At 45.4% G+C, this 144,179-nt stretch overlaps 1 long non-coding RNA gene across 2 annotated transcripts; it reads right to left on the minus strand.

Annotated features, from left to right (window-relative positions):
• Positions 1–958: 958 nt before the first annotated feature.
• Positions 959–106,273, minus strand: LOC146835386 (uncharacterized). Of its 2 annotated transcripts, XR_014960432.1 has the most exons (4): positions 106,148–106,267; positions 35,923–35,982; positions 23,466–23,547; positions 959–1,280 (listed from the first exon to the last, which is right to left on the minus strand). It is a non-coding gene; the product is annotated as an uncharacterized LOC146835386 (long non-coding RNA). The 2 variants fall into 2 exon arrangements; XR_014960433.1 differs by lacking the exon at positions 23,466–23,547 and having other exon boundaries at positions 106,148–106,273.
• Between the last annotated feature and the right edge of the window lie 37,906 nt (positions 106,274–144,179).

A 144,179-nucleotide genomic window follows, 5' to 3' on the forward strand; every position in this document is an offset into this window, starting at 1 on the left:
CAGCTCCCCGCCAAATATATATTTGGACGAGGGAACCAGCCAGAGAGAAAGGGGCAAGACCGTGGCAATGAACAGTGCAACTTTTAAACCAATGTTTTCTTGTCTTTGTTCTTGCTTGTTGTTTTCGCTTCCGGATTCGCATATTTCCTTTTGTGGTTTACAATTTTCAAATCTGTTTCTTCTTTACGGGATTAATGAATCCGTTTTATCTGTTGCACAAAAGGACTGATTATGACGGTGGTGATCTCAGGGCGGGGCCACCACACCGCCACCCTGCTCCGAGACCATCAAAGCCATAAAACACCGCCCACTAGAGTATGACTTTTAAAGTTTCTGGCGGGCAGTTCTCTGGCGGTCCCACAGCAGTGCCTTTAAAAAATGGGAGCATCAAAGGCAGTCAAAGGCAGTTCTTGCACGTCATGGTCTGTCAAGTTCATGCCCTGCAGCAACTTTGGGTGCATGCAGACGGGGGCATGCCTCCCATGGCACAGAGGCAAAAGGGGACCATGTAGGGCCCCCTCTGTTTCCTCACCACCACACTTTTCATGGCGGTCGCATTGCCATGAAAAGTGTGGCGGAGAGGAAACTCGTAATATGCTTGGCAGAGCTGCAGCGACCCTGCCAAGCATATTGCGGCCTGTAGACCACTGCAACACCACCACGGATCTCTGATCCTTGGCAGTTGGGGCAGTGCCAATGCGGTCCGACCCCACAAGTTGTAATGAGGTGGTCGGCCCACCGGTGTGGCAGTGCCCGCACAGCCACTGTGGCTACGGCAGCCCAATAGACCGCCATAGTCATAATAAGGCCCTTAATTAGACTCAAACTCACCAAGGTGTGAAAAATCCACATTTATATAAAGGCACTGAGGCTATTGAGCTGTGAAAAATCTATGTTTTATATCAAGGCACTGAGGCTGCCAGTGCTCAATTTCAAAGCATTGAGACAAATAGTGGAGCTGCACACTCAATACAGTGATATTGTTGGGAAAAGGAAGTACTGTGCTAGTCTCAGAGCTCAAAGCCTTGTGCAGCCCCCCATCCCCCTCCTATTATGAACCCTTTGGGAGGCACAGCCTCCCCGATGGAAGGGACCATGGAACAAACGTCAATCGTTGCCTCCATTCTCACTGCTCTGACCCAGAGGGATAAAGCAGAATAGAACATCAGATTAATTAAAATGCTTCTTGTATGAATGAGCAATTGTGAGCTCCAAGGATGTCTGCACTTCCGGTCTCTGCCTCCTTCACGCGCACTGCACCAGGCACGACCACTCGTTCCCTGGAAATCAAGAAATAAAAATGACAAACTTTTGTAAAAAATGAAAAACCACATTCGGATTAAAACACTCTACTCATGGTGACACCCTCTCAACATCAACCTCTTTCCTGTATGACAGGAGAAAGCAGAAGGTGGGAACATACATTACCTCAAACTTGCCAAGCCCCCTCAATTGTACCCTGCCCTTCTATAATTATGAACAATGATGTGAGAGGAGTAATCCATCATTTAGCACTATTTTATAAGTGCAAAATGTACCCTCGTGTCCAAAATGGGCCCGAGGATGTATTTTGTGCAAAGAAAAGAGGACTAAATGCTACCGGACATGAGCGGCAGTCGCCCACAGCTGCTCGCTCTCTCTGAGGTGCATATTATCAAGAAACAACGTTAAAATTATCACCGCTTTAGCAGCAGAAAACTGCCGCTAAAACGGCGATAATGGGCTTGATAATGCTCTAGGGAATTCCAATTGAAGCCCATGTTAGATGTGAAGGACATCTAACCTGAGCTTCAATTGGAATTCCATAGTGCATATTATCAAGCCCATTATCGCCGTTTTAGCGGCAGTTTAAGCGGCGATAATGTTATCGCCTGTCTTGATAATATGCCCCCAAGTTTTTTCCTCTTCCACCAGACTGCTTACCATGGACCTTCCAACTTATCATCATATCTTACTGCTGAAATGCTGTCTCTTGCTAATGATGCACAATATTACCCTTCCTTTGCTACCCTTCTCAGTTCTTCCTTCAAAGGGCCTTGTCAAAGATTCAGGGGCCAGATGTACAAAGCCTTTTTACGTTCACAAATGGCCGAATTTGCAGGATTGAACCGTTTGTGAATGCAAAAAAGGCAATTTGAAATGTACATAGGCCAAATTGCGAATCGGTAACCTGGTTCCGAATCGCAATTTGGGTTTGTGATTCGGTATTAGGAAGGGGCGTGTTTAGGGTGCCTCTTCCTACTAATAAATCGCAGTACTATGCATGAATGTTTTGTGACTGAAATGCAGTTAAAAAGCATTTGCAACTTGCCACCAACTTCAAATTGGTGGTAACCCCATTGCAAATGGGAAGGGGCACCAAGGAACCCGTTCCCCTTTGTGAATCTTTGTAAAAACATTTGTTAGGAGTAGGCAGTGGCTCCATGGACCACTGCCTACTCTTAAAAAAATCAAAAGAAATCTTTTTTTCCTTTAAGGAAAACAAGCTGGATTTGAAAAATAAAAAAAGATTGCTTTATTTAAAAGCAAATCACAGATGTGGTCTGCTGACCCCAGCAGGCCACCATCCATGTGATTTTTGCAATTCTCCTAACGCCTGAGCTGCTCCTGCACCGTCCGCTTGGAGAAGGCGGGAGATCTCCTGCCTCAGCATTGGTTGAGGCCTGCCCGCCAGCACTACTGCAGTACTTGGGAGTCGGTGAAGAGGAGGATGAGAGGGAAGAGAATACCTTCTGAGCTCTTACTGGCATCGATGAGTACCAGGGACTCATGCTGACCTGCCAGGATCTGCATATATTTGTCCTCTCTGCTTGAAGCCATGCAGTGCAAGAGGCGCTGTGCTGATGGGCGGAGACCGAGTAGGAACATCAGCTTTGCTCCCCCAGGGACCATCCAGCCACCCTGAAGAGGGGCTCCAGGTTGGGTGGCCCCAAACCTCTGTCTGTCTTAAGATGCTCCACTCACCCAAGCCCTATGCTACATGGGCACTAAGAGAAGGGAATTCGATCATTGCTTCAGATATACTGCAGAGCTGCACAGAGATCAGTGTTGGTGAAGAAAGGTAATCATTATAGCAACGCTTATCTCATCAGCGATAAAAATCCTAGCGCTAACTGGCTAACGTGAGATTATCGCTGGAAACCCAGCGATAATCTCACGTTAGCTAGTTGATAGGGACTCACAAACTTAGCCTTGATATCCACCTTCCATAGGATATCATGGCTAAGTCAGTCCTGAAGCAGGTGTTAGAAAAGTAGCGATAACAGGTGTTATCGCTACTTTTCCTGATGCTATGCTTCATAGCGTGGGGTTTGATGATAGGAGAAATGTCACTTAGCGACATTTCTCCTATCATGTCAGGTCAGGAACGCCCACTTTGCATCTCATTAGAGATGCAAAGCTGGGCGTTAGAAATCCCCACGCTAAAGCAAGGTTTCACACGTTAGCGCGACCTTGCTAATATAGCGATAAAATTATCGCCGCTTTTTGGCCGAAAACGGCCGCTAAAGCGGCGATAATTTATTATCGCCTCGTTGTAAATATTCCCCCATATACGCAGGTGTTTGGAGTTACTATTCAAATGGTGTGCAAGTGATGTGTCAGTGGGACCATGCCTGACAAAGGTACAAGTTTACCAGCATTCTGTTTAGAAGCAAGAGTTTGGAGATGCCTTACAATGGGCAGACAATCACTGAGGGGCATATCAACAAGCAGGCGATAAACAATTATCGCCGCTTTTGCGGCCGTTTTCGGCTGAAAAGCGGCGATCATTTTATCGCCTAATCAGCAAGGTCACGCTAACGCGTGAACCCTTGCTTTAGCGTCAAGATTCCTATCGCCCAGCTTTGCATCTCTAATGTCCTTTAACTGCTACCCTTATTCTCTAATTGTCTTTTCAACATTTGTCAGTTGTCGATTTTCGATCTTTGCATCCTTTTATCTTTCTTGTGTTTTGTTTCAAGGATGTTCGTCTTAAAATGTCAAACAATCATCTGAATGAAATCTGATTTTTGCATAGTATGTCCAGTCTGGACCAGCATAGGTTTGATTCACCTTTCTCGCTCTTTTTGGTCTTTTTATGTTCATTGATTCAAAGTCATGAATGTCTGTTTGTTCTTTTATCTCATTGTCTTCCCTAATCATCTTTGGTCATGTCTTTGATCTCAATTGTCTCTTTCCAAAAGTCGTAGTCTTTGGCCAACTTTCGCTTGATGTGCTGGAGAATTTTGGTTCAGATGCAACTTGTTCACTTTCCACAGTAGAGTCCTTTTGTTCAGTTTCAGACTCTGTCTATCTGGCAGGTTGCTGACACAGATTCGAGTCAGCTTTCCATTAGTTTCCACTGCCTTTGCATATGCGTATTCTCAGTCTAGTAGTTGGAATCACAGAACACTCTAGGTTTAAAGCCTTCAATAAGTTGCTGATTCCACAGTTTATTCATTCAATGGAGATGGTGGGTTTCGGGTCTGGTTTTTCTCGTCCTCTTCTAAAGTCTCAGACACCTGAAATCACAAGCTACTTGGAGAACTGCGCATGTTAACTCTACTTCTTTGTATCTTGCCCTCTTGGTATGGGCGAAGTGTATCAGTTTGAAAGACCAGCACACTTGACAGACGTGTTCATAAACAGAATCACGTGGTTGGGTCCTCACCACCTCTCTTCCAAGCAGGACATTTCAACATGTTTCTTGATGTGGATCCAATCCCCAGGGTTCAAGTCATGCCCTGGGCAATCTTGTATTGCTGGAGAAGCAAGGTCAACCTGATGAGAGATATAATGCACCGCATTAGACAATCCTTTGCAGTTCTCGAGACCATGTCAACTGTGATAGTCAACAGGACAGCTGCTGGTACAGAGGGTATAATTACAAGTAATGTGGTGACCCAAATTTAACCTGAAAGGACCTGGATACAAACAAACAGTGGTCCGATCAGAAGAAGCAACCACAACAACAGAAATTAGTGACTTTATCACTTTCTCTGGGATGTGCATTTACCTCTCCTTCAATATACGGTCCACTCTGTTCCACTTCTAGGACTGCTCCAAGTAGGCATTGCTCCTCCCCCCTCAGACACCATCATTTGTCCTGATTTAGGGAAGTTTCAAACATCATGGGAACTGGGCCTTCCAGCATTGTCATGGGGTTCTGGGGTACTCTGTAATTTTTCCATTGGAGTGGAATATTTCCCTGTATCAGCATTTGGTTTTAACTGTTTGGTAACACTGCAGCCTTTGGAGCTGTCTGAACAGCCATAGGGAGCTTAGAGGCCGGCAATATTTCTTCCTGATTGTTCAGATTTACCCCTTAGGGAATCTATTACACATCAATCAGATTTCGTTAGGGCCAATCTACCATTAACAATTTGGGGGCCCTCACTTTACTAGCTGAATGGGCTGATTTAAAAAACCAAATCTTTATATTTGTTTTATATATTTAAAAGCTGCCTTCGATTCAGTTCCTCAAACTCTACTATGGAAAAAGCGTGTTGGATGGGCCAATCCTCGAAAATTGTTGGATGCAATAATACTCTTCTATACCAATACTTGGGTCCAGGTCAAGTTAGGCGATGGTTTCACTCTATCTTGAAAGATTAAAACTTGTAATGGTCTTAAACAAGGCTGTGTCCTTGCACCCTGCCTTTCTGATCTTTTTTCAACAGATTTACTACACCACATTAAGCCCGTCAATGCCCATCGTCCAAAATTTTCAGAGGTGTATCTTAGTTATTTACACTATGCAGACCATACCATTTTGTTGAAACAAACACTGATAGGCCTAAAAATATTGATTAATGCATTTGATGATTACATTTTAGCTAGTGGCCTGGAGTTGAATGTTAAAAAAACTAAAATCCTGAAAATCCGCCCGGTGAAACCTAAGATTGATTCATGGAGGGCGAGAGGTGGGCCAATTGAAGTAGTAAAGACAAATACATATCTGGGAATTTTATTTGACAACAGAGTCTAGTTTGAAATTCATTTTAAATGCTTGAGGAAGAAAACCTCAACTTTAACCCATGCCTCTAAATGCTTACGTAAATCTTTAAATGCTTACAGCAATCATTACAATCATCTCCTTAACTTAATGAGGGCAAAGTTACAGCCAACTATTACATATGGCTCGCCTATTACCAGGGGCAAAGATGCAAATTATTGGACCTACTAATAATTATGGTCTACAAATCAATCTTTGGGATTCCCAGGGTGACTGGCCTAGCCAAAATTAGATTGGAGTTTGGCCTCCATAGACAGTCCATGGTGTTGCATGGGTTATTTTTGAAACATATGTACTCCCTGTTTTTATCTGACCCTGATTCCTCAACACCCGCTGGCATGAATAACTTGTTCTGTCTATACAGATGCTTGGCGATCCCGCATTTTAACGTGCCTTTAGAGTTTCGTTCTACAGATAGCACTTTTAGGAATGACAATGCCCAGTTTTAAAGAAATTTAAAAAAAAAGATTACAACTAACTTATTTAGTGCGGATAAGACAGTTTTAGTGGCAAAACCCCATGTCTGGTTTGTGACTAATTCACACCCTCCATGCGAATCCAGCCTTACTCCTCGCCTCAAATGATAGAAACATTCTTAAAATTAAGACTGGGCATATATCCAACCAAAGAGGGCACGCCAACTTGGATCCAACAATGGCCAAGTACAAAATGAAGACGGTGTGGGTGGCTAAGTGAATCATTATTGCACATAGAATGTGCATGTCCTAAATTGCTTAAAACACGTTGAGCACTATTAAAAACTTTATTCTTTTAGGCTGGGGTAAGATCAGCCTGCCAGGCCCTTATTTTATGTTTATCGGGTGAGTCGATCCCATTGTTATGTCAAATGATAAAATGTTTAACCTATGCTGAAACGTTGTTTTCGTCTGCAACCTAAGGGACATTTTAAAGGATTAGAAAATATACATTTGTTGTTTGTAGGTTACTGACACCTTGAATGGTCTTGTTTTTAAGCTACTATGGCAATCAGGTTCTAAAGAATACTTGAAAACACAGAGGCACTTTTATTTCTCATTTGCACAATAGCATACAATGTTCACAGTTCTGGCCCATAGGTAAGTTCAGACATCAAGCCTCAAAGCGCATAGAGGCATTTTATTAATCATTTGCACAATGGTACATATTGTTTAAGGTTCTCGTGCGTAGACTCTTTAAAGCTTGCACCATGTTACATAATGTTTAGAGTTTTTATTGTATATTCCTGGCAATGTGACCATATTATGCTATTAGATTTATGATTAAAGTGCAACCGTGATAAAAGCTATTTATATGTGGTAACAATGTTCTAGTACGGCATGTAACCATAGAAACATTCTTGTTGTACAGCTGTACATTGATCAAAGAATTAATGAATTGTGTCTTTTTATTCAGGATATTAATGTTTTAATTGCAAGGAGTTTTGTTAATCCGGCAATAAAGAATTGTATATATATATATATATGTATTTTACACATCAATCTGGATTTTATCTACACTCCCTCTGCGAAAGCCTCACTGTTGGACATGGCTCTTCTTAGGGGATATTCCCCAAAAGCCTCTTGCTTTTTGTCATCCTGGCTTTTGCCAACTCTTGTTTCATGACCATAAGACTCTGGGAACTTCCCCACTGTACTGCAGCAGCAAAGTGCACATACCATTCCAACACATGCTACGAAGTGGTACATACTTGATTGGTTTAAGTGTCATACCTGTAAGTGCCCTGTAAAAAGGTACACCACATACACATGATCGGTGCTAATCTGCCTAATAGGGTGAAGCCTCAATATTGGTGCCAGCCACCAGAGTAGCCTGTCACAAATACTCAGGTTGGCCTGCCTCACTCCATAGCTTACCCTGAGAGGGCCTTCACTACTACCAAACTGATGTAGGTGAGTGGCAGGGTAGATGCATCTGCATGAGCACTGCCCAGGGAGGGACAAATCCCCCCACATAGGTCTTACCTACCTAGGGGGTCGGCTCTACCGTGGGACACCTCCAGAGTGTGGATGATTCCCTTGTGGTGGCTTTAGGGCCTGGGGCACTTTCCCACAGTAGATGCCATGTGAAAGGGTGCGCGCACTTCCTACTCACGTCAGGAAGTGGTGCTCACCTGAGGTTTCAAACCCTTTTTGTCAGGTCTGCTATTGCAGACTGGTGTGCGTGCACTCACACCTATTGTGGTTGTCAACTGGTGCCCAGCATGCCATTACTGGCCGGTGTGCACATGTGCACCTTTGATGTTTTTAAACCTGTGCCTGGTCTGCCATAGCAGGGTGGTGTGCACACTGGCACCCATGGTATTTCCAAATACGTGTCCAGCCTGGCTTTGCAGGATGGCGTGCGCTTTGCACCGATTGCGTTTCTGAATATATGACCAGCCTTCCATTGCAGGCTGATGGGCACACTTGCACCGATGGTGTCTCTACATAAGTGGCCAGCCTGCCATTGCAGGCAGGTGTGCACGCTGCACAAATGGTGTCTCTAAACATGTGTCCTGCCTGCCTTTGCAGGCTAGTGTGCGCTTTGCAACAATGGTGTTTCTAGACATTTGTCCAACCTGCCAGTGCAGGTCTGTGCATGCGCAATTGCGTGACTACTAAGACTGGTCCATTTAAATCACTATCGATCCTGGGAGGATCTTTCACAATCCTCAGGGCACCTCGAGGGTACATCTTAAGGGGTGAAGCGAGTAGTAGATGAAAGTCAGGGTAGGTACACATGTGCATACCGTGCCAGGTAGTGACGAATACCCATATGTGTTTTCACTACCTATGAGGTTTGCTATTCCCATAGGCTAACATGGGGAAATGGTTGAAATTACTTTAGACTGCAATAGTGGATTGCATTGGAGCAGCCTCAGGATGTTTCCAATCATTTGATTCGTAGTGACAACCCCTTTCCAGTGGTAAAGTTGGCTTTGTTATGATTCACGCTAGAAAGTGCTGTCAAAATAACTTGAACCTCCGTTTTCAACACAGTTTGCACTACAGTGTCCCTAAAAGAGATACAAGCTACTACATGAATATGCTCAAGTGGAATAAACAATCAATGTACTCAATTCAAATAAACAAATAATATAACATGTCGTTAACTGGATGAATCAAGTTTCTTTAATCCAGTCGATTTTGTTCAAAAGGCGAATTAATTTAACATGAATCTTCCATGAAAAATAATCACAATGTTCTCTTATAGCTGGCAATTCAATCCAACCCAATGCATTTCGGGTCAAAGAGAGACCCTTCATCAGGGGTATCTATAAACAAAAATACAAAAATTACAGATTTTACAAAGATTCAATGTTTTACAGGAGTTTCAGATAACCTCACACTGTGAAAGACATCTATCGTATGTATGTGATGGTAATAGGAAAACTTGTGACAAACTGGTCCGTGAATGTTTGTCTATGAAACGAAAGCAGCGGATAACAGGTGGGGAAAAGGGAAAGGTCCATTATCCCAGCATATACCACCAAGTGTGTTAGATAGCTGATAAACCGGCCTTTGATTAAATCTATGTAAAATAAATCCATCTCCCAAAATGCATTGGGTAGGATTGAATTGCCAGCTATAAAAGAACATTGTGATAATTTTTCATGGAAGATGCATGTTAAAGAAATTTGCCTTTTGAACAGAATCCACTGGATTAAAGAAACTTGATTCATCCAGTTATCTCTGGGCTATATTGTTTGTTTATTTCAATTGAGCATATTCATGTAAAAGCTTGTAGCCCTTTTAGGGACACTGTAGTGAACACTGCTTGTACACAGGTTCTAGTTATTTTGACAATACATATACACAGAGCTAGGGTGAAGCCCCTTCACAGGGTGCACATAAAGATATTACAACTCTAGAAACTTTTTTTCAAGTTTAAATTGAGATTCAAGTGCAACACAACCATTTCAGTCTCCACTGCTAGAAAGTGGGCATTTCTATGTTCTAAAACCCGTTGTGTGCCTTTGTGCTTGGAGGTTGGGGGATCACATCTGCACAGTCATCAGTGACAGCTATAAAACACTAGGCATGCAACTGGAACGAAGGACCTCTGCCATTTGTGGGCCTGGCTGGAGAGACTGGAGAAAGAGGTTTTGACACTTGGCCTTTGGAGCCAGATCATGGCCCCACTACAGATTAGGATCTGCATTCCACGGCCTCATGGCAGACAGAACTGAAATTTAGGGGGGACATCTGTGGGTCAAAGGGAGACCCTTTGAACCACCCCCAACTTTAAAGGCACACTACAGTAAAACTACTGGTGCCACACTTCAGCAAGGGGGAGGTACGCTTGGGGGGACGTGGGACCAGAGAACCTGGAACTATGTGGTGCACATTGACGGAGGAATCTGTTGTGAACGAGGAAGATTATGCCATTGAAAGGGACTGCGTGCCCTGGTGAATAGTGGCTGGCCTGGGCTGACTACCTGTTGCTGTGTGGAACCCTGAAGTGTGCTCTCCAAGGGCTTGGTGGGATTACCCCCTGTTCTTTTGGAGGTCTCAGAGACATCAAATATCTCCTATAAGGGACCACCACCATCTAGCCATGACACCTGGAGAGCGGTGCCCTCTCAAATGATCACATCATCTTTTGGATCCTTACTGGCAGTGCTGCATGAGCGTGGAACTAAGAATAGTGCCTGGGGACCAGATTGCCTTGTGCAGAGCCCCGAAGTCTTGCCTGCATCTAAGGTGTGTGGCCCACGCATAGTGGGGAACTCAGCCCGCATAAGCATGTGGTGATTGGATTCACCGGTTGCAGGATCCAGCATGGCCCGCTTTGTCGATCGTGCTGCATCTCTCTCATGCAACAAGCCGACTACATGCTCATTATATGTGGTGTCTGATTCACAGGTTACGACCCTTGGAGGTGGGGCGTGACCGCAGTAGTGCCTCATTCTACCTCGTAAGGCATTGCTGACCTTGCCCTATGTGTATGACCAAACCTGTCTGATGCAATTAATATTAAGGTGCACTGGACATCGTGCCTCATTTCCAGGGAGGTATGGAATTTGCAGCTCTTTGCTGTGTGTGAATAAAACGGTCTGGTGCAAACTGTATCATCACACACCAGACATTGTGCCTGGATTGCCTGGTTGTGACTCAAATCGACATGTACCTGATTGGGTGCCTGGAGTGGACCAAGCGCCCTCTCCTCACCCAGCCTTCCCTAACGACATTGTGTTTAGGGGTGGGCGGAGTTCACTGAGTTCCGCTAAGCAGGTCCAAATCACCGCTCTACTTCGCGGAGTTCTGCTCATGGGAGGAGCAGCTCAGCACTGTGTACCAGCGGGAGCTACACAGCTCAGAGACACTGTTCAAAGGCCCTCTTCTCAGCCACAACAGACCCGGCCTCCCCCACAGTGCTAGGGACGTACCTGTTTGCTCCCTTACCACCCTTGGAAGAGTTGCAGCAGTTACAGCCCCTGTCGACACTTCTTCCTGCCTTAGCGATCCTGCAGCTCCCTACAAGGCACCCACCAAGGGATCTTGTCAGCTGTCCATCTTGGGTTCTGCTTCCTGTGGTGAGTTAGCGTACCAGCTCCTAGTGCTGACGCACACGCTGGAAATGTCCGGCCCGGTGCTCGCACGTAGATAAATAAAGGGGGCGTGACCGCATTAGGCAGTCCGCCGCAAACATAAACTGAGTGTGAGTGTCTATTTATTTCTGCAGCACGTCTGCATAACTCACCAGACCTCACGTGGCCCTGGGCCCGACCTATTACACTGGCGATGAGGAGCGAGCGGAACGGCCCACGCTCCAGGGCGCCCAGCAGAGGGTAGCTGCAACACGCCCCCACAGTGTGCAGTCCACAGAGGACCGCCTTTGAGGCAAGCCGAACATCACAAACGGCACCACGAGGCAGGGGGCCTCTCGCCTGTCCTCAGGAAGTACCGGGTAGCTGTGCAATTGGACAGAATACGCCCACCGGTCCAGACTGCACACAATGTGCAGTGAAGGCACCCAGGCATTTTCGCACTTGGCAGAGAGTACCCACGTGCCACAAGGCCACGCTCACGGGCGCTGACCACGCAAGACCCCAGCAGTGTCAGTCCCACTGGCCAACACGTCGGTTGCATTCCCTAGGGCACTGCATCCTCGCTGGGACATACAGGCACCTCATTAGCTGGCATCATGGGAGATCAGGGAGAGGGGGCACAACCCCCAGTAAGAGCCACAACACAACACCCTCCCTCAGGAGTTCTGCCTCCTTTTAGTGAATCGGCAGACCCCTCTACAGCCTTGCTGAGGTGGCAAGTCTGGCTCGGCCACCTGGAGAATTATTTCATCACCACCAGGGAGACGGATTGTGTCATCTAATGCTCACTACTTCGCCACTACGCAGGAGAGGAAATATATCTGCTCTTCAAACACCTCCCTGCCACCGTACCCCCCGAGGACTATGCAGCAGCGGTGGCTGCATTAAATGCACACTTTGACATGCACCTAAATCCAGACTTTGAGCATTTTAAATTTAGGCAAGCGAGGCAAAGGGAAGGAGAATCAGTGGACTCTTTTCACACAAGGCTGAGGGAGCTCGCTAGCCCTCACCTCGTAGGGGACAGAGCCGCGGAAGAAATCAGGGCGCAACTGGTTCTGGGGATCCGCAGTAAAGTCCTGCGTGGGATTATCCTAAGGCTGCCGAACATACCACAATGAACGACATACTGGTGCTAGCACCGTTTCATGATCTTTCAGCCGCACATGCGTAAGAAATGGACCTTGCGCTCATGCACAATACAGAAAAGGGCATTGCCATCAAGACTGAACGTGTCGATGCTGTCAGGATGCGGGACAAGACCAACAAACCAAGAGATCACCCACCGTTAACCCCGAAAGGCCAATGTGGGGACTGTGGTTATGAAGAACATCCCCTGCAGTCATGCCCAGCACAAGGGAAGACGTGCACCAACTGCGGGATTGCGAACCATTTCGCCTTGGTGTGCAGAAAGAAAGCACCACGGAAAGAAGGGAACCGACCCAAGCAAATGCGGAGACTGGTCCGTCATCTATCAAGCGTCTTGCTATCGTCCTCGCCAGGAAGAAAGACGATGGGCACAACCGTTTACCAAGCAGACGAAACCTCGTCAGATGAGGAAGGGGAGACGTACCTAGTCTCTTTCACTCAAGCCCTGAAAAGACGGAGACGTCCCCAAACCCGATGCACGGTGCAGATAGCCGGGTCAGAAGTCAATGCAGTGATAGACACGGGAGCGTCCGTCACAGTCATGGGAATCCAGCAATACAACAAATTAAAGCCCAAGCCAGAGCTTCGAACTTCAAAGACAAAAATCTTCGCCTATGGGAGTGATTTGCCATTACACCTCCGAGGCAAAATGACCATGCCTGTGCGGTCAGAAGATACCGAAATCATGGTTGACATCCATGTCATCAACCAAGAGGCAGACACTCTGCTGAGCAGCCGCGCAGCAGAAGACCTGGGACTAGTGAAGTTCGTCAGAAGCGTGCAACATGACCAGACCAAAGAACTGCTCTGCCAATTTAGGGATCTGTTCAAGGGGCTGCGACGGATGAAAAAATGCTCCAATCAAACTGCATATAGACCCAACCGTCATACCGACGGCACTGAGGCACAGGAGGATTCCCTTCCACCTCCGACCACTCGTGGAAGAAGATCTGCAGAAGCTAGAAGATCAAGGGTCATAGAGAAGGTCTCAGGGCCTACACCATGGGTGTCCCCCATGGTAATCGCTGAAAAGCCTCGCCAACCAGGAAAAATAAGACTCTGCATTGAAATGCGCCTCCCCAACAAGGCCATTTGGCGTGTACACCACATTACGCCGACCATGGACGACATTGTGGCCAACCTGAATGGGTCCAGGTGGTTTTCGAAATTGGACCTGAATGCAAGCTATCACCGGCTGGCGCTTGCGAAAGAAAGCCAGTACATTCAGCATGCACCTAAAACTCAGGAGGTACAAGCGCCTGAATTTCGGCATATCTTCAGCCGCCGAAATCTTCCAGAATGCAGTCAAAGAGATGCTGGTCGGGCTGCCTGGTGTACTAAACGTGAGTGACGACATCCTCATCCACCCACAGACAGCCGAGGAACACTACCGGCACCTGAGAGCCATGCTGCAAAGGCTCAAGGACCATGGGGTCATCCTACATCGGGAGAAGTGTCTGCTGTTCCAAAAACTGATAGAATTCTTTGGCTACACGTTCACGCAAGATGGAATCCAGGTTGACCCCCGGAAATCCGAGGCCATCAAAAACACGCCTGCACCCCTCACAGTAGCTGAAGTTCGCAGCTTCCTTGGGATGGCCACATACTGTGGCCGCTCCATCCCGGGCCTGGCCACCATCGCGGAGCCACTCCGAAATCTCACGCGAGCCGATGCCATTTGGCAATGGGGCCTGGCTGAAGAAGCAGCATTTCAAGCAGTCAAGAGTGCTCTCCTCAACCACACCATGCTATTTCAACCCCACCAACGGGACCGAAATACTAGTAGACGCCAGCCCCGTAGGCCTAGGGGCCGTCCTTACCCATGAGCAAGAGCCTGGATGGTGGGCTGCCCTGGAATACACCAGCAAAGCGCTCTCCCCGACCGAGAAACTATATGCCCAGATTGAGAGGGAAGCCCTAGCTATCCGCTGGGCGTGCCGGCATTTTCACTTGTACATATGTGGGCACTCATTCAAGATCATTATGTACCATCAACTCCTAGTACCGTTATTTAAAGGCTCGGCGCCTCAAACTCCGCCACGCATCGAATGATGGGCCATTGGGCTTCAGCAGTACGAGATGGACGTGGCATACCCGCCGGGCGCCAACAACCCTGCCGATTTCCTCTCGAGACACCCGGGGCCAGTGGAAGACGGGTGTGAAGAACAGGGTGCTGACCCCACAGAGACCCTCCTGAACATGATCTCTGCACTTACGTGTCCTCGAGCACTGACCCTTGAGGAAGTGGCAGCTGCGGCAGAAGCAGACCCAGTTATTGCCAAGGTCCGAGCAGCCGTCCAAGGAGGGCACTGGCATCAGTTCCTTCACTCAGCCAACTCATGGGCGGGCCCAGAGAAGCAGAATCTAATACACATGTGGAGGGTCAGGATTGAACTGAGCGTTACCCAACAGGGAATCCTGCTGAGAGGCTCTCGGATTGTGATCCCAAAATCACTCCAGTCGCGAGCGACGCAACTCACCCAGGAGGACACCAAGGAGTAGAGAAGATGGAGGCCCGCATGCGGAAGAAAGTCTGGTTCCCAAGTATGGACGCCCATGTCGACGAGACAGTCTGTAGGTGCCCCTCCTGTCAGGTGACAAGTGGCCCCGAAAGACTCGCGCCCATCCACACCGAAGAGCACGGGAAGAATCCATGGGAGAAGCTGACCGTGAACTTTGGGAGCTTCCTGGATGGCAGAGTCACTCTGGCTCTGATCGACAGCTACTCAAAGTACCCAATCGTGGAAGTTTTCAACTCAACGGCTTTCTCACACATCGGCCAAGTGCTGGAAAAGATATTCGCCATGTTCGGATGCCTGGAAGAACTCTGAAGTGACAACGGACCCCCGTTCCAAAGGCACGAGTTCCAGGAGTTCATGCAACGCCATGGCATCCAGCACAGGCGCATCACCCTGCAATGGCTTCAAGACAACAGCGAAATCGACCGATTTATGAGGACAATCAACAAAGCCCTACGCATCATCGTGGCTGTGCATGCCGATCGAGAACAGCACCTACAGAAATTCCTGCGGGAATACCGGAGCACCCCTGAAAGCTACACGCGTTAGGAACCATCTGCGCTAATGTTCAATGGGTCCCGCCGCGACGGCCTCCCTGTCGTCCCAGGGTGGACACTCCCTCCCTTTGATGAAGAAGGCGCCCTCCAGAGGAGGAAATAACGGAACATCACAGCCAGCCAAACTAGAAATGCCTTGTCTCGTCAGCTGCAATTAGGGGACACCGTCATCATGAGAGACCGGATGCCTGGTGGAAAGTTTCAAACCCGCTATGAACATGGGTACTGGACTGTGACCGACGTGAAAGGAACCATGGTGACAGTCGACAAGGAAGGAGAATTTGTAACCCGCAACATCTCATGGTTCAAACAGGTGGTCAACCCCGAACACTGTACTGGAGCTACCAGCGATCCTGGAGAGCTGAGGGCTACCCAAGCGGAGCCGGGAGTGGCAGAGGACTACAATCCAGAGCCTGCCTCCCCACCAAAGACCCCAGAAGCGACCCAAAGGTCCCCAGAGACATCACCCCAGCCCAGAAAATCAGCCACGGAACCCAGGTCCAGTCGTGGCCAGCACAGGTATGCTCTGAGGAGCAACCCCAGCCGAGCACTCACCTGAAGGACTTTGCCTGCCAAATGAGCTATGAAACACTTAGGATCCAGTCAAGGACTGAGTTGGGATGGGATGTGGTGAGTTATCGTACTAGCTCCGCCGGAAATGTCCAGCCCCCGGGATCGCACCGGAAGGCAGAGCTCATAAATAAAGGGGGGCGTGACCGCATTAGGCAGTTGCAATACAAACTGAGTGTGAGTGTCTATTTATTTCTGTGGTGCGTCTGCATAGCGTGCCAGACCTCACGCGGCCCTGGGCCTGACCTGTTACACTTCCAGCAGCTTCTCTGCCACCCACTCTCATGCGATTCTTTCTCGGAAATGTCCAGCAGTGGGATTTGGTTGGTATACAACCCGGAAGTGCTAAAATTACATGCATGTGACATAAAGCCACGCTTTTGCTGGCACGCTGTTAGTTTATTGTTTGCTTTTTTCACTGGAAGCCCAAAACTGCATTGTTTGTATTCCTCAATAAAACCAAATGAAAATGACTAGAAATCTTTGGCTTTACTTCCCATTTGTAGACGTATTATTTATTGCGACGCAGTAACTATTCATGTGTGCACCGTAAAAAGGAAAAAGGATTGAAGAGCTGTTCCTGCGATAAAAATATGCTGCATTTGTATGTTTGTTTTGTTGTTTTTTTGGGTAGTGGGAGGGGGGGGGTTGGGGTTCTTAGTAGGTAGATGGGATATAAACGTTTTCGTATCAAAGCAATATGTGCCACACTCCCTGGTGAACATTTCATCAGACGTATCTCCATTGTATATTTTTATATTTTATTTTATTTGATTTAGTTCTCTACTGAGAACAACAAATAATTCGATAAGACATTAAAGTTACATTCATAATTAGTAATATTTGTAAACACTTATCTTAATACAATACGTATCTCCATTGTATATGGGTGAAGGCATATGGGTTACAAAATATTATGGAAACATTTCCATTTTCTTCTGAAATTGGTAATTTATGTTCTTTACATAACCAATTGAGCATGCCTCATTATTTCTCATGATTAATTGTAAAATTCAGTTTCAATTTCTAAAAGCCTATTTGCTACAAACTCTATAAACCATTAGGGGCTGCTCCTTTAGGGTTACCATAAGGGCCCGGAAGAGTCACTACTCGGCGCTTAGTTGATTTTTCTCAAAGCTGGTTCGGATAACATGGAGACAGGACCTTAAATACACCGGCATCACACCCAATGAGGAGGAAAAAAGAAAAGACTTTTCATCGACAGTGGTGATAGGATTCACTTTACCTGACAGCACGCCCGCTGATTTAGTGTGTAAAAAATTAAATACTTTAAATGACAAGGGAGGGCTGGTCCAGTATCAAAACCAAAGGGGGGATACTGTTCCTATAGCATGGTGCATATAGTCACCATTGCATCAAGGTGCAAAAAGTCACCTATTGATTAAAAAGGAAAATTGAAGGAAGAAAAGGAAAGGGAGAGAAATCCTAGGTAAGAGGGACCCACCAGTGAAGTGAAAGGACACATGTAGTCCTCTGTTGCCCTCACACACCCCGAAGGGTGTCATGCTTCATCATCGGGCGTTTGCTCCTCGTGGGGCCGGCGCTGCAATTCCCCACGGGTCCCCCGAAGGGTCTCTTTGTCGGAGATCTTTTAGGACTGCCGGATGGTGCATGCGGGTGTGTGGGGTGGGGGTCTAATGAGGGTCAAGGTAGTGCGTGCATAGTGATGAGTCGGTGTATAAAGGGTAAACGTGCAGCAATTGTTAAGATTGTATACCCTTTACAGACTAGACTACTGTGTAAAATCTTGCCCCTGCAGCGCATTATGCCAGGGCTGGTCCAGTGACAGTTATGTATGGCCAGTTCCATTTTGCTCTTATGTCACCAATAATGTCACTGGCATTCTGTGTGGCATCTGATTACATTCTTGGAAAAGCTTTGCCATCCCATCACTTTCACTGCGCTAATTCTACGTGACATCATCAATAATCAAAGAGTTTCCGACAAATCGGACACCTTAACATAGTAAACACGCTGGGGCAGATTTACAAGGCCCTTGCGCCACTTTTGCGTCATTTTTAACATTGGAAAAGTGACGCAAAAGTGGCGCAAGGGCCTTGTAAATCTGCTCCACAGTTTCCACACTGGGCCCATACAAGGAGTTCATTAAATGATGGATTGCTTGATAGGTGTAGACTAGAATGTAAACGGTTATCGGCCCCATGTCGACACCCCTATTGCCGGACACCTCTCCTCAGCAACGCCGCAGCCTGCCCTACTGCACCCCCTTTTCACTGAACTTTGACCCTGACGAAACACGTGTTGGCTGGGCATATCTATCTTCAATAAATACAAGAACAAGAGTCACCCGGAGTGTTCTGAAATCATTGCACTTGTTGGATTTACTGTGATTAGTACTGTATTAGATGTATTGTGATGCTTAATTGGGCAGTACTAGTTCTGCATTTTGTCTTTATGTGTGCACAGGCCTATACATTATGAAATAAGGTATGTTGACGTCAAACCATTTTTTCGAGCACCACTAGAACTTTCGCGCTCTTGAATTCTTTTTCTAAGAAGCTGTTCTTGCTTTACAGGCCATCCCTGCCTAACACAATCATTCTACATCGTTTTAAGGCTTCTTTTTCACCAAGTAAGTCGGATTGCACGCTTACAAAACACTTTACTCCTTCGTTTTCAATCAAATTATACATGCCCCGCTGACTGGCCCCTGACATCCTTCTCTGTTCTTTTTCTTTATTTGTGTGTTTCAGAAATATTGTGATAACAACTTTATTTGATTCATGCTGCGAAATCGGCTGATTTCGCCCAAATAGGTAAGCAAGGTGCAATTAGAAAACAGCAAACCTACAACAATGAATCTAGAGCATTTCTTCAGCTCCTACACAGATAGATTTGTCCCTAAACTTTTTCATTATTGTCTTTTAGTGATTGTTCCTGAAAAGAACCCCCTCCTTTCAATTCTACGGGGTTCGAAACGCGTCGACCTTCCATGTTTATTCGGTCTTGTATTTGACCTTGCATGTTGCTTTTGGTCTTGTATAGGTTGTGTAACAAGTGTAACCAACACAAAGTTATAATCCCACACTGTTACTTTTGGTTTTTCTTTAATTGATCAATCATTGCCTTTTGTCTCTCAAAAAAATAGACAAGACCTTGATGTTATATGTTCTGTGTCTTATGTCGTCCATGTAAGTGATTGGTTTGTTCTTGATGTTGTCTAGCATTTATGCATTCTTGTTGAGTCATTCATGGCTCTTTTAGTTTATTTATTTATTGATGTGGGTCTTGTGGTTTATTGTGTCAATATGTTTAAATTCATGAGAAATTCAAAAATTAATTAATTCTCTGAAAAATGTTCTTGAATTGAATTCGAATAGGCAGTCATGATTTCACTCTTTGGTGCCTTGATCATTCAGGTGGTAAAATTGGTATCAGCATTGGGGATTTCGTTGTTGTTTTTTGATTCAACGCTCAGCCTTGCTGACTAGAGCCAGACCCGGTGTTGTTTCACACATGTTACTAAAAATGTCAGCTAAATCCTGCTGTTGTTGAAGACTGGCTGCCCCAGGAGGCCTGTAACAGACTTCACCGGTCAACGCATGTCCTTTGTGGTCTTTAATGAAACTCCTAGTAGTTCAATACCCTCCACCTCATCAATATCCATTGAGGTGATATCCCATGTGTCTTTAAAGATAATCCCAACACCACCTCCTCTGCCTCTCAATCGAGGCTTATGAAATGCTTTGTATCCCGGCGTGTGCTAAACACAAATGTCAATTACATACATCACATGTGAAGTGTCTTTTGTGAAGCTCAAGGTATTTATTGTGATTGAGTGCTTTGCCAATGCTTTATACATTGCCTCTTTGATAAGCCTGACTGCACAGTGCCAAGCTACCCAAGGGTGAGCGCAAGTTGTACAGTGAGTGTAATCACCCGCCCCTGATGGGAGTGGTTGATTCTGCCTGGCTGGGGTATTGCCTCAGCCAACCAGAAGGTGCCAGTCAGAACACCCACCTTGTGGCATATGTGACATGAAGTAACTTTCTTTAAGGCATTTATGTTAGTCCCTGTTTCATTTCCTCTCCCTCTCCCTATTCCAGGTATAATCCCACCATAACCCGAGTGGACTCCTTGCATTTGTATGGCATAATTTGATCTACCTCAGGTACCTGAACTGGAGAGCCCTTCATTTCTAAATTTTGAGCCAATTGGGCTATCACAAACCTTTTTTCAATCCTTTTCATTTTGCTTCTAGATTCTCACTGCGATACTTAGCATACTGTAGAATCTCATCTGCTGATCTGCTCTGCCAACAGATGACACCTTGCATGATTTGATTACTAATGTCTGGTCTCAGCCTATACACAAAATAAGCAAGAAATCCTCCCATGTTTTCGCCAATAGAATCATTCCTCCCAAAATGCTCTCTCTTCACCTGCCTTAACCTTTCAAAGTACGCATTCACTGATTCCTTAGGTTGCTGTGAAGTTCAAAATATTATTGACCAATTCGATTTTTTTGGTTTTCTTTAAATGTCTTATTACTTCCTCCTATTTGGTCTTGATTATAGGTGAAGGGGCATTAGTCCCTTGCACCCATGGCGGTTCTTGCGTGGACCAATCCCCAGCTGTCTTAAATTCTGCCCACAAATCTTTTGGGACCACTACTTCAAACCGCACATCCCAACCCTCCTACAAAACATTTGATAGATAATCCCATTCTGCTCCATCTGGATTTGTCGAGATTCTCTCTCAGGGCCTGATTTATTTCTTGTTAGAAGCATTACTCCCTGACAACAGTGACAGATATCCCGTCCGCCAAAATATTAATCGCATAGGACATAACGGGATTTGTATTTTGGTGGACGGGACACCCATCACCATTGTGATGGAGTAACTTGTCCGCAAAGATCTAAATCAGGCCCTACGTTTTGGAAGTGAATTTTTAAAATAAAAAAAGATCTGATCGAGACCACGGAACACGCACAACTTCACATGGGGAAAACTCCTTTATCTGTTCACCCATAGGAGTGTCTTCTCCCTCTTTCCCCTTCAGCTTCGTCTGAACTTTCCTGTTTCTTTGACCATAATTCTCTAAGTTTCTCTGTATCACTCCGTTCTCCAATCTTCTCAATTTACTCCTTTACATGCGTTCTCAATCCTCCGTTCGCAGCTCTTTTCCATTCGCATCCATTCTGGCATTTCTTCACAGCTTCTTTCATTGCGTTATATCAACACTGCATTCATTCGCCACCTTTTCCATTTTAGCACATATCTCTCCCGCCAATCCCGCTGCCTCTTTGCATAAATACAGCATCTCATTTTCCTCACAATGTCCCAGTAATCCATTCCCACATTTCCCTTCACCAGCTTTTAGAATTGTGACTTTAACTGAGACAAATGAATTATCTGGGTGGACATCCCTTTACTGGGAGAAGCAATCGACACATCTGTACTATTTGATTGTCTTGGACTTACTTTACTGATTATAATTGCCCCTCGGTAATGAACTATAACCATCCTTCCTGCACTTGGGGCTGCATCTTGTGGTGTATTAGGAACAGGTTTCAATTACAGAAGCTGGTAACATGCCAGGTATGGGTAAGGTGCTTATTGCAACTGTTACAGGGGTCTGTGTTGAAAACAGGATGGATATCTCAGCTTAGCTTGGGGGCTCAGGAGGGTCCATCGAGGACCCCACAAACACTCTATTTTCGGGCATTACAGGTGCGGTGGCACTCAGCACTTCCAAAGTAGTGGCATTGTACGGGGGATCTAACATTAAGCACTTTTTCTATCAGGGCATTTTCTTCCTCACTTTCATTATCTGCTTTTTGCTCAGGTTTTCTTTAACCTTTTCTTTCTCTTCCTTCTCCAATAGAGGATATGTCCCCACCATTTCAATAACTTCCACTCTACACTTTCTCCCTCTTCTTCATTTTTCCATGAGTGAGCCCTACTTTTAATTTTAAATTCAAAGTTCTTCCTCCTTTTCTCGTTTGCCATCTGCTCCCAAAGATCAAAGCCTCAAAATGAGTAAGTCCAGGTTGTGGCTTTAATTTGCACATCTTTCTTTTCAAGCTTTCTATTCATGGAATGTGGAAGGTTCCAGTCAGAAGAAATCATAATTCCCCATCTCTAGCTGCATATTCATGCCACTGTTGATGCCTGATACGCATATGTGACCCTTTCTTCTCTGCCATTTCCATAACAGGGGAACCTTCTGGAGGGAACTTTTCTTCTTTATTTACATCGCTTTCTCTTTTTCACAAGGGACTTCCCATTTTAATTTTATTCGCAAGTGGCCCTAGTTCAAGCATCTCACTTTTTCCACACTGACAGTCTCTGTAACTCATCCACCAATCCCAGTGCGTCTCTGTCAAAGGTCACCCTATCACAATGCAGCTTCACTGCTCATCAGACAATCACAGTGTGACACAGCAATAATGCAACACTCCAATTGCACCAATCATGGCACACCACAGCAATGATGCAACACCTTAATCACTGCAAAGTCTCCCAACTTTGGGGCATATCAACAAGGGCTTTATCTCTGCTTTTTTGGCTTTAAAAGCCAAAAAAGGAGAGATAAAAATAGCGCCCTATCAACAACAGGGTGCTAACATGCAAATTTGCATGTTAGCACCCTTTTACTCTACGCTTCCCCTTGCATCTCTGATGAGATGCAAAGGGGGCAATCCAGAGTAAAATAATAGGAGAAATGTCGCTAAGCGACATTTCCCCTATTATCAAGAATGTCGCTAACCCTGTTAGAGACAAAAAAAGCAGCGCTAACCGCGGTTAACGCTGCTTTTTTACGTCTGGTATTTTTCAGACTTAGCCACGATATCCTATGGAAGGAGGATATCATGGCTAAGTTTGCCTGTCCCTATCAACAAGGTAACGTGAGATTATCGCTGGGTTTCCAGCGATAATCTCACGTTAGCCTGTTAGCGTGAGGATTTTTATCACTATTGAGATAAGCGTTGCTAATAGCACGCTATCTCAGCGATAAAAATTCACGCTAGCCGGCGATAATTATCCTAACGCTAAGTGCGCTTAGAGATAATTATCGCCGGTTGTTGTTGATATGCCCCATAATTCCTTTGCCTACACCTATTACACAAAGTTTTCTAAGAAAAAATATTTTCTACTCACCCACTCACTAACTTCGACCGGCAAAAGTCACAACTCAGCGTCTTCACACCTTCAGCACTCAGGAGGAGATCACTATCGAGCTCTGTTAACACACCCAGACAAGTAAATTATATTTCTAACTTGGTGTGACTGATAGCGCTTCGGAGTACACCTCTCCTAACAGGCAAGATAAATAATTCAACTTCTAACTTGAGGTACCGCTCGTCTAAAATGAAAAAAACATCATCAAAAGCGCAAAAATTATAACTCCAATAAGACCAAAAATATACGCTATCCTATTTTTAGCCTCAATTATTTCCCATAGCATTCCTCTCTCAATATACTTACTACAACTCCCAACATGCAATACGATCTTACTTCATGTAATCCAAATTGATACTCACGTCGTAGTTCTTCTGTCAGCCACCTCTCGTCTCTCTTGATCCAGGATCGGGTTGGAGGGGCTAATTTAAATCTTAAGGCAAACTATGTGGACCAAGAAGGTACCATACCCGGCTCTACATCCAATTAATATGGAGACAAAGGTCAGCTCAGATCGGTACCATCCTCTGCAACAAAGATCCGTTGGTGCGTCAAACTCTAATAAGATGCCTAGCTAAAGCCTTACAAATTCAGTGAAGCAATTTAAATTAGGGAGCGGTGTAGTCCCTGTAGCTCAGACTTTGGTGTTCACCGATTGGAACTGGCAGTTTAGAGTGAAATTGGACCCACATAACACTCCTTAAACATTCTCAAAGTTAGGACTCCTAATTTTACTTCTTCTAAACTGAGAAAAATCCTAATTTTAAGGCTTTCGGTATTCACAGAAAGCATTTAGGAGTCCTAAAGTTAGGACTTCTAACTTCTGTGAATACCAAAGTGAGTAAGTGTCTTCTGTGAATACCAAAATGAGTAAGTGTCTTCTGTGAATACCAAAATGAGTAAGTGCCTTCTGTGAATACCAAAACGGTAGTAAGTTTAGGATTTTTTCTTAAGTTAGTTCTGTGAATCGGGCCCAAAATATGTTATCAGAAAATTAGCAGCCTAGCACGAATCATGCGTAAAGGTCTCAGTACAGTTCAGTACAAAATCCGGTATAGATTCACCTTCAAGAATGGAAGACGTGTCTCTCAGACAATGGTGAGAGAAGTGCACACTCTTAGATAGTACCTAAGACAATGGGGTTCATACATTTGATGGGAAAACATAATTCATGAAGTTTTCAACAAATAGGAAACAGTCTAAAGGAAACATTTCTACAGAGAATACATTTGGTGATTTTCCCACCACAAATACTCATGGTTCGATCGTTCCCTCAGTCTTGGTTACACAGTTCAACTCAAACAATGTTAACAGAACCAGCACGCGCAAGATTTGTCCATTCATTCAGGAAGCATTTTCTGGGAACTTGCTCTGATGACTTGTACGAAACTAGCAAAGTTTATTTTAGAAACGGAATCAACAAAAACATCATGTGAAATAGGATGACGTTTAAACAAGATGGAAGACGATGTAAATACGGTTCAATATTGAAAGAGGTTCCAGGAGTTCCCCTGGGCTTTCCAAATCAACCTCCAGGGACTCCAGCCCACCAGGGAAATGCCTGGTGGGCTGCCCAGCCCTGGTGACGTCACACGCATGGCCTTCATTGCACATTGATGTTGCCTATCGAAGGGGTGAGGGTCCCACTTACAGAAGATAAAATAGTGCACACAGGTTTCAAATTAGAAGCAGCCTGTGGTGGTGTGGCTGCATACAGGGTCGGGCATAAAGGGGCTATTTGGTGAATGACGTCACAGGACAGCTGACTGGTGTGGCTGCATACAGGGCCGGGCTTATAGGGGCTATCCGGTGAATTCCGTAACAGGACAGCTGACTGGTGTGGCTGAAAACAGGTCCGGGCTTAAAGGCGCCGTCTGCTGAATGACGTCACAGGACAGCTGACTGATGTGGCTGTATAGAGGGCCGGGCTTAAAGGGGCCATCCGGTGTATGCCATCACAGGACAGCTGACTGGCGTGGCTGAAAACAGGGCAAGGCTAAAAGGGACCATCCGATGAATGACCTCATAGGTCAGCTGACTGGTGTGGCTGCATACAGGGTCGGGCATAAAGGGGCTATTTGGTGAATGACGTCACAGGACAGCTGACTGGTGTGGCTGCATACAGGGCCGGGCTTATAGGGGCTATCCGGTGAATTCCGTAACAGGACAGCTGACTGGTGTGGCTGAAAACAGGTCCGGGCTTAAAGGGGCCGTCTGCTGAATGACGTCACAGGACAGCTGACTGATGTGGCTGTATAGAGGGCCGGGCTTAAAGGGGCCATCCGGTGTATGCCATCACAGGACAGCTGACTGGCGTGGCTGAAAACAGGGCAAGGCTAAAAGGGACCATCCGATGAATGACGTCACAGGACAGCTGACTGGTGTGGCTGCATACAGGGTCATGATAAAAGGGGCCATCCGGTGAATGACGTCACAGGAAAGCTGACTGGTGTGGCTGCATACAGGGCTGTGGGGCCATCTGGTAAATGACGTCACAGGACAGCTGACTGATGTGGCTGAAAACAGGGCCGGGCTTAAAGGGGCCATCCGGTGAATGACGTCACTGGACAGCTGACTGGTGAGGCACCATACAGGGCCATGCTTAAATGGGCCATCCGGTGAATGACGTCACAGGACAGCTTCCTGGGGTGGCTGCATACAGGGCCGTGCTAAAAGGGGCCATCCAGTGAATTATGTCACAAGACAGCTGACTTCATCAAACAAAGGAACATTCTAGAACGCCTATTGGTGATTGTTAGGGAGGCGGGACTGAGCTGTTTTTCTCTTCACTGGATGGTGCTCGAAACACCCAATGGGAACAGCTCCCTTTTTGATTGAAGGATACAGCGACAGCTGTGAGCGTCCAGTGTTAAAGGTGGTGGCTTGCTGTCCCTGAATTAATTAATTAATTAATTAATTTAATGCATTTTTTTTATAGCGCGGACTTTACCCGAAGGCGTTAGAGCGCTGTACAATAGAACCAGATACGTTACATGAGAGAAATGTTACAAAATAGAACGTTACAAAAATAAACAGGAGACTAGAAGAGGTAGTGTAAAACCATAGAAGGCAATAATACAAGATCAAACACAGCAAGCAAGGGTGGGGAATGTAAAAGAAAATATTACAAATTTACAATGATGAACGGACTTCGCAGAGGGGTCTGAGAATGAAGGTATTAGTTCTGACAGTGTCTTTGGAAGAGAAGAGATTTGAGGTCAGCTTTGAAGATCCGGATAGAGGTGGTGGCAAGGAGCAATGGCAGAAGCGAGTTCCAGATTCTCACCGCATTACCTGAGAACGATTGAGGCATCGATCTTTCCCTTTTGAAGGAGAGGGGCTCAAGCAGAAACTTTTCCGCATTCCGAGAAGGTCTCGAGCCTCCAGACATTTTCAGTTTATACGCCAGGTAACGAGGTGGGGAAGTGTGCAAGGCTTTGTGGGTGATGCAGGCAGTTTTGTAAATAGATCTTGCCTCGATGGGAAGCCATCGAAGAGAAGACAGGATAGAAGTGATTTGATCTCTTTGTTTGGACCCTAAAATAAAGCGAAGTGCTGAATGGAGGATGGATTTGAGGGGAGAGAGGTGAGATTTGGGTAGGCCAGTCAGAAGAGAATTGCAGTAATCCAGTCTAGGATAGTCATAATAGGAGCTTTATAAATAGACAGACAGACAATAAGCAAGAAGAGCAGAGAGGAGAAAACAAGAAACAGAAGGAGAGAAAATAAGTAGAAAGTAAGTGACTCATGGATGTGGGAGAGAAAAGGATAATATGGTGTAATGACGGCAATATGTTCGGCACTAGGACCGGCCTGAGTGGGGAGACCAGGGCGGGCGAAAGGGAGGAGCCGAGGGCTAGTAAGGCAGTTAGCCATTAGCCCTGTATGAGGAAGGAGCTAATAAAAGAAGCTGACCAACTAGACGCTGTGTCCGTGTCTTTAGTATCTACAAGAATACTACAACTGGCGACGAAAGAGCTTCCACGTGTGCGTGAAGCGAGGAACAGCGCGACGACAGAAGTGCCCACCGGGAGTCCACCCCGGCGGCAACAAAGCAGGAGCTCGCCCCACGTGTGGAGGCTGGAGCGCGAGACGGAACGAGCCTACCGGGAGCCCACCCCGGCGGCGACTGACCGAGAACTGCTCACCCTGCGTGTGGGGTTGGAGCGCGAGACGGAACGAGCCTACCGGGAGCCCACCCCGGCGGCGACTGACCGAGAACCACAGGTGATATTGAAAGAGCCGACCGGGAGCCCACCCCGGCGGCAACAGTGAACAGTGCCCAGAAATAAAGAAAATAACCCTACCAGGCATGGTAGCGGTGTCCAGAAGTGGAGCCCCGGTGAGTGATATTGAGTAAAATCAAGCGTGAACGAGCGCGGGTCTCCGGCCATCTGAAAAGCCAAAATCTCGCTGTACACGAGATTCTCGCGGCGGCCATCTTGAAATCAGGCACGAGACTTGCCCGATCCCTTGTTAAGAACCACCGGCGGCCATCTTTAAGTCAGGCGGATGAATCAAAATGCAAACAAACACTGGTAAATGAAACGAAAGCAACAAACAAGCATTAGCAAATACAATAGAAGCAACAAACAAGCATTGATACATGCAATAGAAGATACAAACAAGCATTGGTAAAGACAAACAGAAGTACCAAACAAGCATTAGTAAATGCAACAGAAGCAACAAACATTGGTAAATGCAACAGAAATAACAAACAAGCACGGGTGAGTGCAACAAAACAAACAAACAAGCATTGACAAAGGCAATGGAAGTAACAAACAAGCATTGGTAAATACAACAGAAGTAACAAACAAGCACTGGCGAGTGCAACGAAACCAAGAAACAAGCACTAGCGAGTGTAAAGGATAACAAACGAAGTTCAATCAGCAATAACAGTTGAACAATGCCCGACCCAGCTCCCGCAAGTATGTTTGGAGCCTCATTCCTGCGCCGCCCCGAGCCACTCGTTCTTGAATCAGGTGGGGGCATGGGCCCGCGATGGCAAGAATGGATAGAAGATTTCGAGGACTTCATGAAAGCGTCCAAAGTGACGGACCTTGATGAACAACTGTTTGCCCTCAAGAACTTGATTGGCAAGGAAGTGGGCCGAATTATAAAAGAACTGCCCGCTGAGTCATCTGGTACCTATGACAAAGTTCGCGAAGCACTAAATGGCAAGTTCCTACACAAAAGGAACGTGGACTACGAGCGGTACACATTCAATCTGGCCGCGCAAGAGAAAGGTGAACAAATGGAGACGTTCGTCACACGTCTGAGACGACTGGCAAGATATTGTGACTTTGACAAGTTTTCAACTGAAGACGCCCTTCGGCTGAGGGTCATAGAAGGCTGCCTCTCTGAACCACTGAGACGCAAATTGCTCAAGAGAAGCTACTCGCTGGAAGAGGTAGTAGAAATGACGAGAATAGATGAACAAGCCGATGAACATGCAAAGAAAATAGAAGCCGGGAAAGGTGAAAGACGGGAACAAGCATTCAGGATACAGTCTCGGCAAATGCATGGAAGATCACCACCACAAATGCGATCCAAGAAACATCACCACCAGTCAAACAAAGGACACAAAGGCAGAACTCACACCAGGGAACGATCGGAGAGACAACTCAAATGCTACCGATGCGGATACGACTTCCCACATGCCGACGCGTGCCCGGCACTGGGGCAACAATGCCGAAAGTGTGGCAGAGACAACCATTTTGAAAGCATGTCATCATCAGAATTGGTACCCACCCCACAAAGTTCGTGCTAGACAGTGGGGCCTCACTAAATTACTTGCCCGTGACAGAATACCAACGAATGAAGTCACCTCCCAAGCTGGATAACGCACATGTACGAGTATACACGTGGATGTCCAAAAAGCCACTAACGTGTCTTGGGAAATTTGCAACAGAACTGTCGTACCAAGATCGCACAATATCAGCCTATATCCATGTCATCGAGGGGCCTGAGGCCGACTGCCTCCTGAGCCTGGCCACTGCAGAAAGACTGAAACTGGTTGACATCCTATACCGAGTAGCTGACAAACCAACTATCATCCAAAAATTCCCCAAGCTATTTCAAGGCTTGGGAAAGATGAAAGGCTGCCAAATAAGACTACACATAAACGAACAAGTCACACCGGTAGCACAGCATCACCGGAAAATACCGTTCCACCTGCAAGAAGCGGTGGAGAAGGAGCTGCAGGATCTACTGGAAGCAGAGATCATAGAAAGAACAGAGGGACCAACGCCATGGGTCTCCCCGGTAGTGGTAGTCCCGAAGAAAGGGGAGACTAACAGAGTACGACTATGTGTGGATATGAGAGCGCCTAACATGGCGATAGAAAGAGAGAGACACCCAGGCCCTCACATCAGCGACATGATCACGTCCCTTAACGGAGCCAAGACATTTTCAAAACTAGACCTCAACAAAGGGTACCACCAGCTAGAACTGCATGAAAGGTCAAGATATATCACGACATTCTCGACACACCTCGGACTATTCAGGTACAAAAGACTGAGCTTCGGAGTATCATCAGCAGCGGAAATATTCCAAGAGGCAATCAGGAGAACGATACATCACATTCCACATGTCCTAAACTACAGTGATGACATCCTCGTATATGGCGCAACGACTCAAGAACACGACAAAGCGCTAGATCAGGTCTGCCATGCACTCATGGACGCCAATCTCACACTCAACAGAGACAAGTGTGAATTCCACAAACCAACGCTGAAGTTCTTCGGCCACATATTCTCCGGAAGTGGCATGAAACCAGACCCAGAAAAGGTAGCAGCATTAAACGACGCACCGAGCCCGGAGGACGTGGGAGACGTACGATCGTTCCTAGGCATGGCCAGCTACTGCTCCAGGTACATACCTGACTACGCCACGCTAAGCTACCCGCTGAGGATGCTCACCAAGCAAGGGCAACATTTCCAATGGTCCACCCAATGCGAAGGGGCGTTCCGAGAAATCAAAAGAACGGTCGAGTCGGCCAAAAACTTGGCATACTTCAATCCAAAAAAGAAAACAGAAATAACAGTGGACGCCAGCCCCGTAGGACTAGGAGCCATCCTAGCACAATATGAGAGAGAAGAAGATCAGCGACACATAGTGGCATATGCCAGCAGAAGTTTAACAGACACGGAGAGAGCATATTCACAGCCAGAGAAAGAAAGCCTGGCTGTCGTCTGGGCCTGTGAACATTTTCATATTTTCATATTTGGGAAACACTTTACACTAGTGACTGACCATCAAGCACTGACCACGATTTTTGGTAACCCACGAGCAAAAATGCCACCAAGAATAGAGCGATGGGGCCTCCGACTCCAGGAATACACCTACACCATCATCCACAAACCTGGAAAAGCTGCAAACCCAGCAGACTACATGTCCCGGCACCCCATCAGATCAAACGGATCAGAACAATCAATTGCGGATGAATACATCCACTTCGTAGTAGACCAAGCGAGACCTCCTGCCGTTCCACTGGAAGCCATTTGTGAAGCGACACAAACAGATGACACCTTACAAGAGGTGAAACGTCGGATTCAAACAAACAGCTGGAGACACACGCAAGACAATGAACAAAACGACCGAGAAATGGCGGCATTCAAACATGTCCACGACGAACTGTCAATAGCAACAAACGGCCTTGTGTTAAGAGACACCAGAATAGTGATACCACGACAACTGAGACAAGGAGTCATCAACTTAGCGCATGAAGGGCACCGGGGCATCGTAGCAACAAAAAGAGCACTCCGTGAGAGAGTCTGGTTTCCGACACTAGACATGATGGTAGAGACAACTCTGAACGACTGCCCGCAGTGTCAACTGGTGAGCCGTTCGGACCCCCCTGCACCGCTACAAATGTCTCCACTACCGGAGGGTGTCTGGCAACACACTGCCATTGATTTCTTTGGGCCCATAAAATCAGGCCAATATGTCCTAGTCATCATGGACGAGTACTCCAGATTCCCCATCGCGCAACTGTGCTCGTCAACGAAAGCATCGAGTACCATACCCATACTGGAGGAAATCTTTGCCGCATGGGGCATTCCCCTCGTGGTGAAGTCAGATAACGGGCCTCCATTCAACAGCCACGACTTTGCTGATTTTGCTCAACACCTTAACTTCAAGCACCGCAAGATTACACCATTGTGGCCGCAGGCCAACGGAATGGTTGAACGCTTCATGGCTACAATAAAGAAAGCCATTCAGCAAGCAGAACTCACCGGAAAGAGCGTTCAGACGGCACTCAACGAGGTACTGCGAGCATACCGAAACACGCCTCACTCCACCACAGGCAAATGTCCGGCCACTCTCATGCTGGGACGCCCAGTGCGCACCAGGCTACCGATGATGACGACGGCAGCGGACGAACAGCTTTCCGACTCTGACCATGAGGAGATGGCAGCCAGAGACAAGATAAAGAAAGAGAAGATGAAGGACTATGCAGATGGACGGCGACGTGCCACGCCCCCTCAAATACAAGAAGGAGACTGGGTGCTGGCCCGACAAGAACAACACCGGAAGACGGACAGCAAATACCATGAAGTTCCGCTGAAGGTGATACAACAAAAAGGAACCATGATTACTGCAGAGACTGAGGGAAAAAGACTCACCAGGAACGTGACGTACTTTAAGAAGTGCGGACCCACAATTAAGGAACTACTGACTGACCCAAAAATAGAGAAGAGAGAACCAGAAACACTGCCGCACCATAGTCAGGCATTGATGGAAATGGCCGACGAGAGCGAGAGTGACAACCCTGAACACCAAGCACGCCCCAGACGGATCATCAGAAAACCGTCTCGTCTCATTGAGGAACTTTGAAGAGACAGCTGCTGTGCTGGTCATATTATGTTTTTTTATTTACAGAGGGGGGAGATGTAATGACGGCAATATGTTCGGCACTAGGACCGGCCTGAGTGGGGAGACCAGGGCGGGCGAAAGGGAGGAGCCGAGGGCTAGTAAGGCAGTTAGCCATTAGCCCTGTATGAGGAAGGAGCTAATAAAAGAAGCTGACCAACTAGACGCTGTGTCCGTGTCTTTAGTATCTACAAGAATACTACATATGGGGGAAAGAAAGTAAAAGCAGTAAGAGACAAAGAACAAGTGAGTAAGAAAGATGCCTGGGAAGAGAAGCAAGTGACAGAGAGGGAGAAAAGGAGAGAGACGGTTCACTGGGGCGCCTCATTTTAGTGCACCGATAAAGCACCGCGTGCTGTAGTCTATTAACATTGATCCAAGCTCCCTGGCCTGAGCAGTTAAGACCGCTTCCTCCAATCGGGGGTCGATGGCTCTCGAGCAGGCTGCGGTGGCTGAGTCGATAGACTGCGCCGTACGTGCCCACGTGAGCGCGTCTGTGGTCCAGCACTGCAAAGAGCCGGCCGTAGAGAACTGCTGGCCCAGCATGCATTGCGCCGGCTGCCCAGGCAATTCTTTCGCGTGTTTTCATTAAGCGTTTCGTGTTATTAAACACGAATCCCGCACCTGCTAAGCACTGACATCGCGCCGTGCCAGCCTCAGCACATCGGTGTGGTGATGATAATGTGCCAAGGCTGTACATTTTCACGTTTCCGAGGTGTCAAACATAGAGATGTGTGGTTTTCTCCAAGTTTTACACAGTGACAACTGACAGAGGAAACGATGGCTGTGTGTGTCAATGATAGCGCACTAGTGACCTTGATTCGGCAGCAAACTAGGGGGGTGCGAAATTCATGTGATTTTCTTTTGCATAATTACACAATATGTTGGCAAAATTAAGTGGAATCACACACAAATATGGAATATGCAAATATGTATTACCTAGCGCTGTGTTTTAGCGTGAACTGCATCCTTGCTTCAGTTTTTCAGGCAAGGACACATTGTGCTCCCAAAAAATAGCACAAAAAAGCAAAAGCGCAAGCGACAACAGTCGCTCGCACTCTCTGTTCACTGTGGACGGCACGTTTGCGGTACATTTTCAGCAAATGGCGCATTTAAACTCAGCGTGGCATAGAAGCATAATTTCAGGAATTCTACGTAATAAGCGTTACACCGAATTCCTGAAATGACATGCGCTACAATGTGTCATTAAAATGTTGCCCAGGCCGAGTGCAAACATGAATCAGGATTCCACCGGCACTAGAAGGAGGCGCTATGTGCACTATGCTTCCATCCGCGCTGCAACTGATTCATTTGAAAGGTTTCCTTGTTCCTTAGCAAGAGTGGTGTCTCCCATACTCGCAAACAGCACGTGAGGTGTTCTGGCGTGGTATCAAAACAGAATGGATGGGTGGGTTGTGTGATTGGATGGATGGATGGATGGATTTCTGAGGTAATTTCATGTTTGCAGTGGCTCCCCATCCCTCTCTTCTACTGTACCTATACTGCTGAAGTATTTATGCTCCTGAAGTACCATATCTCCGCATGCCCCGTCACTGGTCCAAGCCACAAGGGCTGTGGGAAACGGTAGGAGGCTAATGTCCTGGCATAGCAAAACAATCTAGTCCCACACTGGCTGTTCCTTAACTAGTGTAAGAGATAGTCAGGATTCTGACATGGGCAGACCGTCTCATGATAATGGATAGCTGACCATACAAGGTTTCTGCACTGCCAGGTTCAGATACATTCAGGTCAACATAACATACTCCACAGAGCTCATCGGACCCCAAGTAAACTCCATAGAATTATTTCTGGAGCCAGCACTTGATTACAACCAATGTTATGTTACATAAGCAAGGATTAAACACATGCTATGGGATTTCCCCTAGGTGGGCAGATTGCGGAAGAGTGTTACAGACACTTTAGCAGGAACCGACATGAGTAATCTCGAGGGTTCTACCTAGGGTTTTTCAGCCATGTGAAGAACTACAGGGCGGAACTCACATTTTAAAGTCTCTTCTGAGACAGTGCATGCGCTTTCAATTGTAACAATCTGTTATTTGTTAAAGAAACAATCTAAAAAGAAGCCACCTCTGAACCCTGAAATTAACCCTACCTCTCGTCACCTCTACCCTCACTGACCCTAAATTCACCCTTGCCTCCCTTTACGTCTACCCACCCCAAACACTAAAAACACCCTTACCTTCCGTTACCTCTACCCATTCACCCGAACCCTAAAATCAACCTTCTCCCCCTTTACCTTTACCCAACCCAAACCTTAAAATCACCATTACATGCCTTTACCTCCACCAACCCATGAACTTCACAATCACTCTTACCTACTTTTACCTCAACTTTTCTGAAGCCTAAAATCACTGTTACCGCCCTTTACGTCTACCCATCCCTGAACCCTAAAATAATCCTTACCTCCATTTACTTCTACCCACCGCTGAACCCTGAAATCACCCTTACTACCTTCTACCTCTACTCATGCTAAGCCTTAAATCACAGTTGCCTCCCTTTTCATTTACTCATCCCTAAAATCACCCTTACCTCCCTTTACCTCTACCCACCCCTGAACCCTAAATCAACCTAACCTCTCTTTACCTCTACCCACTCCAGAACACTAAATTCACCCTTACCTGTCATGGCCTGTCGCTGTCACAGCCCACCTGCGCTACTCCATGAATCTGCCAAGTGCAATTGCACTCTCTGGGTATCACACAGAGTGCCCAGAATCCATGGCCATGTCTTTATCGATGCCTCTGAGCCAATAATATGCCAGGTTGATGTCTCACTCTCAACCCCCTGAGACCAAAACATATCTCAGCCCCCAAGACTTGTCATGTTATGTTTCGTGTTGTACTATTTGAAATACCAAATTCGTGCTTGCCCTCTCAGTTTGATGTTGCATTTGATGTACACACCATGAAACCGCTTTCAAAGGGTTTCACCGAAATCTTGTGAGATCTCAGCAGCCATCTTGGGTACAGTTATTATTTAAACCATAGCAAACACAAGGAGATGATGGACGGATCGCTGAAACTTTTCAGACACTCACCCCCAATCACAGATCTGGGTTGCATCGATCATCGTTCTTTAGCTCACTTTGACACCCCAATTCAGACCTTCCCATATGCAAATCAATCTTGACTCTGTGCCTCATGGGAACAGTCCAGACCGAACTGCCAAGTTAGGCCTTCCCTGGACCGGAAACAAGCATCCTGGCTGATGAGGGGTGTTACTCCGAAACCGGTCCCAGGATGCTTGTTTTTGGTCCAGGGAAGACCTGGCTTGGCAGTTCGGGCTGGACTGTTCCCATGAGGCACAGGGTCAGGACTAATTTGCATATGGCTGGGTCTGAACTGGGGTGGCGAAGTGAGCTAAAGAACGATGATGGATTTAACCCAGATCAGTGACTGGGGTTGAGGGTCTAAAAAGTTTCAGCGCTCCATCCATCATCTCTTTGTGTTTACGCTGCATTATATAAACCATGCCCAAGCCTAACACCGTGCTTTGCCTTGAGACACCCAATTAAAGAGGAACTCCATAGGTTTGCGGTTACCTCCTGGAACCAATGGCGGTCCCCCCGAAGCCATCGAACCACGGTTCATGAATCCGGTTACTGAAAAGAGAAGAAAAGACAAGGGTGATTAGTCAAGTAACAAATGACCAAAAGGGACATTTTTGAAATACTAAGCGTTTGGCTATGCATCGCGAATTAGCACTTGAGTAAAGGCAACACAACAAGTTAAAGCCTGCTCATATGTAAGGGAAAAGGAAAATACATTTGAACTACATTTTAAAAATGGTCAGACTCTCTAGAAGCCAGAGTCACGTTGCAAGAGATTACACCAGTGTTGTTCCAGCCAGTGTGAGGGAACACAGTTGAAGACTTTGTGTTTTAAGACTGCAATAACAAATCTAAAAATACATAACGGTACAAGTATTTAGCAGGCAAGCATGAACGAATATTGTTTGAATAATGTTTTTAAAATAATCCCATGTACATTGTAGAAATCCAAGAAATATATAAACATGGAATCAGACCAAACCTCAGAGGGTCTTCAAGGAAGATTCAAGTCCAGGCAAACCCTAAAGGCGCCCGAGCTGATCGCAGGTAGAGTTCTTACCCAAGTAACATTAGGAACATAAGGAAGAGTTGCTAGGCTCTAGATTAGAGTTCAAATGACTTATGAGATTTTATTCCATTTAAGGTAAACAGATACTACATGAGGGATACACACAACACTTCCTGAAACAAGACCCTCTTTCCTAGTCCAAACCCATCTCCTTGCTGTGCACCACGACACTAGTAAGAGAGGTTGGTGTTAAAGGAGTAGGGTTGATAACATCTCTGTGAAGCCACGATGCAGGCCCTCCAAGATGAGCGGCTGCGTCATCAGATCTGACATGACCTCCCTAAAATCATTAAAAAAAAAATAACATAAAAATGATGTTTTAAAATAAATGCTTACCTATGTGGTGAAGTACTGAGAAGGAAAGGTACAAATACTTACCTGTGTGGTTCTTCCCTAAGCGGTGAAGGCTGCATGGTAAAGGTTGTCTCCCCAGGAAAGATGCATCGCTGCCCTGTACTTAAACACTCTGCTGCCTTTACCCTAGCACTCAATGTTTTGGGCACTGTTGGTTATTTTATGCTCTTCGATATGTTTGGTGGGCACTGTAATCTCATCAACGCTTTGTTTTCCACCCTCCACCATGCTCTATACTTTAGGTCTTGCCTGAAGCAGCACATGTGTTTTCTTTTATGGGATTTGTTTCTCATTACATCTGTGCTTAGAGCCCTCCCATTGCTTGCCATTGGCTGGCTTCATTGTCACTCTCATTGCCTTGCTTCTCTTAGGTCAGCAAGACCTATTGGCTTTGCTAATGCTTGTTGATTGTATCACAGTGATTGGAAAGAAGGGCTAGCACAATGAAATGGAAGGCTTCTGACCCCCTGCATTGGCTACGTGGATCAAAGGAACTGCACACGGCACAGACGCAGAGAGACCAGCACTTCACAGGAAGGAATCGAGGGAGCTCAGAAAACACCCCATAGCGAGACAATGGGATGAACTGGTGCACGCCCTGAAGAGTGAACCTAGAAAGGACACCAACCCCCCTGAGTTCCTGAGAGGTCACACTTACTCTATCAGGGTTGAATCCGAAGGTAGCATTGATGTTGTCAGACACTGCGGCCACATTAGCTCCATCTGTTTTTTTGGGTCAGTCTCAAGACCTTCCCTTCCTCTAGGAGCACATCCGCCCGCACCCCAATTCCACATAGGTCTTTTGGAAGTAGCCCTGCCTGGTCACCGAAGTACTTGTGTATAATGTATTGGGCTGGTGAGCCTTGTTATAATGTTAAATAACTACTGATTTTAGCGAGAGAAGTCATTGGGAGTGGAGAGAGACCCTACAGCTGCGGTGGGACTTCTGTAGGATTCTTTCATTGTGTAAGACATGCCTCTGATCACTTGTAATTTTGATTCTATATTTCTTATCCTTGCCCGTTTCTCCCAAGTACACTGAGCGCAGATTTGCATAAAACTCTTGGAAGTAAACCCAAGGGCGCTTTGTGTGCACAGTGTCAGGTGCAGGCGGGGCTCTGTGCTGGCGCACACCTTCCACGCATGGATTTATGGGAAATGAAGCATCTCTTGATTTCTCTGACCACAGTTTTATCTGCTCTCTACAGAAGAGAACGTAATTTGCACTGATAAGTGTTGACTCACCAGGAACCCGAAGAACAGATTTACTTAGACTTTATGTCATTGTTGCATCACTTTTGTGACGCAGCCCAATGCAAAATCGTTTTTGGCATTTACTAAGCCATGCAAAGTCGATTTGCATGGCTTTCCATTGTTTAGTAAATACATACAGTGTATAGCATCAACTTGTCTTACTTTGAGTCGGGTAGGCGATAAATATTTAAAGCACGGCGGTTCCCATGCATCCACCCATGTTTTTTGACACAACCCAGATTTACAAACTCTTGCAAATCTGGCTTTGCACCCGAATGATGCGTCTACCTGACAGAGATTTATGGAGGAGAAATATTGTTTTCTCCTTGTTACTTCCTCTTTCTATGCATGCTACAGCACATGTGTAAAGAGGAACATGTCTCTAAGGATTGTTTTGGTGCAAGAAGGTAAGCCTTCCTGCACAAAACAATCCTTCTCATTACGTAGTTGCCCTTCATTGGCACTAGGCAGCACGCAGTGCACAAGCGCTGGGAGAGAGCTGAAGAGCCCCAGATCTTAGATGATATGGCTGATTTCTGTTCTTTTGCTTTTACGCAACGCAGCGCAGAAAGTTATCTTGCTGCGTTACGTGAAAGAAAAGTAAATGTAATGTAACGTGATGCAATATAAAGGGCATTTTATAGCGCTCTGCGCCTCCGGTGATAAATGACTGGAAGATATAACCACTAATCCTACTTAAAAAGCCATGTTTTCAGTTTCTTCCGAAACTGGGAGGTAGCTGAAGTGCTCTGTAACTTCAAAGGGAGTTTGTTCCACAGGGAAGGTCCTAAGAATGAAAAGAACCAGCCTCCCGTTCTGGACCGCCGAATCCTTGGGATTTTGGCCCAGAAAGAGGTTGGCTGAGCGCAGACGCCTGGGTGGAGCATAAAGCAAATCCTCGCTCTGAGCTGCACAGCTCCAGGCTGATGGCGCATCCTGTGTACCAGAAGCAAGGTCTGGAAAAGGATCCTCTTGCTAATGGGAAGCCAGTGCGGCTCCCTAAGATAAGGGGATTCCTGAGTTCTCAGAGCCAGGCCTAGAACAGTGTGGGCTGCTGTAACATACTAATCAAGTAATCAGGCAGGCCCAAATACAGAGCATTGCCGTAGCCAACTCTAGATGTTATTACGGCCTGTAATACCAGTGTCCAATCAAATAAAGAAAGAAAATGCAGAAACTTCCTGAGCACAAGTAAGGGACCGACACAGGCCCCGACCACTGCATTAACCTGAGACAGAAAACAGAGCTCACTATCAAACTGAGGGGCATATTATCAAGGACGGCGTTAAAAATTATCTCCGGTTTAGCGGCAGAAAACTGCCACTAAAGCAGCGATAATGGGCTTGATAATATGCTCTATGGAATTCCCATAGAAGCCCATGTTCTGGTGTGAACCTGGGCTTCTATGGGAATTCTCCAGAGCATGTTATCAAGGCCATTATCGCCGGTTTAGCGGCAGTTTTGTGCCGCTAAGCCGGAGATCATTTTTAACGCCGTCCTTGATAATATGCCCTATAATGCCTAGATTGTTTTACAGACCTATGTGGCATAGAGGAGGACTGCCAGGGCTCGTCTGCTCCTACACCAAAAAATAGTAGTTCTATCTTTCCAGTGTTACATGTAAGCTGGTGGTGACTCAGCCATTGTAAAACTACGGTCAGACAGATTTCTGATTTTTTCAGCAGGGAAAACTTCATCCCTACCCCAGAAAAAAAGTAAGTGGTGTCATCAGCATAAGAGATTGTTTTTATTTCAAGGCCTCTTGCCAAGAATGCAAGAGGAGTGAGGTATATATATTGAATAAAGTAGGGGTCAATGCTGAATCGTCTGGTATTCCCACTTGCAGGTACAAAGCGTCCCTCTCGTGCTCAAACCAGACAGACCTTCTGTTACAATCATCCCTTTAGAAAGGCCTGGATGAAAAGTGTGCTGTTTAAGCCTTTGCAGCCAGTGCTAGGACACATCTCGATGTCAGGAAAGAAAGCTAACTGTCAATTTGGTACCCCTGATTATTTATCAGACTTCTTTAGTGAAGAGTGGCACCTTGCTTTGGAAGAGGATGATCTCTTTTCTGAGATTATCTTCAGCCGGATGTTTGGTCTTAGAGCTCATTAGATCAGTGAAGTGAAACGCTTCCTAAACTCAGAAAGAATTAGAATAATTGTTCCTTGGGTCTCATTTAAACATAGGTATATTCAATACCTGCCAACCTTTTGTAATTCAAATTTATGATCAAGAAATGAACTGCAACAAGGCTATCCTGAATGCAAATCAATTGCATTTTCCTTGGTGAGAATGGATGGAGGTGACAACGACAGTGTTCAAAAGTGAAGGTGCAGAAATATTTTCAATATGTAGGCTTTCCTGTTTCCCGTTTCTATTTTTGGTAAATTCTGGTGAGTTTTTTCAGATTTTTCAATACCTTAAAAAACAGTGGTTACACATTTTCGCACTGTTAAAAACAACAGAAACAGTGTTTTTCGGGTGTTTATGGAATTTTAAATCTAATTTTAAATATTGCTTGCCTTCTGCACTGATAGTGCATGTGAATTGATAGCGAGTGCACAGGGTATATGAGGTCCAAATATATTTTTACTGCACCAGAATAGACAACAAAGTCAATAGCATTCTTCATTATCTCTGAAGATTGTAAGGATGCTTTCAGCATACCATCCAGCAAGTGGCAAGGATCTCTTACAGGGAAGCACTTCAGCTCAGGTATCGATTTTGACAGGCCATCATACAACTTTCTTATATACATAGCTGAATTACTGTAAATGCAAACACTATCCCTCTAATCTTTATTGAACTTGGTAGGAACTTTTTTCAGCAGCATTGCATGTGACACTGCGTTCCATGTTTACCATACATCTGGTTTCATGTTTTCACCACTATCTCAGATGCTTGGTGACAATATTCTTTTCAGATATACCTGTCACTACATCTTGCATTGAATGTCTAAAGCCTGTGGTGTTTGGTAATTCACTTACAATCAATACTGACTTACTAGAAATGGGGGCTGATGTATCAAAGGATTTCACCTATTCTCTGTCTGTGGGTAAATGTGATGATACATATTAGGAAAGATTCTTTTGAAACCAGCCATTTTACCTATCAGTGAAATCAAATGTAGCCAAAATATCACATATGATTTTGATATTTTCTGATTCACTACAGTTTATAAAATAACTAACTAAGACCTAAAACATGCATCTAAACACTGCATCTTTAGACCAAAGACCGCAAAACTGAAAAAAGCAGAAGGAAGAAGCGACAATGTTTTAGTGAAATAACTAAACAACAAAACTCAAGCAGAGTAATGTTAGCCCAGTCTTTCTTGATGCTACCTTGTTTAACAAAGTTACATTGTATTTGCCCCTTCAGGAAGAAATAAAAAAGACTCTTTCACTGATATTTTCCTTTTGTTGAATGGCACTTAGTTTGTGGTTGTAAATGTGTTTTTTCAGTGTTTATATGTTTACACCGGTGATGGCTATTTTCCTTTTGGTGGGGTTTTATCAGTTATTATAGGTTTAAACCTAAAATCAGATAGCCTACCAATATGATACACATATGTACAACAGGAGAGTCGATACAAAATCCAAGACAATGTGTATATTGGCCCTTGGTCACACAAATTAAAAATGTGTTTTAATAACCTATATGTCGATGTTTAGACCTGTTTAGGTAATCATAGGGGTCTCATCAGGTCAAACGAGTACTATTTGTAAAGTCAACCTCTTGCTTGTAATTAATACATGTGTCTTTCAAGGATGGAGTTTGTGTGCGCCTTGAGAGAACATTACTCTGTCCAAAATCTCCAAGGACAAATGTTCAGAGCCAAAATCATCTTCACAGCGAACTCAAATATAAACAAATAAAACTAGTTAGAATACAATTATAGCAATGTCTTTTTATTCTTGTCCCAACATAATGCAGGCAAAATAAAATCTCGACAACATTTTTGCCTCTTCCAAATATGACCAATAAGTAACGAGCACGGTTGCAAACTTTTGTATTAAGTTATGGATCAGTGTCATGGTTAGGGGATCACTGAAGGGCCCTTGAAACAGAAACTATAAACAGAAAATTCATCATCGCCAAGACAGCGTCGCGGCTTTCGACACGGTGTCGCATACCATCTTGATAGACCGACTAGCCGCGGCAGGAATAACGGGCAAGGTACTGAGCTGGCTAAAGAGTTTTTTGACAAACAGACGACAAGTTGTTACCTTGGGCCAATTTAGATCAGCAGAAATCCCACTGAATTCAGGTGTGCCACAGGGCTCGTGTTTGAGTCCGACACTTTTCAATGTATATATGGCTCCCCTGATTGCCCTCATATCATCCTTCGGCATAGCTACCATCGCATATGCAGATGATACACAACTCATCCTAGTGATGGAGGGTGAATCCAGCCAAGCAGAAGCCAGACTCCAGAACTGTTTGAAGGCTACTTTCCACTGGATGAGCACAAATCATCTTAAATGCAATTCAGGGAAAACTGAGATCCTACCTGTTGGAAAAAACAACTCCTTCAATCCAACTCTATGGTGGCCAGAAGACGCCACCGTCCCTCCCAATACAGCAAATGCAGTCCGTAATTTGGGAATAAAATTTGACCCTTCTCTGAGCTTTAAACAACAAGCAAATGCCGTGGCAGGGATCTGCTTCGGCATAATAAAGGGACTTAGGAAATTTTTCGATCTGATCCCTTTTGCAGCAAGGAAGACGGTGGCGGTTGCCCTTATCACGTCCCGCATTGACTACTGTAATAGTATATATGCGGGAACAAATAGGACAGTATGCCATAAACTGCAAATTGTACAACATGCAGCGGCCAGATTAGTGTTGGGCTGGAAAAGAAGGACCTCAGCTTCAACAGCTCTGAACATACTGCATTGGCTGCCAATACACAAAAGGGTGTTGTTTAAAATCCTGCTAATTACCTATAGAGCATTTAACAAAACAGGACCCAAATACATTGAAAACATGTTCAAACACTATGCCCCTGTACGATGTCTGAGATCTCAAAATGAGAATTTTCTCACTATCCCTAAGTTCAGACTTAAAACCAAAGGAGGCAAGTCCCTGGCAGTTTTGGGATCCAAAGCCTGGAACTCTCTGCCGTCCTCCCTTCGGCAAATTTCCACAGAAATTTCTTTCAGAAGCACCCTCAAAACCTGGATCTATACGTTATCTGACACAAAATGTAAAAATCTGATATAACACTCCATCTCCGAAACATCATAAGAATCTTTTCATCAGATCCTGTCTCGTACTCAGAAGCGCAAAGATGCTCCATGGAGTGCAACCAGCGCTATACAAAACCGAATTACATTACATTACATTACATTACATTACATTACATTACAGAGATGGGATCCACTATTGCTAAGTCAGAGAGAGGATCTACTATTGGCATTATAGAAAGAGGACCTGTGGAACCATCGCCAGCCATGAGAAAGAAGATCCACCATGCCCAACACAGTGAGATGATCCACCATCGCCAACCCAGAGAGAGGATCAGCTATCACCATCATAGAGAATCCACCATCACCAACCCTGTGAAAGGATCCACCATTATCAACTCTGAAAGAGGATTCCATTGCCGACCCAGTGAGATGATCTATCATCACCAACCAGAAGGAGGATACACTATCGTCAACCTAGCAAGATGATCCCCCATTGCCAACCTGGAGACCGAATCCACTATCGCCAATCCAGAGAGAGGATCGACTATCAGCATCATAGAAAGAGGACTCACCATCGCCAACCCAGAGAAAGGACCCACCATTGTCAACCCAGTAAGAGGATTTACCATTGCCGAAATACAGTGAGATGATCCATCAGGACTGTGCTAAATTAGTGTAGTTTTTTTTACCAAAATGTCCAAACATTTTGGGAAAATTATTCAGATTTACACAAAGTGTGAAAGAAATTTGAACATATAATTTTGTGATGGTATTAAACAAGGTAATACTATGCTTGAAAAAATTACTCCAGATGGCACAAGAGCATTTTACTGCTTGAACCCCTCTACCACAGGCAAAAAATCACACAAAATGTAATGTTATATAAAATTGTAAAAAAAGTTCATATTTCGTGGTGCACAAAAATTGGTAATTAGTCGTGAGGAAGCCCACTTAATGAGAATTGTGCATTGGCCCAGAACTGGGAAAAGGCATTTATATGAAGTGGAGCTGAAACTTCTTGGTAAGAGGAAGCTGCTGGGCTACCCATGTTAAATGCAATTAAGGAACCACCGTTCCGAGCAGAAATGCTATACATTGAACGGGGTGGGCGATTCTGATGTGTAGATGGAGTGGGCTTCCTTGGGGAGCATATTGAGATATTTTAGGGCAGTAGTGATGTGATCAAATGTGCTGGAGTCTGAGATGAGGTGTGCTGCTGCATTGAGATTGAATTTGAAAGGGGCAACTCTGTCTCTAGGCAAGCTGTCCAGGAGGGTCTTGTCATATTAAAGCTAAAAGTCAAGGATGTGACTTGACACATTGCGTCATTTTAGGGAGAAATTTTAATACAAGATATACTACTGGGGTAATTTTTTAACATGAGCTGTATTTTAGGTAGATTTTGTTATCTGAGAGGACAGTTCAGGTAATTTTTGAGTGCAAAACTAGAAATCCAAACACAAGTGGCAGGGTTTTGAATGCAAGTAACTAGAAATCAACTCAAAATTAAATTTTCTAGTTGAATTTTAACTCAGCCAGACCATTCTGACATTTTTTGAGTGTGAGGTGTATTTCACATAATTATGGGTAACTTTGGATAAAATTGCGGTCATTTCACATAATTAGGATGCAGCAAATTACAATACTTTGGCACACCCCTACCAAGGAGTTAGAGCTGGTGTTGATTGTGGTGTTGGTCATGATATGAATGTACCAGCATAGATGGGGGCTGTTATACAGCAGAAGCATGATGGACTTCTCAGAGCATCCAATCCTGTGTTCCCTAGGGTTGCCAGAAACATGAACCAAGCAACACCCTTACGTTCTTCAAGAAATCCTCTTTGTCTCGGGAGACATGTCCTGCCAAAGTTGTCAATTCGTGTCTCCCATCTCTGCTTTTCTAATCACCAGGCTAATCAATTTCTTCCCCATCAGTAGTTCCATTCTTCTGCCTCTCAAACATACTATCATCACACCTTTCCTAAAGAAACATTCCTTAGAGTCTGATAATCTCTCCAACTAATAACCCACTTCCAGCCTATCATGTGTTGAAAAGGCCTTTGAAGTTGTTCGCGAGCTCATCTCTCATCCCGAAGCATATGTCCTCCTAAATGACTCCAGGTCGGGCTTTAGAACTGTGTTGGAAACAGATTGTACTAAATGTCAGGGGAAAACTAGTCAGTTCCCGGGACCAAGGCACTGATCCTTCTGGACCTCTCCATGGTATACATCACCAGTGACTACCTCTTTCCGCTACATGTTCTGAAACAAGCTCAAGCTCAAGAAAAACTTTATTTCGGAGGAACTCCATAAAAGTACATAAAATGAATATAAAAACATTTAAGAACAATAGATAAAATGTTTAAAAATGGTGCAGCCACACGGCTAATAGGTGCTAATTACATACAAATGAATCAGATTGGCATTTTTAGATATTTTTTCCGTTTGTGCCAAAAAGCCCCCAAAAATTTTGCCACAGCAAACACAATGTGCACGGCCATTTCGCTCTTAAGAATTCTGAAGGCTTCGTGGCACCTAGTGAAGCCCAGGTTCCTACAAATAGGAATGATCCATTTTCTACGCGCCTCAGTGTAGCCCGGACAGAAGAAAATGAGATGCAGCTCAGTTTCATCGCTTTCTCTGCATGCCGGGCAAATACTGGGTGTCGACACGGGCCAGGAACTAGTAAAAGCACGAATTGGCAAAGACCCGTGTCTCCATTGCAAATAAAGCTTCCTGATTATTACAGGGTAAACATTGTCAAGGGCCAATTCAAAGGTATAAATACTCTTCGTGTGAAGGAATTGATTTGTTAAAGACCCTAAAGATTTAGAAGGTCGAAGTGAAGGTGCCTTGGAATCGTGATACACTTTAGTTTAAGCTTTTTTAGAAAGCTTGGAACAGGCGTTACAAGGATCGTTCCATAGTGCATCTAAACCTAGGCTCACCAAACTATTCCTTACGAATTTAAGCCAGGCAATGTTCCCCGAATTTGGGAAGCTGAGAACTTCCTGAAGGCCCTGTCTGTAATGAGTCAGTTCGGGCACCGTCCACAATCTGCGCCAGTAGATCACGGGACGAAGTGCCAACTCTTCCTCCAGGGGTCTAATGCCTAGATCAAGTCTTAGAGGCACTAGAGGTGTGCTCGGAGGAAGAGCTACTAGACACCTAATGAATCTGTTCTCCTCCTTTGTCAAGCTGTCCAGTACTTTGTGACCCCATAATTCACTCCCATATGTAACTGCTCCTCTAGCTTGAACCCTATAAATTTGAAGGGGAGGGCCTATGGGTTTGAGGGTCGACCTGTTCTTCCCCACCATCCCTAGTATTCCACCAATGTGTTGCACTAGTTTCATCCTGGCTTTCTCCTGGTGTTGACCCCACCCCAATTCCTCGTTCAGTGTAACACCAAGATATTCGAAGGTGTTTACTCGTTCAAGTGTGTTGTCCCCTATGCGAGGAATACGGTGGAACCTGGGTGGCGGATTGAAGGCCATGAATTTGGTCTTTGAGGTGTTTATCTCCAATCCATGCTCTCTGCAAAAGTCCCCAAATCCATCCAACACACGCTGGATTCCCATAGGTGACTTGGAGAGAAGGAGGGTATCATCGGCGAACATAATTGCTGGGACCCTCCTTCCCGCCAACTTCGGGACATCCGAATTGGGGACCCCGTTGAGGTGATCAATAACACCGTTGACAAAGAGGCAAAACAGGGTTGGTGCAAGTACGCACCCCTGTCTTACCCCTCTCTCAACGGGAAACTTGTTTGAGAGTGCACCCTGTCCACCGCACCTCACACGAGCATAGGTGTTTGTGTGGAGGCGGATGATCATGGTCAGGAGATCAGCTGGCATCCCAACATTCGCCAGGACTTCCCAGAGCTTGGCGCGTGGAACCAGGTCAAAGGCTGCCCTTAGATCCACAAATACAGTGTAGAGGCTGCCACCCTCCAGCTGTATTGTTTTCCAATGTAAAAGGGACAACCTAAAGACCTGGTCTATGGTAGAAGTCTTCTGACGAAACCCGGCCTGAAAAGGGCTCAAGATGTCCCTCTCCTCGATCCAGTCCAAAAGTCGATCCAGCAGAAGCCTCGCAAAAAGCTTCTGTGGGACGTCTATCAGACTGATCGGTCTGTAATTGGCAGGGAGCAGAGGTGAGCCCCTTTTGAAAATGGGCACAATCTCCGCCCCAAGCCAAGTTGGAGGGACCGCCATCCCATGGATGATGGCATTAAACAGTACCAGGAAGTATGGTGCCCAAATTCTGACCTCGTGCCTTAGGAGGTCGCCTGGGAGCTTATCTAGGCCTGGCGCTTTTCCTGAGGAAAGGCAAGTAATTGCCACTTCCAATTCCTCCAGGTTAAAGTCTTCCATCTCAGAGTGAATATCGGTGGTAAGGGCCACTAGGCTCCCGGGCTGAGTTCCAACTTGGTCTAGCCCAGCTCTACTGTAGAGCGATGAGAAATGTTTTTCCCAGACTTCCGGTGCAATGTTGCCCTCTATAGCCATAACAGGCTCGGCTGAGCCATGTTTGGCTATATGCCAAAATTTCCTTGAATCTCTGATTTTGAGAGCAGTTGTTATTTCTGTCCAGTTCTCCCAATCCCAGTCTATTTTAGCAGATTCAAGGAGAAGCTTAAAAGCCACCCTCTTTTCCCTAATCACCGAGGATGCTTCCTTGTTTTTAAGCGCTTGGAGAAGATCTTTCTTAGCTCCCCTACAGCTGGCATTGAACCATGAGGCTCTTTCTCTCCTCTGTTTCCTGCCCCGGACCACAGGGTTCAATACCTCAGCTAGATTATCGCAGAGGGTCTGATGGATATCCTCGAGGGGAGAGCAACCTTCTGGCGAGGACAGTTGAGGGAGGAGACTTTCCACTCTTTCCAGGGTTAATGCCACTTGCTCGTATATTGCCCTTATGCGGGTCGGTTTCTCTAGCAATTTGTCCCACCTTAATCTTCGCCTATTACTAGATAAGGTGAGACTGGGGGCAGGTAGTCTATTTCCTTGGACTTCGCCCCTAAAGAAGCCATCTGCAGCTAGTGAAAGGATAAGGGGGTTGTGATCGCTATCTAACCTTGGGACTATTTTAAAATCTAGTGCCAGTTTCCAATCCTGAAGTTGGATCAATATGTAATCAATCCGGGACTCCTGTCCTGGTCTGTTAAAAGTTGGTTGGGGCGGATTATCCCCTTGGAACCTACCATTGCATGCTCTAAGTGAATTTGCCAAAGTTAATGTTAAGACTTGCAGTAGGAGGGGTGATGTTGCCCTAACTGGCGGACCTACAATGCTTTGGATTCCCCAGAGATCATCCTCCTCACTGCTGATCCCATCTAAGTGAGTCGGAAGTGGTTCAAACTGAATGTTAAAATCCCCTCCGACCAGGAGTGTATCTGGGCCGGTGAGAGAGTCAAGGAAAGTCACTAAATCCTCCACTGTCCTTGAAGTGGCCGCAACTCCGACCGGTCTAGAGTATATATTTACCAGACTCAGACCCATCCCAGTGGGCCAGCGCAAGACCACACACAGGATGTCAGATGAATTTGTTTCTACCACCTCGGCCGTACAGCCTAGATGACAGGCGATCCATATTGATAGACCTCCAGACGGGCGTCCCTTCCCACCCCATCTAGCTGGGATATTGAAAGTTGCGAACCCAGGGTGGCAAAGGTTTTCTCTGGCCCACGTCTCTTGGAACATGCATATATCATGTTCTTTGATAAAGGTTTCCCAGTCAATATTGTCTAACTTGTTAGGGAGCCCAGCCACGTTCCATGACAGTATCTCTAGTGACCTCATAGCCCTATGTGTGGACGTAGCAATCTCATGCGAGGTGCTTTCTACCGGCCTTGGAGGGGCACAGACCCCCACCTCATTTCGTACTTTAGGTAAAGAACCCTGTGAGACATTGGTCTTTCGTAATAGACAACCGCCCTCCGCCTCTACCCTCTCCTCCCTATGTGCAGAACGGTAAGGTTTTATGGCTAATTCGTCTGCGCCCGCCGGAGCATATTCCTGGGGCACTATATGGGTCACCGGTAAGGGCAGGTGTAGCCCAACAGTGATAGAACATTTTGAGCAAGACGTCTGCGGTTTAGGAATCAGATCCATGTCCTCAGCCTGGTCTACCAGTGTACTAAGCCCATGGTCAAAAGAAATACTATGTCAGTCGCAATCATCGACTCCCGGGGGAACCGTAGCCCATTCTGCTACATTTCCGTAGGCCACAGAACTGGGTGCATACATGTTACAATGTTTAACAGGGGGAACAGAGGTTGCTAGCAGTGTGTGAGGATGAATCAACGTTTTTACTGGAGCCCTGGGATATGCATTGTAAGAGACTGCTGATCTTGGGTAGAAGTATGATAGTACTCGGGGATTTATGAACCCCCAGGTATTACCCAGAGGGTAGTCTAAGATGTATTTGACTGCTCTGGGGTCTCTAAAGTTGATGATGATTACATCCCCTTCAAGATCCTTAATTCTACGACCTAGCCAAGGAAGTCTCCGGACATGCAATATCTCCCCATTGATGTTGAGAGGGAGGGGTCTATTTGACCTGAGCCAGTGCATAGTTTTGTTTTTTAGATCGTAATAGCCTTCATTTTTGCCCTTTTCCAGAGGCGGAACTTCTGTTAGCACTACCACATATGGAACCGCCTCTGGGGGTAAGTTAACTCGGTGGCTATATTGGTCTCTTGCTCTAGCTAAGTGATGATTCCCACCCCTCTCATTTGGAGACGTTGTTAAAATGGGGTTTGTTGTTTCCTTTCTTAATTCACCCTCATCATGTTGTCGATGGCATTGATGGGTTATAGTGTGAGGAGGCTTGTCCCTATGCTGGCATTTAGAGCTACCTATCTCATTAGTCCTAGTGTGAGTAGGAGATACATCTGATACCATAGGGGGGGGCGGGACTAGGTGAGCAGAATCTTCCCGTGACCCCGGGTGTTTTATGATTAAAGATTCTAAATTCCCCAATCGTGACTCTATGTTTTTTAGTCGTTCTATAATGGGTAGAGTAAATGATCTTATCAGTTGCTCGATGCTCTCAAGATATGGTGGCATCGGACCTAAATCGGGTAAGAGCAACGGGGAACGAGACAAGTCAGAAGGGGGGGGAACCAAAGAGGTAGAAGATGTTATGGCCACGTCGTGTGTTATTAATGGCAGTGATGGAACCTTTGTCAGCGATGCTGTATCTACAGTTTGCATAGGGCCCTTGCCAAAATCTGTGTGTTTGATCTTATCTTTTGGCAAATTGCCTAACCTCTTTCTTCTCTTGGACGGAGGGGGCCTTGGAGCTTTAGACACCAACACCCTCCCTGCCTTCTTAGTTAAAGCCTTAACCTTATTTTCAGAGGAAATAGTGGCAGTATCAGTTACCTTGTTAAAAATAATGGGACTGGGAGGAAGCAAATCGGTTGAACCTTGGGAATAATTAAAATTACTGGATATAGGATCAGTGGTTCTAAGCAGCTCAGGGACATTATCCATAGCTAACGCCTCCTGTGTCAAGGTAGAAGGACTTAGCACAATGAGGGACGACGTCAAAGTCAATGGAGATGTATTGTCCATTAATGTCCTATTTTTAATGCACTCTATAGAGCGGCGTCGCTCAGCCCTTCGTTCAGCGAGCGTAGTCTCCTTGTCCGTGGGCACAACAACCTTTTTGAAATAATCAACCAATGTGCCTTTGGTTGGGGCACCGTATGTTGTAGCGGGTTAGTAGCTACAATCTCAGCCATAATATTGCTAAAAAATATCGAACACAGAACACTGAACTCACGATTACTGGCAGATGAAGACAATTCCCCAGTCCAGTCTTCTCGTGTCTCTGAGGGCCTCAGAGGGCCCGCTCTTTGCCCGGTCTTCGCTCCGCCCTTCGTTCCGCTGGCGCGGTTACTAGGGCCAGTTAATATGATTGCGAAGAGTACAGGGGGAGTGGCTGGGAAGAGGACCCATGTTAGACGGACCGGGAGGGTCGGCCGAGGACAAGGGGAGAGGTCTCCGGGGAGAGCCGTCTCCAGCGATCGTACAGACGAGTAACTTCCCCCCCACAGAGGTACACCACACAAGGATAAGATTTAACTTCTTTATAAGCGATTTCTTGAGGTACGATGGAATGGTACAAGGAGGTCTGGACTCAGGGGTCCCCTCGATTATAGTCTCTTAGCTTGGGGAGAAGGGTAGCGGGACAGTCTGGTTACCAATCTGGTTGATGCGATGATGGATAGCTCACAATCCTCGAGCTCGGTGTTCGGGCTTGGACGGGCCGCGGCAGCGCCAGCAGGTCCCAGCGAAGATGGTAGTTCCAACGGGCCGCGGCAGCGCCAGCAGGTCCCAGCGAAGATGGTAGTTCCAACGGGCCGCGGCAGCGCCAGCAGGTCCCAGCGAGGATGGAGGTTGCAGAAGGCCGCGGCAGCGCCAGCAGGCAGGACGATAGTTCACAAGGCAGGGCTACAGCAGCGCCGGTAGTCCGTCAAGGATGAGTTCTTCTCGGTGTCTCTCGACTCCAGGATACAACTGCCTTCCTGCTCTGGAGCTGCCCTAGTTATAGGTCTGGCGCCCTTTGATGTCCGGACCCTCGCACTTGGAGGTCGGGGGGTCCGGGATGAGGGAGTCCAGACACCCAGCAGGGGGTGGAGCCAGCGCCTGGGGGAGCTGGAGGGCGATCGGCACCTGGCGGGGGAGAGCCATCGACACTTCTTTCTCCCATTGACCCGCCAAGTGGTCCGCTCACCTCCTGGGTGGAGGGTGGTGCCGGGATGTCGGGGCCGGGCCAGGCCCAGGGTTAGGGTCGAGCTGAGGCCACGCGGCCTCGTGGCGCAGTGTCCACGATGGCGGCTGATCCGGCCGGGGGAGCCGGTAGTGGTTCGGCCCCATGATACATGGATGTCCGGGGGCAGGAGTTCCGTTGGGAGACGGGGTGCGGGTTGCCCTTGTGGGTAACACCTGGGAGTCCGGGGCTTGGGCCTTGTCATGCGGGGAGGGAGCAAGCCCTTCATGTGGCCTGTCCAACAACCCAGCTGCGCCGATGGTGCTGCGGGCGCTTAGCAGGCTGGTCCTCGCAGTCCCGCCCTCCTCCGTGGACAGTTGGTGAGTAGGCGTTCGGGGAACGTAGAGGCTGCAAGCTGGCAATCCGGGCAGACAGAGTTCATTTGGAAACTGGAGCTTTTATCCCCGAGCGGCTCCCGCGAAGCGGGGGCCGCGAGTCGCTGAATTAACCAGGGGGAGTGGCTGGGAAGAGGACCCAGCTGCGCCGATGGTGCTGCGGGCGCTTAGCAGGCTGGTCCTCGCAGTCCCGCCCTCCTCCGTGGACAGTTGGTGAGTAGGCGTTCGGGGAACGTAGAGGCTGCAAGCTGGCAATCCGGGCAGTTCTGAAACAGTCTACAGTCTTCAGTGGAACAGCCCTTTCTTGGTTCTTCTCCCTCCTGCTAAACTGCACTCACCAGGTGAAACTGTCCCATTCTTTGTAGTATTCACCTCAATTGTCTGTTGTGTTCCTCAATCAGCAACTCTATATTCAATGCTGTTCCACGTGTGCATGACGTCTAGTCTCCTATGTTATAGGATATCATATATACAGTGACAATAGCTACTCTTCAGACTAGTTGACAATTCCTGTAACTCCTGGTAAATCACATTACGCCTACCACAATATCATTGCTGGATGTAGAACTAGCTATATAAAAATAGTGAGAAACCCAAATTCCTGCTAGTGGGGTCAATCTTTCTAACCCACCTGCTTTTCCTGGCCTGTGTCCCTGAGAACACCCCTTCAATGAGTGGTGATATCCCACAACTTGGGTGTAATGTTTGACCACAGTCTCTCCTCTGCACCTCAAATGCGCACAGTCTCCTGTCCTCCTTGCAATGAGTAATTCCTTGTGAAGAGCATTCTGATCCTCTCCCATAAAATTGACATCATCCTGGAAGTAGTGGTCTCCCACGTTGACTATTTAAACAGCCTTTACATGCATCCACATATCAAATAAATCTACAAACTTCAAGGTGTTCTGAAGCAAGATGCCCATCTTCTGTCTGGCTTGAATCAATGTGATCACGTCTCCTCTGCTACTGTCCCGTCATTGGCTCTTAGTCAAGAAAATATCAAGTTTACAATCCCTATGTGTTGTACACAAAATACTGCATGATTGGTCACTGGAAAATTTGTTCCAGTTTTTCTTCCTTCCTTCCTTCTAGAATACTAAAGTCTGCCACTCAAAATGATTCAACTACATGGCTATAAGAAGTCTGGTGTTCGAACAGTTCAATAGCAAGGTTCTTCTCTGTGGCACTCTCTTGTTTGGCTTAGACTAAAACCGACTCCCTAGGATTATGAAGGCTGCTCTAAGCTAATTTATTCAGCCACTCCTACAGTTAGACTTCCAAGTCCATTCTCCTCTGTGCCTGGCTCATGTTTGCTGGTTAGATTCCTAGAACTAGAGCATGCAAACCTGGGACAAATTCTAGGCTATTGACTTTCTCCAAAGCATTATCATTTATAAGGTGTTTACACAGTTTCTGTTGATTTCTATTACCTGTATGGTTTCAAAGTACTACTAAACCATTGTAAATCTGATCTGTGAATCCCTCTTGAGGAGACGAAAGTATGATAACTCACGCCAGTGGTGCAAGTGGGCATTGCCCGCGTGGGCATTGGCAGAGCGAATTGAAGTGAACAGCTAGTGGTAGAAATGTGCAGCATCAATAAAAAAAAGTTTAGCCACCTGCACCATTTTTTGTATATATTACGTTTTGACTCCACCATTGATGTATTAAGTAAATTTTGAAGTACCACATCTTCTCAAGGTCACATATACAGAACTGCTTCTGTTTCTAAATGCCATTAATAATTAGGAGTGTGTGGAATTGGCGGAGTTTCAATCTGCGGAATGACATTAAAGTTCCACAGAATTCCACGAAGGAGCAGAGGGGGCACCACAATGTTACATTACAATGTAAGGGTCCGAGGGGTATCCACTCCAGTGCATAGCCCTCGGTGGGTCTTACATAAGTGTGTAAGGTCACCAAGGGTTATCCACTCCAGTTCATACCCCTCGGTGCCTTTACATTACGATGTAAGGGCACCGAGTGGTATCAACTCCAGTGCATACCCCTCTGTGCCCTTACATTACTATGTAAGGGCACAGAGGGGTATCCACTCCAGTGCACAGCCCTTGGTGGGTCTTACGTAAGTATGTAAGGGTACCAAGGGGTATCCACTCCAGTGCATACCCCTCGGTGCCCTTACATTACGATGTAAGGGCACCGAGTGGTATCAACTCCAGTGCATACCCCACTGTGCCCTTACATTGCTATGTAAGGGCACAGAGGGGTATCCACTCCAGTGCACAGCCCTTGGTGGGTCTTATGTAAGTATGTAAGGGTACCAAGGGGTCTCCACTCCAGTGCATACCCCTCGGTGCCCTTACATACTTACGTAAGAGCACCAAGGGGCATGTGCCTTGCAGTGGTGCTTAAACAGGGGTGGAAGAGTGTGTAGTCCCTCCATGTTTATAAATCCCTGCTGATTAAAGTTTAACCTGCAGTGGTTTTTAAACATAGAGAGACTGCTCCCTGTCAGACCTGTTTAAGTACCAGTACGGTGCTGATATAATTCCGCCAGCGTAATGACGGAATTAATTAGTAATTCCGCATTGCATGCAATTACTAAATTACTCTAATTCCACCAGCAGAATAAAAAATTCCACCCACCCCTACTAAAAATGTATGGTCCCGTTTGGAGAGGCGCATCTACAGTATCTTCCTGAGGTCCTATATGGAGCACTGCTTCGATTTCTGAATGCTGCCGATGACGTATGGACCCGTTTAGAGAGGCGCATCTAAAGTGTCTTCCTGAGGTCATAAATGGAGCACTGCTTCGATTTCTGAATGCTGCCGATGACGTATGGACCCTTTTAGAGAGGCGCATCTAAAGTGTCTTCCTGAGGTCATATATGGAACACTGCTTCGATATCTGAATGCTACCAATAATGTAATGTTCTGTTTGGAGAGGCGCATCTAAAGTGTCTTCCTAAGGTCATATATGGAGCACTGCTTCGATTTCTGAATGCTACCAATAATGTATGTTCCCATTTGGAGAGGCGCATCTAAAGTGTCTTCCTGAGGTCATATTTGGAGCACTGCTTCAATTTCTGAATGTTACCAATAATGTAATGTTCTGTTTGGAGAGGCGCATCTAAAGTGTCTTCCTGAGGTCATATTTGGAGCACTGCTTCGATTTTCTGAATGCTACCAATAATGTAATGTTCTGTTTGGAGAGGCACATCTAAAGTGTCTTCCTGAGATCATATATGGAGCACTGCTTCGACTTCTGAATGCTGCCGATAATGTATGGTCCCGTTTGGAGAGACGCATCTAAAGTGTCTTCCTGAGGTCATATATGGAGCACTGCTTCGATTTCTGAATTCTACCAATAATGTATGGTCCCATTTAGAGAGGCACATCTAAAGTGTCTTCCTGAGGTCATATATGGAGCACTGCTTCGATTTCTGAATGCTACCAATAATGTATGGCCCAGCTTGCAGAGGCGCATCTAAAGTGTCTTCCTGAGGTCAAATATGGAGCACTGTTTCGATTTCTGAATGCTACCAATAATGTAGGGTTTTATTGTCCCGTTTGGAGAGGCGCATCTAAAGTGTCTTCCTGAGGTCATATATGGAGCACTGCTTCGATTTCTGAATGCTACCAATAATGTATGGCCCAGCTTGCAGAGGCGCATCTAAAGTGTCTTCCTGAGGTCAAATATGGAGCACTGTTTCGATTTCTGAATGCTACCAATAATGTAGGGTTTTATTGTCCCGTTTGGAGAGGCGCATCTAAAGTGTCTTCCTGAGGTCATATATGGAGCACTGCTTCGATTTCTGAATGCTACCAATAATGTATGGTCCCGTTTGGACAGGCACATGTAATTTGTACAGTTCTTGAGGTCACATCTGAAGTATCAGGTCTAGCTTTGGATGCCACATACTGAGTACTGTCTATCCCACTCTGGACACCTCACCAGTACCGTTGTTTTCAGTCCTGAGCTTTCACTTGCCCATACTCCCCGCATCTACCGAAGCAGAAGTGGACCACTTTCCTTCTCCCACATCACAGCAAAGGCCTGGAACGGCCTCCCTCCTGCGCAACTCCAGACCATCACCTCACGTCCGGAATTCAGAATGGCAGTCAAGACCTGGCTGTTCGAATAATCCTCCCGGACCGGCAAGCGCCTGGATACCATGTTGGGTGATTAGCCGCACTTTATCAATCCTGATTGATTGACTGATTGATTGATTGATTAAGTGTCAAAATCTGAATACTGTCTTTGGTTCTAAGGTCTTCAGATGAATAGAGTATGTAGGAATCCTTGAGTAGAATCCATGTATTGAGCATTTGCACTCAAGAAGGCCACATCTTGAGAAATGCATCTAAGTTTAGAGGCTTTTTATAAAGTTCTACATCAGCCTCATCTCAAGTTCTGTGTGTCATTCTAGACGGACTAATCCAGATCAGTGTGCCCAATCGAGGTGCTACACCTACAGATTTGTGTCTACTTCTGGAGGCCACACTAGGGGTCAGATGTACGACCTGTTTTTGCATGCACAAATGGGTTTGCGACCCGTTTGCGCATGCAAAAACCTCATGGGCCATGTACAAAGCCTATTTAGCGAGTCACAATTTATTTGCGAGTCGCTAAATAGATTTTGCGACTCGCTATTAGGAAGGGGCATTCCCTTCCTAATAACGACTGCAAAGGTATCTACTAATGTTTTGCAACCACAATTGTGGTTGTAAAACACTAGCAAATTACCACCCTCTTCAGTCACAATTTGGAAGGGCTCCCTAGGGGACCCCTTCCACTTTGTGACTGTCTCTAAAAATATTTTTTAAGGGCAGGCAATGGTCCCAGGGACCACTACCTGCCCTTAAAAAATTAAATGAAAACGTTTCTTTAAAAAAAAAAAAAAAAATTAAATCAGTCCCAGACATGGTGGTCCTGTCATTCCCAATGGGCTCGCAAATATTAATGAGCCTCACAATTTGCGACCCCATTGGGAATCGCAAACAGTGTTAAACACACTGTTGTACATGGCAAATTGCACCTCGCAAATTGTGACCCGCTGCTCGTACATCTGGCCCTAGGTGTATTAAATGGTACACAATTGCTGCAGGTTGAAAAATGTAAATTTGCCTGGAGTGGAACGTGCAATTCATGTCACAGTTCGTCAAATACGAAGCAGTATTTCCCTCTCCTGTTCATCCCTTCTAATATATCCTAGAATGCAACTAGGGCCACTGATATTATGTGGCAATAGAAGACCTAGGGGCATATAATCAAGTACTGGTGATAACTAACGCTAACCTAGCTTAGCGCTAGTTTTTCTATCGCCGTCTATCGCCTGTTTCTTCCGCCCTGTTATTGTTCTATGATCAACATGGTACTAACAGGCGATAGCTTCCGCTAAAAGTGCCGCTAACCACTGCAAGATGGCGAGAGGAAAACCGGCGATAGCTGACAGAAACAAGCGATAAGCTCTTACCGATAAAAAAACGCACGCTAACCCGCAAGTGTGGACTTTGAAAAAATTGCCTATCAGTCCACCTACCATAGAAAAGATGTACAATTGCAGTTAAATGCAGATTTGAGCACCCAGGGCCAAGCGCAGCACACATCAACAACCCCCCCTCAAGCCCCCCAACATCAAGGATCACCATGATGAGAGCCTGGATGCCCCGCTGGACTTGCGCTTGTGGCGTCTGCACAGTACCCGCTGTCTTCTTCGTCGCTGCCTCGGGGGTGATCCTGGGGGGGTGGCATTGGCAGTGTTTGTTGTTGCCTTTGTGGAACCCCTAAACAGCATGATCACCCCCTCCTTGGCATCTGTGGCTCTTCTGCTGGAGCTCTGGCCCAGTCTTTCCTATGTGGCTCCATTCATCACCAGTTTAAGTCATGTTTTTATCCGGTGTTAAATCCCTGGTGCTAACGGGGCTTAGCACGACCTTTATTGTCGCTTCTCGGGTCCGGGTCATCATTGATAATAGCGCGATGTTGTGTTAGTGACTTTTCCGGGAAGGAGCGCCAACTTTGCATGTCATTAGCGATAAATATCGCAGGCATGAAAGGCAATAAAAAATCCGGCTGCTATCACCGGAAATCTGTCGCTAAGTCTGTTATCGCCAGCTTGATAATAGCGCGATAAAAGAAAAACGGGCGATAACTCGCTTGATAATATGCCCTCAAATCATGTTTCAAGGCAGACTTAATTACGCAAGAATCAAAAGCAAATGACGTCAATCAATCAGCAACACGGGCACCCCTAGGGGTGTCTGGCCTCTGACAAGGATCAAGAAAAGTCAAATTATTCCACATAATATGTCAAGAGAGGTATATTATTCTGAACATTCTGTGGTATTATTATGTATCTAGTTTGAGATTTTAATGTATATTGGTTTTAAAGAGATCCTTATGCTAAAAAACACATGTTTTTTTTATTTTGTATTTTAAACATAAATGTATTAGGAGAGTTGTGCACATTCAACACATTCTATCCAAGGCTGTTCAATAGGAAATCCATTCTTTAGTGCTGTCTTTTAAACTTCCCAGAGTGACCTAGAGGGTGTAATAAAGGAGCGCCCCCTTCATTTGTGGCACCTTCATTATGATTAAAACTTGTCTTCGTTTTGGGGAATACACAATGCTGACAACAAGGGCCTCCAGCAGTACTTCTTTCCAGGTTAAAGCCCAGAATAACTGGATAAGTGTCGTCATTATTGGGGGGATAGGGGAGGGGGTGCGCGCGCGCAGGGCCCCTTCTTGGGACTCTTGTAATGTGTGAGCGACCCTTGCTTCTGGGAACAGTGTGATGTAAACATCAATTTTGGTGATAGTGAAATAAAACATTTTCATGATAGAGAAGCCACCACTGCTTCCAGGGTGTTTAAATGACATGAATGGGCGTTATGGCTCTAGCTGCAGACTAGCACCTTGCCACATTGTTGGGGGCAGATTTACAACTTTTGGCGCATCTCTCTGCAAATCAGCAGGGATGCGCCAGAACAGATACTTCACGTAATCCCCCCCCCCTCGCGCCACCACGGATGCGTCGCATTTACAATGCGGCGCACCATGGTGCAAGGAGGGGAAGATGCGTGACGCATCTTGTGGCGTACGGGTGGCGCATTGCTGGAGTCGAGTCGCAAGCGCAACTCAACTCCTGCAATGCACAGGGGCCGCCCATACTTAACGCGGTGCGTCACTCCTTACGCCTGCTTCAAGCAGGCGTAAGGATTTGCCGCAGCAGCGTCGTAAAACTGACTCAGTGAAATCCTGTAGATTTCACTGCGTCAGTTTTACGGGGCTTTCCTGCGAGGAAACGCCCCCCCTGCGACAGAACGCCCACATGAAACCCGGCTGGCTGTTTCAAAATGTCAGGCGCGCGGTGCACGCAATGATTTTCACAAAGTTTTATCAATTTGAGATGTAAAAATTTTTTGTGAAGGTCTGCATATCGTTCATTTACTTTTGAATTATGTCACAAGAACAACAAATTCTGATTTGTGTGAAAAGGCCGTGCAGGGTCAAACCACGAATTTCTTCAGCTTCTGCTTTAATTTTTCAGCCGTGAAAAATTCAACCAATGCAAAAAAAAAAAGAAAACTGTTTCGTCTCTCCTCGCTGGACTCAACTAGAAGAAAAATTGTTGGTTCGACCCTTCCCCCCCACCACTTTCTTTCCTCCCTTCGTGCGGGACACCGGGAGCCTCGCATAGAGAGTCCAGAGCCTTCACTTGTAGACAAGCACACAGAGTCGGCCTCTGGCGGTGACCTTTAAAGGTCACCGATGCTGTCGATAGCCCGTCGCGCGCTCCGAGGCGAGGCCGTCGCTCTCCGCGCGCGGGGGATTGATTTTTAGCACGCCTGCACGAGGCAGATCTGTAAGAAGTGATACATAGCCGCCCTTGCTAAATTACCAGTGATGGGCAGACACTGGAATTAAGGCAATGAGGTGAAACCGAGCAATTACATTCAAATAAAAGCGACTGGAAATTCAATTTCTCGTTCTGGTACATATCCACGGGGAGCAGGGTGGGGGTGAAAGAGATCTGGGTGTATATCTGTTCTGTGAGAAGGGGGGGGGCGAGGGAGTGGGGGCAGAGGTGTGATAGGTTTGTGAAAAAAACACCTGAGGGCTTTGTTATTCCATGGAGCAGTTCATATCGGATTTTCAGACTTCTGTAGCCGATACATCATTTACGGTGTGCGCGTAGGGAACTGTGGGGCATATTTACTAGGACGGCGATAAATAAACACAAAGCGCGCTTAGCGCTTGTTTATTTATCGCCGTCTATCGCTGGAATTTATCGCCCTGGTAACGCGTTATTAACAAGGCATTACTCCAGGGCGATAATATTCCAGGGAAAGGGGCCAACATCGCTGGAAAACCAGCGATGTTGCACCCAAAACAGAGATAGTCTTGGTGATACGACCCTGTGGTCGTATCACCATAATCCACCTCCCATGTTAGCTATGCCTTAGTCAGGAATTTAACAGACGTTAAATTCCTGGCATAGTTAACGGGATTTAAAATATCGCTACCCCTCGTTGATGATATCACGAAGCTGGGGTAGCGATATTTTCCCATGGTGTTTTGTCAGGCACGCCTCCTTTGCATCTCATTAGAGATGCAAAGCGAGGCGTGAACAAAACGGGAGCTGAATTAAGGAAACACGCGCTAGCGTGTCCTTGCAAATAATGCAATATAATTATTGTCGCTTTTCGCCCATAAACGGATGCTAAAGCGCCGATAATTATATCTTCAGCCCTTGATGATATGCCCCTGTGCTCTTAGGCACAAGGCTTTTGGGTTCAAATGCTGACACTTCATATTGTGAAATAAAATGCACCATTTTCGCATCCATCGTGAGTGCGTTCTATTTTCCGCGATAACAGAAGAGGGGAGGTAGATTTGGTTAGACTGGCACCCATGCCCCAGAATGCACCGCATGCATTATGGTACATGCAGTCCATGATTTGCGCTCCCCGCAGTGTCACACTACAGTCAACACTGAGGGGAGAGCAAATCATAAACTACTCAACGCTGAAGGGAGCAAACTTTTCTGGGATATGATGTTATGTCCAGCCACACCCCTTTCCCTGCTCAAACTGATTTTCATGACCTCCTCTACCATTTATCACACATTCCTAATGTTCCTTTTTGTAAAAAATTGTATTCCGTCTCACTGGTTACACTTCATCCGGCCCGAGCCGGAGAGTTTGGCTGGAGCCGGAGAGTATGGCTGGAGCCGGAGCGTACAGCCCAGGTGCGGAGATTCCGGCCCAACTGCGAACGTAAAGATATCACTCCTAAATGACCTCTGTGAATTCCAAAAGTGGTAAAGTTATACTTTTGTCTCAGATTGCCTTTGTGAATCAGGCCCATGGGCTGTAGGTGGTTCAGCTTGGTTAAGTATTGGTCTACCATCAAGTTGAACTTCATCTCGAGTCAATGCACCTAACGAGTTCAGTTTCCCCTTAGGTATGCTTCATTGCGCCTGCATACCTTTTGGTTTGGACTCTGCAGCCCCAGTGTTCCAGTGGATCATGTGTAACATGCTCAAGAACGTCAAAGGTGTAGCCATCTTTCACGATAACGTGCTTATTTTTGCTTCCGATAGCATAATGCATGATTGCATTTTGGAAAATGTACTTTACATTTTCAAAGAATATGGTGTAGAAAAGTGTGAATTTCTGAAAAACAGCTTGGAACACCTAGGTAATGTCATTTCCAATGACGGTAATTCAACCTAAACCTGGCTGAGTCAACGCTATCCCTGATTTTTCACTATCCACTTACAGAACAGGTATAAAATCTTTCTTAGGTTTGTGTGAATTTTATTCTCTTTTTATCCCCGATTATGCATTTAAAATAAGACCGATGAGTATCCTTCTAAATGTAACTTTTATGTGGGATGAGGAGTGTCAAAAAGCTTTACAGTGGGTAAAAATACAACTAGTAGTGTGAAAGCTTTGAAATCAAATGATCCCATATGACCCCACACTTACATGTTGTTTGACTGTTGATACCGGTGATTATGGTTTGGATACCATAAAAATGCAGATGATAAATTCACTGTTGGTTTTGTTTTGAGGGTTCTCAAAACTACTAAAGTCCACTACTTAGTAATTATAAAATAGCTCTTACCTTCTAGGTGGGCTACAAAAAAATTATGCAGCTATGCATGGGGCAAATCGTTTGTTTTCCAAACCGATAACACACCGTTGGTCTACATTCTGAGTGGGGTAAATGTGAAGAACAATACCCCTAGAACTGCAAGACTGTCAACTAGACTTCATCAATATCATTTTGATCTTGTTCAAAATCCAGGTGGTAGAAATGCCAGAGAACACTACTTTTCCAGGTTGCAAAACAGCTGTGGCACGGGGTGGGGTGTGATGTTGAGAATGCTGGATCTGACGACAGCTTTGAGAAATGTTTGATTGCCTTGTCTTAATGCTTTTGCATGTCCGGAAGTGGAATGGAGGAGCTCAAAAGCTCAATGAACTCCGCTCCGTTTTATCCCAATTAATAAAACAGAAACATCACCTACCTTTGGTAAAACAACAAGTATCTCCATCTCTACATGCTAAAATGCATATAGTCATCTAAAAAAAAAGTGAAAATGTAAATATAAGAAGCAGTGAGAGAGGTGATGATTTTGGGGTCCTCCCTAACTTAGGGAGAGAACCAAGCAGATGCCTTGAACACAAAGAGCACATCATGCTGGTGAACGATTCGGTGGTGGTCCCATCCTCCTAGGACCACCCCAAGCACAGTTATGGGCAAAAATACAATCCCAACCAAAGGCCGTGCAAAGCATTATGGGACGAGATTCTAGAGTGCAGAGAATATTATAGTATCCAATATCAAAACATTCCTCAAGGGGCAGCAAATCTCCAGGCTCAGCTGAGAGATAGTACTATAATATTCACTGCATTATAGAATCTGGCCACATAATGCTTTGCAGGGCCTTTGGTTGGGATCGTATTTTTGCCCATGACTTTGCTTGGGGTGGTTGTAGGAGGATGGGACCACCACCAAATTGCTAAGCATGATGTGCTCTTTGTGTTCAATGCATCTGCTTGGTCCTCCCCCTAGGTTAGGGGGGACCCCAAAATCATAACCTCTCTCATTGCCTGATGTTTTTCAAAGGTCAATTTTGTGAAATTATAATACACTTATAAGCATGTAAAGGTAAAGTTGTTTTATCAAAGTGTTGTGGGTGCAGTAACTAACTCCGCTATGTGGGGGAGTTGGAGTTTTTGCATGAAGTTCGTGTTATCAAAGTAATGCATAGGTAGCAAATCTTCGTAATCTCTGCTAGCGGAGCGGAGTTCATTGCCCACGGCTGCCAAGAGCGGTGGCTTAAAGAAAAAAATCTCAACAGTGAGCTTCAACTTTGTGCTAAGGTAGCTGAAGAACTATCAGTAGAGCATGGTTTGGTTTTGAGGTTAGACAAACTGTTTCCCGTTTCTATCCTTAGACCAACTTGAATCAATAAGGCTGTGAAGGGCATTTGAGATCAATCCTAACAAAATGTAGATTGTTAGTCATTTGGTTTCCCCACATAGATAAAGACATTGAGCAGGTAGTGAAGAATTGCGTAACTTATGCTAGGAGTGATAAGTTCTTAAAGGTATCCCCACCCCCTCTGAAATGAAACCTATTGATGTGTCTCCTGGGCCTTGGAGGAACAGTGACACTGAATCTATGGGTCCCCTTAACTCCTTATCTCATCACACATGCTTCATCTCGGTAATCCTACTACTCCAAGGAGTCCTGAAGAAGGATTGTTAATGAGCTCAGTTGCAAACTTGTTATTAACTTTATGAAAGATGTGTTCGTTAGGGAAGGTTTCCCTGAGACAGTGGTCTTAAAGAATGAAGTCCAATGTGTGAGTACAGAGGTAGAAAGTTTAATCAAAACAAGTGGCATGAAACATATGTAAAGCTCATTATACCACCCTCAGACCAATGGGCTTGTAGAACGCAATAAACAGAGTTGTCGGTGACTGCATACACTGGGCCATAAGTAATAAATGTGTTGCCACTAAAATCATCAGAGCAATGTTGTTGTTTTTTTTAGAACTGCACCACATTCTTCCACCAATATTTTAGACTGAGTCGATGAGAGGAAGAAAAGCCACAGATGAGTTTCATCTGGACTGGATTTTAAAGTGGCTCAGGAGGTGTACATTTGGCTCCACTTGATTCACTAGTTAGAAGAAGTGCATTAGATGCCAGACCAAACAGAAATTCTAGTATGAAGAAAGGAAGCAGGTCAAGGAGGTGGCTCTTGTGAAAGGGGATCTGGTTTACAAAGAAAATCGTTTAATACAAAAAGAAAAACAGAAGACAAGAAGGTCTGTGAACCTGTTATTGTTGAAAAAGTTTGTGCTAGTGCAGCCAGAGTGAGTGGTGGTCATTGGTGGAATATCTCTTTGATTATTAATGGGAACCTGACATTTCTGTTGATAGGCAAATGTATGATATGGCAGAGAGCTTTTCTTTAGAAAAGCCTGATTGGCTTGATCCTGGACAAGAGGGCAGCCTTAGCATCCAGTTTCCTCAACTCATGTTAAGGAGGTCTCCTCAACATGATAAACCAGTTAGATTCCGATATTAGTTGTTACCATACCTTTAGCTTCAGTTCTTCCTTTTGTTTTTTATTATGAATTTTTACTTTTCCTTTGGAGCCAGTTTTCAGTTCTCCTTCCTGTGTCCTGTTTCTTAGTTTTGCCGGTCGTACAAAAAAAAAATGTTGTACCTTAATTTGATTTTCTTTGTGAGGGTCTCAACACAAATTGCAATTGTTTACAAAACACACACAAAAACCAACCAACCTTTACATGAAATCCCAACTTGAGTGGAACTGTGCAACCTTTGAATATTTTTCATTGTTTTTGCACGAAATACCAACGTTCATCAGAAGAAAGCATCTTTTTCACATACCCCTCTTCGTAGCCATCCATCTACAATCCCACCTTGATGGCCATGCCCTCGTACAGTCCGAAAATATGATACCCAAGATGCACCAGAGGGAAAGGAAAAAGAAAGAATGGGGCATATTATCAAGACAGGCGATAAAATTATCGCCGCTTTAGTGGCCAAAAACCTGCAGCTAAAATGGCGATAATGGGCTTGCTAATATGCTCAATGGAATTCCAATTGAAGCTCAGGTTAGATGTCCTTCACATCTAACATGGGCTTCAATTGGAATTCCATTGAGCATATTATCAAGCTCATTATCGCCGTTTTAGCGGCAGTTTTCTGACGCTAAAGCAGCGATAATTTTATCGCCTATCTTGATAATATGCCCCATTATTGTATGTAATCGACTGACGCTGGATAAAGGTATCTCCGCAGGTTGTATGTCAGAATGTCATTGGCAGAGATACTGTCTGACACCACTGTAGTGTTCTAAATATACTTAACAAAAATATTGTCCCCTTGGATGCATATTTTCTATTATTAACTCCAATGGGAGATATTTTGTTGAAGACATTTAGGACAGAATCATTTTCAGACAGGTTTTTGACAATGATTCTGACAATACTGTCCCGCCTCATCCGCCCCTTACATCTGTCAACGACCTTCGACCAAGTCCTACATTTCAACCTTCCACCCCTTGTCCCTGGGTACACATCAATGGACAAACTTTCCTAAGTTTATTCAAGTCCTTAAGTCAGACAAACAACAAAACGTTGACATGGAACATTCATGTTCGCCCCACTGATCGCATACAATGTCTGCCGGGGTTCCATCCTAGCCACACAGCATCTTCATCTGTACACGGAGCCGTAGGAGCTCCACCAGGCAACCATGGTGTTTCCTCCACCCATACACCAAGGTAGGCCAACTATATCTAAATCTATTGTCATCGGATGAGACTCTTTGTTTAAGAACCTGCTAAGGCAATGTTCTTCTATGGACGTCAGCAATATTCCTAAAATCCAACATCACCATGACAACATCCTTTTCCGCCATAGTAAACCTGATCCCTGGCCATCCAAACTAGCTACTCAACATTATTTACTCTACATAAAGTCACGCGCGTCTCTTACTCGAGAGGCACATCAGCAAAGAAGCACACCACGTTTAGCAACAGATGTGACTACTAATGAAAGTCAACCTACCTAGCCTCCTAGAAATGATATGCACTTGTATAAGCTGAAGGTCTTGCATACACAGCTGGATAAAATGTACTCCTCAAGGGTCTCTCGAACACCAACCTTGATCCACTAAAGACATTGTTACAAGCCTAATCCAAGCACATAGAAATATGGCGTCACCACTAGGCCTGGGCGAAAATTTCGTTCCGTTCGCGGAAATTGCGATAATTTGACATTTTCACGTTCCGCGGAGAGCGCGAAAATGTCAAAAATTCCGGTTTCCGCAGCATGGCGATAATTTATTTCTTGCTCGCGCTGTAAAATGATACATTCTCGCGCGCGCGCGATCGCCTTACCTGAATCCCTGCGTTCGCCGACAAGTTTTCTTGATCCGGTCGCGTTCTCCATGAGATGTTGTATTGTTTTTAGCCATTTGCGCTGTCTCGCGACAGTTCGCGTCCGCAGTGACGTCATGCGTCGCGCGATCACGTCTTTCTTCTCGCGATCATGCGCCGCGAGACAACTCAAAACAAGATGGCCGCGCCCGCAAGCAACCACTTGGGTAAGTTGGCGACCCGCAACCATGCAGAAAATCTCGCGAACATGCCGGAAAAAAACTTCCGCATCTTCGCGATATTTCCGCTTGTTTGCGATAATTTTAAACATTTTCGCGATAGTTTGCGGAAGTGGATTTCGCAAATTCCGCCCACCCCTAGTCACCACAACCCTGAAAGAACTGTGCTGGCTCCTTCTGTTGTCCAGGTTTCATTTCAAAACCAGAAGTAGGATTGAGTAATAATGTCTATGATGATTTCTGAACCACATTCACAGAGTCAAATGGTGCCAAGACTTAAAAACAAAATAATTCAACTAACAAAACCTGCAGTTCTACTTCTATAGTGCAGGACTATGGAGCAACCTCCTGCTAGACATCAGACTAGCTCTATCACTCTTATATTTTAGGAAAGAACCGAAGACTCTACTTAATTATGGGTGGGCACGATCGAGGAAATTCGCTTCACTTTGCCTAAGTAAAGTTTTCAGAGTATACTCAGCTTTGACCAGATCATTATATTAAAACTCACCCAACCTCTGTGTACAGAATTTACTGGCACAGGATATCTTGTAGGAGGGGCACCAGAGCTAGAAAAACCAGAGATAAGTTGTTGCAACCCTGCCCCATGCAGCAATGAAGTAGGTGGAGGGTGACATTGACATTGTGAGGGGTGAGGAGTGTGGGGCATGCAAGCACAGACAAGAGCTTTGATGGAGGCAACCAGCAGAGGCAAGTGCAGTAGCAGGAGGGGAGCCAGGGCAGAAGAGGAGAGATAAGGTGCTGGGGGTCAGGCCAAAATAAAAGGTGTGACATTCGTACAGAATACTCAAAGGAATATTTTCTATGTGTAAAACCATAGCAGGCTTCTTACCAGGATACACGGACTCTCTCCCACCTAGGTGGCATGCTTCACCATTAGGTCATGGTCCACTTTTGGTGGGCTGCTCAATACCCAAAGTGATTAACACAAGGAGAATGTGTTTGCTACTTGTATGGAGTTCCATTTTGGTATGATTTGGGGACAGGAGCATAGTAGCAATACTTTACTTGACCATGAGGATACCATGGTCTTGCTCCCAGTGGGGCCCTTTCTCCTCAGAGTTAGGGTCTGAAGAGTTGCCAGACTATCCAGGTTAGTATACCCGCCCAGTCCATGTATATGTGTTACAACTGTTATATATGTGTGTTCCATTTTTTTGCTCTACTGTTCAGAATATTCATATCCTTCCAGACGGCTATAATTAGATTAGGACTTCCACTGACTGGTCCTGATGGAGGCCAAAGATGGACAATATGGCAGAAACATGTTGACCACTTTATAATTCACGACTTTAGGGATAATTATTTCCCATAATTCCTCTTTCGTTTTTAATCTTACTGCAGTTAATAATTGTAAAATTGCTTCTATACTGTTGTAAGTGATATTAAACAATCACTTCTACCCTTCCGAAAACGATCTTCAGGCATAGTTTTAACAGGCATCTTTTTGAGAAGAGAACAATCTTCAAAAAGTGTTCCTTGTATGGGACCCATTGGTGATTGCACACTGAATAATAGAGAGGTAAGTAGAACTTTGAATTTGCTCATGTAATAGAACACAGAAAGTGGAATCTTTATATGGGGGTTCTATGAATGAGGATTGGAGCGGTCATTTGTTAGTGGCAAGTTAGTTAGTGGCACATGCTGGTGCCGCTCCTTGCATGGATCATCTTTATGTAATAAATAACCAACTTTACATCCTTACCATATGGAAGACCTCCTGCTTTCCAATATTGGCGTCGAGGTTGGGATGGAGTGGGATGAGTGATTGTTTTGAATGGCCGAAGCAATATATAATGCATGGCTGTCTGTTGAGATCATGGAGTCAGTGACAGAGATGACACCTGGATGTTCAGTGGTTACTGGACTTCTTTGAAGCTGCAATTGTCTGAACAAGGGGCCTTAAGATGTGCTGTTCGGCCGCGTTGATATCCAGTTGTCTACAGACAATCAGATTTGCTGATGTGTAAAGCATAGTGTGCACAGTGTGACCAGTCTAGTATTCCTGAGAGGGATTGGCCATATTGAGTCCATCAGAAGTGTGTCGACACTAGTGGTGATTGTGTGATGATGCTTAGGAGAGCATCCATTTTTTGTTGTTGCAAGCATAGGGCGTTATTTACAAGCCTCTTGCGCCACTTTTGCGTAATTTTTAACATGGGAAAAGTGACATACGGGTGGCGCAAGGGGCTTGTAAATAAGCCCCATAGTGTGCATTGTGTTCCTGGTCTAGCGTTCCTAAGAGGCATTGATGTTAGTGATTATGGCATAGTTACGCTTATGCCAGCAGCCATTCTCTTACATTTGGATTATGATGGATATGGAGGTTGTCCTTCTAGTCGAGGCTGTGACGTGTCATCAATGTCTTTCCCTCTTGAGTAGCAAAATTGAGGACTCCTGCTGTGAGACAACGCTTCCAGTGGCAGCTAATATCTCGGCTACGGCAGCAATGTTGAGGTCTCCTGCTGTGAGACAACGCTTCCAGTGGCAGCTAATATCTCGGCTACGGCAGCAATATTGAAGTCTCCTGCTGTGAGACATCGCTTCCAGTGGCAGCTAATATCTCGGCTACGGCAGCAATGTTGAGGTCTCCTGCTGCGAGACAACGCTTCCAGTGGCAGCTAATATCTCGGCTACGGCACCAATGTTGAGGTCTCCAGCTGTGAGACAACGCTTCCAGTGGCAGCTAATTTCTTGGCTACGGCAGCAATGTTGAGGTCTCCTACTGTGGATCAATACTTCCATTATATACCTTGTACGTCACAGCTGAGTTTATACCTTGCGATCCACAGCAAATAAATGTACACGGACTGGAGGTATTATAGGTGAGACACTACTCTGCTGATTGGCACACCGCTGGCCAATTACAATAGCTGTTAGCATCTTCCAGCTAATAACTATAACTGTGTCATGGCGGTGATTAGCGCCGGGACGCCTCTTAGCCGAGGCAGCTGTCGCGCTCTATAAATCCGGCTAACATAACATAACATAACATGTCTGAGGCAGTGAGAATCTTCGCCCGCCCCTTTTCCACCAGTACCAGTCTGCATGCATGCCTAGCGGGCGGAACTAGAACGCCACAATGATGCCGGTGCAGGGCCAGGCTCCGCCGGCATGATTACGATGCCAGCGGTAGCCAGACTTTACGCGGCAGTGGAACCGCCATGGAAAGGCATGCAGAGAATGTCTCCGGGGGCCCATTGCGGGCCTCCAATGTGTTGGGGGGTGTGTGGGTACACTGGGGGGTCCCTGTACCGGGAGGCAGGCACTGTGCAGTGCCTGCCACGCAGTACAGTGACATGCATGACATGCTCCTTTTCACACTGCGGCGGTGCTGCTGGCAGCAGCAACCGCTGCAATGTTAATCACCAGAATCCGACCGCCGCGGTCGGATTTCGACTGCGAAGCATCCTAATTGGACCGGCGGTTATGCCGTGGTCCTTGTGGGCGGTCGGGGAGAATTTCCGACCGCCATCCTAATAGGCTCCTAAGAAGTGAGAGTGGCCGCAATACACATGCAAGAGCCATTGGTGCACGGAAGGATATCAGATACAAGAATACAGCTGTAGAGGTGAAGACAACTGAAGGGGGATACAAGAATAAAGGTGGAGAGAAGTCAAATGAAGAGGGGAGTATACCCGTTAAAGGGTTGTTGTGTTTCAGATGAGGTTTGAGTAGCCATTTGACCAATTATAAAATGTGCCAAGCTTTGAACAAAGTATGTAGCCCATGCAAGAAAAAAGGGCATTTTAGCAGAGTATGCAAGAATATGGGCAAAAAGGTAAATCCAGTTGTGGAAGATGTTATGGATGAGGAGAGTGCTTACAGGGTGTGGTAGTCAGTGTGTAAGGTAAACAAGCATGTATAGGTAAGAAGGTTACAAAATTATATAGTATGTATCGATTGTGAACACTTTGAGACTATGGTAGATTAGTGTGCATGGTATAACATCATGGGGAAAAATATGTTTCTGCGCCAACTCTGGTGGAAAACTACAACTAATATTCAAGAAAGCACAAACATTGTACTGCATTTTCCATAATGCTAAGGGGCAAACTGTGCTTGATGTAAGGCAGTGTGCTCCCATCCCTCTTCCGTTTAAAAATGCTCCCTTGAGCCAGTGAGCTGATAAGCTTTAGGAGAAGCACCTGTGCACCAGTGAGAGGTACTGACAGCTGAGAGGACTGTGGCATCATTATAGGCAACCCCTGATGTAGTTCGTTTTTCTGATCTCTACTGATGAAGGATAAAATCCCAAAACACATGTCTAGAGATGGACAGAACTATCTGCACCAACTCTGGTGAAAATCTGCAGATAATGTTCGAGTAAACAAACATTGTACTGCATTTTCCATAATGCTAAGGGGTGAACTGAACTGTGATATAAGGCAGTGTGCTCCCATACTCCTTCTGTGGATTGTGGCCCGGCAGGATGCTATGTGAGCCTGATGCAACTCCAGGTAGCTATTCTGGTCACAAGATTCCTATGTAAGGAATTATGTGGGCAGATATTGAATTTGGTTCCAACAAATGTCATGTGTATGTTGCTAATAAGGGAGCCATGATTCTAGGGAGGCCACATATATTGGAACTGGGGATAAAAATTTATCTGTGCATCATCCTCTGTATATGTTGTGCATATGAAGCAGATGGGAAGTGGAAAAAATTGGGACATTGAATGTGGATATTAAAGTTAAAAAAGATTACACTGATGTATTCTGTGATCAATTGGGTAGGAGGGAAACATTCAAGCATAAAATAATTTTACATGGCGATGCTCCTTTTATCAGACAGAAACTGAGGAATGTGCTATTAAACTACATGGATTAATTGAAGGGCATTTTGCAGGATCTATGTGAGAAAGGAGTTATTGAGTCGGTGGAAAGTTCTGATTGGGTTTCACCGGTGGTGATTTCCCTTAATGCCAATGGGGAGTTACTTCTGTGTGTGGACTTGAGGTCTCTAAATATTGCAATATGGGTAGATACATTCCCATTTCCTATTTTGCAAGAACTAGCTTTGTCAATTGGGAATGCCACTATGTTTTTGAAAATGGACATTATAAGTGCATGCCATCAAATTGAGTTAGAAGAAGAGTCAAGAAATTGCACAGCCTTCATAACCTCTAGAGGCATGTGTCAATATCGTAGGATGCCTTTTAGGCTTGTGAGTATATCTGCAGTTTTCCAAAGAGAAATGACCAGGATTGATTCAGCAATTCAAGGAACTAAAGTATTCCGGAACACCATTTTCATTTTTGGTCAAGAAAAGTGTTCTCATGATAAAGCCTTACAATTGGTCATGTTGGCACTCAGAGATAAAGGGCTGACTGTAAAAAATGAAAAGATTGTTCTTTGGGAAGCAGCAGGTAGAATATCTAGTGCACATAATTTCTAAAGAGGGGATTCAACCTAAGATTAATCAAGTGGAAGCTATTTTAAAAGCACCAGAGCCAAAGAAGAAGAATCAGTTGATGTCACTCTTGGGCCTTATGGAATTTAATTGGCGTTATGTGGAAAGCTATTCATCCAAGCTGGAACTCTTGTGGATCTGGTTAAAAACAGAATGTTAAATTTGTCTGGTCACAAGAACAGACAAAGTGCTTTAATGTGATTAAAGAAGACATTTTGGTGGCCCCCATTTTGAAATCTTTTGTAAGGGGGCTGAATGTCTATTATCTGTGGATGTGGGTAGTTATGGTGTTGGTGCGGTTTTATCGCAGAAGAATGAGAGTGCTACATGGATTGCAGCGTAAGCTTCCCTCACCTCAACACAAATTGCGCGCAATGACTCAGTCATTGAGAAAGAGCTACTTGCAGCGGCATGGGCAGCGGAACGCTTTCGGATGTATGTCTGGTGAGAAACAATTCAAGATATGTACTGTTCACAAGCCTTTGGTCAATATTTTAAAACCTGAAGGGGGAACAATTTGACAGCAAAGCTGGCAAGCCTAGAGTCTAAAATTCAAATGTTCCATTATGAGATTCTATATGTACCTGGTAAAATCAATACAATTGCGGATGGCTTATCGAGGTTACCTAGGGACCGTTAGGACGAGTGTGTAATGAATGATGATGAGTGTGAGGTGGCATTTACTGATGAGGATTTTGTGTGGTGTGGAGATGGTGCCAGTGGAGGAGATCAGGAATTAACAGAAGGTATGTGGATACGACAAATGGGAAGAGATGTCATCGTGGAGACAGTGAAATGGTACATTTTTGGTGGTTGGCCCAGAGAAGGGCAATAGCAAGGTGATTTTAGTGCATATTGTAAGACAAGAGATAAATATTCTGTGTGCAAGGGAATAATTTCGGGAGGGGACAGGATTGCACCTCGCCTAGATGGACTGCATGATTGTATCATGAAATATTGGACATAAGGGGCATGGTGGTATGTCAAGTATGCAAAGAAGTATTTAGGAAAACGTTTGGTAGCCAGGATTGGATGCTATGGTGGACTGTTGGGTGAGAAATTAGAAGGCTTGTAGCACAAGTGACAAAGTGGTTAAACCTTTGAACAGACCTCTAACAATGGCAGAATCACAGGATGGTCCATGGCAGAAACTGGCCATTGATTTCAGTGGCCCTTTTTCTACATTGGTTTCAAAAGTAAACTATGCCATAGTACTTGTTGACTATTATTCGAAATGGCCAGAGGTGAGGATGGTGAATAGTGTATCTATGGATGCGGTGATTGAATTTCAGGAATATGTATTTTCACGGGAAGGTGTTCCGGAAGTATTGGTTTTGGATAATGGAATGCAAGTTACATCTTGCAAGATGCAAAAGTTTTTGATGAACTCTGGTATTAAACATGTGAAAACAACATTATATCACCCAGAAGGAAATGGTCAGGTAGAGCATTTTAATAGAGTGGTAAAGTAGGCCATCCAGTGTGCCCTTACATCTGGGTTGCAATGGAACAAACTGTTACTGGAGAGATTGTTATCTTACAGTTACTCCCCATTCTGTCACAGATAAAATACCATTTGAATTATTAAGGGGATGGAAACCATCTACTAATTTGGTGCTGTTGTGGTTAAAGAGGAAGAATGAGAATTTAAGTATTGTGGAACGAGATCAAAACATGAGAAGGAGAGTAGAAACTTTATGGGAACGCACCAAACTGCAACGGAACAGTGATACTAAATGACCTGTGGCGGAAGTTGGGCAATATGTGTGTGTAAGCAAACCCATGTTTGTTGAGAAGGGTGCAGCTAATGGGTCTGAACAATTCAAGTTGATAAAAGAGTTTGGTAGTGCTATGAATTTAGATGATGGAAAACTGTGGAATTTACAATGAGTGAGTTCATGTGGTACAAAGAGAAGTAGGTCTATGACTTGGGATGTTTCTAAGGGGGACATCAATGATGGTAGTGATTATCTTTGGGGGAAGGATGTTGTTGTGGAGGTGTTGACAAGTGGAGATGGTAGAGGAAGCTGTCATGTTGTAAAACGTAGAGTTAATGATGCGGAGAATATGCTCCAGGTAATCTGCACTTCGGGCAGAAATTCCAGCCCGAGTGTGGACATAAAGATACTACTCATAACTTACCTTTGTGAATACTGAAAGCCGTAAACGTAGACTTTTAGTCTGTGGTTACTTTTATGAATCCACAAAAGTCATAAACTTAGACTTTTGGTCTAAGGTTACCTTTGTGAATACCGAATGTTTTAAACTTAGACTTTTAGTCTAAGTTTACCTCTGTGAATCGGGCCCATAGGGGGGTAAACTGCCTTAAGCACAGTTTTGCTTCCCTTTGGCCTACAAAGCCCAGTGACATATCAAAATGGGATGGAATCTGTGTGAAAAAAACTAATCTGTACAACCATGGGTTATCCAGAACTGTCATATTTCTCTGGTTCAGCTCAGGATCAGAGCCCAGGCCGTTTTCATCCTGCTGTGCCAAGTTAATTACATTTCTCTCCAGCAGCAGGAACAAAGGACACCCCACACAACAGGAGTAATCAACAGTACTTCCTTCAACTCTTGAGGAGGGAAGTGTGGGCATTAAAATCTGCATCTGTGAATTACCTGCCAGACTGCAACAGGGCTGGGGAACAGCCCAGGCCCACTGAACAAAGGAGGCAGCCCAGACAACTGGAGCCAACGCAGGAGGGGCCTGCTCTTCGAACCTTTGGTGGGAAAGGTCATGGCAGTGATGTCAGTGAGGGGCGGAGCTGAGACCCCAGGAGCAGATGTGATCAGTAACTCCTGGATGATGCCATCTTGAACTATCCCAGCATGCTGTGCAGGAGGGGTTGGGATATGGGTTTAGAGGTGCATGGCACCTTAGGATTGGTTAGGGATGTCTGCCTACTAGAACCTTCCACCCTCCCTTTAAAAACTCTTGCACATGGGGAGGCTCTCTCTCTCTCTTGGTTGTTGTTTTTGCACTCTTTGCTGCTGGACCCTGGGGCTGCCATGGACAACTGAAAGAATGAACCCCCTGATGCCCAAAAAGACCTAAGGCCTATGACCCAGCTGACCCAGGACTAGTGGATCTTCCAAAGGGCCAGTAAGGCTGGACCACATATACCCCTTGTGGACCAGTTGAGTGAAAGCCCTTAACTTCTGCGCCCAGAGATAAAGACAAGGAGAAAGGCTGGCACAGGAAACCCGAAGAACCAGCTCCCTTTAGATCACACCACTTTGGAGGTGAGGAGGTCTGCTGAAACTACTCCTGGTGGCTAGAGCTTACCACCAGTAGTAAAATGAGCCAACGATCACTGAAATCACCGTAACGGGGCCCGAGTTACGGCATTTTGTAGATTGGCGACCTGTTGTGGGGGGCTGTAGCAGTAACAGCAGCCCCCCAGGAGTAATATTTGGGAACTGACCCTACATTTGTGAGGTGCAGAAAATCATAACCCCTTTGCAATTTCCACTGAAATTTTCAAAACACTCCCAAGGTTCGAGCTTTTGCTCTACAGCTGGGAGTGCAGCGCTCTCTAGGGGCTTGTGCTGCGGTTGCATTTAATGTGACCTAAAGCTGTACAAGGAAGATACTTGTAATGTAGTTCTCTCCAGGGTCTGAAGCTGTAGATGCTTTTTTATGTGATCAATAAACAATGCCCTTTAGGGGCTGTTGTTAGGATTGCATTCTACATGGCTGAAAGTTAACAAAAAGCACACAGACACGTTTTGCTCATTTTAAAATGCTTTGTTGGCATAATAATTCTGGCATTTATTATTGGTCAAAGTGAATATGCTTTATTAATAGTAGTAAGTCCATTTACACATGGTTAATATGGATTATTAGACTAATGCAAAAATTATAGTGCTTTAAATAGGGCTGGGTGATAAATTCCACTACTATTCATGTAACAGAGAGTTCTGACCAAATTACACCAGCTGCCGCGTGTCAATTTCTTCTCTTGCGCGGCTCGCTAGCGGTAAGTTGATGAGCAAGAATTGCTGTCTCCTAGAGCGATTTTCAGGCGCTAGGAGGGCACGTGGTGAGATTTTGCCAACGCAGGCGGTCAAGGGTGGTCGCAACCGCTTGCAGTTCGCCCTGTTTTTCAGTGTGGAACAAGGTCCTGGTTGTGAAAATCAGCATGTGCAGCGCAACATGCCGATTTCTGTCCATTCGCAGAACTCTGCAGAATTTAGTGGAATTTTCATGTAACTCTGCGGAATTCTGTGGAGTGAAACTCTGCAAGTTCCACTCACCCCTAGTTTTTAACATGTGGTCTGTTGATCTTGAACCTTTGACCAAGCCAATAGACATACCTTATATGTTTGTATGACCCCTTGGAGGGGTTCAAAGTGATTGCGCAATATCTTCTATGGTATTTCCAATTCAGTTAATGTATATATTTGTAAATTAAGGTGTAGTATTTAAAAGTGAGTGTGGAATAAATGTACTTTTCCTTTTTCTAAAGCAAGAGCACTGACTGGACAATCATTTATTGATTGTTATTATGTGCCATTGAATGATGATTACTAGCCCCAGCCACCTCCCCAGAGGAGGCCTTGGACAACTCTGGTTTGCTACCCCTGAGACAGTCAGGCGTTCCAATGGGGTGCATGGTTCCCAGTATGGGACACGCAACCTAATGCCCAACTTCCTACACGGTGGATTTTGGTGAATCAGCGTCCACTCCGGCCACACCACTTGGGTACATTGATGCCGCTCTCCTTGAAATAGCTTCTGTCGGCACACGCCTCCATGGAGGAGAGGTGTACAGCCACATTCATGCAATATCCGAATGTTAATTAGGAGTCCCGCCTGCAGCAACAGCCTGATAAAGACTGTTAATTACCAGCAGATGAGGTGCTGCTGGCCAGGTATGGCTCAGACATGACCCAGGCCTCACACAGCTGTAAGTGTGAGAGGCAGGTGGAGGAGAAGCCTCATTCTTCAATGTGAGACAGTAAACATGCGCCTGGGGCACTCCTTTTCAGGGTACAGAAGTACTTAACAGAGGGAAGCCCTGCTGTTTTCAGTGCTCTTCTGTGCACATCAGAGATAAATAAAATGTCACCCCTGTAAGGCAAGCACTCTCTGGGGCTGCACCGGTGATCCCCGGTGGCAAACCCTGGACTCCTCACCCCTATATCCAGTCACTTAGGGCCACAGTCTGCAGCTCCAGAAGAAGACGATAATTCTTTACAGTGTGAGAGGTCAAATCATGGAGCCGGCTCAGGGTGGACTCTGACCACCAGCCACTGGCCGGCTGGATGAGCTCTTTATGGGCAGGTAGAGATGCTGCTATGAATTAGTGCACTCGCTGTCAGTCTGCCAAATAACCTCCTGAACCCACAACAACTTTCCTGAAAAAGGCAGCCATGAGGCTCTGAAGGGCCCATGATGCTTTGTGCGCGTGTCTGCTACATTGGTTGCCATTGGGACGCACATGCTCTGTAGCATGTCATTGCTCATGTGCCTGCTCTTCTCAGCTGCTCCACAGTGCCTCAAAGCCAAGCCTCCCTCTCTAAGCACCAGGACTTTCTGTCACTCTTGCAAAGTAAGCAGACATTTATCCTATCCAACTATATAAAATAACTATCTTGCAAGGCCCCATTGGCATCTGCCTGAAACCTTGCAACATCCTTTATAGCCAAAGTCTCCCTTGTGTCTGACTGACTTCTAAACGCTGTCTCTAAAGAACTCCCATAATCCCTCCAACCTCAGACTCAGACTCAAACCTCAGCCCTCTACAAACCCTGAGGTCCATGGGTGTTAAGCTGCTCTTTGTTCCTCACTCTTCTTGCATTTCAGAATGAAGCTGAAGACTCATCTCTTTCGCGATCATTGCATCTCTACATGACAGGAAGCAGCACCCACAAACCCCTGCCTCACTTTAGAGGATCCGGGATAGCAGCTCAGGGCCCCGTCTGTGAGTCTTGCAGGCTGGTTTACATCATGGAATACAGTTAAGGCTCCATCTTCTGACAGAGAGAGACATCTTCACCTCCTTGTACCATGGTTCTGCTCTTAAGGCATGAGTTTTGGTATTTGACCCGGCAGCACTGATCTGGCTCAACGCCTCCTCTGCCCACTGGCGAGCCATCTTTCCACACATTGTTTAGCCTTGTGGTGTCAACACAACAGGATACCATGGGCACTGCACAGGGTGCCTTCATCAGCCTTTCGAATGATCCCTTACAGCCCATAGTCAAACTAACAACAGTAGCTATGGGCTCACCTGTGTGTCTGTCAGAGAATCAACTAGCAAACTAGGTCTTGGACAAGTTTCCAGAGATGGCAAATCTTGTTCTTGAAGTCCTTGGCAAGTCACTTGTAACTGGGCTCCAGGTCTGAAAAGTGGAGTCAGTTACCATTGATGTTCTCAGCCGTGGTACCATGGGACCCCAAACGGGTTATCTCTTTAGCGCTTGACTCTCTCATGGTAGCAAAGCAGAGCACTGCAAGGCTTTTCAAGGAAGAGGATTGGGAAAGGATGTAGCCTAACGGCTAGAGCGGTCAACCTCGAAGCTTGGAAACCAGGTCCGAGTCTCGGCAAGGGATGCTCAACATCTTGTGATTCTGGGCAAATCACTTGATATCCCCGTGCCTAACAAAAAAACAAATGTGTTCATTTGAAATGCAGCTGGCGCTCATATAAAGCGACCTGATACCTTCGGGTCTAATTTGCGTTATATAAAACAAGGTAAAGAAAAAAAATGATGTGGGTCAGACAATCTGAACCCAGAGAACTAGCAATACCCCTTGAAATATCAATGGTCTGACAGTGCTTTACTGTATCTTTTTTTTTGATTTCTATAAGGTATGATCCCGTATAAGAAATCATATTTAAAAAAAAAATTAGTCTATACCTCCTAGATGGAAATAAAATCACAGGCACTATAAAGAGCTTATGTGCTAAGTGTTATACTGAACTGTAACACTGGGGTCCAGGAAAAAATGCCATTCAAAAGACTGTGTGAGATGAAGACCAAGGGAGTTAATTAGAAAAGCGGTTCTTAACCTTTTGACTTCTGCGGATCCCTAGTGAATCACCGACAGCAGCTGGAGATCCCAACATGAAGGGCTTCTATGATTGGAACCTCAGAATCTTATGCAAAAAAACCTAAACAGTTATACATCATAAATGCACAAATATGTAATATATCATTTAATTCACAAACAAAAACAAGTGAAAATTTAAAATTTGATACGAGTGTTTCAAATGTTTGTTTTATTTCTAAAAGACAAAGTTATATGCTAGACTGTAGTATATTGATGCCTTTTTTGTTCATAGAGCACACTGTCCTTTAGCACATTCCAGTGCTGCACGTTGAGGCCACCAATAGCCATGTTAGATTCTGTTTGCTATACATGAACTGCCCCACGAATCAAGACAAAGCTACCAATTTAGGGGCATATTATCAAGCCAGGCGATAAAATTATCGCCGTTTTAGCAGCAGAAAACTGCCGCTAAAACGGCGATAATGGGCTTGATAATATGCTCTATGGAATTCCAATTGAAGCCCATGTTAGATGTCCTTCACATTTAACATGGGCTTCAATTGGAATTCCATAGAGCATATTATCAAGCCCATTATCGCCGTTTTAGCGGCAGTTTTCTGCCGCTAAAACGGCGATCATTTTATCGCCTGGCTTGATTTTTAGATTCCACTTTAAAATTGCTACACATTTACAGAGTGTTTTAAACGTTTAATATTCAATGTTGCATTTTCATTAATATGTTCTTTATTAATCTAGTTTTTATGTCATTTTATAAACAGTTGGAGACCCCTGAATAGGCATCACGGACCGGACCACAGAATCACTGATTTAGACTATGGCACGTGGTCTTCCAGGCCGCCAGGCCTGAGGAGGTCATTATATCCCTAACCTGATGGAAGCCCACCTCCTCATTTAAAGAACCCAATCAGGCGACTGGAACTCCTTGCTTTCGGTGAAATCACCGCTCCATTGAAGACAGTGAAGCTTTGCTAAGGGGATACCATGCTTGATGTGCCCTCTCAGCAAAGGTTTTTTTTATATTTCAAGAATGTGGGGGCATATCAGCAAGGGCCGGCGATATTTACCGCTCAGCGCGCTTAGCGCGAGGATAATTATCGTCGGCTAACGATGAATTTTATCGCTGAAATAGCGTGCTATCAGCAACTCTTAGGCGCAAATGTGCGATTATCGCTGGAAATCCAGCGATAATCGCACAACGTTTGGCGATAGCTTGTTGATAGGGCAGGGCAGACTCAGCCAAGATATCCACCTTCCATTGGATATCATGGCTAAATCAGATGAAAAGCAGGCGTAAGGAAAGTAGCAATAACCGCGGTTAGCGCTACTTTTCTTATCGCTCTGCAGGTTAGCGTGAGGCTAGATAATAGGAGAAATGTCGGTTAGTGACATTTCTCACGTTCTTTTGGGAAGGAACGCCCACTTTGCATCTCATTAGAGATGCAAAGCTGGGCGTTAAGGGAAATGGTGCTAAAGCAAGGATTCACGCGATAGTGTGACCTTGCCGATAAAGCGATAACATTGTCGGAGATTTTTGGCCGAAATCGGACGCAAAAGCGGCGCTAATTTTATAGTGCCGCCTTGATGATATGCTCCAAAGTCTCAAAGTTAGAGTTTGTACTTGAAAAGACAAACGTTTTCTCCATGCTCATGGGTGCCTTTAAGCGATTGAGAGATTTCCAGGTCAGGAAAGGAAATCTTGTGATGATTGTCCATGCTAAATAGGAAAGGCTACCGTCACTATGGCCTGAAAGTCCTGAGGCGGAGTGTCCTTCTGGTCTGAGGAAAAACCTGAGATGGTTCTAACTAGCCAGAGTAAAAAAGTTAAATGCCCCTAGACATCAGACCCCATCTTGGAGACTGAGGCAGGAAGAAGGGGCGGTGCAGGGAACTCTATGTCACAGACCCTGCAGCACCGATAAAGAGCTGATGGCAAGGGTGTGGCCTGATCAGTAAGATTGGGGGGGGGAGGTGTGAGCTTTAGATTTCCTAACAATCACTTTGGCATATTATGTTAAAATACATTAGAAACAAGAAGGGCGTACAAGGGGGGCTAAAGGGCAGTGGAAAGGGAGACGAATGCAGATTGGTAGAAGTACTAAGTGAGAGAAACACAATATTTTGTAAAATAACTAATATTTTTTAGGATTTTCAAAACAGAGATGAGAGAGAATGTGTGTGTTTTTGTCAGTGTGTGCGTGCAAAAGTCCAAGGTGAAATTCGACAGACACCTCACCATACCCAACTGAAAGCGTCTGTACCCAACTGTTCATCAGAAAATACATTTATTGGTGGGGGTGTAACACCTCCAACGCCCCTTCTGAAGCTACGCCCCTGACTGATGGTCTGAAACGCCAGTCCACAGGAACAGCTGTACCAGGTGCATAAGGTGACGGCAACAGAGACCTAGGCAGCCTCGCATAAGCCCAGCCACCATTTTATTTTACTTCACTCACAATGGGAATCAAAACGTCACACATCGTACCCTAAATCAGACATGAACACAGACCTCACATTAAGCCACAAATATATGAAATTGTACACTTTTACCCATACATATAGCCCACAAATGACACAGATTAAGGACAACAACACAGCTGAAGTACAACTGGGTGGACAAGTACATTTCCCTCTCCCTTCATTATAGATCATGCTGCCAACAATGCCATTCTTGCATAGCTGGGTAGCAAGGGCAGTAGCTGCTCTCTAAAATGAGGATGAATCTAGGACCCTCCTTGAACTATTGCCTATTTATGGGCTTTCAATCCAGCAAAAAGTGTGAACCCTCAGTGAACTTGTATGGTTGTTGGGCTCACTGGTTGAAAACAACAGAAATACAGGCAGGGAATTACAGATCCCTAGAGGTAAGTAGGGGACACTTGGTCCCAACAGAAGGCAACTCATCAACTATAAAGTTTGAATCTTTGGCCAGGACCACAACTATTTGCAGCTACTACAAATTGGCTTCTTGACAAACATACAAAGTTGATGGGAAGAATGCTTCCAATTCGTCTAACCACTGGCAATTGCTCGGATAGCATCCAAATCCATTGCCCCTTTGGTCACCACGTCACCTCCGTTTTGACCAAGCCTTAGGCAAATCAATTTTTTACCCTGCTCCTCATGGGGACAATTCAGCCTGAACTGCCAGGCCAGGTCCTCACCGAACCAGAACACAAGCAACCTTTGACCAGTGGCATCATGAACATGGGACCCATGTCTGGGCATACCCTTGCTAATTATGGCGGTACATCATACACAGAAAAGGTGATGGGAGGAATGCTTGCAATTGTTTCACCACTGGCAATCTCTTGGGGTAGCATCTTCACCCATCAGCTTCTTGTGACTGCACTCTGAGGCCAAATTCAAAACTCCATCTGAGCTGCTCTGATTGGTGTAGTCTTAGACTTTTATGTTCAGTTCATGAGGATTCCTAAGGGTTTTTAAATCAACAGTAGGACAGTGACTGCGGAGAGATGCACTGGGCAGGTACCAGTGGATCATTTTCAGAGCTGGCCCAGCCGTCCATCAGTTGTGCCAAGAGGAGGACGAGCACTCACTGCGATCTTGTATTAGTCTGAGAAGAGTCCAATGTCCTTCTGATAAAAGTCGTCCCACAAAGGCACTCCTTGCAGGGGACACAGATGATGAGAGGGACTCTCCAGCAGTCTCCCCATGGGTGGGTCTGTTGTTAGCTAAGAAAAGGAATCTTCTCCCCTGCACAGACATTGAGAGTGCATCACTGGCCTTGATTAGGGCATCTGTGCAGGGGCACAGTGCACCCCACACCATCAGATGACACTGAGGGTCTCCATCAAGGTAAGTGCAGTTTGTTGCAGCCCCACCTTGTTAGGGGCTTCAGGGCCACCATCAGAGAGATATGAAGCAGTGACTGAGCCTCTCTTCTGTGTTCTCTGCTGTTCTATCTACAGCACATGCACTGTCTCTGAAAGTTATCATACTGGTTTGTTTTTGGCAACTGGTTGCACAACCCCAGTCTCATGAGGTGTTAGGCTGGGATGCCCCAGAATTGTCACCTATGTGTTAGGTGGGTCTGGTGGTTTAGTGGAGTAATGCGTCCACTGTAGGGGTCTGTGTTTGACCTCATGGTCACAGGTTCAGAAACCGGTGGGTCTACTCAGTCTTTCATCCTTCTGAGGTTGATAAAATGAGTGCCATTGAGTTGGGCAACAATAAACATCTGTTACTCAGTGCCAAGATATCCTTCTGGGTGAATGTGTGCTTTATAAATACACACATGTTCTGTTAGCCGAGGTATCTGATGATGGGCTCTTACGTAACTACATTTAGAGCGAGGGAGTGTGGAATACACATACCTCAACAACCTAGGCGGACGCCAATCCACAAGCCGCCAAAGGCACCCAAGGGACACTCCTCCGTCTTATGCACCGAGTGACGCATGACCAGCTCCCCGAGAACCCAGGGGAAGCACTTGTTTGCTGAATCCAGAGGGTGGCAGGGCAATGGCTACATGTTCGGCAGGGAGCCAGTCTAACACCTCTTGTACTGTGAAGACAGACACAAAAATACTATCCAGAATGCCAACAGAAGCACCTCAGGATGCCATGCTGAAACATAGACAGCAGGAGAAGGTGGAGTTGTTGTTTAAAGGGGGTGATTACTTGAAAGCTAGGCCAAAAGTGTTTTCCAATCACAGAAAATAAAAGGCATTCCATCACATCCCCTAAAATCTGAAACCCAGTCAGAATCAGGATAGAGAAGGAAAGGGGGGCCCCTTTATAAAGGACATATATAAGAACCAGGGGAATGACATGATACCCTGTTGGTTCCTTGAAGCATGCTCCTTCCTCTTATCCAGGAATCAGAGACTCGTACCACAAATGGCTAAACAGTTAATCTAAGGCGGCTGAACAGATGGTGGCTGGGTACCGGCACACTGGTCTCCTGCAGCAGCCGTGTGGATACAAGCATGATAGAAGAAGACTGTATCCAGCAGCGAAGATTAATAATATAATAATATTCCACATTTGTAAAGCACGAACAATCACCCATAAGGGTCTCTAGGCACTGGGGGCTGTCAGGAAGATTAAGCGAGCTATTGCCCAGAGTCACATGGTGCTGGGCTAATTTGCCGCCAGCGCCAGGGATCGAACCGTGATCCCCGGATTCCGGAGTCAGTCGCCCCGGCCGCGGCGCCACACCTCTTCTGAACACCCTGAACCTTATACCTGAGCAGCCCATGGGCAGGGAGTGCTTCTGCAGAATTAAGGCATGAGATGTGACTTTCAAAAGCTTGAGGGGCATATTATCCGATAATGACGCAGCGCTGCAAGCCATTGGCTGTGCTGAGCTGCGTCATCAGGAAGTGCAGGGATGTGTTTTATTTACAATAAGATGCATCCCTGTGCTTTCCACTGCACTGGCACAATAAGCTGCCTTGCACCAATGCAGGCACCTTTGCACCATGGTTCAAGGGTGCCCACGTTGCAGGAATGATTGTTTTTGATCAGGAAGGGACTCCTTCCTGATCAAAAACAATCATTCATGCCATTTTCCTCCTTCTACGTGTGGTGCAGAATGCAGCACACGTAGAAAGAGGGATAAACGAGGAGAAATAAAGACATTCCTCCTCGTTGCATCACTCCTACGCCTCGCCTGGGGAGGCGTTATAATCTGACACATTCTCAGGTTTACAAAACCTTGTAAATCTGTGAATGCGTCAGAATTCATAGATGTTGTGTGGGAACACACACAGCAACAAGCATGGAAAAACCCCTTTCACGCAGACTAATGCGTGAAAGGGGGCCCTATTTACAAGGACATGAAACGCCGTGCAGGGTGGCTTTGAGTGACCTTGTAAATATGGACCAGCAGGAGTGTCAAAAAAGTGACCCTCTGGTGGCACAAGGGGCTTGTAAATATGCCCCTGTATTCGTTATCAGACTGACAAACTTTCTCCATAAATACACTGCCTGGTTTCCCCTTGCTCTCTGAGACACCTGGTCAATTCCAGGAGCTGGACAGATGCATTAATCCACCCCAACTTCCTTCAGGGCACATTTACAAGGGCTGGAAATGGCACAGATTGGTCTGATGACAGCCAGTTACCAGGGTCTCATCTGCCTCTGATTTATGCCTGTCCGTTCACTTTTTAGGATGCAAGTGAGTGTGAGTGTGAGTGTGAGTGTGAGGAGAGGACAGCCGGTTCCTCAGGAGGACAGCACTCTGGAAGGTCCTGCGTATGGGACATGAAAAGTCAGGAACAGGTTAAAACGTTCCGACAATGGAGCCACAATGTTGTGAAAAACAATGGGGCATATTATCAAGAAACGGCGTTAAAATTATTGCCGCTTTAGCAGCAGAAAACTGCCGCTAAAGCAGCGATAATGGGCTTGATAACACGCCCTCGAGAATTCCCATAGAAGCCCATGTTCTGGTGTCAATATGGGCTTCGATTGGAATTCTCAAGGGCATATTATCAAGCCCATTATCGCCGCTTTAGCGGCAGTTTTCTGCTGCTAAAGTGGTGATAATTTTAACGCTGTTCTTGATAATATGCCCCAATGTTGTGAAAACGATGTCGAGTACCCATAGCCCGGCATGGGAAGATCTTCCACACTAAAATAGCCACTTTCACAAGGGCTTTGCGTGTGGTTTGTTGAGTCATTTGGGGGGAAGCTAAGCGAGGTCTGCGCCCACGTGCAGCAGTTTCTCGTGTGTTAGTGCCGTAAAATGGTTTTGAGTACTCAAGGGAAAAAGCTAATCAAAGTATGCATTTGTAAAATAAAACCTACTAAGTTACCATAGCAACACGGTTTTAGAGTATTCACAAGACAAAAAAAGCCAAGCGAGTAATTCACTTGCATATAAAATATATGAGAGCTACCTGCACAGAGCTGTCATCCGTGAGAGAAAACTACTCGAGGTTATGATAAGGGAAACTAAGAAAACTTCATAAACTGTAGGAAGGTCAGTAATCTCAAGACCATTGAGACAACATTAAGGGCCTAATTTACAAGAAATGATGCATCGAAGCGTCAAAATTACTTGCGCCTGCGCCAAAAGTCCTTACGACGTCACGGATGCGCCGTATTTACAATACAGGGCTCCATGGTGCACAGGCCCACGACTGCATGAGAAATACTGACGGACCTGTGGGAAGGATGCCGCAAGGCATCAGGCCCAATAGTGGTGTATTGCTGTAGTCGAACATAACACTGACACAAGTACAGTATTGAGTCAAAAAAACAGAGGCAATGCGTCAGTATCGACTGACGCAAGTAGCCTACTGTATGGGGTCCAATGTAATAGAGTGTGAAAAGGTGAAAAACTCCGCTTGGACTCTATTACATTGGTCCTGTATGTCTCGCATACAAGTGGGCGAAGTGTACTTCTGTGTACCACTATAAATACATATGTGTGACATATTGTGTGAGACTACTATGTGTGCAGATACAAGTCATGAATGTTGTGTAATGTGACATTTACTGTGCTACCTACCTTATGTGTGGACTTGATTTCCTTGTGGATTACTTTGTTGGAAGTGACTTCAGCAGGTCAGATCCTATGCCACAGCCAATGCGTCATTCCTACGCCTGGGTTTTAGAGGCATAGGAATTTTGAAACATTGCAAGCGCAGCGGTCCGCTCCTTGACGATGCATCACTTTTCCAAAAAGTCATGAATAACTGCGTCAGTTTTACAGGGGATTTTACGTGGGAACGCCTACCTTGCATACATTAACTCTAACGCGACGCAGCTGATTCCGACAAAGTTAAAAACCGACGCAGGCTGACGAATAGTGATGCACCTTCCTACATGGGTCAACATGAAAATATGCAACAAAGAATGTGCCGCTGGTGCGTCAAAATAAATAATGCAACAGTGGAGCAAGCTCCTTGTAAATGAGCTTAATGAGAACCTATGTCACCCACGATAAATCTAGAGGGCGTTGCTGTCATCTTAGAGCACGCGTTGAGCTGCTCCGGAAGTACTTCTCGAACACTCTGTTTTTCCAGTGTAACCCTTAGCACTAATCACTGCTCTCAGGGTGATACCTTGTAATGTGATTATGGCATCATTGGTCTCACAGGTGTAGCTGGTACTGAGATTATGGGTTTCAACAAAAAAGTACTGGCACACTGTAGCAAAACTTCCTTGTTATTCTGGACTAGGTAGGAGGAAGTGTGTTTTATCACAAACCTCCAACACTCATTTATATTGTATGGAGACAGCCCATCGAGAATGCTTTTGTAGCATTCTGGATGGGCTGTCTCCATACAATATAAATGAGTGTTGGAGGTTTGTGATAAAGCACACTTCCTCCTACCTAGTCCAGAATAACAAGGAAGTTTTGCTACAGTGTGCCAGTACTTTTTTGTTGAAACTATTGTTGATTGGAGGGCGTTCTGGCACGTTTTTCCCTCTCTAGCTCCTTTTGTGATTGAAACTGAGATTATGGGTACCATTCGTCGGGGAGTGAAACCTAGTACTGGGCATATGGGTACCATTCGTCTGGGAATAACACCAGGAACTTTGGCTAATGGTGTTATTGGTTTCGGGGTAATACCTCATACTGGGGTCATGGGTAGCACTATTCTGGGGGTAATACCAGGGACTGTGATTATTGCTGTCATTAGTCTTGAGGTAGTGCCTGATACTGTGGTTGTGAGTATCATGCATCTGGCTGTAATACCCAAACCTGGGGTTATTGGTGTCACTGGTCTCGGGGTAATACCTGGTACTGTGGTTATGGGTATGACTGGCCTCAGGGTAATACCTGTATCTTTGGTTATAGGTGTCCTTGGTCCGAGGGTGATAGCTGCTATTGTGGTTTATTTATTTAGAGTTTTTTATAATGTAAACTAGACCTGTGGACATCAGAGTACTTTACAAGAATTACATATAAATCGATTACAGGAGCTATAACCATAGGACACGGCTTTACATGAGTTACATGTGCATCAATTACAACATTTACAGTAGGCATTGCCGAAGAGGGAGAGAAACGTCATACATTATAGGGAAGGAAGCAGTATTACTGGGCTCATTTACAGGAGATGGATACAGGAAAGGAGCAACTATTAATATAGTGTATGGTGGGGGAGGGGTATCCAGAGGGGGTTGGGATAGAGGTGAGTTAATTGGCCAGGGTGCTAGCTAAAACAAGCAAGGTAGTTGGGTAGATTTGCTTAGACAGTTTTAAGTTTTTCCTGAAGCGAAGGTAGGATTGGTTATCATGCAGTTCTTTAGGAAGGGCATACCAAATTCTCGGGGCATTTCTGGAGTAGGATCCGGTGAGGGATTTGTTTTGCTTCAATTTGGGATGGTTTAGGAGATAGGTGTTGAAGCTTTGTAAAGGTCTTTTTTGGCCTGCTTTAGAGGGTTTGTCAGCAAGGCAGGTGGTGTTTTCAGAGTAGAGAGCTTTGTCTGTTATACAGGCTGCTTTGAATATACTCCTTCAATTGGTAACCAGTTGAGTTTCTTTAGAGTGGGAGTGATGTGGGCGAATCATCTCTAGCCAGAGATCAGTCTAGCCGCTGCGTTGAGAGTGGACTTCATGGGTAGAAGGTGGGTTTTTGAAGTGCCTGTAATCGCTGCATTGCCGTTGTCCAGCTTGGATAGGACAAGGGTTTGGAGTACAGTCTTCAAGTCTTCAGAAGCGATACATGTTTTTTGTTTGTGTGTTTTAAGGTGTACAAGGCACTTTTTGCAGAGGTGTTGATATGTTCTTTCATATTCAGGCTTTTGCCAAGAGTAATCCCATGTGATTTGATGGAGTCAGATGTCGATAGTTTACAGTAGTTAGATTATCGAGCCAGTAGAGGATGGGGTTGGGATTGCTTGTAGGTTGGATGACGAGAAGTTCAGTTTTGTTGAAGTTTAATTTCAGGTGGTTATTGTTGTGCCAGGTGTGTATCAGGGAGAGAGTGTTGTTGAGCAGTTGGATGTCTCTGAGTGAGGTGATTTTGATACAGATTTGGGTGTTATCTGCATATAGATGGTAGGAAATTCTGGTTTGTTTCTTCGGGATGTGTGCAAGAAGTTTCAGGGAGAGGTTGAAGAGGGTAGGAGATAGGACTGACCCTTGGGGGACTCCTTGCGTGATTGATGTTACTGTTGATGTGAACTAGTTTATTTTGATTAGGTTAGATCTTTCATTCAGGTATGATGATAACCATAGCAGATCTCAGGCTAATACCTGGTACTGTGGTTATGACAGCATTGATCTGAGTAGGTGCTATTGTGGTTTTATCTATCATTGGTCTCAGGGTGATACTGGTTATTGGTTCACTGGTCTTAGGTTGGTAGGTGCGAATGTGGTTTTGGTTATCATTGGTCTCAGGGTGACAGCTGGTACTGTGGTTTTGGGTGCCATTGGTCTCATATTGATACTTGATATTATGGTTAAGGGTATCATTGGTCCAGGTTCACAGCTGGTACTGTGGTTATGGGTCTAACTGGTCTAAGGATGATAGGTGCTATTGTGGTTTTGGGTGTCATTGGTCTCAGGGCGACAGCTGGTACTGTGGTTATGACATCATTGGTCTCACAGGTATACCTAGTTATGGGGTTATGGGTATCATTTTCCCAGCGATGAAACCTGGTGCTGTGACTATGAGTATCATTGGCCTCAGAGTAATACCTGGAACTTTGGTTATAGGTATTAATGGTCTGAAGATGATAGGTGCTATTGTGGTTTTGGAGATCATTAGTCTGAGGGTGAAAGGTGTTAATGTGTTTTGGGTGTCATTGGTCTAAGATGATACCTGGTATTGTGTTTATGGTTATCATTGGTCCAGGGTCTCAGCTGGTACTGTTGTTATGGGTACAATTGGTCTGAAGGTGAAAGGTGCTATTGTGATTTTGGGTGTCATGGGTCACAGGGTGATACCTGATATTATGGTTAAGGGAACCGTTGGTTCAGAGTCACAGCTGGTATTGTGGTTATGGCATCATTGGTCTCACAGGTATAGCTGGTGCAGGGGTTATGAGTAATATTCGCTTTGGGGTGAAAAATGGTATTTTCACTATGGGTATCATTGGCCTCATGGTAATTCCTTGTATCTCTGGTTATAGGTATCATTTGTCTGAGGATGATAAGTGCTATTGTGGTTATGGATATCATTGCTTTGAGGATGATACCTGATATTGTGGTTATTGGTCCCCTTCCCAGCCAAGGTCATCAAGAAGGCCATCAACGCCCAACTCTCCGAGTTCATGAAGCCAACCATGTCCTGGACTCCTGTCAATCCTGCTTCCGAAACAACCACAGCACTAAGATCGCACTCCTCGCAGCCACTGATGACAACCGCTCCTTCCACGATGAGGAGAAACAGCAGCCCTCATCCTCCTGGGCGTTTCTTCTGCCTTTGATACCATCTCCTACCGCACCCTAAGCACAAGATTCCACGACGCAGTCATCCGTGACAAAGCCCTGGACTGGATCCATTCTTCCCTCACCAGTAGAACACAGCGAGTCAGACTACCACTGTTCTTCTCAGAATCCACAGAGATCAGCCGTGTAGCCCCCCTGGGCTCTTCCTTGAGCCCCACCCTCTTCAATGTAGACATGGCCCCACTCGTTGCCATACTCAGGAACCACGTAGTCAACATCGTCTTCTATGCCGACGACAACCAGCTGATCCTCTCCTTCACCAATGAGCCCAAAATCGCCAGAAACAACTTCCACGACTGGATGAAGTCCATCGCCACCTGGATGGAGACAGCTGACTCAAGCTACTCTCAGACAAGACTGAATTCCTCATACTGGGGCCCAACACCTCTGCTTGGGAAGACTACTGATGGCCCACCATGTTAAGAACTCCCCCCCCACACCCACAGACCATGCACAAGTCCTCAGAATCATGCTGGATTCCTCGCTCACAATGATCTACCAGATCAACGCCGTCTCCTCATCATGCTTCCACACTCTTTGCCTGCTTCGAAAGATCTACAGATGGATCCCAACTGTGGCCAGAGAGACGGTCGTCCACACACTCGTCAGCATCAGACTCGACTACGTCACCCAGAAACTCCTCAGCAAACTACAGAACATTCAAAACGCTACAGCCAGAAAGGTCCTCAACATCCCCCGCTGCAGCCACATCTCTGAAAACCTACGAAAACTCTACTGGCTTCCAGTCAACAAAAGAGTCACCATAAAGCTCCTCACACATGTCTACAAAGCCCTCCACTACACCGGACCAGCATGCCTTAACCACTGCCTTTCATTTCACGTACTCACCAAACACCTTTGCTCTGCCCAACTGGCCCTTGCTATCATCCCTCGGATCTTCAATACCAGGACCAGAGGAAGATCCTTTTCCTACCTCGCTGCCAAAACCTGGAACACCCTGCCCTCCACCTCAGGTTATCTCCGTCGCAGGCCCAATTCAGGAAGGATCTCAAGACCTGGCTCATTGGCTGAACTGCTGTGCCCAGTCAGACCTGCAGCTTCGCCCCCCCCCAAACACCTTGAGACCCTCACGGGTGAGTAGTCACAAGTACTGATTGATTGATTGCTTGATTGATTGATTGGTACTATTGGTCTGATGTTGATAGGTGCTATAGTGGTTGTGTTTATCATTGGTCTTAGGATGCTCCCTGTGCTGTGGTTATGACACCTTTGATCCTGGTACTGGGTTACTTGTGCTATTAGTCTGAGGGGTGAAACCTGGTATTCTGGTTATGGGTACCATTTGACTCAGGATAATACCAGGATAACGTGCTTATGGGTACCATTAGTCTGAGGTTATGTTTTTTTGATTCATTCGTACATACTCCAGGGCACACAGGAAGTACTTGTTTAGAATGAAGTGGTGTCCTGATTTAAAATGAAGAATTTACAAACAGCCAGAAGAATTGATTATACATGATGGGTGTTTTGCTATGCCTGGAGTATTTGTATGTTACAATGATGCTTGAAGATTCTCTGGTTTAGTCTGGCATCTGGGAAATATGTTTTGGAGAGGTGAAGCAACTACTGGAACGTTTATTTTATTGATAGCAGTGTGCTTATCCCTTGCAGCTGTTGTAAATCATGCTAGGGAAATGTCATTGGAGTTTTGCCTTCATTAATCTATGAAAGTCACTAGCACTGAGAAAAGTGGCAGCTATAGATCCACACCACCACAACGCTGCACTGACGAATTTTCTGCAGATCACTGTTTACACAATGCAAAGTTCTAGCTGGATGATACTGATGTTTTTGTAACAGGATCTGTATTACAGCACTTATAAGTATATAGGTCAATTTATTCTTACAGAGCGTCAATTCTGAGATTTTATTTAATATATTTATGGTAATATATATAAAACATTCTAATCACGAACTACTGTGAATATATACATTGAAATTCATGACTTGTACATTGTGCAACAGTATACATATTTGTTAACCTATATCTCTTTGCAGGATTCCGAAACGGCCGCAAAAGCGGCGATAATTTTCTATCGCCTCGTTGCTGATATGCCCCTACATTTCCCAGTATTATGTGTTAAGATCAGAGGCCGAAGAATCGACTTTCTCTCCTTCAGAGTGTGTGAACATAAAAGCATAAAGTACATCACAGTCTCTTCTCCTCCAAACTCACAGGTACAAAGATCTGGACGAGTTGTGTTATTTGAGCATTGCTTTACTGTGGCCAACACTGCTCGCTTCCCTTCACCCCACCTTGTGCCCCCAGGGGGCCTCGCAGGAACAGCATGTTCCAAGGACAGTCTTTGTCGTTTGAAAACTTTAATGAAAAAGCTTTTCATGAGACGTTTCTGGGGACTACTGTAGTTTGTTTTCACAAATTGGAGGTAAATACATTGCACTTTGTATGTTGTCTGCAGAGGTTGCAGGCTCTTTGGACCTGTCAGCATTGATCTGGGGTGCAGGCCGCATCCCTAAAATGCACACACTCTGCTAAAGTGCAGCTCGGGCCCCAATATCCTCTAGCTGCCCTCCTTAGTGAAGTCAGAACTGACCACTTTAAGGTACCTGAAAGTGCCTCTTCACATTCCCCAGCACTTGACCTCCTCATTAATCAGACCATGCATGGACTGGAATCTTTAGTATTTCACAAGTGCGCTTTCACCACTGACAGCTCGTTTAGGAAGTTTACATTAAAATTGCACTGAATAATTGTACCCTTGTTTCTATGTTTTTCTAAATATTCTTGGAGGGAGAACCCTCCTCTCACCTCCTTTGAGGAAAGGGGCTCGGGTGCTGTAATTCTGCTCAGGAGTTTCGCCTCACCACCTCCAAAGATCGGCGGCCGCCACCCATCGAGCAGGTTACACTTTCAAAACTTTGGGGGATATTTACAAAGAAGTGGCGGAGTGAGGCGTTAGGCATCATGACTTAATGCCGCACTCCTCCACTTCAGATACGCATGGCTGCACCATATTTACAAGGATATGGTGCAGCCGTGCGTTTCCCCCTGCGCTGGCGCTACACTTAGGAGTGTAGCGCCAACACAGCAGCCGCGGTGCGTCCATTGGGGCGTAGGGGCGTAATTACCATTTACTAATACTACTGCGCAGCACCAAAATTATTAGGGCGGCGCCGGGCAGCACCCGACTTTATCGGGAGTGTGCAGGGGGGGGGGGGGGGGGGCGGGCTTGTTGGTGTGGATTGACAGGTCTTTAAAAAAACGTTTTTTTTTTCCCCCGCATGTATGCTTCGGGCAGCAACTTGCCCGAGCATGCGCACCCAGGCCGGCCCCATTAGCTAGTAGGGGGGGGGAGGGTGCAGGACCTGCTGGCGGCAGCGCTGGCAGCAAAAGGGCGACAGGGCGAGCAGTCACTGTGCCCTCCAAGCCAATCCTGGCGCTGCATGCAGCGCCACTGCGCCAGGATTGGCCGGTCACCGCAGGGGCAATCCATATTGGATGCCGAGCGAGCGCGTGACGTAAGGTAAGCGTGCTGCTTGGATCCGGTAACGGTAACGGTCGGGTTCACTTCACTCTCGACTCGTGCGCGTCGCCTGAGCCCAGCCTCGTGGTCGTGAGGGACGGTGTGTGGCTACTGCTTGCCCGGCAGGACCTTCATTAGTTCCCCCCAATAAGTATGGTTACATTTGATGACTGGTTTCCTCTTTTTTTTTTTTACCATGGCGCTCGCTTCACGGGCCGCCATGCACATAGGTAAAACATGCAGGGACACCATTTTAGTGCGCCCCCTGCGTATTTATTTAATTAATTTGGAGCGCGGTCCGCTGACTTTAGCGGATGCGCTTGGTTTATTTATTTTATTAATTTGGAGCTTGAAGGAGATTCGTTTGAAGTATGCGCTTTAAAGTGAGTGAGTTATTTTCCTTTTCTCCCTTATGAAGTCACCACCTGCTGTGCCGCATTTTTGGGTGATCAGCATTGGCCCCTTAGAATAAATGCCACGGATTTCAGCGCCTTTTATCTCCCATCAAAAGATGTGTTATATTGACAGCGCAGCTTGCCCCCCCAGCGTTACTAAAAAACCACCCAAGTGGAGGGGTGGAAGAAGTGTGTTGGAATTGGGGGCTGGGGCAGAATACACTTAACATTTCACCTGAGGCACCACTCTGATATAGCCAGGACACTCCCCCCGCCGCCCCCTGAGCCGGGATCTGCTGGATTCAGGGAGAGCTCCCCCAGCCGGGCAGAGAGCGGTGTCCGGAGACGGGGCGGGCAGGGGCGGCGGCAGCATGTGAGTGTATGAGGAGGAGGGAAGGAGTGAGGTTGCGGAGGAAGGGGCTGAGGTGGGGAGGAGGGGGTGCCCGAGGGGCTGGGGTGAGAGTGAACAAGATACCTCTGGTCCGGGCCTCGCCTGGTCACCCTGCCTTCTGGAGCCGAACATGGTCTCCGAGACTCCGAATGTACCCTTAAATACTGCCCCTGGTGTTTGCCCCAGACCCGTCCATCCTCCCCCTGCCCCCCCCCCCCCCCTACACAAGCGCAGTACTCGGCACTCCCTAGTTCAGCCCTCCCCTTGCTCTGTCATTACTTACTTCCTTGTGTCGAACAATTTTCATTTACGTTGCTAACCACACAATATTTAGTCCTGGGAAAACACGTACTATCACTTCTTTTGAGATATTTCAAAATACTCTACCTGAGCCTTCTAATAAGATCTTTTATCAAGATGAACCGCTCTTCTTGAATCCCATCTCCCCGTCGCATGACACACTTAATCACCGCTGCAGGCAATTAAAAATATTCGGCAATTTGGCAATTGTGTGTGTCTGTGCTGGTCAGAGCTCTGACACCGCTTGTTTTTCATTAACTGGAAAAGGCAAAACAAACTCACTGGAAGTAAAGGAGCGAAGACATTAACTGGAGAGATCAAGCCAGATATTGACATAGCCAGAGTCAGTCAGTCAAAAAAACTTTATTTCGGCTATACAGCCATAAAAGCACAAATGATAACATGACATGTATTACAGTAACTTATATTGACATAGCCTGGTGCGCTAATCACAGCAGAATGCGTGTGCACAAGCCAGAGGTCAGACGTTTCAATGTTAAGGTCCGTGCTTCAACTGTACAAATTAAAGTGCGCAGTTATTGCGCATGCGCACGGTGTTCATGCGTAATTTGAGCAAAGACAAACGCTCCTCTGGCGCAGCGTCCAGCGCCTAGCGTCTGCTTTCATGCGCCTGCAGTGTGTAAAGTGAATTCGTTTAACCCGACATTTCACCAAGTTAGGCTATATTTTTGGACAGTACAGCTCGGAAACAGTGAGTAGGATATCCCTCTTTTAGTTAGATTAGAAAAGACTGAAAGGGACTTCAGTTTGCTCGTTTGAAGATCAGTATAAAAATGCAAATTTTCCATCAATCAATCAATCATTTATAGAGCGTGACAACTCCCCCGTGAAGGCCCCGAGGTGCTGGAGCTGTAGTAGCTGTGTAGAGGTTATTTATTCTAACAACCCAGTCTTTAGACCTCTTCGGAATTGTTGGAGTGATGGTGTGGTCTTGAGGTGTAGGGGGAGGTTGTTTCAAGCCTTTCTTGCCAGGTGCGAGCCGGAGAGTCCCCCGCTGCTGGGTCGACGGAACAGTGGGGTGTTTGTGATGGAGAGGGAGACAGAGTGAAGGAGTCTGGATGGTTGGTGGAAGGTTAGGTGGTTGTTGATGTATGCTGGTCCTTCATTGTGAAGGGTGTTGTAGAAGTTGGTCAGCATATTATTTGAACTGCCATCTTTTCTGGATTGGGAGCCAGTGTAGATTCCGGAGGTGGGGTGTGATTTGGGTCCTTCTGGGGAGGTCGAGTAGAGGTCTTGCCTCTGAGTACCGGGAGCCACCTGAAGACCTTACAGAGCATGTGAAGGGTGTTGAAGGAGGGTGAGACTGCGTTGACTTGTTTCTTTATGGCTAGCTTGTTATACAAGATAATGGCGTCGTTGCGGTTGTGGTGTGCCGAGCTCCGCGGGCCATCATGAGCCTTTCCATGGTGAGGTGCTGTTCCCAAAGATGAGGACTTCAGTTTTCTTTGAGTTTAAGACTGTTGTCTTCATCCAGTACACAACTTTCATCGTGCATCTATGGAAGTTGGCTTTGGTGGGGGGGTCTTTGGACATGCTGTGTGTTGTTGGCATAGGAGATGATGTTGAGACCCTGAGTTCTGCCGGTGTCCGCCTGGGGGTTAATTTTTGTGTTGAGGAGGGTAGGGCTGAGTGAAGAACCCTGGAGGACCCCGCACATGATTTGTTTTGGCTCTGAGGTGAACAGCAGAAGACGGATCTTTTGGGTTCCGCAAGAAAGTTGTAAGGTGATCCCTTTGAGGGCGTTTCCTTGAATCACAATGTGGTGGAGTGTTGATCAGGATGTGGTGAGAGATGGTGTCGAACACGGCAGAAAGATCCAGGACGATGAGGGTTGCTGTTTCCCTGCAGTATAGGAGGGTTTGGATGTTGTCAGTGGCTGTGATCAGGGCTGTGTAGGTGCTGTGGTTGACTCGAAATCCGGATTGGGAGGGGTACAGAAGGTTGAGATCTTCTAGGTGTTGGGCCAGTTGCTGGTTGATCACTTTCTCAAGGACTCTTGCTGGGTAGATGAGTAGAGTGATGGGCTGATAATGATTCCGAAATGTCGGGTCTGCTGATGGTTTCTTCAGGAGGGGCCTTAAATCAGCAGGTTTCTATTCCTCAGGGAACAAGGCCACAGTGATGGATGTGTTCAGGACCTTCCTGAGCTCGTCAACTATTGTCATGCTGGTGTTGTTGAAGACGTGATGGGGGCATGCGTCGGTGGGTGCCCCAGAGTACACGTAGTTCATGATGGCAATAGTATATAGAGTGGTGAGAGATTCCCAGTGGGTGAGCGGCGTTCGGCATTTGAGTTCGTGGGTGTGAACCAGTTGATGGGGTCAGCTGTAGTGGGTTGGCTTTCGAAGTTTACATCACTCCAGTATCATTAGTCTCATAAGTTATATCACTCGAATTACACACATAGTTCACAACGCTCACTTATTTTACATCACTCACAGTACTCACAACATTCACACCCCTCACATGCATCAATGACATCATCACATCCCGCACTCCATTGACATCGCTCACGGTGCTCATATCAGTCACGGAAGGCACATCCCAGACATCAGGCTCACTGTCCACATCACTCACTGCTGTCAGAACACACATCACTCACTTCAACTGCACTACGTTAGATGTCCCAGACTCTACACCCTTCTGTGTTGGAGCCTCCCTGGATCTGCATTCTCTTTCAGTGTCCAATTGCCTGCTTTGCTACTGATTCTGGTGGAACACTTTTGATGTATGGGAAAAAGTGGTGTAAAAAACAAGACACCAATCAAAATGTGCCTATTTCCCATTGACACTGAGAACACAGCTTTTCAGAAGCACAAAGACTAGGGTTGCCCTGTCTGTTTCCTCTGTGTGTTTGTTTGCTCTACTAACTAGATTGGGTATCTCCCCATTATCCCTAGCCACTTTTCTAGAGTAGTGATGAGGTCACAGAACAGACCGTCCTGCAGAGTTATGACACCTGCTGCAAAGGTTAAATATTTGGTACCTAGGGGTCAGACTCAGACTTGCCTCTTCGGGGACCTTACAATGAGAATGATGTCTGGACCTCAGAGGATGCAGGTTTTTGCACTCAATTCATTCCTTCTAATCTGGTAACTGTTTCTAGGGCAGTGATGGGACTTCTTTCCCTGGCAGTCACTTTCTCCTTATTTTCAAAGCCTCCAAAGGATTCATCTGATGTCTAGGAAAAAATTGGAGCGTTATGTTTTTTCCCCACAGTCTTTGTTTCATTACCCTACTGTTTCAAAAATAAATTGTTATCTTTTCATTTTCAGCACCTGACAACCTGAAACATTACCGCATTTTGGGGCAATTTTCCAGCAAACAACAAGAGGACCCCAACCTCCTTTGCTGCTCTCTCACTCGACCCCGGCTACAACCCAGCAAACACCAGTGTTAAAGGTAAGGCAACTGATGCTATATATTTTTTTACATCGTAGTTGGAGCATGTATGTCATGTGGTCACTCTCAAGGCCCTCAAGCAGTGTCTTTCAGTGCCTCCAGCAACCACTATGGCACAGAGAGGCAGGAGGCAGTACGGCTCTATTTTTAGCAGTCATTTGAGATGTATTAGGATAATGCACAAGATATATGTATAATGTATTCATACTGAAATTTGATATTATTGCACTGCACCTTATACGTTGTACTTTGATTATTGACAGGTTTCTTTAATATATATATATATATATATATTGGTAAGGCCAGCAACACCCGACACCCCATCATGAATACAGTACAAGAGCTGATTACAAAGTCATTCCAGTCACGGCCACTTGAACAAAAACTGAAGTTAAAAGAATTGGGACCTCATCAGCCTGTTATAAACCTACAGCAAACTACCCAGGACAGAGGAAAAATGTCAAAACGTACATTCTCACATGCCTGGTACACAAAAGCTGATTGGCTTACAGGGTGCCCTATAAGAAATTCTCTGTTCTGCTTCCCCTGCTTGCTGTTTGGCGGTGACTTTTCTTGGACACGGCAAGGAATGGTCGACCTGAAGCACATCGCTGAAAAAATAAAGAAGCATGCGCTCACAAGAAATCATCTGGAAAACCTGACAAGACTGGGAATGTTGGGGGAAGACGCACCAATTGAGCAGCAGATAAATGATGCGTATCGCAAATCCATTCAAAAACACAATGAAGCTGTTGATAAGAACAGACAAAATCTATCCAAGATCATTGATTGCATTCCTTTCTGTGGTGCTTTCGAACTGGCATTGCGAGGCCATGACGAATCAGAAACTTCCTCAAAACCTGGGATCTTCCGAGGCCTAGTGGATTTAATGTCAACCATAGACCAGGATTTGGAAAGACATTTAGCACATGCTACAGTCTTTAAGGGCACCTCTAATACAATACAAAATGAACTCCTTGACTGTATGCTCGAAATTATAAGAAGCCATATTGTGCAAGAGTTGCGAAACACAGACTTTGTGGCTATTCAGGCTGATGACACCACTGATGTGTCCACTCAAACACAGTCCGTGTTAGTGTTTCGGTACCTTGACAGTGACAGAAACATTGTGGAAAGATTTTATGGCTTCACGCATTTAAGTGACTCTAGTGCAGCAACCATCACTGAAGCAATGCTGTGTCAACTGGACTTAATTTTCCCGGACCTGCCTCAAAAACAAAAACTTATCGCACAAAGCTATGACGGTGCATCCGTAATGAGTGGGAGCCTTAGTGGAGTTCAGAAGAGAATTCGAGATGTGTACCCTAATGCTCATTTTGTGCACTGTTACGCCCACCAACTCAATCTTATTATGCAACAGGCGGTATCAAAGATCAGAGAGACACGAGTTTTCTTTCAGGATATCGGAGGCAAAGCAGCATTCTTCACACGTTCCCCCAAAAGAACAGAAGCCCTTCATGAGATTGTGGACAAAAGCGTACCAAGGGGATCCTCAACTCGTTGGAACTTTCACATTCGTACAGTCAACTTAATCTTTGAACAGAGGGAGGGCCTTGAGAAATGTTTTGTCGCCATAGCATCCAGAGCAGACTTTGATCACACAAGTCAGAATGAAGCCCATGGCTTTATTAGAACACTACAAGACAAAGAGTTTCAGTTCTTACTGTTTTTATTTCATGACATAATGATTCCTGTTGATGTGTTATACGATCAGTTGCAAAGAAAAGACCTAGATACTGTCTCTGTGAAAGCCAATACATCTGCATTTGTACAACAGATTATGAAAGTGAGAGATGGGGTTGAAGATTTAGAGAGCAAACTGCCGGAGCATTCTGTTTTTGCAAACCGCAGACAAAACATCACCTCTCTGGTTCGAATTGGAAAGGAGATATGTGACATTGTAATTGTGCAGGCGAAAGAACGTTTTTCGTTCACAAAACATTTGGTGAGTGCGACTTTATTGCAAAGTAAAGAGTTTGCACAATATGATGAATCCTTCCCTGAGCGTGCTCTGAATCAGGCTGTGGAAGCATATCCTATGCTCAAAAAAGAGCAGCTGAGAATTGAGTTAACTGTACTCTACGGAATGCCTGTGTACCGGAAGGCCACAAGCGCCTTGACTTTGCTGAGTTTAATTCATAAGCTGCATATGGAAAACTCACTTACAGAGACAGTGACTTTACTAAAAATTGTGATTACGACTCCAATGACAACGGTAGAAGCTGAACGATGTTTTTCAGCCTTAAAGCGCATAAAGACATTCCTCAGGAACACCATGCTAGAGGAAAGACTAAATGCTTTGGCGATGCTATCTGTAGAGAGCAAGCTAGTCCAAAAGATACCGGACTTCAACATGAAAGTAATTGACAAGTTTGCTACACTGAAAGACAGACGTGCGGATTTCATCTACAAAAAGTGAATGATGCTACTTGTTTGAATACAAAAAATTCTGATTGAGGTAAGAAATGCATTGTTATCTCTGTTTTTAAAAGTTTTGTAGTGTTTGTTCTATTTGGAGACTACACAGATTTGCTCACCTTTGTTCACTGGCCGGACCTGTCTCCCGCAGAGTGAACGATTCGTTGCTTGTGTTGCCTATCAAACCATTCCCCTTGGCAAATTGCGAAAACCTTTATACCATTTATATTTGGGGTACTTGCGTGGACCTATGTGAAGTGTGTGTACAAAGTTCAGCTCAACCAGAATCACGGTAACAGCGCATTGTGCTGCCTCTTTTATATTCAGTATATTGTAAGACTGTTTTTCTTCCCCCGCCTTTCCTTGTTTTGTTTCCCTGTTTTCCCCTTGCTTGCCATTCGTTACTCTAGAGTCTAATATTCAGTATGTTGTAAGACTGTTTTTCTTCCCCCGCCTTTCCTTGTTTTGTTTCCCTCTTTTCCCCTTGCTTGCCATTCATTACTCTAGAGTCTAATATTCAGTATGTTGTAAGACTGTTTTTCTTCCCCCGCCTTTCCTTGTTTTGTTTCCCTGTTTTCCCCTTGCGTGCCATTCGTTACTCTAGAGTCTAATAGAGTCGGAAGGCCGTAGGGGAAGACTGTGGACTTTTCTTCAAGTTCCTGACGCTCCTGCGGAACGAGCCTGGCAACCATTACACTGCTGTGCAACTTCTTCTACTCTTAGAGCTGAGATTTCCATGAGTCTTATAGTCTGAATTCAGCACCTGGGCATAATAGGACAGAATGTATGAAGCTCTGTGTTAATACTGAATAAGCAGCTACCTATGTTATGCCATCTATTAATGTAATAACTGCACTTTCACAATTGCTTTATTAACCTTCCTGCTTTCTCAAATTTGCTTGAAAATGCACGATTTTTCTTCTTTTTTTTCAAAATTTTCTTGGGGGGGGGGGTAACCCACCCAAACCCCCCTTTTGGGGTTCAGGCTCGCTCGCTGCGCTCGCTCGCTACGGTGCTGTATGCTAATTCGTTTGCGCCTCACCACTTTAAAATCTCACCCACCGCCCCTGCAACACAGGCACCCTTGCACCATAGTGCAAGGATGTATGCATGCAGAGGAAGATTGTTTATGAACAGGAAGTTGCCCCTTCCTGTACATAAACAATCTTAAATTCCATTTTGTCACTTCTATGTGTGCTGCTTAATGCAGCCCACATGGAAGTCACAAATGTCATTTTATTTTAATTAAGGATTGTTAATCTCCAGGAAGGGGACCTCCCCGAACATAAAACAATCCAAGTAGTTTTGCTTTTCCATGTGTGCTGCACAAGGCAGAACATAAACAATCCAAGGTGCTTTGCTTTTTCCATGTGTGCTGCACAAGGCCGCACACATGGAAAAAGCAAAAATGAGGAGAAATAATGCATTTCTCCTCATTTCGCCAACTTAAGACCAGGTTTTCCCTGGTCTTAATATTGGCGCTGCCTCCTATTTACACTGCCCTTGTGAATAGGGGGCAGCGTCAAAATCAATGGGTGTTGTGGTGGAACGCCCACCGCAACACCCACTGCCCACCCCTTTCACGCTAAGCATAGCGTGAAAGGGGGATTATTTACAAGGCAGCGCGTTAAGCCTTGTAAATAAGGCAAAGCCCCTATTGCCACGGAAACGTCACAAAAAGTGACGTTTCCGGGGCAATAGGGGCTTGTACATATGCCCCTTTGTTTGCACACAGGTGTTTGCCATCTTTGGTCCTTGTTGGAAGGTATAAAAGAGGTGCCTCTCTCTCTCTCTCTCTGGCTCTCTCTCTCTCTATCCCTCTTTCTCTCTCTTTCTATTTATCCCCTCCCCTCTCTCTTTCTCTCTCTCTGTCCCTCTTTCTCTCTCTTTCTGCCTCTCTCTTTGCCTCGTTCTCTCTCTCTCTCTCTCTCTCTCACACTGCCCTTCTTTCTCTCCCCTCTCTTCTAAAACACTCTGCCCCTAGATAAACCACTTGCAGGAGTGGACGTGAGAGTGCTGAAGGCTGTGCTCAGTGTCCATGCTCTGGGTGGATGGCGTAAGTGGTGCAAATGGGCTTCACGATTGGTTGAAGTTGGTGGCAGCCTCCTAAGAATAATTTTGACACTTTTTTTTAATACAATTTAAGCACTGCTTGTCATTCTGCCTTGAGTCCCCTAGTCTAGATCCTGTCCGGATCTGCTTTCATCTGCCCCTTCATCCTCAGCCTGCAGTTTGACCACTAAGTTGGGTTCCTGCCCTTCTCGTACGCCTCACCCTCCAGCTTCTGCCAGTCTTCCATCTGATACGCTACTGCCTTACCCTGCCATCCTCTAACCCATAATCTACCTCCCTGCTGTCAACGTCCTGTAGTGTCGTGTAAGTTAGAAATGATGGAGCCCTTTTGGCTCCTGATGGACTCCGTAGACCTGTGACATAAGTGTTAGGGCGTAGTGAAGTGAATGCAGGTCTAGAATGCTGAGTTCGCATTTTACATGCTGATGAGTGAAGGTGTGTAATACTGCCCTCTGTGAGTGGTGCAGTCATGGACAAGTGCCTGGGCTCCGGAGGAAGCTACATGTCCAATGTGCTTGCTCTGTCCTATTCCTGCCCTAGTTATCTCTGCACCCAATGCATACTGGGCCTGGCACAGCGCCATCTCTCTACTGCCTCTTTGATAGAGAAGGGCTTTGCCTTCCTCTGCTCCCTCATCTATATGCTTTCTCTCAGTCTCCTCTATGCCCTCTAAGTCCTGTTAGTGCCCAGGTCTAGCTTTATCAGCCACCTCCTTCCTCTGGTTACTTGGCCCTGACACACCCCTGCCCCTCTGCTGCCAGTTTGAGTAATGTGGTCTTTGCCTTCCTCTGCTCCCCCATCTGTATGCCTTCTCTTAGTCTCCCATATGCCCTCTAAGCCCTGTTTGTGCCAAGGTCTACCTTCTTCAGCCTCTTCCTTCCCCTGCACACTGGACAATGACTAGGGCTGCCACATGTCTTAGAAAGGATCCGAATATCTGTTTTCGTTTTGCTGTTCTGGAACAGCCCGGAGTTGGAAGATGAACAATAGTTCAAGTACATTTGTCACGATTCTTTTGTAGACTGGCAATTATCTCTCTGTTTGCTCTAACGATCATCCTGAAATGATTTAGGCTGCGCTCAAATACGTTTTAACTAATCTGTTTGGTGTTTTAGGTTTATGTTTCAGAAAGGAAAAAAGTCCTGTTCTTGCTTGGGTCTGCCTTCCTCAGCCCCTTCCTTCCTCTCCACAAAGACCCTGCAGTGGCGACCAATAGCCCCGTAGCCCGTGCGGTGCAGGGAAGGGGGGCCGAGGTGAAGGAGGGCTCCCCTGGCACTGTGTGGCACTGAGAGCTCCTTACTGGGTCCGGAGCGTGGGAAGCCCCATCCAGGTACTTCGTAGAGGGGCCCCTTAAGTTTCGTTACACCTCTGTGGCCCTGACTCAGCTCTGTGTCTTTGCACTTCACACAGGTCCATCCCTCTGCCCTCACTCCTCCCTCTGCACAGGAGCCATGACGCAGGTCGCTCCCTCTGCCCTCACTCCCCCCTGCACAGGGGCCCTGACACAGGTCCTTCTCTCTGACATCACTCCTCTCTCTGCAGAGGGGCCCTGACTCAGTTCCTTCCCTCTTACATCACTCCTCTCTCTGCAGAGGGGTCCTGACTCAGGTCCCTCCCTCTGCCCTCACTCATCCCCTGCACAGGTCCTGACACAGGTCCATCCCTTTTCCCTCACTCCTCTCTCTGCACATGGGCCCTGACTCAGCTCTGTGTCTCTATCCTTCACTTCCTCCCCCTGCACAGGGGCCCTGACACAGGTCCATCCCTCTGCCCTCACTCCTCCCCCTGCACAGGGGCCCTGACACGGGTCCCTCCCTCTGCCCTCACTCCTCCCCCTGCACAGGGGCCCTGACACAGGTCCCTCCCTCTGCCCTCACTCCTCCCTCTGTAGAGGGACCCTGACACAGGTCCCTCCCTCTGCCCTCACTCCTCCCTCTGCACACAGGTCCTGACACAGGTCCCTCCCTCTGCCCTCACTCCTCCCTCTGCACACAGGTCCTGACACAGGTCCCTCCCTCTGCCCTGACTCCTTCTGCACAGGGGTCCTGACTCTGGTCCCTCCCTCTGCCCTCACTCCTCCCTCTGCACTCTGGGATCTCTCACAGCTCCATCCCTCTGTTCACCTTCCTCCTCTTCACACTCTCACAGCCCTCCTCTTCCACACACTAAAACAACGTTGCCCCTCTGCCCTCGCCCCTTCCCCTGCACACAGGCCTGAACAGCTCCATCCTGCTGCCCCCTCCACCTCTCCCACCACTGACACAGCCTTGTCCCTCTGCCCTCCTCCAGGGCAGTTCCTCAATTTCAGTGGAGGAGGTCACTCCACAAGCCCCAGAGCTGCAAAATAAAATGGCAATAAAGTTTATTTATTGCAATTTTATTGTTCAGAAACCGACCCGTCTCAACCTGAGGGACCGGACGGGGTGGATGTCTCTTTGGCCAGCCCTCTTGTGACGACCAGACAGACATGCACATTTTAAACTTCTCTGACCTAGCTGTCTTAGACAGCTGGGTTAGAGAAAGAGCAGACCTCCAGTGCTCTTGAAAGTGCTGAGTGATACCCTTCCTCCAATCCTGTTGGTGCTCTCATGCTTTGAGAGTAGCACCAGGATTGGGCAGTGCAGTTTCCTGGTACGGAAAAGACACCCTAGGGAGGAGGACGTCACGCTGCAAGCAAGAAAGGTACATTGATTTAATTTATTATTATTTTTTTTGGCTTCACCAACCTCGGTACATGCCAGCCGCCACTGCCCTCCTCTTCCTCTCCTTGAACACTGGTCCCTGACACAGCTCCACCTCTCTGTCCTCACGCCTCCTGCACAGCAGGTCCTGAAACAGCCCCGCCCCTCGGCCCTCCTCTTCCTCCCCCTGCACTCTGGGTACCACAGACCCCGCCCCTTGCTGCTTCTTTGAGTGATGAGGCTTGGCTGGTCCTTAAGTACTGACATTTATCTGAGGTGTTCCTGGGCCTGCCTTGGCCCCGGCAGAGCCTGCGCTCGAGAAGCAGCAGGCAGGGTTTTCAGGAGGGGATTTATGGGCACAGCAGCAGGCAGAAAACAAACTGCTGGGTGTGAATTACACCTTTTGCAGCCCCCCTGCTCCCCTCCCTGTTTTTATTACGCGCATGGCTGCATGTATCATCACGGTGTCTCAAAGGGCAGCATTGACTCTGCACAGAGATTCAAGGCTGGGGGGGGGGGGGGCGCGGGGGGGAGGTTTCATCCCTGGTGAATGAGCCTTCTCTGTACACAGGTGTTGGGCAGCGGTTTATGGGCATGAACAAAGTAAGTGATCTGTCACCCTGAGAGCAAATGGGTGGGATCAGTGGGGGTGGAGCAAAGAAGTGCCTGAAAATAACAAAATATTCTGCACCTATTTTTTTGGGTTTTCACCTTTGAGTAGCTGATCCATAGAATAATGCACACAGATTAAATGAAAAATAAAGTAATTGGGGAAAATACACTCTTTTAACTTATGTTACCTCGGTTTGCTAATCTCATCACTGCAGAGGTCTGTGTGTGTAACCAGGAAGTTACAGAACTGAATCCTCGTTGAAGCAGTGTGGAATAGGGACTGGTGTATCTATAGGGCGCCAGGGTCTCAGTCTATGACAATAAGCTCTGAGAACATGTAAGTCATTATTGCTCATGATATGCTACCCCAAAAAATGCAAAACATATTTAGGGCTAGTTGTACCAAGACTTGATTGTCAAAAAGCAGTCACAAATTGAGCACCAACGTTTTCGCAAATCATTTTTGTTTTTTCCAACAAACCTATGTACTAACAGGTTGGTTTGCAAAAATTGAGTGGGTCGCAAATCTGACCAATTTCATGGATACTAATGGGTTTGTTTCCAAATTTGGACTCTCTCTCTATGGACATCATCACAGGGATGGTATCCTGTTAGGGTCAGCAAACCTTCATGTCTTTGAACTCCTGTTTTAGGTCATCATTTACCATACAGCGCAGATGCCTGGTTTTCTAAAGACATCTTGGTGACATTCAGAAAGCTCACCTAGGAATGCTTTCCACCCGGCACTTAACATTGGCTTTGTGGTTTGCACCTCACAATTTCTGGCTTTCTATTTGTTGGCTTGATTTGCTTTAGGCTGTTCAGCTTAAGTGCATCCCCTCCCATTGTCCAAACCTTCTTTACTGTATTCTTCCACAAACTCGCATTCTGTAAACAGGCCTTTAAATCTTGTTCTAATATTGTCACATCTGCTGTGCATTCAAAGACAGAGGTCACATGTCAGTTTGTTTCTTCCAGCAAGCTTTGTGTTTATTTTTCTTTCTCTGACTTCAAAGTGAGAGAATGTATGTGACAATCCTTCTGCATGCCCATGTAAGATGAAAGGGTATAGGATTTTGTTTTTATCGTGGCACACAACAGAAATAAAATGAAGTGTGCTGATGTTTCGGAATATATCAGAATTAGTACAAACAAAGCATATTTTTTGGGCAATTCTGAAGTGTGGTGGAAACAGATATATAAATAACATCAAAACACATCAATGCAGGAGATGATGGCATTTGCACACATTATGCTTTCTGTGCAGTAAAATGGTATTTCAGTGCAAATGAGTTGGTCATTTCAATTGAAAATGTGTTGTCTGGTATGACAGTGCGCTATCACACCATGCATACCCCACACTACGCCACTCAGCCCCATGCCCTTTCACTCTATGCCATGCCACTCCATTCTACGCCACTCTATGACATGCCACTCCACACTACGGCACTCTGCAACAACCCACACCTTGCCATGCCACTCGACTCCACTCCACACCGATCTACGCCACTCACTCCATGACATGACGCAACACACCACTCTACTCTACACCTTTCCACTCCACTTCACACCACTTTCCCCACTCCACTCTTCTCCACTACAATTTACTCCACCATACTTCAATTTATCCAACTCCACACCACACCAATGTACCCCATTCTAACCCACCCCACTTCGCTACCATATACCACAATGTGCTCCACTCCAATCTACCCTACTCCACTCAGTCTACCCCACTTCACTCCAATCCATCTCACTCCACTCCAATCTACCCCACACCAAACTACGCAGCCACTCTGCCCCACCGAAACTACCCCACTTCAGTCCACCCCACTCTAACCTACCCCATTTAAACCCAATCTACCCCAATCCGCTCCACCACAATCCAATCTACCCCACTCCACTACAATCAAACCCAATAAACCCCACCACTCCAATCTACCCCACTCCACCCCAATCAACCGTTCTCCACTCAAATCTACACCACTCTGCTCCAATCTACCCCACTCTGCTCCAATCAATCCAAGTCTACCCCAATCCACTCCAATCTACCTCACTCCAATGTGCCCCAATCCAACCCACTCCACTCTAATCTACTCAACTAAACTCCAATCTACCTCACTCCACTCTACTCCACTCAATCTACCCCAGTCCAATTTAGTCAACCCCATTCCAATTTACCCCACTCCACTTAACACTCCACTACAATCTATCCAACACTTTTCCAACCTAATCTACCCACTCCACTCCAATCTAACCTACTCCAATCTATCACAGTTTACCACACTCTAATCTACCACAATGTACCCCACTCCACTCTACCATAATCTACCCCACTCAACTCCAATCTACCACACTTCATCCACCCAATCTAATCTACTCCACTTCAATCTATCCCACTCTACTCCAACCAAATCTACTCCACTCCACTCAAACTACCCCTCTCCACTCCAATCTACCCTTCTCCAATCTACCCCAATCCAATCTACCCCAACTACCCCACTCCAATCTATTTGACTCTACTCCAGTCCACCCCACTCCACCCCACCCCATCAACCCCACCAACTCGAAACCAACTCCAGTCCACCCCACTCCACTCCAATCTACACAAATCCAAACTAGCCCACTCCAATAATCCCTCTTCAAACTACCCCACTCCAGTCTACCCACTTCCATCTACCCCATTTCACCCTAATCTACCCCACTCCACTCTTCCCCAATCCATCTCACTCCACTCCAGTCTCGACTCGACTCCAATCTATTCTACTCCCCTCCACACCACTCCAATCTACCCCACTCCAATCTGCCCTACCCCACTCCACCCCAAACTATCGTATTCTAATTTACTCTATCCTATCCACCCACTCCAATCTACCCCACCCCAATCCCCCTCAATCTACTCCACTCCAATCTACTCAACTCCATCCCAATCTACCCCACCCTAACCCAATCTACCCCACACCACTCTATCCAAACCACTCCAACCTACTCCACTCCAATCTACCCCACTCTATTCCAGTCTACATCAATCTACCCCACCCCAAACTATCCCACTTCACTCCAATCTACCCTACTTCACTCAAATCTACGCTACCATAATCTACCCAATATATCCCACTCCAATCTACACCAATCCGCTCTACCCGACTCCACCCCAATCTACCCCATTCCACTCCAATCCACCCCACTCCCATCTTCCTCAATCCACTGCACTCTACTATTCCCCAATGTTTCCCACTCCACTCCAATCTATCTCGATCTACCCCACTCCACCCTAATCTTCCCCACTCCACCCCAATCTACCCCAATTCAATCTACCCACCTCCCCCACTCTAATCTACCCCACTCCATTCAACCTCAATCCAATCCACCCCACTCAATCTACTGCATGCAATCTACACCACTCAATGTACCCCACTCTATGCCAATCTACCCCACTCTTCCCTACTCAAATCTACTCCACCTCATCCCAATCTGTCCCACATCACTCTAATCTACTCCACTCCACTCTACCACACTCCACTCCACTTTACCCATATTCACCCTACTCTACTTCACTCCAATCTACCCCACTCCAAACACCACTCCAGTCAAATGTACCCCTTTACACTTCAGTCTAACCCACTCCAATCCACCTCACTCTACTCCAATCTACCCTACTCCAATCTACCCATCCCCAAATCTACCCCACCCCAATCTATCACAGTTTACCACACTCTAATCTACCACAATGTACCCCACTCCACTCTACCATAATCTACCCCACTCAACTCCAATCTACCACACTTCATCCACCCAATCTAATCCACTCCACTTCAATTTACCCCACTCTACTCCACCCAAATCTACTCCACTCCACTCCAACTACCCCTCTCCACTCCAATCTACCCTACTCCAATCTACCCTACTCCAATCGACCTCACCCAAATCTACCCCAATCCAATCTACCCCAACTGCCCCACTCCAATCTATTTGACTCTACTCCAGTCTACCCCACTCCACCCCAATCTAATCCACACCACCACACCCCACCCATCCTACTGCCATCAACCCCACCAACTCTAACCAACTCCAGTCCATCCCACTCCACTCCAATCTACACAAATCTAAACTAGCCCACTCCAATAATCCCTCTTCAAACTACCCCACTCCAGTCTACCCACTTCCATCTACCCCATTTCACCCGAATCTACCCCACTCCACTCTTCCCCAATCCATCTCACTCCACTCCAGTCTCGACTCGTCTCCAATCTATTCAACTCCCCTCCACACCACTCCAATCTACCCCACCCCACTCTCCTCCAATTTACCACACTGCATTCCACCCAAATGAACCCCACTCCAGTCCAATCAAACCCACTGCTCTCCACCCCAATCCAATCTGCCCTACCCCACTCCACCCCAAACTATTTTACTCTAATTTACTCTATCCTATCCACCCACTCCAATCTACCCCACCCCAATCCGCCTCAATCTACTCCACTCCAATCTACTCAACTCCATTCCAATCTACCCCACCCTAACCCAATCTACCCCACACCACTCTATCCAAACCACTCCAACCTACTCCACTGCAATCTACCCCACTCTATTCCAGTCTACATCAATCTACCCCACTCCAAACTATCCCACTTCACCTACCCCACTTCACTCCAATATACGCTACCATAATCTACCCAATATATCCCACTCCAATCTACACCAATCCGCTCTGCCCGACTCCACCCTAATCTACCCCATTCCACTCCAATCCACCCCACTCCACTCCCATCTACCTCAATCCACTGCACTCTACTATTCCCCAACGTTTCCCACTCCACTCCAATCTATCTCGATCTGCCCCACTCCACCCTAATCTTCCCCACTCCACCCCATCTACCCCAATTCAATCTACCCACCTCCCCCACTCTAATCTACCCCACTCCATTCAACCTCACTCCAATCCACCCCACTCAATCTACTGCATGTAATCTACCCCACTCAATGTACCCCTCTCTATGTCAATCTGCCCCACTCTTCCCTACTCAAATCTACCCCACCTCATCCCAGTCTGTCCCACATCACTCTAATCTACTCCACTCCACTCTACCACACTCCACTCCACTTTACCCATATTCACCCCACTCTACTTCACTCCAATCTACCCCACTCCAAACACCACTCCACTCAAATGTACCCCTTTACACTTCAGTCTAACCCACCCCAATCCACCCCACTCTACTCCAATTTACCCTACTCTAATCTACCCCTGCCCAATCTACCCCACCCCAATCTAACACAGTCCAATGCACACCTATCTACTCCACTCCAATGTACTCCACTCTACCCCCAATCTACCCCACTCCACTCACACCACTGCAATCTACCCCACCCCACTCTACTCCACTCCAATCTACCCCACCCCACTCCACTCCAATCTACCCCACCCCAAACTAACCCACTCCAATCATCCCTCTTCAATCTACTGCACCCCAATCTGCCCCACTCTATTCTAATTTATCCATCCAGTCCATCCCACTCCAATCTACCTCGCCCCAATTTATCTCACCCAATCACAATCTACCCTACACCACTCTAGCCAACTCCACTTCATCCTACTCCACTCTAATCCAGCCCACTCCACTCTACTCCAATGTACCCCACTCATGACTAACCAACTCCTATTTTCCTCACTCCAATCTACCCCACTCCAATCTACCCCACTTCACTACAATCTATCCTACCATAATTCACTTGATCTATCCCACTCCAATATACCCCACTCCACTCTACCGTACCCCACTCCACTCTACATCTCTCCACTCCAATCTACCCCACTCCAGTCTACCACAATCCACTGCACTCCACTCTTCTCCAATCTACCCCACTCCAATCTAGCCATCCTAATCTACCCCACACCACTCCAATCTACCCACTCCTTCAATCTACCCCACTCCAGTCTACCCCAATCCATTGCACTCCACTCTTCCCCAATATACTCCAATCCACTCCAATCTACTCCAATCCACCCCACTCTACCCTCACTTCACTCTACGTCAATCTACCTCAGTCAACTTTACCCTAATCTACCCCATTCCACTCTACACCCAATCTACTGCACTCCAATCTACCCCAATCTACTCCACTCCAATCTACCCCGCCCTATCCCCGGACTACTAACTTTTAGCCATGCTGAATAGCAGCCACACTGGTGTACAACATGGTCATAATACATCGCCAAAACCAATAGCTTTTGCATAGGCGCGACCTATTGGCTTTGCCTATGCTTGTTTAAATGCAGGTTGTTTTCTTAAAGGAAATGGGGCTTCATTTAAAAAGAGTAACACACTTTTTTTAACATTCACGAAGGGTAAGGAGCTCCAAGGGGGATCCTTTCCCTATTGCAAAGGAGTTACCACTTCCTTTGAGGCGTTGGCAGCGGTTCAGTGGTTTGGAATTGGAATTGCACTTGCAAACCCTGAACACGTCTCTTCCAAACTGTCATTGGGTATCCATTTCTTAATGCATTTTGCCATTAAGTAAGCTTTTACTGATTCACAAACTGGGTTCAGTGACAAGCAAAAAGCATTCATAAGCCCTCTAATTTTGTAAATCGCGTGGTTTGTGATGACAAAATTGCTTCACACATCTGGCCCTTTTTTAATATATATTTTAGTAATACCCAATCACACTGAACCTAGTAAAAATGTTTTTTGTCTCCATTAAAACGACACTCTTCAAAACTCAATGGTAAAACACTATCCTTACCTCTAAAAAATAAATACATCTTTGTCACCATTCAGCTTCCATTGACTCCATCAATTATAGCTTGTCCTGGCTCCCAATCAGCCTTCTCATTTGCTGATTCATCAATTACACACATTTGCATGTCTTTTAGGTAGCAGACACCCAAGTGAGAAGGCTTGTTTCTTTTGAGCAGTCTACCCCTCCAGCCCAATTCCTTTCCTCTGCAGGCACCTCAAGGTTAGCATTAGCTGTTCAGGATGGTTGTTTTATTAAGAAAAAGTAGGAAAACAGTTTTTGTCAAATGAAAAAAGCATGGGCACAGATCTTGCCTCCTTCGACCAGCTGTGCTGGGCAGATTTCCCCACTCGTGGCTGATTAACGACAGACCAGGTATCATGTTGGACAGTGGAGCATCAGTTTCTGAGTGGCACACATTCAGCATGTCCCTGGCGACACATGCATGCGTGAAAATGAGGGAATGACATTCAACAGCACAAGAGTGGGCACATTTAGCAACTTCCGTAGTCCAGAAGAGGCCAATGACAATGTTCAGCATTTTGTCCATCCTCTCTTTGTGTTGCTATAGTTGTATTACGTGGGAAGAGTATGTCCAGACGTGGCTCCTGTGCTCGCTATGCCTTTGGACTGAAGCTGGCCTGGATGAAAACAGGTGACACCCCGAAACGGGTCCCAGGAGGCTTGTTTTCCAATCCAGGGGGGGGCAGGCCTGGCAGTTCGGGCTGTACTGTTACCATGAGGAGCAGGGTCAAGACTTATTTGCATAAAGAATGGATTTAACCCTCATCTGTGACGTGGGTGAATGTTTGACAAAGTTCAGTTGCCCTAAGTGGGAAGGGTGTGCCCAACCGTGGGTCCCGTTCTCGCTATGCCACTGGATTCAAGCTATCCTGGGTGATGAGGGGTGATACCCCAAAACTTGTCCCAAAATGCTTGTTTTCTGTGCAACAGAGAACCTGTGGACTGGGCTGTTCCCATGGGGAGCAGGGTCAATACAAATTTGCATATGGCTGAGTCCAAATTTGGGTTCCGTATTGAGGAAAAAACGATGGATTTAACCCAGGTCTTTGACTGGGGGTTATTGTTTGACAATGTTCAGCATTCCATCCATCATCTGTTTGTGTTGCTATAGATGTCCTTAGTATGCCAGGTATCCCAACACATGGGTCCCAGGCTCACCATGCCACTTGATTCAAGCTAGGCAGGCTGATGAGGTGTGATACCCTGAAACTGGTCCCAGGATGCTTGTTTTCCGGTCCAGAGAGGGCCTGGCCTGGCAGTTGGAGCTGGACTGTTCACATGGATAACAGGGTATAAGACTGATTTGCATAGGGCTGAGGCCAAACTTGGATGCCATGGTGAGCAAAACACCGATGGATTTAACCCAGATCCATGACTGGTGGCGAATATTTACGGGTTCAGCATTCCGTCCATCATCTTTTTCTGTAACGTTATTGACAGCACAACCATTCTGAAATTTTTTCCAGCCTCCTTTAATACATTGCCCAGGTATGTTTCATTAGAAACTCTCTTTTTTATTGTTAGGAGTTGCGGCATTAGTTTGAAGTCCTGCTCAGAGTCCTTCGTCTGGAAAAAGGACAGAACTGCTCTTGATTTTTTTGCAGGTTCGATCTGGTCCTTGGCTCATTTTTGTCCAGTAGCCGGCACAACCTATTCCAATATAAATTTAGGTGATACAGTTGAATCAGGAAAAGTCAAGTGCATATTGCTAGAACGCAGGTCAAGAAGAGCTTTTTTGGTAGGCTACCAGCTTTGGACTGGCCCACAGATGGGTTGCATGGCGGTTAGGGCTTCCATTTTTGGAAACTCAACTCTGCTCTTGGTGTTTCCTGGGACCAGCGGAACCAGGTGCCGCAGGAAACAATTCTCGCCAGTTTCCATCCCTGGTGTCCTTCTGTGCCTCCAGATCTCGCGCCGTCTGAGCTGGCAGCCACCGCTTTCATTTGATATGATTTAAGACTCGCTCTGTTGATCTACGACTGCATTTGTTGGAGAAACGCAGGACTGCTCCGGCACACTGGCTTAGGATGGATTCGCTTTTCACAACCTGCTCTACCCAGGAGAATATGTCCTTGAATCGGACCCCAGGTAGTCCTAGTAATGAACACAGACAAATGCTGTGGATGTTGAATGTCGACTTTAGGTTTGACCTAGGGTTGGGTATTATGAATTTGCTCTTTTTGATGTTAATAGTTAGCCTTTTAAGAATGCAGAAGATGTTAAAGCTTTTAAGTAGTCAGTGCATTGCTACCTTTTTGTGAGCTAGTAAAATAGCGTAATTGGCAAACAGTAAGATGGGTATTTTATCACCACCAATTGCAGGGAGACCCAGATTCAGGGCCGATAGGTCTTTCCTACATCATTTGTGAATATGCATAACAAGGTCGGTCCAAAGACGCAGCACCACCTAACGCCAGTAGTTGATGCAAACTCAAGTGTGCATTCTCCTCGATGGCCATGTCACGCAATAGTCATGTTTTCTTGATGGACCTGTTACAAGACTTATAGTTTATCTTGGGCGCAGGGTCAAGACTGATTTGCATATGGCTGGGTCCAAACTGGAATGGATGGCATGGTGAGCAAACAAACGGTGGATTTAGGCCCAGATCTCTGTATTGGGGTGAATGTATGACATTGTTCTGCATTCTGTCCATCAATAGTTCTTTTTGCATTTGTCACCCCTAGTGGGACGGGTATGCTCAAACGTGAGTCCCGTGCTCTCCATGCCATTGGAGTCAAGCTATCCTGGCTGAAGAGGGGTGAAACCCCGAAACCGGTCCTAGGATGCTTGTTTCGAGTCCAGGGAGGACCTGGCCTGGCCGTTCGGGCTGGACTGCTCCCATTGGGCGCAGGATCTAGACTAATTTGCATATGGCTGGGTCCAAACTGGAATGGCATGGTGAGCAAAAAAACAATGGATTTAGGCCCAGATCTCTGTACTGGGGTGAATGTATGACATTGTTCTGCATTCTGTCCATCAATATTTCTTTTTGCATTTGTCACCCCTAGTGGGACGGGTATGCTCAAACGTGAGTCCCGTGCTCTCCATGCCATTGGAATCAAGCTATCCTGGCTGAAGAGGGGTGAAACCCCGAAACCGGTCCTAGAATGCTTGTTTCCAGTCCAGGGAGGACCTGGCCTGGCAGTTCGGGCTGGACTGGTCCCATTGGGCGCAGGATCCAGACTAATTTGCATATGGCTGGGTCCAAACTGGAATGGCATGGTGAGCAAAAAAACTATGGATTTAGGCCCAGATCTCTGTACTGGGGTGAATGTATGACATTGTTCTGCATTCTGTCCATCAATAGTTCTTTTTGCGTTCGACCCTCTTCCTTCAGCTTAGCCCAAAGAATTATTACATCAACAGAATCAAAGGCTGCCTTCAGATCTATAATTACCATCATTGATGAGTTCTTGATGTGGGTGTATTGTGCCGCCTCATCACTTGATTGATGTAACCTTGGCCTATCATGAAGCTTGCTATGAGGTGTGTTAGGATCTAAGGGTTCTATTAGGATGGCGGGCGGATGGGTGCCGCCGGTCCGGCGGTGGCAACCTCCGGACCAGCGGCGGCCATCCGCCCGCGATAAAAACCCGTAAAACCGCCTGTCCGATTAGCATCGCGGTCGTGACCGAGGCGGTGTGATTTTCCACCAGGCACGCGGGCGGACTGCGTCCGGCGGATAAGTGGTGGGCGGAAAATCAAGAACAATGCGTCTTGGGGCACCTTTTCCCCATTTAGGGAAAGAGACATCGAAAAAATTCTTCAGATTATTCACCCGTCCAACCACTTCAGTGACCCGTTGCCTCCGGCCATCTTCAAGGAAATCAAGAGCGAACTCATACCCAACAGGACCAGGATTGTAAATGCCTCCTTATCTCAAGGCTCGATCCCCAACTGCCTAAAAGCAGCCATTCTCCCATTCTAAAAAAACCAATGCTGACAAATCTGATCTCAATAATTTCTGTCCTATCTCCAACATCCCCACCCTAGCGAAACTCCTTGAAACATTTGTGCAATCCCAACTCTGTGCTCACATAGAGACTTACCAACTTCTTGACCAGCATCAATCCGGTTTTCGTAAGGGACACAGCACCGAATCGGCCCTCACACACGTTATGGATGAAATTTTAAAAATGCTAGACAAAATGAATCCTGCCTACTGATCCTCCTTGACCTTTCCTCAGCTTTTGACACGGTTAATCATGACATCCTCCTATCCATCCTACAAAACAAAATAGGTTTCTCGGATCGGGTGCTTCAATGGTTTTCATCCTTTCTTCATCACCGAATACAAAGAGTCAAGGCAAATCATTCTCTCTCTCAGCCCCCAAGGATCCACCCTTTCACCTATCCTCTTCAACCTTTTCTTGGAACCTCAAGCTAACGCACTAAACACCACGAGTATTCTCTTCCACATGTATGCTGACGACACACAACTCTATCTGAAAATTCATCCCCGGAAAGCAAATCGCTCAGAGTCACCGTAGACAAGCACCTGAATATGAAGACTCATATCAGCAATGTATGTAAGGAAGCAAACCACTTGATGAGAACCCTCAGAAACATCAAACCCTTCCTGCCTCTAAGTGATTTCAAGCAGGTGGTCCAAGCGCTTGTCTTGCCAAGGTTAGACTATGGCAGTGCTACTCTCTGGGGCCTTCCCAAATACGCCTTGGCCCCACTGAGGGCCTCATTGAACACCGCTGCTAGATTGATTACAGGCGCCAAAAGAAACGGGCACATATCCCCCAGTCCTTAAATCTCTCAACTGGCTCCCCTTTGAAGCCCGAATTTAGCTAAAGATTGCAGTCCTGGAGCACAAATCCCTTCACCTCAATACTCCTACGTACCACGCGCAAAAACTTGAACTATCCTGTGGGGAGAGTGCATCAAGAAGCGCCTCAACATTCCTCTTGAAACCTCTCGTCCTTAACAAAAAGAGAACTTGTCACCGAGCTTCTCCGGTGCTGCCCCAAAGATATGTAACTCTCTGCCACCGGAAGTACGCAGTCTCTCCTCTACCACAGCATTCAAATTGGAAGCCAAAAGATTCCTAATGAGCAAATTCTTACCGTAAGGGGAGGAGGCACACCTAATTCGGCTGACTTTGTTCTTATCACCATGGTACCTCCATCTATAATGGATCTTCGCTTCTCCTTTTTTTTTAAATTCCACATGCATACACCTGTTTACTGTATTATCTTTTTTATTCCTCCCAATTGATGTTTATACTACCCTCTTGTCCTCTCTTCCTGTCTATTGTAAAGCGCTCTGATGTCCTTCGGGATCTTGTTTGCGCTATATAAAACTTTATAAATAAATACATTAATTAATAGTTGGCATATAATTAAATAATGCGCAGACACACATATCTGCTCTGTGTTTAAACTTAAATTAAGGAATGCAGAGATTGCTGAAGAATATCCAAACTCTTGAAGCAATCGCTTATATATTTTCACTCATTAAGTTGACACTTCGCTTACAAAAGTCTCAAAGTGGACGCTTGGAGTGGGGTTGGAGAATGGTCCAGAGAAGACTCCAGACCCAGAGCTCTTCCGCACCCCATGCAGCTCCACTTGACTTGTGCTGGTGCTGTCATGACCTACCTTCGGTTACGAATCTAAACACAAGGCCCCCCTTAGTATACTTTGAGGTCCAAGAGAAAGGGGGAAGGACTAAACAATAAGGGAAAAGCTCTTTCAGGACCTATATAATTTTGTTTGAGACTACAAGGAGTTCTCACCTGCCAACAGCGAAAGAATTAAACAGAAAGATACATAGATTTATTAACAGTTTTTATTTATATTTTTTTTAAATTTTTTAAGTATTCATTAATTTCTCTATTGTTCTCATTGCTTGGTCACATATATATTCTCATTTGATAATATCCAAAAAACCCTAACACATGATCCCGTGGTTAATCATATAAAAAAACACAAATCATACTCTCACACATACCTCAGTCATACTCATATTAAAATATAGCACTAAACATTTGGTTGTTTAACATAGTCTCCAGGACAAAGAAATAACAGCAAATACAGTTATATCAGGTGGTATCGAGTCTCTGGGGACCTCTCCTCTGGATGGAAAGGGGCCTACGCGCGTTTCGGTGACAAGACACCTTCTTCAGGGCCACCAACAGGAGGGGCAACAAGCCCTAAATGATGTGGGGGAATCTGTAAGGGGTTAGATATAATAATTATAATTATAGATAAGGCAGGTAATGTATTTTGAAAAGTTTTTCTTTAGACTTCATACTATAATTTTTGGTCAAGGATAACTCATCAATTTTAACAAAAAACCAGCAAAGAATGGTTCTGTATGTATATAGCTTATATCTTTAGAGTGACTAAAAGAATAGCCCCTTCACCAAAAACACAAGTGAAATTCAATAGTAAATAGAAAAAGGAAGAGGAAAAAGGTTTATAAACAACAAAGTACCTTAATAATTTGATTCAGAAAAATGTACTTTTTGACAAAAACCAGTCTTGCTCGGTAACTGCTTTTTAGGAAATTCTGCGTCTGTGCTGAGAAAATGTTTATAGTTGATATTCTGACTTGCTCTGAGTAATTACAATGTTATACATACTCTACGTAAAAGGAAAATACTTACCTTTACAAAGATACTCTTAGTTTCACTATTATAGAGGACATGTAGAGGTGCAGATAAATTGCTACCACTTCTATCTTAGCGCAGCGTCCCAATGGGTCCGAGATGTAGATGTGGTTTAATACGTTCTATGGAGAGTGTCAGAAAATAGAAAGAAATCGATTGCACCATATAGATAGTCAGTCTGATGTTTGGCTTAGCTGTGCAGCATTTACACAAATGTGTCTAGTCTCTTACCCTTATGCGGGCTTCAAGCGTCCCAGAATAGAGGTTTCTAGTGGATCCTTAAGATATTTATAGCGGTGCTCTGATTTTGTTCGATCGATTTACTCTTGCTGGTAATCTCGATGTCTATAGAAAGAAGACACGCATGTTTGTAACTAATCAGGTCCTGTCGTTACTGATTGCGAAAATCGGTTGGTAGGCTAGGCTTCTATACAGAGGAAACACATCTGTTTGTTACTACCCAAGTCCTGTCTTTTCTGATTAAAAAAAAGATGAATCTTTTATTTAATTTATACTACTAGCGGTTAAATTCTACGCACATTCCGAAGCGAAAAGCTCGTTCCTGTTTAAAGTACCCGGATTTTAACAGGTAAATACGATCTAGCGTCTGCGAACTAAATTCGTCACTAAATTCGTCACAGATCTGAAGTTCATGGGAAGGGATTCTACGTGGCGCCACTAATCCCGCAGACATCTAATGCCAAATATTAGGTATATCTTATTGACAAAATTTAAATGCTGCGTACCTAGTGTCAAACCATAGCAGTATTTGCCAGCGCTTATTCGATGATTACAAAGTAACGACTCACAAACTATTCAGTCTTAGTGACGAAGTGTATCCTAAGGCTTACCTGACATCCGCAGAGTACGGACCTCACGGGTACGTCCACTTCCGAGGAACAATCAGGGTGTATGGTGTTGGCGCCAGTTTTAAACGAAATACTGGGCGGATGATTGGCCAGACAATGAATCACATGGGCTTTACGATTGGAGCTAAGAGTGATTGGCCTAGTGAGTGGTCACGCGATGTATTACGCGATCACCGCACAGATATCAGCAATCTAGTACAAGGTCTGATATGTTGGCGCAGCCATTTTGTAGTGTGTGAATGGCTATGGTTTAGCTGCATCTATTAACTGCTTTTAGCGAGTATAGTCGTTATATAGTCTTCGCAGATGTCGAGTAACGATAGTCTCGTTTTTATAGATATTTGTGTACCAGCCAAACAGATGATATTGGTTGGTAAAACATTTCATATTTTCTAAATTTAGATATAAGTGCTAAGGCAACACGAGTATAATGTCATCTGCCTCAGGCTTTTTAGAAAAAGGATAAGTATCTCAATATCGATATTTTTACTCACCACATAGGCATTATATATACACACAACCACACACAAATGTGATTATTATACTGTATTAGTCATCCGCTGGTGTGGCATGGACTAAGGGACTATTCAGAGAATATATGGATGCGATAAGGTTGAATTAAATACAATGGCGTAAATGAAGATTAGGCTAGTGGCTCAGCCATATGTCTAGTGGGCATAATAAGTAACTAGCCATATAATTTCCTCATTAAGCCCATGTCGTACTGTATCGAAATAGAAAATCCAAAAGGATTCTCGTTCTTTCCTCATCTTCTCTGTGTCTCGTCCCGCTTTTGGAGTGATCTTCTCCAATATCAGCCACCGAAGATCTATCTCAGAGTGGTGTTGGTCCAGGAAATGATTAACCATTGGAGCTTGTCTTTTTCCCGTTTTGATTGCGGATTTGTGTTCGGACAGTCTTGTTCTGAACTCACGGCTTGTTTCTCCTATGTAGCCTAGTCCACAAGGGCACAATATCATGTAGACTAGGTTACTGCTTCTGCAATTAGTGTGGCTCTTCAATTTAGCTGTTTTAGAGCCATAGTTGCAGATTTGGGTGGTGATCGCTGAGGGGCAAGCATGGCAATTACCACATCTGTGGTTGCCTAGGATGGGAGGGAGTCCATCAATAGTCATCTGCTGTCCTTGTCGTAGTCGCGGCCTGCTGTGAACCAATTTGTCTCTAAGGTTTGTATTTCTTCTGAATGCTACGATGGGGGGAGCTAGAGCACTATCTTCTTCGCAGACATTCAGTATTTTCCAATTCCTGTGTAACACCTTCTGGATCTTATTGTTCAGACTAGAATGGTTGATTACGCAGACGATTTTGTCCAAAGCTGGTTTTTGTCTACCAGAGATTAGGGCGTCTCTGTTGTAATACTTAGCACGCTTCATTGAGTGCCTAACTAATCGTCTGGGGTATCCTCTAGCGAGGAGTCTTTTATGGAGTTCTTCTGCATGGATATTGAACTCACTTATGTTGGTACAGTTACGCCTGATCCTTAAAAATTCTCCAAAAGGAATGGAGTCCTTTTGACAACTGGGATGGAAGCTGCTATGTTGTAAAATTGTGTTTTTCGCAGTTGGTTTTCTAAAGAGGCTAACTGCAATTTTGCCTCCACAATCCATAATCCAGATGTCTAGGAATTCCACTTTTTCTGTGGAGTATTTAGCTGTAAATTTAAGGTTTACGTCGCTAAGGTTAAGCCATTCAATATATTCTAGAAGGTTTTGTTCATTTCCTGTCCAGATGAAAAAGATATCATCTATAAATCTGTGCCATACCTGTATGTTTTCGTAAAAGGGGGCCACTTCATTAAAAATGTGCTTAAGTTCGAATTCGCCCATATAGATATTCGCTACACTAGGAGCACATGAAGCTCCCATACTGGTGCCTTTGATCTGATGGAAAAGTGTCTCTCCAAATTCAAAAAAATTGTTATGGAGTACTATGTCCAGGCAGTCCAGTATGAATCCGTTCGGTCTGTTACCCGGGGTTCTAGTAAGGAGCGCTGCCACCGCTTCTAAAGCTAGATCTTGGGGGATGTTTGTATACAGAGATTCAATATCTAGTGTAACTTGATATTGAGTCTTATGATTGAACGGCAAGTGCTCTATGGTCGTAATCATGTGTCCTGTGTCTTTAATATAGGAAGCATACAGCTTGGTAAGGGGACAGAGGAAAGTATCTACATATTTTGAAAGAGGCTCTGTGCAGGAATTGATAGAAGAGACAATAGGTCTCATGGGAGGATTGTCTGCATTTTTATGCGTCTTAGGTACTCCGTACAGAGCAGGGACAACTGTATGTGTCTGATTTAAAAAGTCCAGCTCTTTTTGACATATATAGCCGTCTCTGAATGCTCTAGTTGTGCAATTTTCAATCAGTTTCTTTAATTCTGGTAGGACTGATCTATTAGCCCTACAATAATGATCTGAAATCGATAGCATGGATTTCATTTTATCATTATAGATGTCACTATCCATGACGACTATACCTCCTGCTTTGTCGCAGGGTTTAATGGTGTTGGAGTCATTGTTCTGTAGGTTATTGAGGGCAATTTTCTCCGAGACCGTTAGGTTGGAATGGGTAGACGGGATATACTTAAGAATTCTTTCAATTTCTTTAAGGACTGATTTTTCGAAGATTGTAACTTCAGGTCCCACCATGTCTAAGGATGGAGTAAATTTTGACGGTGGTTTACAGCCTGAGTAGTTCACTTCTGATTCTGATGGAACTACATCCATCATGTATTTTTTCAGTCTAACTTTCCGAAAGAAAGAAAAAAGATCTCTATGTAACTTAAATGTGTCAGGTTGGGTGCTTGGTACGAATGACAACCCTTTACTCAGAATGTTAATCTCATCCGAAGATAGCAGATGTTTAGACAGATTAAAAATAGGAATATTGTCATGTGATTTGATTTCTTTATCTATGACTTCCAATATTGGTGGTTCCGTGTCCTCATATATTGTTGCGGATGTACTTGCTCTGTTTGAGGATAGTGATTCCTTTCTGATCTCTGGAATCTGACTCGTCCTCTGCCTCTCCCTGACCGTAAAAAAGGTGACTGACCCTGTTGATGTGGATTGCGAAATTGTCCTGAAAATTGTCTGTAATTTGACTCACTCGTGTTAGGACCCTCAGGGTCGGAGTCCGATGAGTTAGTGTCAGAAAAATTCACAATCTTTGGACGTCTAGTATTTTGTGGATTATATACTCCATAATCTATTGACTCACCTTGATAGAACGTACTCTGTAAGTAGGGATAGGCCTTTTCTTGAGTGAACCAACGGAGATCTTTCTTCAACTTATCTGTCTTTTTCTTAATAAGGTAGTCTTCGAATTCTAAGAGTTCATGATTGATCTTACCTAGTTTGTCTTTGGCCTCTTCTACACTGTTGTTCTTTTTAAGCTTTTCCTCAAGTTCTAAGATCTCCTGGTTAAGTGTCTGAATCATCTCTTTAACTGTTTCAATGATGAGGATCATCCAGTCCCTGGAGCAGCGGTTGGCAATGTGTGACCACCGCTCCAGGAACTGGCGTACCTCAACAAACAGGGCTGGCACATTTCTTACTCTCAGACCTGAGGGAATGGCTCCAGCTTTTAAGTACTCTAACATGTTAGACGTCCAAAGATTGTGAATTTTTCTGACACTAACTCATCGGACTCCGACCCTGAGGGTCCTAACACGAGTGAGTCAAATTACAGACAATTTTCAGGACAATTTCGCAATCCACATCAACAGGGTCAGTCACCTTTTTTACGGTCAGGGAGAGGCAGAGGACGAGTCAGATTCCAGAGATCAGAAAGGAATCACTATCCTCAAACAGAGCAAGTACATCCGCAACAATATATGAGGACACGGAACCACCAATATTGGAAGTCATAGATAAAGAAATCAAATCACATGACAATATTCCTATTTTTAATCTGTCTAAACATCTGCTATCTTCGGATGAGATTAACATTCTGAGTAAAGGGTTGTCATTCGTACCAAGCACCCAACCTGACACATTTAAGTTACATAGAGATCTTTTTTCTTTCTTTCGGAAAGTTAGACTGAAAAAATACATGATGGATGTAGTTCCATCAGAATCAGAAGTGAACTACTCAGGCTGTAAACCACCGTCAAAATTTACTCCATCCTTAGACATGGTGGGACCTGAAGTTACAATCTTCGAAAAATCAGTCCTTAAAGAAATTGAAAGAATTCTTAAGTATATCCCGTCTACCCATTCCAACCTAACGGTCTCGGAGAAAATTGCCCTCAATAACCTACAGAACAATGACTCCATCACCATTAAACCCTGCGACAAAGCAGGAGGTATAGTCGTCATGGATAGTGACATCTATAATGATAAAATGAAATCCATGCTATCGATTTCAGATCATTATTGTAGGGCTAATAGATCAGTCCTACCAGAATTAAAGAAACTGATTGAAAATTGCACAACTAGAGCATTCAGAGACGGCTATATATGTCAAAAAGAGCTGGACTTTTTAAATCAGACACATACAGTTGTCCCTGCTCTGTACGGAGTACCTAAGACGCATAAAAATGCAGACAATCCTCCCATGAGACCTATTGTCTCTTCTATCAATTCCTGCACAGAGCCTCTTTCAAAATATGTAGATACTTTCCTCTGTCCCCTTACCAAGCTGTATGCTTCCTATATTAAAGACACAGGACACATGATTACGACCATAGAGCACTTGCCGTTCAATCATAAGACTCAATATCTAGTTACACTAGATATTGAATCTCTGTATACAAACATCCCCCAAGATCTAGCTTTAGAAGCGGTGGCAGCGCTCCTTACTAGAACCCCGGGTAACAGACCGAACGGATTCATACTGGACTGCCTGGACATAGTACTCCATAACAATTTTTTTGAATTTGGAGAGACACTTTTCCATCAGATCAAAGGCACCAGTATGGGAGCTTCATGTGCTCCTAGTGTAGCGAATATCTATATGGGCGAATTCGAACTTAAGCACATTTTTAATGAAGTGGCCCCCTTTTACGAAAACATACAGGTATGGCACAGATTTATAGATGATATCTTTTTCATCTGGACAGGAAATGAACAAAACCTTCTAGAATATATTGAATGGCTTAACCTTAGCGACGTAAACCTTAAATTTACAGCTAAATACTCCACAGAAAAAGTGGAATTCCTAGACATCTGGATTATGGATTGTGGAGGCAAAATTGCAGTTAGCCTCTTTAGAAAACCAACTGCGAAAAACACAATTTTACAACATAGCAGCTTCCATCCCAGTTGTCAAAAGGACTCCATTCCTTTTGGAGAATTTTTAAGGATCAGGCGTAACTGTACCAACATAAGTGAGTTCAATATCCATGCAGAAGAACTCCATAAAAGACTCCTCGCTAGAGGATACCCCAGACGATTAGTTAGGCACTCAATGAAGCGTGCTAAGTATTACAACAGAGACGCCCTAATCTCTGGTAGACAAAAACCAGCTTTGGACAAAATCGTCTGCGTAATCAACCATTCTAGTCTGAACAATAAGATCCAGAAGGTGTTACACAGGAATTGGAAAATACTGAATGTCTGCGAAGAAGATAGTGCTCTAGCTCCCCCCATCGTAGCATTCAGAAGAAATACAAACCTTAGAGACAAATTGGTTCACAGCAGGCCGCGACTACGACAAGGACAGCAGATGACTATTGATGGACTCCCTCCCATCCTAGGCAACCACAGATGTGGTAATTGCCATGCTTGCCCCTCAGCGATCACCACCCAAATCTGCAACTATGGCTCTAAAACAGCTAAATTGAAGAGCCACACTAATTGCAGAAGCAGTAACCTAGTCTACATGATATTGTGCCCTTGTGGACTAGGCTACATAGGAGAAACAAGCCGTGAGTTCAGAACAAGACTGTCCGAACACAAATCCGCAATCAAAACGGGAAAAAGACAAGCTCCAATGGTTAATCATTTCCTGGACCAACACCACTCTGAGATAGATCTTCGGTGGCTGATATTGGAGAAGATCACTCCAAAAGCGGGACGAGACACAGAGAAGATGAGGAAAGAACGAGAATCCTTTTGGATTTTCTATTTCGATACAGTACGACATGGGCTTAATGAGGAAATTATATGGCTAGTTACTTAATATGCCCACTAGACATATGGCTGAGCCACTAGCCTAATCTTCATTTACGCCATTGTATTTAATTCAACCTTATCGCATCCATATATTCTCTGAATAGTCCCTTAGTCCATGCCACACCAGCGGATGACTAATACAGTATAATAATCACATTTGTGTGTGGTTGTGTGTATATATAATGCCTATGTGGTGAGTAAAAATATCGATATTGAGATACTTATCCTTTTTCTAAAAAGCCTGAGGCAGATGACATTATACTCGTGTTGCCTTAGCACTTATATCTAAATTTAGAAAATATGAAATGTTTTACCAACCAATATCATCTGTTTGGCTGGTACACAAATATCTATAAAAACGAGACTATCGTTACTCGACATCTGCGAAGACTATATAACGACTATACTCGCTAAAAGCAGTTAATAGATGCAGCTAAACCATAGCCATTCACACACTACAAAATGGCTGCGCCAACATATCAGACCTTGTACTAGATTGCTGATATCTGTGCGGTGATCGCGTAATACATCGCGTGACCACTCACTAGGCCAATCACTCTTAGCTCCAATCGTAAAGCCCATGTGATTCATTGTCTGGCCAATCATCCGCCCAGTATTTCGTTTAAAACTGGCGCCAACACCATACACACTGATTGTTCCTCGGAAGTGGACGTACCCGTGAGGTCCGTACTCTGCGGATGTCAGGTAAGCCTTAGGATACACTTCGTCACTAAGACTGAATAGTTTGTGAGTCGTTACTTTGTAATCATCGAATAAGCGCTGGCAAATACTGCTATGGTTTGACACTAGGTACGCAGCATTTAAATTTTGTCAATAAGATATACCTAATATTTGGCATTAGATGTCTGCGGGATTAGTGGCGCCACGTAGAATCCCTTCCCATGAACTTCAGATCTGTGACGAATTTAGTGACGAATTTAGTTCGCAGACGCTAGATCGTATTTACCTGTTAAAATCCGGGTACTTTAAACAGGAACGAGCTTTTCGCTTCGGAATGTGCGTAGAATTTAACCGCTAGTAGTATAAATTAAATAAAAGATTCATCTTTTTTTTAATCAGAAAAGACAGGACTTGGGTAGTAACAAACAGATGTGTTTCCTCTGTATAGAAGCCTAGCCTACCAACCGATTTTCGCAATCAGTAACGACAGGACCTGATTAGTTACAAACATGCGTGTCTTCTTTCTATAGACATCGAGATTACCAGCAAGAGTAAATCGATCGAACAAAATCAGAGCACCGCAATAAATATCTTAAGGATCCACTAGAAACCTCTATTCTGGGACGCTTGAAGCCCGCATAAGGGTAAGAGACTAGACACATTTGTGTAAATGCTGCACAGCTAAGCCAAACATCAGACTGACTATCTATATGGTGCAATCGATTTCTTTCTATTTTCTGACACTCTCCATAGAACGTATTAAACCACATCTACATCTCGGACCCATTGGGACGCTGCGCTAAGATAGAAGTGGTAGCAATTTATCTGCACCTCTACATGTCCTCTATAATAGTGAAACTAAGAGTATCTTTGTAAAGGTAAGTATTTTCCTTTTACGTAGAGTATGTATAACATTGTAATTACTCAGAGCAAGTCAGAATATCAACTATAAACATTTTCTCAGCACAGACGCAGAATTTCCTAAAAAGCAGTTACCGAGCAAGACTGGTTTTTGTCAAAAAGTACATTTTTCTGAATCAAATTATTAAGGTACTTTGTTGTTTATAAACCTTTTTCCTCTTCCTTTTTCTATTTACTATTGAATTTCACTTGTGTTTTTGGTGAAGGGGCTATTCTTTTAGTCACTCTAAAGATATAAGCTATATACATACAGAACCATTCTTTGCTGGTTTTTTGTTAAAATTGATGAGTTATCCTTGACCAAAAATTATAGTATGAAGTCTAAAGAAAAACTTTTCAAAATACATTACCTGCCTTATCTATAATTATAATTATTATATCTAACCCCTTACAGATTCCCCCACATCATTTAGGGCTTGTTGCCCCTCCTGTTGGTGGCCCTGAAGAAGGTGTCTTGTCACCGAAACGCGCGTAGGCCCCTTTCCATCCAGAGGAGAGGTCCCCAGAGACTCGATACCACCTGATATAACTGTATTTGCTGTTATTTCTTTGTCCTGGAGACTATGTTAAACAACCAAATGTTTAGTGCTATATTTTAATATGAGTATGACTGAGGTATGTGTGAGAGTATGATTTGTGTTTTTTTATATGATTAACCACGGGATCATGTGTTAGGGTTTTTTGGATATTATCAAATGAGAATATATATGTGACCAAGCAATGAGAACAATAGAGAAATCCTTTTAATGAATACTTAAAAAATTTAAAAAAATATAAATAAAAACTGTTAATAAATATATGTATCTTTCTGTTTAATTCTTTCGCTGTTGGCAGGTGAGAACTCCTTGTAGTCTCAAACAAAATTATATAGGTCCTGAAAGAGCTTTTCCCTTACTACCTTCGGTTACGGGCAATGTGACGTAAAGCATGATGTCCCCCAGATGAGCTGAGATGAGACCCCCCAGCTCCAGTAGCCTCACTTGGTGGGCCATGACAAGTTCACAGCACTGGAGTGAGGTGGCCTCTGTTGGACTTTTTCAAACTTAACCACTGGGACAAAGAAAGGTACTGTGTCTTGGTTCCTGAGGGGAGAGGTGCATGTGCTTCAGTGGGGCCTACTGAGAGACTTGACTGTGGCTAAAAGTAGCAGAAGCACCAGGCATTATCCCCTTTCAAGCACCATAACATTTTCTTACCACAGGGCCAAGGGCTGATTTACTGCACCAGAAAAGACTGTCCCATAACATAGGGAGGGTGATCCCAGATTAAACGCCCTCTGCTAACTAACTGGCATAATCACATCATTTTCAGTCATTTTGCATCACAAGAGTAATGTAAAATGACTGAATTATTCCGATTAAATTCGGCGTAAGTGAAATTTCACCCACACCTAGGGGCATAGTTAGTAGATTGGTGGCGCAGGGCAAGTAACCTTGCAGCTCTGCTCTGTGTCACACGGAAAGGGCAGGAATGCACCACATTTATCCAATACTGTGCATTTCTCTCCTTTACCCCTGTGCTGACGCTGCTTCAGCAGCCTGGCGCCAACGCAGGCACCCTTGCACTGCTGTGCAAGGGTGCCTGCGTTACAGGCAGGCTTGTTTTTGAAGAGGAAGGGGAACATTCCTGCATAAAAACAATCCACAATGATGGTTTCCTCTTTCTATGTCTGCAACACACATAGAAAGAGAAAAAATAAGGAGAAATAAACATATTTCTCCTTGTGAAGCCTGACCTGGGGAGGCGTAAGATCATGGCGCATCCCCAGGTTTAGAAATGCTTGTAAATCTGGAAATGAGACCAAAACTATTGGAGTTGCATGGGAACCCCCACTGCAACACCCACAGCAGCGCCTCCGTTGCACAGACTGATGCAACGCAGCGATTTATGCTGCACTGTCTTACTCCATATTCATGGAGTCATTCAAAGCCACGTGCAGTGGCTTTGTGTTGCTTCATAAATATGACTTGGGGCTTTGCGTCGTGCATGTGTCACATTCCGCAGTGCAAGCACACGCAAGGTCCTCGTGATTATGCCCCCTAGTTATTACTTGTCACCAGATGACTGCTGCTGAGTCCCTGACCCTACACAACCTCCCAAAGTAAGCTGTGTACTGCCCCATGTCACTACCCTGAAAGCCAAGTGCTAAAGGGGGAAACTTGATGACCAGTTCTGAGTCCAGTAACGGCTGACTGCCCAGGGACTCCTAAAATAGTTCCCACACAAGTCATTACTGTCATGTTCATGGTATGTATATATCCAATAATAATATTATGTTTGGAACAACATTATTCTATATTAAAACATGTACAAGTGAGAGCGCATGTGCCAAACTATGGGGCATATCAACAACAACCGGCTATAATTATCTCTAAGCGCACTTAGCGCTAGGATAATTATCGCCGGCTAGCGTGAATTTTTATCGCTGAGATAGCGTGCTATTAGCAACGCTTATCTCAATAGCGATAAAAATCCTCACGCTAAAAGGCTAACGTGAGATTATCGCTGGAAACCCAGCGATAATCTCACGTTACCTTGTTGATAGAGACAGGCAAACTTAGCCATGATATCCACCTTCCATAGGATATCATGGCTAAGTCAGAAAAATACCAGACGTAAAAAAGCAGCGTTAACCGCGGTTAGCGCTGCTTTTTTTGTCTCTAACAGGGTTAGCGACATTCTTGATAATAGGAGAAATGTCGCTTAGCGACATTTCTCCTATTATTTTGCTCTGGAACGCCCCTTTGCATCTCATTAGAGATGCAAGGGGAAGCATGGAGTAAAAGGGTGCTAACATGCAAATTTGCATGTTAGCACCCTGTTGTTGATAGGGCGCTAGTTTTATCTCTCCTTTTTTGGCTTTTAAAGCCAAAAAAGCAGAGATAAAGCCCTTGTTGATATGCCCCTATGGGGCATATCAACAACAACCGGCGATAATTATCGCTCAGCGCTCTTAGCGTGAGGATAATTATCGCCGGCTAGCGTGAATTTTTATCGCTGAGATAGCGTGCTATTAGCAACGCTTATCTCAATAGCGATAAAAATCTACACGCTAACAGGCTAACGTGAGATTATCGCTGGAAACCCAGCGATAATCACACGTTACCTTGTTGATAGGGACAGGCAAACTTAGCCATGATATCCTCCTTCCATAGGATATCATGGCTATGTCTGAAAATTAGCAGACGTAAAAAAGCAGCGTTAACCGCGGTTAGCGCTGCTTTTTTTGTCTCTAACAGGGTTAGCGACATTCTTGATAATAGGAGAAATGTCGCTTAGCGACAATACTCCTATTATTTTACTCTGGAACGCCCCCTTTGCATCTCATTAGAGATGCAAGGGGAAGCGTAGAGTAAAAGGGTGCTAACATGCAAATTTGTGTGTTAGCACCCTGTTGTTGATAGGGCACTAGTTTTATCTCTGCTTTTTTGGCTTTTAAAGCCAAAAAAGCAGAGATAAAGCCCTTGTTGATATGCCCCTATATTACTTAAAGGTGCTCTGAAAGTTCATGGTATAGAAAAGTGAGAAACAGTGAATGAAAGTCTCTTGCCCATCATCACACAAGTGAATCATATGGAAAAGATGGGTTCTGAACTTAGGTTTCCCGGAGACACAATTTGAAATTCAGCCTTCACACACCTGTTTAGTTAAAGGGCAATGATTTGTGTTCAGTTCTTTTAGAAACAAAATATTTATTTTATCAGAAATATTGCATAGAAATCAAACTGACACAAGAGGTCTTTTGCAAAATAAATGAAAAGTTAAGTGTAAAAGAACGGGGGGACTCTATTTTATGTTAATGTCACTGCCCGCCCACACCCCCCGACATAGCAAGAAAAACTGTGTTGTAGGAGTGTCTAAAGACCTCAAAGACAGAAATGACCTAGAGATCCCTCCGCCCTGGCAGTACCACGGAGAGGATGCTGAGGATGAAGCATGACACTAGTATGTGTGTGAGGCATCCTCCTCCATTACGGATGGCCTTCCCACTTGAAACGGTCCCACACTGCATGCAGTAGGAGTTGATTGATTCTTACTAGGGTCTCTGTACCTTCTCTGTTCCTACTGGCACCCTACCTTTTGCGATTTGCAAGTTTTGTTCGAAGAATGTAGGGGTGCCCTTTTTTCCTCATTCTCTCTCTTTTGTGGTAGTGGTTCTGAAAACAGGCTCCTGCATTGGAAATTTGTTTCCAGGCATCACCAAAAGTTTGTTGAGTGGAAAGATCAAGGGGGCACTCCTAATGATCAAATATTGGGAATCTCAATATATGATGGATGGTCAGCTGCCAAAAGAGCAGTGACAGTAGCCTCCTCCAACCTGTTTGCTTGGTGAGCCACCCGCCATAATACTATTGTGGCTATAGGTCCTTAGTGTAACCATGGCCTGTAATGTAATGTCCCTCGTGGTCTGCGGCACCCATTGTGCCACCAACTACACTGACAGTGCAAACATGACTCCAGGCCAACTATTGCTAGCCTGGATGATGAAGATTTAAACTGTAGGTGCAACCTGTCAAAATAGCCACTGTTGGCAAAGCTTTAAAAACCATCTTTCTAAATATTTTTGTCAACATTATGTAGGCTGTATTGCCCATAGGGCCTGCTGCATGGTATTTAACAGCAGGAAATTTAGGAATTCAATGTTAAACATGTCCCTACAGTGAAAACGTCCCAAAAGCTATTTTTACTGTAGCAGGGCAAGTTGTTCCAAATGAAAACATTGAGTTGTATTATTGCTATGGTACATTTAATTTATTTAATGTTAATTTCAGTTAGAAAACAGCTGGCGCAATATTTACACAACTATTTGTAATAATTTCTAATAATCCAATTCAATGGTAAAGTCAGATTTGTGATAAACATTAAAGAACAATTACTTAGAGATGTTACCTTTTCTCTCCCTAAAGCCTCTGGAGGCCCATTCACATTTACTCTCCCACTTCTACCATCTGGTAATTAGCATTCTAATGGGCGTGAAAGGTGTAAAATGCTTTTCAGGAGCAAACAATAAGCTGACCTGAATGGGCTCAAATGAACCCTGACAGAATATGCAGGGTGGGCTGTGAGCATCATTACAGTACCAAATCTGGCTTGAATGTCAAATCCTGCTTGACAGTTCTGACAGAGTTTTACATATAACACTTGGGACACACTTCAAAGGGCGAAAACGGGATGCCAAAACAATTCTTGTATATGCACTGTCTCGTTGCTGGAAAACCCTGCTTTGTACTACCAGACTTCTGTCTCTACAATTATTAGTTGTACAGTGAGTGACTGCCCCTAACTGGATTTTAGTGTTAGATGTGCAAGGGCACTAGGATTACCTTAGTACACTCACACAACACACAACCCCAGCACTGATAGCACAAGTTCTGTGTGGTAAGAAGACTTCTAACAACTTAAAAATGCTCAGAGTAGGTAGGGTTTTGCCCTGGGAACTTGTATCCCATTAGTTAGTATGTGCCCAAGAGTCATTCCCAGCCAGTAGCTCGTGCCAGGCATACATGTGTCACCTCCAATCACCCATTTCAGAATACACTTGGACCTAAAGAAGATCAGAAGAGGGCTGACTCTGCAGTCTGTGACCTGAAATGAACCCTAAGGGACTGGACCTGCTTTCTCCTGTACCCAGGACAAAGACGTGGAATCCAAGGGTTACAAGGCTGAACTCCTGTTCAAACTGCAGGGAATGGATACAACAAGCTACAAGAGGCCTTTTCTGCAACTCCCGAGCTGGTCATTGGCAACTGAACCTGAAATGGAATCTGCTATCCGGCCTCTGTGCAAATATGTAATAGCCTCTCTGAATCGAAGTGCCTTGCCTGAGGTTATCGGGGGTGAAGGGGCTTTACAAGTGCACCCCTGTGCTGGATTACGATGTAAAGTACTAAAATCAGAAGCTAAAATCTTTGTCCAGGACAAACCTGGTTGATGTATCCAACCCATGCTTCATTGTGGATCAAATTGCATCTAGTTTCCGGTCTACCACAACCATTGACTGTCATCAGCACTTTATGGTTCATGGCACTATTCCGAAAAGTTCATATATTATTGGATTTTTGCCATTTTGGTGTCATTTTGTTTATTAAGTGTACTCTAATATTCTAGTTCGGTTTGGGGTTTTACCTAAGATGCATTTCAACTATTATTATTGTTTTGGCACTAAATAAATACTTTACATTGGCCTAGGTTAAGCCCATCTCCTCTGTGCCAGAGCTACCAGGGGTTGGGCTCGGTTCAATTAAGAGACTGTAAGGGTTCAACCTGACGAGGGTTGTGATTGTTCCTTGAGGTGGTTAGTTATCCGCCCCCAATAATAATACAATTTCTTGCAGTAGTAAATAAAGTGCTTTACAACTAATAAAAACAGTCAAATGGGAGTAGATGCTCTATTAGTAGGACCAATGGGGCCATACTTTTGTAATCGATATCATATTTTATGTCATGCAATATTTATGCAACAGTATTGTGATGCCGTCCCTTCTAGAGAGGTGACGTAACCTGTTACCTAATTCTTTGAACATTATGATGTATTTCATACTCGATTAGAAGTCATTTAAGTATAGCTATCGGAGTTCGGGTATCCATACCGAATGCAGGGGCATATTAGCAATAGACGGCGATAAATATCGCAAAGCGCGATTAGCGCTTTTTTATTTATCGCCTTCCATCGCTGGAATTTTTCGCCAGGGTAGCGGGTTATTAACAACATGTATCACCGAGGTGATAAAAATTCCAGCGATAGAGGGGATATGGCCGTTTTCCATGGAACAACGCTGGTTTTCCAGTGATGTTCCATGGAAAACGGCGATAACCTTGCTGATACGACCCTGTGGTCGTATCAGCATAATCCACCCCCAATGGTAAATATAGCTAAGTCAGGATTTTAGCAGACGTTAGTTTTCGGCGAAAAACACGGTTTTCGCCAAATACTAAAGTCTGCTAAAATCCTGAGGGCCACCTTGTAAATATCGCGGTGTGTATTTAGCGATAATTTACAAGGTAGTCCATCAGGGGTAAGCCCAGTGACACCCACTTTGCATTTCATTAGAGATGCGTAGCGAGGCGTCGGGAAAACGGGTGCTAACATGCGCTTATGCTATGTTATGTTAGCATCCCCTTGTAGATAGGGCGATAATCTTATCTACGCTTTTTTGGCTTTTAAAGCCAAAAAAGCAGAGATAAGGCCCTTGTTAATATGCCCCACAGTGCATATCTCCCCTTACTATTGTGGCATGCAAACCCAGGAGCTTATTGAGAAGCCCCTTGCGCAGCTGGTGCGTCACTTTTAATATGGGAAATCAAGACATACCGGCGGCGCAAGGGGCTTGTAAATAAGCCCCACAACTTTTACGCTGCCGACATGTTTATTTCAGTATAAAAGCACATCGCTGATTATGTAAATGAAGAAAGGTCCTTGTGTGTAATCAGCGCAGTAGCCAGTAGTATAGATTATGTAGGTTTATTTATAACGCCTGATTAACACAAAACCCCTCAAGATCATGATATCCTTGTACTCAAAGCTGCAAAGATTAATGTCCTAGGGGCATATCAACAAGGGCTTTATCCCTGCTTTTTTGGCTTTAAAAGCCAAAAAAGGAGAGATAAAACTAGCGCCCTATCAACAACAGGGTGCTAACATGCAAATTTGCATGTTAGCACCCTTTTAGTCTACGCTTCCCCTTGCATCTCTAATGAGATGCAAAGGGGGCGTTCCAGAGTAAAACAATAGGAGAAATGTCGCTAAGCGACATTTCTCCTATTATCAAGAATGTCGCTAACCCTGTTAGAGACAAAAAAAGCAGCGCTAACCGCGGTTAACGCTGCTTTTTTACATCTGGTATTTTTCTGACTTAGCCATGATATCCTATGGGAGGAGGATATCATGGCTAAGTTTGTCTGTCCCTATCAACAAGCTAACGTGAGATTATCGCTGGGTTTCCAGCGATAATCTCACGCTAGCCTGTTAGCGTGAGAATTGTTATCGCTATTGAGATAAGCGTTGCTAATAGCACGCTATCTCAGCGATAAAAATTCACGCTAGCCGGCGATAATTATCCTAGCGCTAAGTGCGCTTAGAGATAGTTATCGCCGGTTGTTGTTGATATGCCCCCATGTTTGCTGGAGTCAGTTCCTTGTCCCCACTGGTGAACACGTGCCTGTCTCTTGTGCTTCTGCACTTTACAGCATCGCCAGGAGGATTAGGTCTGCCTGGTATTAGGGGGGTACAAGTTTTAATTTCACTTGTTCAATTTTGCAAACGTGGGAAACTTTGCAACATTACAGATGTCTCATTAAAAAAGATTCCTTTCCCTTCAAAAACGTTTATGGTTAAATCGTTCCACAAAACAGCAGATCTTGAGAGGTTTTTCTTCATATCCTATTTTACTCTAATTTGTGTGCCTCACCATGTTCATGAATATGATGCAAAATTAAACAAAACTTCGGAAAGTTGATTACAACTACCTTCCCAAACTTTTCACTCCCTCATCTCATACACAGCTCTCGTCGACACTGGAACATTCCGAAACAGGGTATTTTTCTTCCCGCCTTTTCTTCTTCTGATGAGATGCTGCTCGCCTCGGATGCAGCTAAACCTTCAAGTTGTACCCTCCAAGGATGGCGATGCGCATTACGCACCCGGCTCTGCCACCTGCGAGGACTCAGGCGTGGCTGAGGGTAGGATCGAGTCTCTGTGTCCTGCTTCGTGCTCTGCTGTTCTGGCTGCATTTTAAAGTTGATGTTTGTGCTAAATCAACCAGCACATTTGGTGTCACACAATCATGATCCAGATGAAGGGAAACCCATGCAGGGCAGACCCATGGAGGTCCCCTCAGCCCGGGCAAGCATTCTTAGGTCCACGCTGCCTCTGATTTACTGCAGGGTTGGACCATCAGCCGGTTTCTGTTTCCATTACTGACCTCCTTTTCCTCTCATAGCTGCTCGGGGGGTGCGTCGCATGATCCGCATTCAGGAGAGCACCTGGTGTAATGGGCAGTGGTGCCCTTTCATACAGCCACTCTTGATTTATAAATATCCTCAACTTCTTTCTACTGATCCCTACCTTAAACAACTCCTCGTGAGATGGGAACTCGGGAGATGCACAAGATCACACATGGTAAGTGGCCCATGCTCAGAAACATACATCTGTTTGTAGAAGGGGGAGGTGGACAGCGCTGATAAGCAATTTCCGAAGTCAGTTTCCCATGAGGGTGAAACTGTAGAGAGCAGAAGATTTGGAATGATTGAGACCACAAGACGTCTACCTATCCTGGACTTCCTAAAAGGATGGATCATGCCAGTCAGTCAGTCAAAATTACTTTATTCGGCTCATATCAAGAACCATAAAAGTGCAAGACATCACAATAAATACAGTATATAACAATTAAAATAAGCATGTACACATAATTTTAAAACACTACATTAAAATAAGACAAGGTCGAGTTTACTCACAATTCACAATTAATTTTAAACAACACTAAGTCCACTTGATTTTTTTTCTTAATCTCATCGCAATAGTCAAAAAATTTGCTATATTAAAAATCTCCCAGGTAGTACTTAGCAGCTGGAGATACAAAAGTGCAGGTTTGACTTGTCTGAATCCCTTATTCTTGATAAGAGGGATGATGAATTTTTTGCGGAGAGGGGACAAGTGTTTACAAAAGAAGATAAGGTAAACAGTATCCTTAAGAGAGAATCTGTCACAAGAGCAGATCTCCAGGTCCCTATCCTTCATCCATCCAGCGGAATCAGTGAACAAGAGATGGTATTTGTTCAGTCTAAACCTTGTCAATAAAAAGCGATGATTCATATTATTCACTATGGTCAAGTAAGGTTCAATGCTGCATGTGGTTATTAATAACTGATGGGCCTTTACTGTAGGTTTTATTAACTCCTTTTCTTCTCTGGCTAAAGTAGTTCTAAGCTTGTGTGTATCTTTTACCCATTTAAGGTCTCCCTTTGATAGATTATTGGGATTATCGAATATGTCTGGGCGACCTATTTCGTCACTTAGGTTCTTAACATAACGCAGCCATGGAATAGCCTTTCCGAACTCAAGCGATAAACAATCTGTTATAATTTCGCGATTTAGTTTAAGTTCCGGATTTAGCCAGATTGATAACCATTTTAATAGGGGGGCTAATGCTATCCGGTCAGTTAAGTAACCAACCCCACATTCTTGATGTACAATATAACCAGAGGTTGCCTGGGGAAGCGATAGAATGGTTTTTAAGAACTTGTCCTCTACCACCTGAAGTTCCTTCACATTTTTAAATCCCCACAGGTCCGCACCATACGTAGCTATGCCCATGCAGGGCAGACCCATGGAGGTCCCCTCAGCCCGGGCAAGCATTCTTAGGTCCTCGCTGCCTCTGATTTACTGCAGGGTTGGACCATCAGCCGGTTTCTGTTTCCATTACTGACCTCCTTTTCCTCTCATAGCTGCTCGGGGGGTGCGTCGCATGATCCGCATTCAGGAGAGCACCTGGTGTAATGGGCAGTGGTGCCCTTTCATACAGCCACTCTTGATTTATAAATATCCTCAACTTCTTTCTACTGATCCCTACCTTAAACAACTCCTCGTGAGATGGGAACTCGGGAGATGCACAAGATCACACATGGTAAGTGGCCCATGCTCAGAAACATACATCTGTTTGTAGAAGGGGGAGGTGGACAGCGCTGATAAGCAATTTCCGAAGTCAGTTTCCCATGAGGGTGAAACTGTAGAGAGCAGAAGATTTGGAATGATTGAGACCACAAGACGTCTACCTATCCTGGACTTCCTAAAAGGATGGATCATGCTTCAACCCATGGTCTAGCAGCAGTACGTATGCTCCAGTGGCAGCTCACTATCAGGGGCCTCAGGGGGTCGCCCTTCATTCTGTGAGGTCCCACATTCTGCCCCTTGCTTCTCTGGAAACTGCACATTATTTAATTCAGCAGTGTTCATGAAAACATGACTTTTGTGTGTTCATTCACACTGTCAGTGCACAGGTCACCCTCTCTGTCGGTTTCATGTCCATGTCCTGATCACAGGAGGAGGAGGAGGAAGGGACTGAGGGGGGCTGAGTGACGCCCCATCTACAGAGTAGTGTTTAAAAGCACAGCACTGATGTCTCTAATGCGCATGTGAGGGGTGTAGTTGAAACACGATCCCCTCACACAGGCACAACCCATTTAGCAGACATACTCTGCATACTTATCTAGCAGACATACTCTGCATACTTATCTAGCAGACATACTCTGCATACTTATCTAGCAGACATACTGTGCATACTTATCTAGCAGACATACTCTGCATACTTATCTAGCAGACATACTCTGCATACTTATCTAGCAGACATACTGTGCATACTTATCTAGCAGACATACTGCGCATTCTTATGTAGCAGACGTACTGTGCATGCTTATCTAGTAGACATACTGTGCATGCTTATCTAGCAGACATACTGTGCATACTTATCTAGCAGAAATACTGTGCATGTTTATCTAGCCAACATACAGTGCATATTTATCTAGCAGACATACTGTGCATGCTTATCTAGCCAACATACTGTGCATACTTTTCTAGCAGACATACTGTGCATGCTTATCTAGCCGACATACTGTGCATGCTTATCTAGCCGACATACTGTGCATACTTATCTAGCAGACATACTGTGCATGCTTATCTAGCAGACATACTGTGCAGACATACTGTTCATGCTTATCTAGCTGACATACTGTGCATACTTATCTAGCCGACATACTGTGCATACTTATCAAGCAGACATACTATGCATACTTATCTGGCAGACATAATGTGCTTGCTTATCTAGCAGACATACTGCGCATACTTATCTAGCAGACATACTGCGCATGGTTATCTAGCAGACGTACTGTGCATGCTTATCTAGCAGATGTACTGCGCTTGCTTATCTAGCAGACATACTGCGCTTGCTTATCTAGCAGACATACTGTGCATACTTATCTATCAGACGTACTGTGCATATTTATCTACCAGACATACTGTGCATACTTATCTAGCAGACATACTGTGCTTGCTTATCTAGCAGACATACTGTGCATACTTATCTAGCAGATGTACTGTGCATACTTATCTAGCAGACATACTGTGCATACTTATCTAGCAGACATACTGTGCATACTTATCTAGCAGACATACTGTGCTTGCTTATCTAGCAGACATACTGTGCCTACCTACCCAGCAGACATACTGTGCTTGCTTATCTAGCAGACATACTGTGCTTGCTTATCTAGCAGATATACTGTGCATACTTATCTAGCAGACATACTGTGCATACTTATCTAGCAGACATACTGTGCTTGCTTATCTAGCAGACATACTGTGCCTACTTACCTAGCAGATATACTGTGCTTGCTTATCTAGCAGACATACTGTGCATACTTATCTAGCAGACGTACTGTGCATACTTATCTAGCAGACATACTGCGCATGCCTCAGTCAGCATAGTATATCTGCTACACTGTCTCTGCCAGGACGCACATCAGTGCATCTCTGAAGCCAATGAGAAGCCACACAGAGCATTAGGGGAGGGATCCCCTGCACTGATCCAGCTTCCTATAGGGCGGTGCTTCCAGTCCTATCGGGAAGCTGGGAGAGGGATTATGTTGAACCTTTGACCTTGCTGCTACGTCTAGGTTCTTCTTGGGAATCGTGGCTCACTGGTTCCATTGTCCAGCACCAGATTCCTGCTCCGCTCCTGCCACGAAGCCTTTGAATTGCCATCTAAGGACGCAAGGTCAGTAACAAACGTATTGTTTCCCTGTGCATGTGTTTGTGAGAGTGAGTGAGTGAGAGAGTAAGTGAGAGTGAAGAAAGGGTGTGTGCGAGAGTGTCAATGAGAGTGAAAATGAGTGAGAATCTGGGTTATACTGTGTATGAATAAGTGAAAGTGAGTGTGAGGGAGTGAATGAAGGAGTGTGAGTGTGTTTGAAGGAGTGAGTGATTGCAGATTGTAACAGGGTGTGAAAGTGAGTCAGGGGCGCTGAGCTATCAAAGGTGCAGCAGGTGCAGCAGGTGCACCAGGGCCCAGAGTCAGTGAGTGTGAAAAGGCAAGTGTGTGTGTGTGACAGTGAGAAGAATGAGTATGAGTATGTTTGTGTATGAGTCACAGTTAGTGGTAGTGAGTGTGAGTATGAATGAGTAAGTGAGTGATTGTAAGTTAGTGAGTGAGGGGGAAGAGAGGTAATATGCGAGGGAGAAGGAGTGAGTGTGTGAGTCAGTGAGGATGTGTCTTATGCATGCCTTCTGATTGTGAGTCCATGGCACACTGAATGCAAATCTAGGCTTCATGCAGCACCCATGGTAACATACTGCCGCTGGCATACTGGAGATCATTCTTGGCTTAAGGAAGGGTACAAATGGCAAAATGCAGGCCCTGATATACTAGAAGGAATTCTTGGCATAGGGTGCCCTGTGCAAAAATGCTGCCACTTGTGTATTGAAGGAAATTCTCGTCGTGGGGGGCACTTGCGGCAATATACTGGCACTGGGACATTAGAGGAAATTCTTCTTAGAAGGGAGGACACCCAAGGCAAAATGCACACCCTGAAATACTGGATGGAATACTTGTAATAAGGGAACATCTATGGAAAAATGCTGGTGTTGGCTTACTGGGGGTACTTCTTTGCCTCAAAGAGATTAGCCATGGCATATTGGGGCTGAGGGGCGGATTGGGGGAAGCAAGCCACTATAAAATGCTGACTCTAAAATACCAGAGGTAATGTTTGAAATCCGACCCACTCCTGGTATGCAGGCAGTCTCAATGGAAACATTCTGGTACTGGAATATTGTGTGTAATTGTTTGCATAATGGGGTACATGACAAAATGCTGGCACTGGTAAAATGAAGGGAATTCTTAAGGTATGGGGAAGTGTCATGGCAAATTTTGAAAAAAAAACATGGGGTGAACTCCAGGGAGGTAGTGTCATGCCTCACTACTTTCAATGGTTACGAGCTATTACTGGTATGTACATATGTATGTATTTGTGTATCCATAGCAACATACTAGCTAGAGCAGCAGGCTGCTATACCGGGTCATCACCAGAGCCGGACTGGCCAAAGTGGGTTCCGGGCATTTCCCTGGTGGGCCGCAGGAGTTGGGGCCGGTTTTCTGGCGGTGGGGACCGATTTTGTATTTGGGGGCCAGTTTTGCAGCAGTGCAGCAATATCGTCTTCCTGTAACAAAAGCGGGAGCGGTGCTTTTTACTAGAAACCCCCCCCCCCAACACCTCCCCCCACCCGTCCCAGAACCGGTAAAGCAGCATAACAATACAAACAGATGCAAAAATCAAGTGTTCACAGCACAACAGTGTGATCCTATGTGGGAGCAAAGAGGCGGCCATATTTCAGCAGCCAGAGATATGCGCTGCCAAGGTGGGTGCGATGGGCTTCTTCTGACGTCAATATCTCTGAAAATGAAATGGGTAATTGGTTATGAACAAAAGATGAAAATATTAAGGAACATTAAGCAGAAAAGGCTGTTCAAAGCCTGGAGGGGGTGGGCAGCTGCTGGGCCTATTCCTCCCGCCCCCCAAGTACTCTCCCATCTGTCGATGCTGTTTTTGCTGCTTCCAATCTCTGCTGTCTGACAAGTGACAACATCTAAACAATAAAGAGAGTGATGCTGTTGCAGAAACCTGCAGGGCCCTGCTGTGCGAGGTGGCCCTCTCCCCAGGGGGCAGCAATATTTACAGGGTTTCTCTGCTTTCAGACCCCCCTCCAAGACGCTCTCTCTATCTGTGGATCCAGCTCATGAGGGGCTGAATGCTGCAGGGAAACAAAGACAACTTCTACATTTGGAAAGAAAAAATAACATAGCAGGGGTTCTTCCTCAATGTGGAAGAGAGGTGCTGCAACGAGAGAGACACAGGCAACATGCTACTTTGGGGGATTATTCACAATCAATCAATCAATCAAAACATTTGTAAAGCGCACTACTCACCCGTGAGGGTCTCAAGGCGCTGGGGGGAGGGGTGCTGCTACTGCTTGAATAGCCAGGTCTTGAGTAGTCTCCTGAAGGTAAGTAGGTCCTGGGTCTGCCGTAGGAGGATGGGGAGGGTGTGCCATGTTTTGGCGGCGAGGTGGGAGAATGATCTGCTGCCGTTGGTCGCTCTTCGGATGCGGGGAACGGTGGCGAGGGCTGCAGAGCTGGCGGTTCGGGGTGTAGAAGGTGAGTCGTCTGTTGAGGTATACCAGTCTGGTGTTGTGGAGTGCTTTGTGTGCATGGGTGAGGAGCTTGAAGGTGATCTTCTTGTTGACGGGAAGCCAGTGCAGGTCTCTCAGGTGGGGTGTGATGTGGCTGCGGCGGGGGATGTCGAGGATCAAGCGTGCAGAGGCGTTCTGTATGCGTTGTAGTCGTTTCAGGAGTTTGGCTGAGGCTCCTGCGTAGAGGGAGTTTCCGTAGTCTAACCTGCTGCTGACGAGGGCCTGGGTGACCGTTCT

Source organism: Triturus cristatus, chromosome 4_2 (assembly GCF_964204655.1).
Source record: "Triturus cristatus chromosome 4_2, aTriCri1.1, whole genome shotgun sequence".
Classification (NCBI taxonomy): Eukaryota; Metazoa; Chordata; class Amphibia; order Caudata; family Salamandridae; genus Triturus; species Triturus cristatus.